Genomic DNA, 144,179 nt, shown 5'->3' with positions numbered 1-144,179 from the left:
GATGAAAATCGAATTACACTGATAGTTATAGTCCCGTCGCTCTAAATTCCGGCAGCCAATCGCGTTGCAGGTCGGCTACATTTAAACGTGTGCGTCTTGTGATTCGCTGAGGAAGATGCTATTCATTTCTTAAGGCTCGATAAATACTTAATATAATCGCCCGCCATTTTGGTTCTTTCGTTGGCGTTCGCAGAAAGCACACGAAGACGTTACTTGCCGCTCAATTATTTGCTGAATTACAGTGCGTTTGATTTATTATCATAGGAGCTACGACATGATAATGTTTAAAGGTGTGGCAAATAGATTCCTCGTATGGTAGCTCGGCAACGAAAGAACAAAAATGGCGAACGATACTACCTACTAGACTTTATAGAGCCTTCACTCCCTAAGACGTAAGCAAAGAGGAGGAGTCACGCCGGGAATAACAGCGTCGCGACTATAAAAGCATGCTGTTCAAAATTAATAAGTGATAGTCTTTTTTTCTCCTATGTTCATTTGTTTTAGCCTATTAAATATTAATTTTGTATCGTTTCTTCTTAGATGTATCAGCAATTAAACGATTACGTCAGATTAGCCATCTCAACATGCAAAAATAATTGATTACAATAATTGGATGGAGATACGCAACAATAGACCTACCGACATTTTGAAAAGGAATATGGATATTGCACAAATCTGTTGTTGGCTGCATTATTTAACTCAGAAAAAATCAAGAATGCGGTATCTGCACTCTGCTGCCATTTACAGTATAAGAAAAATTCGTTTATTGAATAAAATTTATTTATTTATTTTGCTTTGCAATATTAACTGAACTGCTAGCGGTCTGTTATTAAAAATCGGTTAGTCTTTATATTATTATTATTATTATTATTATTATTATTATTATTATTATTATTAGTGCTATTTTTTGTAAGAGTATGAACGTTGCAATACTTCTTGCATACAATATTTAATAAATAACTAAATTTACTTCAATCGTGAATATCTCGAAAAGATGATTTTGTCAGTTGGTCTCTTATTGTGTAACTCCGTCCAATTGCAGAATTAATTATTACGAATAAAATGGTTAGAATAAAATTAAAATGTTCAAAATTAAATAGTGATTAAAAAAAATTCAAAAGAAAGTGTTATCATAACCTTAAATCTTCAGTTGTTTTTATTCCAAGGAGACTTTTATTCGTATCATCTCTGCTTCTATTCGACTGTATTTCTGGATGCTGTTATTATAATCTCGAATGTTTAGTTTGTTCAGAATTACAGTTGTTCGCATTGGGATTATCTTGCCGAATACAATTCGTGATAATAGTTATTCTCAGATAATTTCATTTCGATTTTTAAACTCATGTTTGTTATCATGAGACAATTATTTCTCGACTTCCGCTCTCGAAATGATTTGATGACAACAAGCATTCGTTAACCTCAATTAAATTACAGGAAAACTACCAGCACTCGTATTACAGAAGAAAGTCTTCATACAAAATGATTCCTTTGTTCATGGAATAGTTTTGTTAGCCGATTTTATGTAGGTTCGTTGATAATAATTCTTCATATACGTGCATACATATAAAGAGAGAGAGAGAGAATAGTAAAATAAAGTGATATATTATCTTAATTTATTATTTCTTTTTCCAAAACGTGTTTATTGATTGAATTGTTTATGTAATATGTTTCAATTGAGAGGAGAATATAATAATCATTACATACTTACAAATGGCTTTTAGGGAACCCGGAGATTCATTGCCGCCCTCACATAAGCTCGCCATCCTGAGCAAGATTAGATTAATCCAGTTCCTACTGCCATAATTTATCCCACCTCCCTCCAATCCATTTTAATATTATTCTCCAACTACGTCTCGGCCTCCCCAAAAGTCTTTTACCCTCCGGCCTCCCAACTAACAATCTATATGCATTCCTTATTTCGCCCATGCCCTGTCCATCTCAAATATCTGGATTTAATGTTCCTAATTACGTCAGGTGAAGAATAAAATGCCTGCAGTTCTGCGTTGTTAACTTTCTCCATTCTCCTGTCTTTATTCTTCTTAGTTCCAAATATTTTTCTAAGCACCTTATTCTCAAACACCCTCAGCCTCTTATAATAATGATTACTGTTCTTAAATCATCATTATCAACCTTAAATTCCATGAATTTTTTCCTAAAAAAATTGAAAATTTTCTGCCATGTCTTATCTCAGTGTAAACAATTTACACAAGTCTTTGGAAAAATTAGTTTTCTTTTTATTAGTCACTTCCACTAACTTTGTTCATCGCCTAGGTGCTGGTATTCTACAGATGATTTCCACAGACTCGAATTTATTTATTGGTCTACCGATGCCACCTGGGGTTTCTTGCACAAACCTTTATAATTAAGAATTCTCTTCACTTTTCTCCTTATAAACGTTCTTTCTGAATCTTGAGTTCCGAATTTCTTCAGCGATCTCTTGTTATAAATAAATCAGTTTCTAGTTAATACTATAGCAGTGACCTTTAATCTTCTTTCTTTCTGTTCTAGGAGGAAGCAATCGAGATGCATACCCGTGTACTTCACAAGGGTGAGTAATTTATTATTCAACTAGTGGCTTGTACAGCAAATGCTGCTGCAAACTAAGTTCGTTAGACGTTCAAATAAAAATTTTTCAGATTTATTTTCAATGAAGAATACTTGTCTTTTTGATAGTTATTTGCTTCCATAATAATGAAACATACTCCCTCTGAATGGATTTTTTTAGCCCAAATGCTTTTTATTGAACCTATCCAACTTCAGTTTTTGAGTTTCAACGCGAAAACGCAAGTATCAATGTCAGGACGATAGCAGTAGCTATTTCAGGTCATTGTGGATTGTAGGCAAAAGTTAAAAAAATGTCAGGTTTGCTAAGCTTTCGAACAATACCATTTTCGTATACCTGCTGCATGTAGAACTTGAAATGTAGAGCGTAAAATCATTTTATCCTACTAAGAGATCTTGCTGAAATGATCTGGAGACTACACAATTTTCTAGGCCTCTTATTTTAACAATAAGTAATACCTTTTGATCTTTCCTTAGGAACTGTAACTTTTGCGCTCTCTCGAGCCAATACTGAAGACAATGACACATATCAATATCTACACTACACCGCCATTAAGTATATGAAAAAAACCCAACCCCACTGAGTTAATAAGTATAAAAGTATTTGATTTTTAATAACAATATTATTATCTTACATAAGTTTTGTACTTATATATAGCAGCCACTCAGTAAATTATAGAAATGAAGATCTAAATTAAGATATTCTCTACATTTACTTACATAACCTCAAAACGTTTCACTTTCATGTCATCAATATACCATCAATATTATGTACAATTAATGAAAAATAGATGCATTATGATATTAACTAAAATAATATTTAATTTCTAATGGTAATAATGTCATCAAACCACCTCAAGTTTCGTAGATTTGAATATCCAATACACAGCTGTACTCAGAAAATTATACAGTGCAGAATCAGTTTTTAATAACAAATTGAATTGAGCTCTAAATATGTCGGCAATCCTGCAGGTCATGGCCTTCGTGCAATAGCCTATTGTTTATTCTAGTGTGTGTTTTGTTCTGAAATTCAATCAAGTCGGCCGTGATTCGATAAAATTAGTTCTCAAAACTGACAACAGATGGATTTTGGAAAATAGGAAAATTATGTAGGAAAATTGACATTTCACTGAAAACTACTACTTTTCCGAAAAACTTTGGATGCCAGGCATGAAAATGAGGGGCCATTTATTAAAATCCGTTCAGCCGTTTTCCCGTAATTTCCATTACCAGTTCAAATTATATATATAGATTATGTACTCTATGCCAACATTAAAACTGCTCTATGTGACTTAAATGAAGATTATGTAGGACACCTCAATTAATATGCAAGTTTGAGATTACTCTAAAAAAAATTCTCAGCGAATGACTTTTTATAACATTCGATATTCTTCTTACGTTGGTGTAGGTTCGATTTCTTAAACATATTCATTCAACGTACATTTTTCGTTAATTTCTTTAATTTTGTTCTTTTAATTAGAATTTTAAATTCGTTTTTGTCTTTTGCTAATAGAGTATACATTTTCCGTCTGGTTCTCTCATCTTATAATATTAATGAAAGTCTTAAATTCGTTTATTTTTGTCAATTGCTAATAGAGTGTACATTTTCCGTGTGTTCATCTAATTTTATTATTTTAATGATACCTAATTTTAAATTCGTTTATTTTTGTTTATTGCTAATAGAGCGTATATTTCCTATAAACGTCTCTGATTTTGTTCTTTTAATGTTTTTTTTTTTTTTCAAAATTCGTTTATTTCTGCCCGTTGCTATAATACTACAATTTTGATTTCCTAATCTAGTTTTATAAATACGTTTTTAGCCGAGCGTGTTTTTTAATAACCTTATTGATATTAGGCCTTGTAAGTTAGGCTTGCAACACACGTGTGGTAACTAGATAAATCAAATCAACTTTTATTTATTTACTTAAAGGAACGAACTATCAGTGTCGCGCACCACTATGTGCTGTGAGAAAATAACTAAATATCTTATTATAACTGTGCTCTTTCTAAATTAATTTATTGGAGTGGAGATTGAAAAAAAAAGAAAAAAAAAACAGGAATTACTGTAGACATGACGTAAGCGTGAAAACCATTTTGACGACTTCCGGTTGTTGCTCTGAGCGCCACTAGTGGGATCGTGGCTGAACACGGAAACATCCATGGTGTTAATTACTAGCGATGGAGGAAATAAATTAAATACCGATATATTGATATTGCAATATACTGCAAACCTAATTTCGATAAACGATATATATCGCAGAAAATATATAGATATATCGAACGATTATCGATATATCGCTATTCCGAAAGCAAATTGCATTTTCAGGCGTACATTTACTGTATTACAATAAGATTGCTTAAATTTTAATATTCCTTTTTACCATTGAAATTAACATCATAACAGTCAAAAGCATAAATGTAAAATTGTAACAATAACCAATACATATTCAATACCATATGATGTAGATCCTAACCTAAATCAAAATTATGGTGGAGGCAAGGGAGCTTAAATGATATAGTGGGAAAGAGTTAAGTGAACTCTACATGGTTCAGTATTTGATATTGGAACACGATTCAATTATTCTAATGTTATATAGGATTCAATCCAGGACACAGATATAATGCTCTTTTCTACCTAACAACGTAAACATTTTTAAATGTAAGTAAACAGAACTTGTAATTATTTTTAAATGTAAGTAAACCGTACTTAGAATGTTACAAGTTTTAACAAATTTCACAGTTGATTTGATACAAACCTTCAATAGTAAGTTTCCATTGCAAATTATTGTTACACTCCAAACAATGGTGATGATTATAGGGATAGAATTTTTATGCACTAAAAGATATAATGAGAAAACAGAATGTTAGCACTAGGTTTTGTATAGAAATCATAGACGTAAACAAATGTAACATTGGTATTAAATCCTTGTTTCTCTTTCCATGTCAGAATATAGAAATAAAAGTTCTGATACCGGTTTTGAGGTCAGACGGTTCCCTTTCAGGGTGGGTGTTGCTCTCCTACCTCGGAGAACATTAATAACTATATTAAAACAGTAATAGATAAACCTCTTGTCTGTCTCACGTTCGCACACGCTACATTTTGAATTTGGTGCTGCATTTTTTATTTATTTATCTAAAAGATAACAGCTCCCTGTATTAACAGGCTGCCACAGAGACAGAGCATATTGAGCAATAGGCAGTTGGAAGTATAAATAATATACATATGTTTAAGTTGAAGGAAGTCTTACAACAATGACAAGAAATGACTGAATAAATAAGTAGCTACTAATTAATTAGTTGAAGATCATTGTTGACCGTAGAGACGGTTGCGGAGTAGAAATATTGATCCTCTCAGAGCTGCAAGAACGATGTCATCAATTGCCTTCCTCTGTAGGCCGAAACGTTGCCAGGTCTGGAAGAAGAAACCGGGAATAGTTCCGCGCGCTCCAACCATAAGGCCAATTATTGTCGGACCATCGAATCTATGCCCCTTCAGCGCTGTCGTCGTTCGTGGAAAAGTTAACGCCTCTACTCACCCCATTCCACCCGTTTCTCTCCTACTACGTCAAACAGCAGGCCACGAACCTTGCCGAATAGGGATGTTGCCAAACTTCCGTCAAACAATGTCATGTCTCTTGAATATTGCTTATAATAATGTAAGGTTAATTATTACTTATTCACAATTTAATTTAAGTAGATCTAATGACGCTGACTGACTTACGATTGTTTGCAGATAATTATATTATTACAGTGGATATTTGTTGGTTAAATGGAAAGTACGCGAAGGGAATCTATTTCGTTTTCAAAGAGAAGTATTTTCGTCATAAATATTTCTCCTTCACCTCATTATCTTATTCCTTCTTGTTTGCAGTACACGGTGGCTTATTTTCTTGAACTGTGTGATATTTTGCATTATCCATCACCACAATGCAGTTGGGAGGTAAATTTCTTATCAGTTCCTCCAGGAGCCACTTCTGAAAGTTGGTGCTGTTCATTTCGTCGTGATAATCACCCGTTTTACTTTTTGACTTGAAAATAAGTAGCGCGCTATCAATAAAACCTTCGCTGCCTCCAGCATGAGTGATTATCAAACGTTCGCCAGGACTTGTCGTAAGACGTAACGCAAGAAACATCATCGCTTTGCCAGCATTTTTTAACAGTATAATGTGGATGTATCCATGTTTCGTTTAAATACACAATATACTTTCCTTCTCTGCGAAATTTCGCAATTTTTCTTAAATAACTGGCCCTCCGTGCTACAATATCATTTCTTTCAATCAAAATACATCTTGTATTTCTACATTTTTAAAATCTAAATCCCATGTCTCGAATCACTTTCCGTAGCGTTTCTCTCCCTCGTTGGAAATTTATTGCTTCTCTCGCAACCTTCAATAATTTCTCCAATGTCGGAACTTCTTTCTGCATCCTATAAAATTCTTGTATCTTTCTTCTTAAAATACATCGGTTCAAATCATCTACAAGAATGAAAGGTTCCCTTGGTCTGTTCTTCCCTGGTGACTCTAGCTTTTCATCTCCTGCACAGACTCCCTCTCTCCTTTATTGGTCGCTCTGACCTGCCTATATAAATTACATAAAAAGTTGTATTATATTAGTATTAGTTAAGTAAGTAATTTTAATACGTAATCAATTGAAATGAAATAAGCCTCACATGTGATCGCAGCTGCTCTTTTCGTTGCCTGATTTATAGGAAACAAATATTGACCTGTTTGTTTCTCTTCATTGCAAAATGCTATTACTTGCTTAATAATATTTCTTTCACCACTCCGTGCTACAGTATTCATGTTGAGTTGACAACACTGGACTGCAAGTGCAAATAAACTGTCCCGCAAGAAGGCTCAAAATTGTGAGTAGTGGGGGAGAGAAAGATAGAGGGATAGAAAAGAGAGAAATAGGAATACAGGGAGAGAAATGAATTGCCGAGGCTGAAAAGGAATTAAGGTTCAGTTCGCATATCTTACGCGGGCACAGATCCGATGGCCGGACTATACTTCAATTTTTTGTAGACCGTATTTGTCCATGAAATATGGAACGGTACGTACATAGATGTCGGTTTTTTTTTTTCCTATTTACATCTTCAGGTTGGCTCTTTTGTTTTTCAAATCTGACGGTGGGATCGATGATGTAGCCATTCGAATTTCAGTCCAGCTAATTAGATATTGGGTGAGGTTACACAATTATGCAACTGCCCACCTTCATTAGCGCTATCTCTCGGGAATTATCGGAGTTGTCTAGTGTGGATTTTGTTTTGTTGATAATGATAATAATTCCACAAAAAAAAATCGATAAATTTATGAGAAAACCGATATATTATACGATATATTGAATCAAAATTTCGATGTCGATATATCGCTATATCGAAACGAAAATATCGGTATTTCGTAAAAACCGATATATCGTTCCCATCTCTATTAATTACGTATTCAAGCATTAACCTATACCGGTATGGAATTTACTTACACTGATTTCTAATTAATGTGCCACCTACAAACATTTTCTATATGCTATTTATTTATATTGATGTATAATTAAAGTGTCACCTACCTACTTCTTTGAAGACAAAACTAAACTTTTTATAATTTATTTTATTACATTTTCACAATCCCAGCCGAATAATTACAAATGAAAGACACCTATCGACAAATAACAAACGACTATCACACATGAAAATATTAGCGTCCAAAAAGAAACTATTTATTTAAATTAAAAATGATTAGTAATAATTTATTTTTTATTAAGATCGGACAAAAAAATAGTATGCAGTACATGTATTAAGTGCATAACAGAATCTCGGAAATAGAGGAAGACGAGAGTCTCGTCTTTTCTAACTTTTCCTTTATTCTGTTATAACTAGGGACCGGATTTTTATGTAATATCAAGGTGTGAAGTATGTACATATTTATGTAAGAAAAATAAGCTGAATATGTACCAAAATATGTAAAAATATGAAAATATTTAATATCAATATCTGGCAGGTATAGGATAGGTAAGACTGCGCATAAAGCAGCGGTAAGCAATATGTAGGCCTAATTACATAATAATTAGTAATTACTAATTACATTGATGCACCAGCTCATTGATTTAAATATATACTCACACGTTTTATACATTTTTAATGTTATGCAATTGCTGTTAAGTGCAATAAAATAAACATTTTACTGACTTTATTGCTGCTCATGTCAGACTTGACACAGGTTTTCCCTGAAAGGATTAGGAAGAGGGTAGGTAAGGTTGCAAATTGCATGGCAACGGTCTGTGCAGAACAATTAGAGTTCGAGAAAAATCATGTCGTCCTCGTCCCACTCCACCGCATGAAGGCAAAGCTACTTTCTGAATGATTTTTACAATACAAGATAGTTGTATGAGAAAAGTTGCCTTTTGTTCACTCGTATTTACAGTGGGCAGTATGGGGTGAGTACCTCTATTACTTCCTGGAACTAAGGACGTTATGTTTCGTCTCGAAATATATCCTTTCTTGGGTAGGTAAAAAGGCTTTTTAAATCTGTATATTTCAAATGGTAAACTTCCCCAGCAGAAGTCTTTTTTTTTTTTTCCTTTTAGAGAATTGAAAATGAATAAAACCCCTAAATATGTAGATTTATGTAATACCAAGCCATAATATGTAATGTGGGGTAAATATGTAAAAATATGTAGTATCAAATTTTACTATATTAATGGTAATTACAAGCTTCGCAAAGATTTGTTATTTATATACGATTAGGTTGAAAGGAATATAACATGTAATTACATAAAAATCCGGTCACTAGTTATAATGCACTTACCACGCTTGTATGGCAATATAGGCCTACTATTTAATACGCATATTAAAGACAAATGTTTCTTATACGGTACTAGTTTCGTATATCCGCTGATACTACGTAGATCTAAGAAACAATATGCTGTATATGTAATTTAAAACGTACAGCTGAAATTACTGAAGATCAATCTGCACATGAATGTATACTCGTTAAGTTTACTACGTTGCTCATGTGAATTCTATCTTGATATGAATTCTTTTGCTAAACAAGTGAAAACATCCCGAAAGATGTAGTTTTATTATTTGATACCTATCTCCAGTTGTCTGGTAGTACCATATTCACCATTTGATATGAGGATCGCAGCTGACAACGATAGATTTTTAAGATCGATAAAATCCTAGTTGAATCTATATTGCGAAGGAAAGTTGTGAAATTATGGGTGTAACCTACATGTTGAATATATTAAAAAAGACATCGAATCAGAGAGTCAATTAAACATGTATTATTAAACTAAATGTTTGAATATAAAAACAATATCGGATAAGAGAGTATTATTAATCGTTTGAATATACTTTTAAAAACGACATCGCATCAGAGAGTGAATCCAACATGTATTATTAATCGTTTGATTATAATTTAAAAACGACATCGGATCAGAGAGTGAATCCAACATGTATTATTAATCGTTTGAATATAATTTAAAAACGAGATCGGATCAGAGAGTGAACTCAGCATGTATTATTAGTCGTTTGAGTATAATTTAAAAACGACATCGGATCAGAGAGTGAACTCAACATGTATTATTAATCGTTTGAATATAATTTAAAAACGACATCGGATCAGAGAGTGAACTCAACATGTATTATTAATCGTTTGAATATAATTTAAAAGCGACATCGGACCAGAGAGTGAACTCAACATGTATTATTAATCGTTTGTATATAATTTAAAAGCGACATCGGACCAGAGAGTGAGTCTAACATGTATTATTAATAGTTTGAATATAATTTAAAACCGACATCGGATCAGAGAGTGAACTCAACATGTATTATTAATCGTTTGAATATAATTTAAAAACGATATCGGATCAGAGAGTGAATCCAACATGTATTATTAATCGTTTGAATATAATTTAAAAACGACATCGGATCAGAGAGTGAATCCAACATGTATTATTAATAGTTTGAATATAATTTAAATGCGACATCGGATCAGAGAGTGAACTCAACATGTATTATTAATCGTTTGAATATAAGTTAAAAACGACATCGGATCAGAGAGTGAATCCAACGTGTATTATTAATCGTTTGAATATAATTTAAAAACTACATCGGATCAGAGAGTGAATCCAACATGTATTATTAATCGTTTGAATATAATTTAAAAACGACATCGGATCAGAGAGTGAACTCAACATGTATTATTAATCGTTTGAATATAATTTAAAAACGACATCGGATCAGAATGTGAATCCAACATGTATTATTAATCGTTTGAGTATAATTTAAAAACGACATCGGATCAGAGAGTGAACTCAACATGTATTATTAATCGTTTGAATATAATTTAAAAACGACATCGGATCAGAAAGTGAATCCAACATGTAGGCCTATTATTAATCGTTTAAATATATTTTAAAAACGACATCGGATCAGAGAGTGAATCCAACATGTATTATTAATCGTTTGAATATAATTTAAAAGCGACATCGGATCAGAGTGAATCCAACATGTATTATTAATCGTTTGAATATAATTTAAAAACGACATCGGATCAGAGAGTGAACTCAACATGTATTATTAATCGTTTGAATATAATTTAAAAACGACATCGGATCAGAGAGTGAATCCAACATGTATTATTAATCGTTTGAATATAATTTAAAAACGACATCGGACCAGAGAGTGAACTCAACATGTATTATTAATCGTTTGTATATAATTTAAAAGCGACATCGGACCAGAGAGTGAGTCTAACATGTATTATTAATAGTTTGAATATAATTTAAAACCGACATCGGATCAGAGAGTGAACTCAACATGTATTATTAATCGTTTGAATATAATTTAAAAACGATATCGGATCAGAGAGTGAATCCAACATGTATTATTAATCGTTTGAATATAATTTAAAAACGACATCGGATCAGAGAGTGAATCCAACATGTATTATTAATAGTTTGAATATAATTTAAATGCGACATCGGATCAGAGAGTGAACTCAACATGTATTATTAATCGTTTGAATATAAGTTAAAAACGACATCGGATCAGAGAGTGAATCCAACGTGTATTATTAATCGTTTGAATATAATTTAAAAACTACATCGGATCAGAGAGTGAATCCAACATGTATTATTAATCGTTTGAATATAATTTAAAAACGACATCGGATCAGAGAGTGAACTCAACATGTATTATTAATCGTTTGAATATAATTTAAAAACGACATCGGATCAGAATGTGAATCCAACATGTATTATTAATCGTTTGAGTATAATTTAAAAACGACATCGGATCAGAGAGTGAACTCAACATGTATTATTAATCGTTTGAATATAATTTAAAAACGACATCGGATCAGAAAGTGAATCCAACATGTACGCCTATTATTAATCGTTTAAATATAATTTAAAAACGACATCGGATCAGAGAGTGAATCCAACATGTATTATTAATCGTTTGAATATAATTTAAAAGCGACATCGGATCAGAGTGAATCTAACATGTATTATTAATCGTTTGAATATAATTTAAAAACGACATCGGATCAGAGAGTGAACTCAACATGTATTATTAATCGTTTGAATATAATTTAAAAACGACATCGGATCAGAGAGTGAATCCAACATGTATTATTAGTCTAAACAATTGGATATAATGAAAGACAACATCGAATCAGAAAATCAATCCAACATGTATTATTATATTAAATGTTTGAATATAAAAACCACATCGGATCAGAGAGTGAACTCAACATGTATTATTAATCGTTTGAATATAATTTAAAAACGACATCGGTTCAGAGAGTGAATCCAACATGTATTATTAGTCGTTTGAATATAATTTAAAAACGACATCGGATCAGAGAGTGAATCCAACATGTATTATTAGTCTAAACAATTGGATATAATGAAAGACAACATCGGATCAGAAAATTAACCTAACCTGTACGTAGGTATTATTAAATTAAATGTTTGAGTATAGAAACGACATCGAGTTACGGAGTGAACCCAACATGAATTATTATATGTTTTAATATGAAACGACATCGGATCAGAAAGTGAACCCAATATGTATTATTAAATGTTTAAATACAATAAAATATAAGAAATCGAATCAGAGGTAACAAGTTCTAAATGTACTTAAAAAAATTCAATCCGATAGAGATAGTATGAGGTAAAAGAATAAATGTAATAACAAAACACCATTTAATATTTAGGAGTCAAAGACATCAGTTTGCAGCTCAGGCTGTACTAAGAGTAACAGAGCATTACGTGAAGTTCTTTCGCATTTTAGGTACATATTGAATCGAATTCTGCGTCGTGTATTGTAAAAGTGAAATATTGGACCTGAGCCAAGGCGGGGATGCAGGATGTGAAACCATTAAAAGTTACAAACTTGCTAAGAAACTTCAGGATCATTTTGAACTTGACAAACCTGCCCTATCTCCTCGTATTTCGCAGAGGATATCCTCCCTTGTCCTCGAGCTTTGTACCGGTAACTTGTTACTGTAATGATCGCCATTGTGCTCCTCGTTGTCGGTAATGTGCGGCTGAAGCCAGACTCGGCGATGATTTTAATAACCGCGCTGAAAGAGAAGACAAGTACGGCACACAAAGGCTCATTTACACTGCAGAGCAAGGCATTCCTCATTCTCTGTCGTTATATGGCAGCATCGTTCTCCCTGTTTATCCCTAATAACTTTTGGACCGGTAGTCCGACTTAACCAAAATTTGTTGAAACAGCACATTAATTCTCAACATCTCAACATCGTATTTTAATGTTGTTGTAGATCTGTGATTTTTATATCAGGTGAACTTGAAAAATATTTACATGGAAATTTTCTTTAAATTGGGAATGCCTAACGAGATATTCAACTTAATTTTAATTTAATCAGCGATGTTTGTATGGTTTAAGGTAGGCCTATATGTACACCTTTACATACAAACAATTTTTTTTTTGCTTAATTTTGTTCTGTAAAATTGTTATACAATTTAGAATAGTACCAGAAAGAGAATGAAGTGAACAGATCCCTTGAAAGTATGTCTAAATTGTTTTTAAAAATTATTTCGTTTATAATTTTGACATGCAACTTGAAACATGATAGCTCATGTAGTTTTTAAGATAGAGCCACAGTTTTTTCACGGTTTTATAGCTAAAACTATTCTTTAGTGCCTGACATAGAGCTATTTTTTATTTTTATTTACATTAATTAAATATTGCCATATATGTAACCTACAATAAAGTTTTTTGTTGCATAAATCATGTAAAAAATCCATAGATAATTATTAATTATATTATAGTACATTATGCAACGAGCCTATAATGATAGTAATTAAGAAGCGAGTATGGATGTTTATGAAACGAGGCAAGCGAGTTTCATAATTTTCATACGAGCTTCTTAATTACCATTACAGGCGAGTTTCATACGACTTTTTATGCTCCACCATATTTCTAACTTGAAATTATTCAGATGTATACATTTTATTTGTATCTGACGAGATCGGAAGTGACCTTGTTCTAGGTCGTGAATTGTGAGATGTCCGCAGACGCGAAAGTATTGATTTTTTCCGAGGAACAATAATGTCATTGACCTTGATGTAATCCCGTTAAACTTGGTATAACCTTGATTATTGAATTCGGCATTGAAAAACGAGATGACAAATTGAATTTATTTGAATATTATTTACAATTAACGCTAATTATTATAGTAACAGAACATAACCTTCTGCGACAGTATTGGATTTCCAGCCTCCGTGACTTTTCGCTAATTCTCTTTCGATTGCATATCCGAGAATAATCGATACTTGCGGTTTTATAATGGCATAAAGCTGACTTGTCATTGGCTGAACACCTGTAAGCTGAGTTGTCATTGGCTGAAAACACCTGTACTTTAATGAGTAGGTGTACTTTAATGACATGCATTAAAGGACTGCTACCGGTGTATAATTACTACATTTCGGCATGGTCGAGCATAAATGTTATTTTACTCATTGTCAGGCACTGAGGGACATTTCAAGCTTCAAAATGACACCAATATCTTCTTGGTATCACCATATTTGACTGAGATATCATGTTTGAAAGAATTAAATATCCTAAAATTACTATTTACAGGAAATGAGCCACAAACTTTCAGAGCCTAGAAGACTCCATCATCATATGTCACCCCTTAAGCAGCTTCATGTCGGTCCAGTTTCAGCTTCTTTCTGCCTCTCAAATACCTCCGCCTTGTTTTAACTTCAGGTGTTGAATGTTTTTTTGGCATTTTTGTCCCCATTTCCATTGATGCAACAAATCCTGCGATGGTGTTTGTCCCAGGGTTTATGCCCATCTTCCTCAGAATTGTAATTTCTACTTTTGGACTCTTATTAAAATGACGTACAACATCATTGACACACAAATTTACAGTTTTATGACTAACAGTAAAAGATTATATATTACTCCATTATGTAAAAACGTTTTTTCAATCTAATGATCATGCCCAGATATCTATGCATCTATTTCGGGACTAGAAAGAAGTTTATTTTACAAGCAATGCTGGACGAGGGGATTGACTGCTACGAAGATCACTCCAAAAGTAAAAGTAGGTGACCGTGGCTGATGACGCAGCATTTTAGAAAATGGGACTTATCTGAAAAACCATAAGGCATAAATCGAAAATTCTTATATCAAATTAAAGAGGAGAAAATTCTCTATTAAAATAGTTATATTTTGAAAATTCTAATTTTTCATCACTTTTTGCGTTTTGTGGGTTAGGCAGTGTCTTAAAAAAGTATTCAATATTTTAGGCGGTGATAGTATGCATCAAAACAAGAAAAAAGTCTAATAAATATGGATCCTACAACATACACTTTCTGAGATCTGAACACTTGTTCATAGGAGGTGCTCAATGTGACGTCCATTTATGACATCGCACTTTTCTGTCCTACAATACACGAGACTACCAGATAATCATACTGTAATACTGATACGTCGCAAGGAATACTGAAAACAATAGCTTGGTTACGGATATATGCAGGGTTCAGCAGAGATGGTGTTGTGAATTTCCGTAATCAGCATGTGTAGCCTGATGAAAATCCCAATGCAGGTGAAGAAACAAGGCATCAGCGCCGGTTCTCAATCAACATATGGGCAGGCGTTCCTGGCGATAGATTGAGGGCCATACGTGCTACCATAGGGATTAACTGGGACTCGTTATCAGGACTTTCTTATTAACGTATTGCCTACCTTGCTTGAGTCTGTGCCATATCAGCAAAGACTACAGATGTGGTTCATGCACGATGGCACACAGCACATTTTCTCCCCAATGTGAGTGAACACCTGACGCTGACATTTCAGGACCGCTGGATTGATCGGGGAGGCCCCACACCTTGGCCTGTTCGTTCCCCACACCTACTCGTAAATCCCCTAGACTTTTGGTCATCAAGAGCAACCAGGTCAATTTCAAAGAGTGCGTGATTCTTTACGCCGAAGGCTAGAGGAATGCATTGCCAAAAATGGACTTCATATTGAGTACCTCCTACGAATAAGTGTTCAGATTTCAGAAAGTATGTGTTGTGGGACTCATGTTTATTAGGCATGTTTTCTTGTTTTGATAAATACTAGCACCTCCTAAAATATTGGATACTTTTTTTTAACACACTGTATACATTGTAGCATTTCCTGAAAGAAACTGCCCAGCCATCCAGGATTTTGTCTCTTTATATAGGCAATTCAAGCAATAATTAATAAGTTAATAATACATGTTGATGCTTCTTTATTTTAGTGATTTCTATGTTCGTGTATTGAGAGCCGTAAGATTAAAACTATCTGTAGAGAAGTTAAAGTTTGAAAAACCAGTAGTAATTAATGTCTAAATAAGTTAGCAAGAAAGGAACAAGAGTAAATGAAAATAAAAAAATAAAAACGAAAAGAAAGAACGACAGATGAAGTAGAGAAGGAAGAAGAATAAAGAAAATGAACTACAAATTAATAGGGAATTTATGGGATCCCTGTAATTGAACATGGAGTCAGGCCACAAAGGGAAAAACACTAGACGAGAGGGATGGGATCCGGTGCTGTGGATTGAACTTCGGCGTAGCTCAATGTTAGAGCACTTGGGTTCGATCCCCGTCGCCGGAGCGAATTTTTCTCCTCGAATAATCATAATAATCGAATTTAATATTGTTTTTGTCGACCACAAATTCCACTTAATTTCTCCCGGATCTGAACATGGATCAGATTTAAGCTTCCGATTATCTGTAGGTCTCAGTCGACAGTTTTAATCACGACTAATTATATTTCATTAATGGGACTACACTTTAAAATTGTCTAGAGTTAAAAATTCATGCACATCCTATTGTGGACAGTGATAAGAGATGGGAATCTTCGTCTCCGTGGTGACCTGCCACTCGGAATATGTCCAGAAACGCACTAAATCACTAGTTACTGTAGAAGAGTCGTAAAATGTAACGATCAATATGTCTCTCATAAAATAAAGCATGAATTGGGGAATAACGCACTCTCAAGCGATAAAATTGGTGCTGCATTCAAAGAATAAAAAGCCTATTTTCATTCATAGGAGAGGGAAGTAAAGTGCTTTGTATTGAACAGTCTGCAGCTAAAAATAGTTTGGTCGATTGCATACAGTATTCATGAACATATTGATTATATGTAGGCTACATCTGTACAAATCGTTGCCTTGCAATATGAAGTGCGTATTTTGATCACGTAAATTACACTCAAAAGACCCGCCAGACCAGAAAACATTCAATTTATAAAATGTGAAATTAAAAAAAAAAAAAAAAAAGAGTACAGTATTTTTCCAGTTCTGATGACAGTTCATTGATACCAACTATTACAACATCTGAAAAATTAAAGCACTATATTGTGCTGTATAATAAAATGCTCTATAAAAAGTCGTAGTTGGTGTGCCTTCATAGTGACTGACTGTGAAGTTGGTCTTCAATCGGCAAAACTGACAAATATGACATACCCACAATTAAGTCGGATGAGCATGATTACTGCAAATATTTTGACTAATTGATTAGTGCGTTTTTGTTATATATTTATTCTTTCTTTCTTTCTTTCTTTTCTTTCTTTCTTTCCCTGAGTTTAACCTCTCCCTTCTAGGTGCATTTACACGACCCACGCCACCCGGGCCTTACAGGGCCGCGACCTGTTGGGAGAGGAATTACTCTGTGGATCACATACATACTTTTTTGACCACACAAGGACATGGAGGGCCTCCCCGGATGAGGGATCAGCTCAGTGCCAGGGCCACCTCCGATACAACACAAACACACATATGAAAGGATTAAGGGAAGGATCGCCGTCCATGGCCGGACTTTCAAGAGGTACAATCCCGGCATTTGCCTGGAAATGACTGAGGAAACCATGGAAAACCTCAGTTAGGATTGCCGGCCCCTGGGATCGAACCCCGGACCTCCCGAATGCAAGGCCAGCTCTCTACCACTCCGCTAGCCCGCTATATATTTATTTGAGTATTTATTTATTGTTAGTTTATCTATTTCTTGATTTATGCACTTAATATTTTACATATTTCTGTATTTGTTAGTTCGTTTATTTATTTATTTATTTATTTATTTATTTATTTATTTATTTATTTGCTTGTTTATTTATTTGTTAATTTATCGATTTATTTGTTTATTTGATTGTTTGTTTATTTCTTTCTTTGTTTATTTGTTTGCTCGCCTGTTTGTTCATTTATTTAACGATATCTTTGGGAAAGCATGAAACATCGTCTGCATTCAGTTTATAACAGCCTCTCATTATGATTTACTAGCAATTTAATTTAGCACTATATTAATTGTTATGAAAAGAATAAAAACATAAAGAATGTAAAACCTGTAGAAAATTGATATTTCTTGTGGCAAAATCTTTCAGTCCACGGATGGAAGTTCTGCTAGTTTTACGTAGGATTCTCTGTACCTCGTTTTACAATAATAATTATTATAACCTATAGCTTTCAATCATAGCTACCAACTTCTATATTATATCATCGTTAACAAAATCAGTTCGGCCCTAAAGTAATGTTAGTGTGGTGGAATTTTGAAGATATGATTCACTGGGACTTTGTTTCAAACTGACATATAGCCGATGTATTCTCAAGAGCTGGAGCAATTTCATGCAGTTTTGTGAGAGAGGTATCGGCATTAGGTAGTTAAGACTGGTCCACAATAAACCGGGAACGGAAACGACGAGAACGAAAACGGAAATATTGTTAAAATAAATGTATTTAAATGTGAGTATTCACAATTAACGAGAATAATTAACGGGAACGTGAAAATTTATTGTGAATGATCTTATTTAAATATTTTTAACAATATTTCCGTTCTCGTTGTCGTTTTCGTTCCCGATTTATTGTGAACCAGCCTTTACTCGAAATGTAATTCTCTTGCTATAGGACAATGGGAGGCCTTATACCGCACGAACAACCATGGAAAAATCCAGAAATTTGGAGGAATCGAATTGTTACCATACCAGGCATACAGCCTTGATCTTGTGTCTTCAGATTACCATCTGTTTCGATCCATGGCACACTTCCTGCGTGGAAGACATTTCCAAAAACATGGAAGCTGTTGAAATGAGTATCACCGAATTCTTCGCATCCAAAACCAGAAACCGGTACCGTCGCAGGATAATAAACCTCGCTATAAGATGGCACAATACTGCAGAATCTAATGTTCTTTACTTTGAAGATTAGGTTGACTTCTCTTCACAACACATTTCAACTAAAATTTTGTTCCAAAACTGACAATACTTGAGATTAAGAGTCAATATCTGTATCATATACGAGGATGATTCGGAAAGTTAGTTCCAGTCTCGTCTTTGTTCCGCTATGTAGCTTGGTTCATCACATTCCCGGCATTGTCATTGTGAGGTTGCATTCGACCGTTTTTCTCACCAAGACAGGCGATTAAAATGTGTACAGTAATTGAAGCTCCCACCAAGTCTGAGATACGTGCAGTAATACAGTTTCTGTGGACAAAACAATTAGCGGTAGTTACAATTCATCGTGAGATTACTGCAGTGTACGGGAACATTATGATTGACAGTATTCGACGTTGGTGTCGTGAACGCACTAACATCCATGACGAAGAACGAAGTGACCGACCGTTTGTTATGAACGATAAACTTGTAGCAAAAGTGGTTGATGTCAAACGAACTCGACGTTTCACAATTTCGGAACTCTCTGAGCATTTTCCGTTAATTATTCGGACTGTTTTGTACGAAGTAGTGACACAAAGATCAGGCTATCACAAGTTTTGTGCTCGGTGAGTACCGGAAGTTCTGTTTGAAGTCCAAAAAAAACCACGAGGATGAGAGCAGCACTGACATTCCTTCAGCGCTACCAGATTGTCACGGAGATGAGATTGGGTTCAGTATGTGAACGTCGAAACAAAACGACAGTTAATGATATGGGGTCACACCAACACCCCTATGAAACCACAGAAATGTCTCCAAACATTTTCACCCAAGAAGTTCAAGGCAGCTGCCTTTTGGGACAAGAAAGGTGTATTGTTCGTGGATTTCATGGAATGAGGCACAACTCTGGCGTATATTGTCAGACACTAACCAAACTGAAGAGAGCAATTCGGAACAAATGACGTGGCATGGTGAGTTCTGGGGTTGTTTTGTTCCACGACAATATTCGATCGCATACTGCCGCACGCACTCAAATCCTCCTGCGACAGTTCCAATTGGAGGTGTTTCATCATCCACCGTATGGTCCTGACTTGGCTCCGAGCGACTACCACGTGTTCCCAAACATGAAGAAATGGCTTGGATCCCAGAGGTTTCAAACGAACGAGGAGCTCAAGGAGACCGTCAATAGGTGACTACAATCACACGCGGCTGATTTTTACGCAGAGGAAATTTCGAAGTTTGATGAAGCGGTAAGACAAATGTCTGAATATAAATTAAAATTGTATTGAAAAGTAATTGAATAAGAACTTCCTCAATAAAGTGCTTTCTAAAAAAATACTTTTGTGCGAGATCGTGCGTATTTGCTTGGTTTCCGCACAAAACCAATCCGCGGAAAGTCTAAAATTCCACATTCAGTATTCCCAACTAACACACATAACAATTTCCCTCTTTTTACCGCTTAAGTGACATATTGATTTTATTGCTTTAGGCTTTTAAAATATTATTTTTAGAGACGTTCAATATAGTAATAATTATAAATTGGAAACTTACCACTGCAATTTCACCTAAATTGCATTGTTAATTATTGTTTTTAAATATTTGCAAAAATTAAGTAAACTCTACAACTCCACTAAAGTTACTGCATTCGTGATGCAAGTAACATTAAGGAAGCCGTGAAATAATCAACAAGATTCCAGACTCATCTTAGACTGGGGGAAAAAAAGACAGACGTATATCACGGCCTGCTGGAGTATAGTAAACACAGAAAACATTTTAAAGAAACAATGTTGAAGATAGATATTTTTGTTTTGCAAATTTGCCGTCATTGAACAGAAACCAAGATGGAGATTTCATTGCAACTAATTAGAAATTCCTCTTTCAGTTATGTAATAAACGATCTTCGCACAAAATAATATACGATACACGAGCGGTATGTTTTCTTTCAATTCTCGGAAATTAAAAAAGCTCAACTACGTTTTGCTTTTTCAAACTTTTCCTCGAACATGAAAACTTCAACATACCGCTCTTGTAACGCATATAACTATTCTGAATCACCCTCGTAGTTATCATCATAGTCTTCTGATAATAATATTCGATTGTCGACACACAGCAAGGAATACACTTCCTATCTGTCATTTGCACACTCATCGAACTACATTTTTTCGGTCATTACTCTAACAAAATGCTAGTATATAATAACAAAATTATTGGATATACTCAACAAACCTGATGAAAATCCATGTTTATTAAGATAACTTAAACCATTTCATTTCCTTTGTAATGGCATAGAAATAAAAGGTAGCCTACAGTCTTTCGGTGCACCAATACTCACTCACTCATCCACTAATCCACTTATACTGCCACTACTCGTTCTCTTGTATTGCGATACATTCTTGTGCCTATCAAGGAAATGTCAAAGATCAAAGGAACTGTTATTTGTGAACAAGATAAGAGAACATTTTGTGTATCTGTCGTATTTGTGAGAAGGGTTTTCAGTTGTGTAGGTTGGTATTTGCTAGCGTCGTTCCTCACTATAGAATGGGATCAGTGCATGTAAGCGATGCAGTCCACATTCAGAAAAATGTGTGTTTCTAGCGTTAACTTCAGCTTGACATGCAAGAGGTCGGCGGCCATGGACGTAGGTTCACAGATGACCGTGCTATCAGCTTTACTGTCGTTTCGCAAACTTTACAGTTCCTGTAAGATAAATGACATGTTTATGAGATTGGCGAATGGCCTGAAGATTTTACGGCGACAGTGTTGGTTCCAATACCGAAGAAAAATAATGCCAAGACATGTAAAGGGATTCAAGACTATCAGTCTAATATCGCACTCAGCGAAGATTCTCCTGCGAATACTGAATTGACGTTTATATTCTAAGATGGAAGAACAGTTGGAAGAAGAGCAGTTTGACTTCAGGAAGGGAAAAGGTACGAGAGATTCAATTGGACTGCTACGGACAATCGGCGACAGATACCTAGAGAAGAATAAAGAGGTGTATGTAGAAATCGGCGACAGATACCTAGAGAAAAATAAAGAGGTGTATGTAGTATTTGTAGGCCTAGAAAAGACTTTTGACAGAGGGATATCTGTTTATTAATTTTTTATAAATTCCAGGGCCGATATTAGCACTACCTTATGGTTGAAAGCAGTGCTCGTTAAACGCTTGGGTTTAAACTAACGTATTGTATCCATCCCTTTGGTTTTGTGTTTGTGAGTATATGATCTGAAATATGTGTGGTTTTTACGTATAAAATTTAATAATGCATTGATATAAATTTAAGGCAGTTACAAAACTTTAAATTCTAAAAACAATTTTTCGGTAGGATAATCAATAGGCTGTCAGGCATATTTTAATTATTGTTCTCTGTAATAAATCTAGTGGATTAAGATCAGTTTTTAATATACAGGTTGATTCACGAGGATTTACCTCCAATCACGGACCTTATTTCCGAAGACATTCTGAGCAAAAAATGTTATAAGCTTATAAACATGTGTTCTAATCTCAATATTTTCAGAGTTACACTAATTTGAAGTTGTTAGTAAAATATATCTTATCTTTAGTTTTAACCCTTTCCAGCCCAATGATTCCATATGGCATCATACCTGCTCTGAGAATGCATGTAAAATGCCAAATGACTCCATATGTTATCATAGCCATATTCTTAGTTATTTTTTAAGATAGCTGGCACCCCTGAAATCCCGAAACAAAACACTATCGGGCAGCATTTCTTCTTCATGTCAAAATATTTTTTTTTTTAATTTTCAATTTAATTTGGGCTGGAAAGGGTTAAGGGTAAAAGAATATTACAAATAGAGAATGAATTATTGGGAAGTATCATTTCTTTAATTGGCTAGTATTTTGAAGCTAAAAATGTGTTGTGAATTGCTTTGTAAAGATTTGGTTTTTCAATTTTTAACTAAAAATTACATGATTCTTATGCACTTATCACAACAATATTGTTACAAATAATATGACTTTAGGAGCTTGATTCTTTAGATTTTAATTATCCATCCTAATGTACAGTCTTAAAGAATTTACAAGAATGGTGTGATTTGTAACAATTATTGTGATAAATGCGTAAAAATGTAATTTTGTAGTTAAAAATCGAAAAAAAAAATTCTGTACGAAGCGACTATGGAATTCACAACATATTTTAGCTTCAGAATACTAGCTAATTGCAGAAATAATCCTTGTGAATAGTTCATTCTTTATCTGTAATATTCTTTTATACTTAAAACTAAAGAATAATGGTTTTTTACAAACACATTCAAATGAATGTAACTCTGAAAATATTGAGATTAGGACACATGTCTATATGAAATATTTGTTCGAAATGTCTTCGGAAATAAGCTCCGTAAGTGGCGGTAAATCCTCGTGAATCATCCTAAATATATAAATACACTTTAAGTTTATGCACAATGACTTGAACTATCCTAATGATTGCTACTGAATGTGTACCAATACTCACTCACTCATCCTGTAAATTACTTATACGTATTTTACGTGTAATTTACATGTAAAGTACGTAACGTAGAAAACTGTTTTATACACGGAGTAATAAACTAACATTTATTGATTTTGACAATCTAAACATCATTCATCTTAAGTCCTGATAAGAAAAATGTAGGCCCTATGTTGCAGCAGAAATTTTTTTTTTTCGTGATTTTGCGACTGTAGATTTTACATAGATTATAACATTTGTTCATACTTACTTTCATTCACTATAATACTTACTAAAATACCAATGCTTTGCTTACTTTCGTTCGTTTGTTGGAAAACCCCTTAACATCCTAACTAATTTATTTTTTGGGGGGACTTTATATATGAAGAGTCCACTGCAAGAATGATGGATGTCATTTTGAATACATTTTGCAGGAGAAGCAATTGAAAGTTTGAAATGCTTAGCGCTCAAAGTTTAACTGTGATTTTCCTATCATTACTGGACAGTGACTATCAGTGGTAATGCCATATAACTCTCTATGTACATTCTATATGTCTTAAGCTATGCATTGACAATCTTGGTTCATTTTCGACAAGAAAGTGACATCCATCATTCTTGCAGTGGACTCTTCATATATTATAAAACACAACTAATAGTGAATAAACCAAACATTAGCAAATAATATCACTTGTTAAATACATTTTGACAATTGAAATAAAATTAATTAAACTAAATAGTTTTTAATGATTTCCCGAAAGTTTTGTTTTTGTCACTTGTGGGGTTTTAAAAATAAACGATTCTAGTAATAAAGGCCTTTTTATACTGTAACAGTTTAAGGTAAATATTATGATTTGAAAATAATAACTCATTAAATATAATAATGTTCCAAATTTTATGTGGTAAATGACTAATCAACAAAGAGTTTGGAAGCATGCTGAATAAACTTTTTATATGTCACAACAATAATAACCTTATTTTTTCAATCTTCGCTTCCACTGGCATTACTATCTTTGTTGGTCGTAGGCCATGTGTACAGTTCTGTGTAGAAACCTTTCACTCCTTCCGGTATGAATTGCAAAATCTTCTTAAGGCCTCCATTTTTAAAAACATTAATTTGTAGCATCGAGTTATAAATTAGGTTTGTTGGCAGTTCAAACAGTAAATTTTCATCACAAACTGAACAAAGGAAGACTAAAAATAGAAGTTCCTGGAGGTTTTTTACGTATTTTACATTTATTACGTTAATTACGAATTATTTACTAGTATTTTACTGTAATGTAAATAACCTTTTTTATACGTAAAGTCCCAACCTTGACTATGACGAAGTATGTGCTATTTAATAAGACCAATATTTTATCTCAGTAGTTTAAAGGGAGAAAATAAGGACATGTCTGGGAAGTGTACCATATATGTAGAACTCTTCAGCTCTGGCTATGTAATCAGATTATTTATAACTAATTAATACAGAGCTGAACGTTTATTACGACATTCTTACAATTTCTCAGAATGTCGCTCAAGCTTGGCAAATCCTTTCGTCTTCATGTTCCTAATTGAGTGCATCTCCAGTTCCACTTCAGCACGCCTTTCCGATATCCTGACAGCAGCTAGTTAACGTAGTCGAGAAGAGCTCCCGAGATTCGTGAATCTCCTTATGAAAATAATATCTGCTTTCAAACGACAGAGAAAAATATAATTGCACGCCTAGAAATGTTTTGCTACAAGGCAGACTCATATTACGTCTACACTCCTGAGTAAATTTGAACAGCAGTGCCTGTGTTGGCTGAATGGTCTAGACCAGCCATCGGCATATTTGTACTCACTATGACGTCACTGGACGCAAGCCGCAATACATATGAGGTTAATATCAATCGAGGAGTATAGAGCACTCCGTTCAGATTACAATGAACTCTCAACACGAGTAACTGAAGTAGACTACACGTTAATTATTATTTATAAATCGATAAATTACATTTCATTTCACCTTAATGTTTATTGTGCCACAACAAGCTAGGAATAGTACAGGTGTACATAATAGTAATATGCGTTACAAGAGCGGTATGTTGAAGTTTTCATGTTCGAGGAAAAGTTTGAAACAGCGAAACGTAGTTGAGCTTTTTTAATTTTCGAGAACATGAAAACAAACATACCGCTCGTGTATCGTACATTATTTTGTGCGAAGATCGTTTATTACATACCTGAAAGAGGAATTTCTAATTAGTTGCAATGAAATCTCCATCTTGGTTTCTGTTCAATGACGGCAAATTTGCAAAACAAAAATATCTATCTTCAACATTTTTGCTTTAAAATGTTTCCTGTGTTTACTATACTCCAGCAGGCCGTGATATACGTCTGTCTTTTTTCCCCCCAGTCTATGGAATCTTGTTGATTTTTTCACGGCTTCCTTAATGTTACTTGCATTACGAATGCAGTAACTTTAGTGTAGAGTTTACTTAATTTGTGCAAATATTTAAAAACAATAATTAACAGTGCAATTTAGGTGAAATTGCAGTGGTAAGTTTCCAATTTATAATTATTACTATATTGAACGTCTCTAAAAATAATATGTTAAAAGCCTAAAGCAGTAAAATCAATATGTCACTTAAGCGGTAAGAAGAGGGAAATTGTTTTGTGTGTTAGGTTGGGAATACTGAATGTGGAATTTTAGACTTTCCGCGGATTGGTTTTGTGCGGAAACCAAGCAAATAAGCACTATCTCGCACAAAAGAATATAGCGATTTTAAAGGCGTTTAATGATACTTTAACTAACTATGACAATAACAAACCTCATGTTGAATGAAAAAGTAACATCTCCAGTTTACATTACAAGTTCGCAAGTGTTCAATGTGAGCCCCGTTTGTTGCACGACACACATCTAACCTGTAGGCTAATTCCTCCCATATTTTAATCAGCATGCCTGGAGTGATGGCAGCAACAGTTTCTCGAATCCTGTCTGTAAATTCGGGCAGATTAGCAGTCAATGGAGGCACGTAGACCTGGTCCTTTGCAAAACCCGAAAAGAAAAAATCGCATGGGGTGAGATCCGGTGATCTTGGAGGCCACTGGAGATAAGCTCTGTCATTGGGGGCATGGCGACCAATTCAGCGGTCAGTGACAATATCATCCAACCAATCTCGTACAAGGTGATGCCAATGTGGAAGTGCGCCATCTTGTTGCCAAATGAAGTTATTTGATTCATCCTGCAGTTGAGGAAAGAGCCATTCTTGGAGCATATCCAGGAACGTACTTCGTTGCCAACTGGTTATATCATCGACGGATGTTGTCATTTGGAGGATCACGATTAAACTGCCTACGAAACGCACGTTGAACTTTTATAACCGATTTACAACCCTTAAACTTCAAAACACAAAATGCTTTCTGTTGAGGAGTCACCATCTTTGTTGTTATCGCTGCCAAGGAAACAAAACAAAGGAAAGCTATCTGCGCATGCATACAACTAAAAGTCTTTCATTTGAGCCTACAAACAACTTTCTACGCCTCATCTGAGTGATAATATAACGACTCTAAACTGCTATATTCTTTTAAGTACACGGTGTATATTACGATACAAGATTGTGAAGTGCTTTTTCCAAATCGAGAAAAAGTTTAAAAACTATGAAAGCGAGTTTTTCAATGTCCGAGATTTTATAATGTACTTCACAAACGTGTATTGTACAACATTTTTTGCACGATCATTTTTTAAAATTGCAAATACCATATATTTTTTGCACGATCGTGTTTTTGTTGCTATTATTGTTAGGCCTTGAAAATTAAAATTCCCACACAGAAACTTGTTGCTAAGTAAACCATTCTTCATAATATAAAACTGTACTGAAATAGACCCATTACAGTGTACATATTATTACTTAGTTATCATTACAGTACAGTTTTGCGAAGGTTTTAGAATAATATTGCTCTAAATTTTGAATGCAAAATAGATCGTATTTGTAATTTTAAAAATAAGATCGTGCAAAAAATGTACAATACACGTTTGTGAAATGCGTTACAAAATATCAGAAATTGGAAAACTTCCTCTACTCGTTTTTCAAAAATTTTCCTCGATTTTGTAAAAAGCACTTCCCAACCTTGTATCGTAATGTACTATCACTGTGCCACAACAACTTAGGAAAATAAGTCACAATTAAACTCTTAATACAACTTGGTAAATTATTGTCTACAACATGGGTGTCCAAATGCCTATAGAACCAGGAGATATTGTACAGGGACATCATTTTATTTTTACTTCAATTTTTATTGTACCTGAGTTTTTGAATGTACTTCACTCCCACCCCTTCTACTAATAAAGTTCATCCTCCACACAGGTCCAAGACCGCATATACAGTCATAGTAGCCTTACTGTCATAGTAAACAGTACGTTCCAAAAATATGTTCGCGTTTTCCAGTGACGAAAGAGCTTTCAATATTGCATCATTTTCCATTTGTCTACGTCGCATCCTGGTTTCCCCCACTTTCTTCTATTCGCCTCTCTGTAACTGCTAGTGGCTGGGCTGTTTAGCTCTTTTCTGAGAACATTAATTTCTGTTAGGAATTGGGCGTCTACGTAATATTATACCCATACAATTGTTTAAAATAACTTAAATAAAAGGGCCTCGTTAAGTAATTAACTGTCATGTGATTTCCTCCCTTTCTACGATGCTGCGACATAACCACTTGGACGGACAGTAGATAGCATGTCTGAGTAATTTTATCTTTTCGGATCGGGCAGAAGTGAAGATTGAATTTACAGTACGTAAAGTCTCTTTTATAGAGTAGGTGCAGAATTATTTCAACATGAGTTACTGATACGAAGTACGAACCTGGTAATTGGAATTACGTACAATAGTCTATAGTGCGATAATATGCACATTAGAACTGTAGTATGTAGAACGGCCACTATTTTCAAAAATGTGTTTAAATATCCATATTATGAGTATTTTTCAATTTAACTTCATTCTCTATATTGTATGCTAATGTGCTGTAGACAGTATAATATACACTGCATAATGAATACGTTCGCATGGAAAGCTCAGTTCGTGAGTAAAAACACTCATTGTTAATACTGTACTGTATTTTGATTAAACAAAAACCTAATGAAAATTATCAAACTCAAAATCGCGATATTTCCTAGTTTACGTAAATCGATGAACTACTTTTCTTCCTTACTATACCTAGTAAAGTGATTTTTTTTTGTATATTATGCCAATATCATCGAACTCCAGTCTTGGAAGGGGGTAGCAAACGGTGTTTCCGGTTCTTAATCGTTGATCCAAAGGTATAGCCTGGTTAATATTAGAAATGTTAGTAAAAATAAAATGATGTCCCTGTACATCGAGCATGCTCAATAACTTTCCATATAACATAGGAAAAACGATCTTAAACATTATGCGCTGCGAGTTGCTTACGCCAGGGGTTACTTCGTACGGGTTACAATATTGGACATCTACGGTCTACAACAACAGTTGTTAAGAGTTCGAAAATAGGCTGTAATGATATTCAGATGTTTGTTTAGATTTTACAAGTTTTCATTCAGAAAACAATTGTTCGCAAATATACTGAATTTAGAGCCAAGTATCGCTAGGCGACCTAAGGTAGAGCTACAGACATGTTTGTATGGAGAGCATTTTAAATAAATCTAGGTCAGTCTGGTGTGTTACACAAAGGAAACATTTTATATCCTCAATTATTTCCAGCTCTCTTAAATAGCAGGCTAGTCCACCTAGTACTGTTACTGCAGACACAAGTTACTTTACATTCAGATTCTTTCCTCCATACATTTTCTTAATGCTTCAGTTAATTCTTCTCCCGTTGTATTTCCTTTAAGTGGAATGACATCGAGCAAATATTCTTATATGAAGAGATCCTTTCTAACTTCGTGGATGGAAATAATCAATTCTACTGTATCAATATTTAAAGCGAGACTATAGATCACACATTTTATTGATACATCTCTGATTTTATTTCTCGTTCAGCTCTTGCTTCAATGGCCATCATCCTCCTTTGTATTGCCCGTGCACATTATTTCACATTATTAAACACATCAGATTATTCGAGACAAATAATGTTAGCAAATTTATTGAAACATGTTTTAATGAACTCTCAATTACCGTACATCACTAATTTTAAAGCAGTAACATAGCTGGCTTGGAGTTTTCTTTCACTCATATCTTGTTTCATCATATTTTAATGCCGGAATTATTTTCATTTAGTTTCTTAATTGTGTTGTAATTGCTTCGCCTCGTCCAGTCCTACGAAAAGAAAATTATTTGTATCCTTGTTTTCTACTATATACATTTCCGTTTACAATTACATTAGATATGTTCATGTTTACCATTCATTTCGTGTTAATCATTATGGGTGTGACGTAATGTCGTCCGATGTTTAATTAACAATTGCCTAGTAGAATTCTAGAGCACGCGAAACATCTATATTGTCACCATGTGCACAACAAATGTTCCTCCCATTCTTCGTTAAAAATGAAATTGTATTCGTTAAAATTATGAAAAAAATTACGGATATAAAATAAGCGGATTTTAGTAAACCTACCTGTTTTACCTGCAGACTTACTAAAGGCTTTACCAATAACCAAAAATGTATTTAAAAATAGGCTTAAGGACTTTACTAATAGACGGTAGTATATTATACTGTACACACCATTTAAAGGGTGTAATTGATGTTTTGTTATTTGAATTATTGTATCACTGAAGAATTGTGTTGTGTCAGTGAAGTGTGAAGTGTTTTGTCAGTGAAGTGTGTTGTGTAAGTAAAGTGCGTTTGTGTCAGTGAAGTTTCATAGTTTATAGTGGTAGTGCAAAATATTTGAACAGTGAAATGTTTTTGAAGTATTAGTGAAATCAGGATAATACCAGTGAAATTTGTCCTAGTTCCAGTGCAGTGAGTGAGTTGACAGCGAAATGAGTGTAGTGCTGAAAGGTACTTGTGCATGTATAAACATATCATACTCGTGGATTTTGGTTCGAACTTAGGGTTAAGATACAAATTAGATTTACTTTAAATGTTATTTTAAGTGATCGTACTTCATTTAATTTAGGATGCTCCTCGTTATTATTATTTGGAGATTTATCCTTCGAAGAGGTGGAAAAATTCAAATACCTGAGAGCAACAGTAACAAATATAAATGATACTCGGGAGGAAATTAAACGTAGAATATGGGAAATGCGTGTTATTATTCGGTTGAGAAGCTTTTGTCATCCAGTCTGTTGTCAAAAAATCTGAAAGTTAGAATTTATAAAATAGTTATATTACCGTTTGTTCTATATGGTTGTGAAACTTGGACTCTCACTTTGAGAGAGGGACATAGGTTAAGGATGTTTGAGAATAAGGTGCTTAGGAAAATATTTGGGGCTAAGAGGGATGAAGTTACAGGAGAATGGAGAAACACAACACAGAACTGCACGCATTGTATTCTTCACCTGATATAATTAGGAACATTAAATCCAGACGTTTGAGATGAGTAGGGCATGTAGCACGTATGGGCGAATCCAGAAATGCATATAGAGTGTTAGTTGGGAGGCCGGAGGGAAAAAGACCTTTGGGGAGGCCGAAACGTAGATGGGAAGATAATATTAAAATGGATTTGAGAGAGGTGGGATATGATGATAGAGAGTGGATTAATCTTGCTCAGGATAGGGACCAATGGCGGGCTTATGTGAGGGCGGCAATGAACCTCCGGGTTCCTTAAAAGCCAGTAAGTAAGTAAGCATTAATTTATATTAGTATCATTATTAATTTATTATTAGTTGTATTTTTTAATAATTGTGATTATTATTAATTGTCATTATTGAATGTAATTAGTTACCACTGCCACCGGGTATTTACCCATTTGCAGTGTGAATAAATACATACACATACATACAAATTTGAAGCACCTGCCTTTTATGTGATGTTCCACTATTACAGTGAGGAGGAATGCAACAGTGGAGAAGCGGAGGGAATTGTCTCTATATACGGCTACCTAGAAAATAAAGTACGACACATACTGTATGTTGAAAATTATTTTGTTTTGTTTGCAGTTTTCCTCCACTCGACCTTCGGCCTCGAACATCCCTAGTCATAAAATAAAATACAATTTTTAATACTTGTATCGTAAAGAACTGTTATTGCATAGTGTATGCTCTTTCATATGAATCTCTCCCAGCGAGTAGATACACCAAGTAAAGCGCCCACGTTTATTTCATGGAAGACTAAACCATTCCCTCATAAAGCACACATGAATTCAATGGAAATACATTTAATTAAAATGGGAGGATCAGTTTGGGAATACCTAAGCCATTTCTCGCTCCTTCCAGTTGACACAGTATCGTTATTACGACCGACTCAGAGACGACAAACGCCGCATGGAGCTCGATATGACTGACTTCAAGTTTCTCATTCGAGAACATTCCGACCGACGACGTATTCGTAATAGATTTCTGCACTGGAACTGACGTCACTACTATGTCGCTGTAGTAAAGAAAACTTCTGATGCACTTACCACACTGCAGTAATAAGTGTTAATATAGTAGGACTTTATGCTTTGCCATAATAAATCCATATGACCTTGATTTTAAAATCTCTACTCATTTTCTACTTCTCTTCTACATTCGTCTTATTCTTCCTTAAAGTCTTCAGCTTTCAGATTTTGTTCTGTTAGTCCTTAAAGAAATCCATTTCATAATTACTGACATTTTTATTTTATGTAATAGACTAAGCCCCTTGGCAGCACAGTGTTATTTATTATTATTAAATCGCCACTCGAGAACCCTAATTCACCAAGTGGTATGCTAGAGTTTTAGTTTATATATATGCTACTTATTGTAGGTCTGTGTGCAGATATGTAAATAAAATTTGGAGCCGCCTTATTGTTTAAGTTTCGCTTATAACACACTGCGGATGTGCAGTAAACAAGAGCCCCTGTATATATGCTACTTGTGGGCAGTCATGTAAAATTTTTGCCTATATACAGGTGGACTCCCATCAAGACTCGCTCCAAATTTTATTTCCGTATCTGTACACACTTAAATAGTGATGCATGAGAACTCTACAGTCATTTAAATTCAGTAAAACCTCGTTAATCAGGACCCCGATAAGCCGGACTTCGATTAATCCGGACAGGAAAAAAACGATGAGCTTGGAAAAATTTATGAACCTTCTTGTAAGACTTAGTTTTGTATATTAGAACTATGGAATTACAGTAATTACAATAATACAGGTACAGTATTAAAAATAAAAAATCCATCAAGTTTGCATTAAAGTAACTGAACTATACAAACAAATAATATTATCGATTACACATTTTACTGCACTTTATAGTGTATTTAGGCATTGTATGCCCTTTAAATACACCGTAATAAATGTGTTTTGTTGCTATAAACGGAGTTTTAATAGATTTTCTCCTGTTCTTTTAGGTTATTTCACTTAATCCGGAGTTTCGTTAAACCGGTCAAATAGAAGAAAGAGATCAGACAAGTTTTGGGGGGCAGTGCTCCCATGCTCCCCCGACCATAACTCCGCCTATGGGCCTCGTGATCTGTTATGGCCTCAATCAGAAGTCATTTCATCGTCCCAAACTGCTCTTCTCTTTAAGCTGTAGTTTAGGAGCTCACCCGGTATCAAATTCAATCTGTAGTCAAAATAAATTTCAGAATTTGGTCATATCTAATTCTTTCAAGATGTCAAAGTTCCTCTTATGATTCAAAAGTGAGTTCCCAGCTATTTTTCTTTTTCATCACATCTCTGCTGTTGCGTGTCGTTGCTGATCAGATTTCTTTATATCGTACGTTCGCTCATAGAAAAACCAGGGGGTGGGGGCTGAAAGTAGAAGGCCACACAAGTTACTGCTGTTTCCTTCGTCCCGCGCAGAGGTAAACACCACATAGTTACCAGCTGTGTAACGACTTGGAGTGCACGTAGTTTGGATTACCTGTTTAGTTTTCTTAGTGTGCATTAAAATTAGTTAAATATGTGGCTACCACGGTAGTCTGTTGAAGAGAGTGAACAACATAGTGGTGACGACAACAATTGTGATGTTCGTACTTCTGATGGAAGAAGTCATTCATTACAGAGATAAGTTGCATATATTATAAAAAGTAGACCTATTTTTCCTTAAGGATTGACCTGACCTTTTGATACACCCTGTACTTCTTTCTATGTATGTAATTGTATACGTATATCAATCTAAATAGTAACGAGTGACGTAAGAAACTCTGCACACAATATATTGTTATCTACTGCTGTATGAAACTGCAAGCTGATGCAACAAGAAAATAAATAATATTTAAATGAATCCGCGGAAAATAGCTCGACCCAGACAGTGCGACAATACAGAACAAGATTCTTTCATTTGTTTTTCATTAGTGTCACTCAAACGTCTTGTTGCTACGGCAACCAAGAGCTCTGTCTGACTTTTGCATATCACTTAATGGGGCCAGGAATGACAGTTGTATAAATCGCGTCTGTCAACTGTTTAAGAAGAGAGAGACGGTATCGTCGATTGTTGTAACCGCGATGTGAGTTGATGGATGGAGGAAGAGGAATCGCTCAGGGGAGATTCCTGCCGAAGGCCTTGCCATAAAATCTAAAGTATTATATTTCACGTGCATCGTTCTCGTATAAATTGACTTGTAAATACAGAATATGAACAAAATCCGACTAGTAATATAAGGAAAATCACCGTAAACATCAGAAAGACAGACAGACGCCATGTCCAAAATAAACCACGATTTTGGTATCAGGAATGTTGAAAACATGAAAATATAAAAATCTACAGTATTCACAAAATCATTTTCATATTTTAGTAATTAATTACAATAAAACTAAAAGATACAGAACAATCTTTCTTTTACCTAATTGTTACTTATTCATTTCATAGCATCTATGTCTTGTTGAAAGGTATTTGAAGACAGTTTAATTCAAGATAAGTTATCCATTTAATAGCGTGGCTCATTATAAATAATTACAACTTTATGCAATTATTAATATATGATCGCTGCAGCCTGTATCCGATTTCTTCCTTTTATTCCCATTACCCAGATTTCGTGAGACAAGAAGCGAAACTAAAATTATACAAAACTTAGGAGCATCCACCTTGCTTTATGGGAGTGAAACCTGGGTAATGAGAACAAAAGAAAGAAGTATTATACAGTACAGGCTGCGGAGGAGATATATTTTAGATATGTAAATGGATACTTGGTTACATTGGTATGTAACAATTTTGCTACAGAGAAACTGTTTATATTTTTCAGTTCTCTACAATGGCTAGTTACAAAGCCCACATGTAGTTTCGTTTCACCACGTCTAATTTTCTAAAAATAACGTTTTTTTTTTCTCCGAAATCCATGAAAATGTCTAAATACGGAAATTAGTATATATCCTTAGCGTAATGTGAAGATGCGTTTAATTGATATCGAGAGGCAAGAGATTGAGGTCCAATGTTCGGAAAAGTCCTCACTACATTTACAATCAGATCTCATGCTTAACTGGGAGAGGTGTGACTACATAAACTCTTGTAACAAAGACAGCAGAGCAGGTTTAGCGTGCCTAAGATTGGGGGCATGGAAGGGTAATAAAATTTCCAACGAAGGAGAGCGTCTTTGTCCGCTTTGCAAAGAAAAGGACTCCTATAAACATATTTTATTACAGTGTGTTGGAGAAAATATTTACCACCCTCGATGCTAAGTCAGAATAGGAGTTCGCTAGCATGTCTTGACCTCATGGGCAATAGAGACTGGGAACAAAATACTGGATTGTTCCTCTTGAAGGCGAGAAAGATTAGAACTTCAGCTGTTGAAGTTTGTGACGCGAAATGAGGAAGGGACAATAGTATCTGCCCAACTGTACACTTTTATGTCTTTTAGGTTAGGATATAAATGTGTTTTATTGCGCCATTTCCATTTTAATATGTGTGTTCTTTTACAGAGTAGTTGGATATAATCATAGGTGGGGGGGGGAACCTACAAAGGAGGACTTGTTTTGGGTACAAAGCACGTACTGTCAGAAGACTCGTGCATTGGATTTTAGAGAAAATTATGGTAATATAAAATCTGTATGTATAATATTACTCAATAAATCCATCTATCTATCTAAAGATAAATCATATTATTATTATTATTATTATTATTATTATTATTATTATTATTATTATTATTATTTAAGTGTGTTTAAATGCGACAGGATCATGTCAGTATTTACTGGCATGTAAAAAGACTGCGGGACAAAATTCCGGCACACCGGCGACGCTGATATAACCTCTGCAGTTGCGAGCTTCGTTAAATAAACCATTTTTTTTTTCTCATGGGGGCAGATAAAAAAGTTTTTTTTCTTCCACTATGTTAATAATGTCAAAACAAGTGCTTATACAAATTTTGGCCACTCGAACGCAATTATGAGGGCCGTTAAAAAATAAGTTCGCCTGGGGCCGTTTACAGAAAAGAAAACACAGTTTCATTAAAAATATATTGGAACAGATACTGCAATTGTTGAGCTATTTTTCAACATATTCCTCACCGGAATTGAGACATTTTTCATATCGTTGAATCAAATTTTGTGTCTCATTGTCGTAGAAATTGGCCGCCTGGGATCAGAACCAGTGTGGCAGAGCCGTCTGCACCTTTCCATTGATTCAATTAGTCGTAATGGCACCGAGTTTTGTACAGATGATAGTATTGTAGGCTTGTTTATGTAGTTAAAATTTCATAAACTTTTAACGAAAATTGTAGAAATTAAAAAAATCACATACCTAAGAGATCTCTTAACCGCCGAAAACCACAACGATATTCAGATTTACCACACAGTGACCATAGAATCTGGAAAATGGTGTAAACTTTCTTGTGGATTCTTCGTTTGGTCAGGTTTTAAAATTGATTCAGCATTTATAATTTAGCTGAAAAGTGGTTATCTTGGCCTGAAAATCTTTTCCACTTTCGAACAAAAGAAAGAAGACGAGCCTGGTGTAAAATTAGCCTGTCGCGGTGTCTTTCTGGGACGCCACTTGCGCTGGCTCTCATGACAATTAACTGATTGCGGGGAGGCAGCTCGCACGATAGTTGTCAAGTTTTTATCAGGATGATTGATTGAAACACGAGAGGAGCGCCCTCGGTGTTCCGTAGCTACTCACGTCCGACAGGATTACATCAAGATCTGAAAGCGTCCCGTGTTTAATTAAACTTATTGCCTGAAGTACACGTGTATCAGACGGGTTGATGATTGGTGTGCTATTTATGTTCTGGCAATATCCTTCTGGGAAGAAACTAGTCTTGAATCATTGAACAACCTGTAACGTTTTATAAAACGTTGCAAATTTTGTGATGAATTCAGGTGGTGGACCAGGGGAAATTTCTCCCCCGGATTCAAGGTTGTCCCCCCGGAAGTTTCAGGGTTTTACTTAACTGAAAAATGTAATCTTTACAATATTTCCAACAGACACAAGAAGAAGTTCCGAACCGTACAGCAAACAAGAAGTCGCCCCAGATCTTGGACCCCAGACCTTAAAGCTAGATTTGCATAGGTAATATATACGTTACTGTAGGTACGTTAACAGAAAACTATAACTTCAAGTCACACAGAGTTTGTGTGCATTCGATATGGGTTTCTGGTGTCTCGTCAGCCCACTCGAGGTGTGTGGATATAAGGGGAAAAATTGAGACGGTGTTAGGTGGAGTTCCTGGGTAGCTCAGTCGGTAAGAGCGCTGGTGCATTCAGCGTTGCATCCATACCCGGCCCCAGAACAATTTTTCTCTTGAAATTATTCAAGTATGCTTCACAGGGAGCTTTAAGTTTAAGCTAGATTTGCATATACAATATTATACAGGGTGGACCGCTCGAACGTAACTAATTTCAATTGTATGTGATTGGTAAACGGTTGAAGATAGAACCTACAGTAACGTTTATATGAAAGGAATACTCAACAAGTTTCTCTACGTGAGCTCCAGCTGCCACTGTGACGATATCGACGCGATGAACGATTTCTTGCCAAGCACGTTCGAGCATGTCTTCTGGAATGCTCTCAATAGCCTCTATGATGCGCTCACGAAGATCACGAAGGTCTCTGACTGGGTTGGCGTATACTTTATCTTTGACGTAGCCCCAGAGAAAGAAATCGAGCGGTGTTAAATCCGGAGATCTCGGGGGGCAAGCGATGTTAGGCTGCAGGTGTTCAATTTGTGGAAAGAAGAACTGCTCCAGAATGTCAAGATATTTGGTAACACACACAGTTTTCTCGGCGAAGAAAAACGGTCCAATGACCAGCTGCTGTGATAAACCGCACCACACATTTAACTTGGGACTATCACGGACGTGCTCTTGTATAGCGTGAGGATTCTGCGATTCCCAGATCCGCACATTATGCCGGTTTACTTTACCTGACATATGGAACGTGACTTCATTCGAGAAGAAAATCTTGGACATAAAATCAGGATCAGCGCCAAGTCGATCTAGCATCTTATTGGCGAATTCCACTCGTTTGGGTTTGTGATCCGGCCCCAGACGTTGCATTAACTGTACTTGGGTATGCGTACTGTTTGAGACGTTTGTGGACAATTCGTTGCAATGCTGATTTTGGTGCTTGAAGTTCCCGCGAAGCTCTTCTTAATGACTTCCGCGGGCTTCGCTCATACGCGGCTTGAACATTTGCAACCATTTCGTCGGATGTTCTACGACTACCACCACCATGCTTCTTCAACACCGATCCTGTAGCTAAAAATGTATCGTGCCACTTCTTAATGCTTTTAGCAGTTGGAGCATCATGGTTAAACACTCGCCGATACTCCCTTTGAACTCTAACAATTAATTTAAACTCCGCATACCACGACACAGTTTGCGCTTTCATCTGCGGTGTCACCATTTTGACAATCGATACAATCTACGAAAAGAAACCGTGTTTGCGCACCATCTACCGATAGGATTAGAAACTTGAGTTTTCCTTCCATATAAACGTTACCGTAAGGTTCTATCTTCTACCATTCACCAGTCACAATTGAAATTAAGTACGTACATTCGAGCGGTCCACCCTGTAAATTCTGTTATGTAGATTTCCAGATACTTGTTTCCTTGAAGTTTGATGGTCTGCTGGTCGATTTTGATTGGTTGAAATTTAAACCGTCTGAATTTTCTATCTTGATTGTTACAGTTAAGAAATCGGGTACTCCTAAATGTAGACCTACGTTTACAACTCAACATGTTTCAATTCTGCCATGTATGAAGACTGCACACTCATTGTTTTTACTAAAGTTTTTATAATGCGTGTGCATTATTCATGGATAAATTTATTTGGAATTACTTAATATGAACAAAATTCATCTAATAGTCTAGGTCATCATCATCATAATCATCATCATCATTGGCGCTACAGCCCAAAACGGGCCCTGGCCTTCTTGATTCTATGCCTCCAATCTTCTCTATCCCGGGCTCTCACTTCCCAGTTCTTCCTACACTTCAATAGCTGCTGACAATCTTCCTTGATTGATTGATAAATGAGTTCTATTCAGTCAATACTTAACATAAAAACACAACAAAACATGTTACGAGTATAACAACATTTAAACAAATTTAAAAACAAACGTTTTCGCCAATTTTGATTGGAATCTTCAGGTCGTATAGGTCGAATAGAACATGTTATAATAAGTGAACACTTGGTATATGAAGTTAAAACAGAAGTTGAAACTATAATATACCGGTAACTTAAAAACAGAGAATAGAACTAGCAAAAAGCCACCACGACTTATGTAGAAGCACTATGTTGAAAGAAGCATGTGTGACCCAAGGGAACGGCGCAACTCTTCCGTCATTGCAGGTACAGTTTTCAACAAAGATTTGACGATGCTACAGACAGGTCGGTCGTGTGGCCGATTATGGAAAGCAGGAAAAATCCTGTAAATTGTAAGGATAGAATGAAAGAGTATTTAGAAGCATTGAAGTATTATTTAAATCTTCTAAAACAATACTTACAAAAAGTTGTGTAGCACCTGTTTGTAGCATCGTCAAATCTGTCTTGAAAACTGTACCTGCAATGACGGAAGAGTTTTGCTGTTTCCTTGGGTCACACACGCTTCTTTCAACACAGTGCTTCTACATACATCGTGGTGGCTTCTTGCTAGTTCTATTCTCTGTTTTTAAGCTATATTATAGTTTTAACTTCATATACCAAGTGTTCACTTATTATAACATGTTCTATTCGGCCTACACGACCTGAAGATGCCAATCAAAATTGGCGAAAACGTTTGTTTTTAAATCTGTTTAAATGTTGTTATAACATGTTTTATTGTGTTTTTATGTTAAGTATTGACTGAATAGAACTCATTTATCAATTAACATTGAACTTAACGGAACCAATATGCCTTTAAAATTCTTTGATTGAGTCCTTCCATCTTTTCCTAGGTTTTCCAATAGCTCTTTTGCCATATATCTGATCCTGCATAGCCATCTTCGGTATGCTTGAATTATCCATTCTGTGAACATGTCCAGTCCATCTTAATTTTTTGAGTTTCACTATTACTGAAATCTCCAAATCTTGGTATCTATTGTAAATTTCTTTGTTATATCTCATTCTCCAGATCCCATTATCTCTAACGGGTCCGAGAATTCTTATTAACACTTTTCTTTCAAAACTATTGATTTTGCTTTCTGTTTTTTTGGACATAGCCCATGTTTCGCATCCATAAATTAATTCCGGGCGTATCATTGTCTTGTAAAGCCTCATTTTGGTATTTGGGTGAATTTGTTTAGATTTGAACATGGGTAAATGATTATAATAAGAACGATTAGCTTTAAGTATCCTGTTTTGTATTTCCTGATTTTCATCGTTTCTATTGTCAATTATCTTTCCCAGATAATTAAAATAGTCCACTCTTTCTATTTTGTGATCATCTATGGTAATGTTGGGGATCATTGGACATGTTGAGTGTGTTTGTGTCAGAGTCTTTGTTTTGTCACAGTTGATGCTCAGGCCCACTTGTTTGGAAGATTGTTTTAGGTTTTGATAGGTATTTATTACGTCTTGTTGGGTTCTAGCCATTATAGTCTAGTCTAGTCTAGGTAGAAACTACTATTTCGGTACCAACGCATTAGTATTTCAGTGAAAATGTCGAAATCGAATTCTTAGCACAACTGTATCTATTTTCTACATTGAACATTTAAAATTGACGACTTAACGATGTGGTAACGCTGAATCAATGACTTGAGAATCGAAGCACTCAGAAATAATCTCCGAATAGCTATTTGTCTCAAGGGAGCATCCCAGATTCGAACCGAGACCTCTATTTAAATGACAATGCGCCTGTTGAGAACTGACTCAAAACTTTGTCGACTTGCCACATACATAAGTTTGAGGGTCGGTTGGTTACTTATACTATCATTACAAATTTCGTCTTGTACGTACACGATGTCACAGGCTGCATTACCATCTGTGCTCTATGTCTAAAATCCTCCGAGGTAGTGCAACAATATTTGAACCTACGCATTGGCCTTCCCATTGAAATGTCAGAGCACGCTCCCTAGCGTCTGTCAGCTTGATTTGATAGACCTAACAATGTTTGTCGAGAAGCACAAACTGTGAAGTTCATCATTATACACTCCCTCTGGTTTGTTCAAATATTATGCACCTTATTTCCAGCGCCCTTCACCTCTACTCCTCCCCATGAGATGCGCACAGTTATACAGTCATATACTGTATAAATAGGTCTAATACATTTAGTTCTGTTGTTTCTTTCTTTCTTCATATCGTTTTCTAATGCATATCATTCTCCCTTTATCTCCCCTTGTTTTTCCTTTTCTTCTGAATGAATATCTTTTTGCCTTATTCTTAAATTTTCTCTATAGTGTTGTAATTAGTAGTATTAACACTGAGCGAATGAAGTAATTAGTGGATAATGTTCTTTTTGTGTTTAATGTGTCTTTTTTTCTGTTTGTATTTTATTGTGTGTATGTTTTTTATTATGTGTATTACCTTTATATTTATTAGTTGGATTATTTCGTGCAGTCTCAATAAGAAATTGAATTGTTTATATATATATATATATATATATATATGTTTCACTATGTTTTTTCTCTCTCTTTTCATATCTTACATTTATTTTATTTCTATTATTTTTGTGAAATTTGGTTTGAAGTTAGATTAGTTGTAATTGTGATAATTAATGATAACGGTAGTAATAATAATAACTGTTGTTTTACTATTTTATTATTAGTAGGTATTATTTTCGTTTTAAAGATTCAAACTATGCATAGTTATAGCACGAATGGCCGTACGGGCTCATGCGAAGGATCTTGTGTACATGAGTTTGTATAATTTATTATGTATCAATAAATGCACTTATCTATCTATCTATCTATCTATCTATCTATCTATCTATCTATCTATCTATCTATCTATCTATCTATCTATCTATCTATCTATCTATCTATCTATCTATCTATCTATCTATCTATCTATCTATCTATCTATCTATCTATCTATCTATCTACCTGTCTGTCTGTCTGTCTGTCTATCTATCTATATACCTGTCTATTTATCTATATACCTGTCTATCTATCTATATACCTGTCTATCTATCTATCTATCTATCTATCTATCTACCTGTCTGTCTGTCTGTCTGTCTGTCTATCTATCTATATACCTGTCTATCTATCTATCTATATATCTATCTATCTATCTATCTATCTATCTATCTATCTATCTATCTATCTATCTATCTATCTATCTATCTATCTATCTATCTATCTATCTATCTATCTATCTATCTATCTATCTATCTATCTATTTATATACCTGTCTATCTGTCTGTCTATCTATCTATCTATCTATCTATCTATCTATCTATCTATCTATCTATCTATCTATCTATCTATCTATCTGTCTGTCTGTCTGTCTGTCTGTCTGTCTGTCTGTCTATCTATCTACCTGTCTATCTATCTACCTGTCTATCTATCTATATACCTGTCTGTCTATCTATCTATCTATCTATCTATCTATCTATCTATCTATCTATCTATCTATCTATCTATCTATCTATCTATCTATCTATCTATATACCTGTCTATCTATCTATCTATCTATCTATCTATATATCTATCTATCTATCTATCTATCTATCTATCTATCTATCTATCTATCTATCTATCTATCTATCTATCTATCTATCTATCTATCTTACTTCTTTACCTTGTCTTGTTCCCTGCCTCTTTTGTCTTAAAGTCTTCTCTATAACTGGCTCTTTTACTACTCAGAGTTATTCCTCTACTTCGTCATTTCCTCTTCCTTTTTTAGTCCTAGGTCCACTCTGTGCTCGAGATTTATATAAGGGTGTAAAGGAATTTAAGAACGGATATCAGGCAAGGGTAAACGTGATCAAGGATGAGAATGGTGACTTGCTTGCAGACTCTCTTTCAATCCTGGACAGATGGAAGAACTATTTTGGGCAACTACTAAATGTAGACAGGCCAAATAGAAATGATCGGTACGAAATTGAAATACAAACTGCTGAGCCATTTATACCCGAACACACACTTTCTGAAGTCGAAATTGCGATAGAAAATCTGAAAAAGTACAAGTCTCCAGGTATCGATCATATTCCAGCAGAATTAATACAAGAGGGTGGAAGCGCATTATTTAGCGAAATTTATAAGCTTGTACTTGCTATTTGGGAAAAGGAAATTGTACCAGAACAATGGAAAGAGTCCATAATTGTACCTATGTTTAAGAAGGGGGACAAGACTAATTGTAATAACTTTCGAGGAATATCACTTTTGTTGACGTCGTACAAAGTTTGCCCAATATTCTTTTGAGAAGATTAACTCCGTACGCAGATGAAATTATCGGGGATCATCAGTGTGGTTTCAGATTTTTTGTATTCGACAGATATTGGAGAAAAATGGGAGTATAAGGGTACAGTACATAGATTTCAGTTATTCATAGATTTCAAAAAGGCATATGACTCGGTTAAGAGAGAAGTATTATATATCATTCTTATTGAATTTGGTATTCCCAAGAAACTAGTTCTTAATTAAAATGTGTCTCAGTGAAACGTACAGCAGATTCCGTATAGGCCAGCTTCTGTCTGATGCTTTTCCAATTCATTGTGGACTAAAGCAAGGAGATGCACTATCACCTTTACTTTTTAACTTCGTTCTAGAATATACCATTAGGGAAGTTCAGGATAACGCAGAGGGTTTGGAATTGAACGGGTTACATCAGCTTCTTGTCTATGCGGATGTCGTAAATATGTTGGGAGAAAATCCATAAACGATTAGGGAAAACACGTAAATTTTACTTTGAAGCAAGTAAAGCGATCGGTTTGGAAGTAAATCCCGAAAAGACAAAGTATATGATTATGTCTCGTGACCAGAATATTCTACGAAATGGAAATATAAAAATTGGAGATTTATCTTTCGAAGAGGTGGAAAAATTCAAATATATTGGAGCAACAGTAACAAATATAAATAACACTCGGGAGGAAATTAAACGCAGAATAAAGATGGGAAATGTTTTTGTAAGGAAGCATGGCATTTAAAGAGCTGTCAAAATTATTTTTTCATCAAAGAATTCTGTTTTACAAATTTATGGTTACAAATCTAGTAACTTTTTGTTCTAAAGTTGGCTTCCTGAAGTTACTATATGAAAAAAAGTTATATTTTATTTAACGACGCTCACAACTGCCAAGGTTATATCAGCGTCGCCAGTGTGCTCGAATTTTATCCCGCAAGAGTTCTTTTACATGCCAGTAAATCTGCTGACATGAGCCTGTCGCATTTACGCACACTTAAATGCCAGGACGGGATCGAACTCTAGATGAATGTAGCGGAGGAGAATTTTAATTGCTATCTATGTGTTACATAAATATTCATTTTACTTTCAAATCCATTTTTTTTTGTAATTTTATTTTTTTTAACACTAACTTTTTATGCCACTTATTAATCAATCTGGATGAAATTTTTATTGCTTGTATTTATGAGGCAGCAGTATGTATTGTTTCTATGCATTTATTTTGTAAGAAATGCTGCTATAATCTTTTCGCTGTAAGAAAAATCCTAATGTAAACAATAGCATGTGACTGAAGTGAGGCTTCATTGGCCGCTGTTTGGCGCCATAGATTCTCAGTACATGTTCCCGCCTACTGTTGTACATTCTGTTTCATGTTAAACATTTCCCGTTACTCGTCAAGTAGGCCTAACCTCACTACTATGCATTCGTTTGCTTAGGAAACATTTATTTTGTAATTACTATAATTAAATTATTTTTAAGTCTTATGTCTTCACAATGGACAGTTGAGAATGCAAAAGTCATACTTCAGTACCACGTGCTTACGTGAACAACTACGAACTCAAGTGACGCCAGCTTGTTACAAGAACAAACTACCTCGGTATTAGTGTTGGTATTCATCCGCGTTCATAGTACATAACAAAATATAAAAGTAGCTTTTATTTTACATAGCGCTTTACATATGAGTGAAGTTAAATGTTTCGTCGTATTTAACAACTAAAAATTCAATTTTTTATTTTCAAATAATACAAGATTGTGGTTTCCAAATACGAACTATATTTTCCTGCGTCATGTGAGTGTTTCGACTGGGAGCCAATCACGGGTATGACAGCAACGTGCTTATGTTTACATTAGAATTTTTCTTACAGCGAAAACAGTATAGTTAAGTTTATTTTTATTTTCTTCATAAATTATAGAAAAAATAACATATTCAAAATTTTTAAAAAAATTTTGTGAGTGAATAAATGAGATATTTAATAAAATGAATGCTTGGACATGTTTCTCTATGTTTTGAGAATATGACCAAAAAAAAAAAAAAAAGGAAGCTTAAAAATTGAGATCTTCTACTAAAAGGTTGGGCTTGAATATATTTCTAAAAAAAAAATAGGAAAGAAATAAAAATTCAAAAGCCAGAAACATTTGGGAGTTAAAATTTTGGATTTTGTTAGTCCTTACATAAGTAAACATGCTCTCAAAATTTGGTTCAAAAATGATAAGGAAAAAGTCATTTTTAGAGGAATGTTCCCTTAATTATGATCAGGAATAGGAAACGTTTCAGATCACGGCCTATTTGATGTCAGTACACTGACATTTGACTATAGAAACAGTGTAGTACTACAAAATCTCTGTCAGAATAGCCAGCCGCACTCCGAAGTCTTCCATCTCGCAGAACAACGTGATGGTATAAAACAGGGAGCCGGAGTGCTGGGAACTTGAGGATACATTTCGCTTCTATTGTGAGTCGACCGACCGTGAACACAGCGTTCACGGCGCGGTGGATTGTATTAGCAGCACCTTCATTTTCTCGGATATTGTGGGGCGTAGAGGTTTGCTCAACTAGAGCGGGAGAGAAGGGAGGCGGGCTGTGTGCTTATTAGCATCATTACATGCAAAACACCGACGACCTACCTCTGTGCAAACTTGCAGCGAAGTCCTCGTACTACACACGTAGTTGGTTCCACTCTGCCCGCTCCTCAAGACGGCGAGAAGCCAGAGACGTCGTGACGTTTTGTTTTCATAACGGTCGGAAGCGGGCCCACTAATCCCTCGACCGCGCACATGGACACGTCTGATCTCATATGCAAACCCATGTCTCACTTTTACTTTCCCATTGGGAAAGTGTAGATACAACAGATTTAATGCTGAAAAATTTTCCCTTCCTCGCATTGGTGTAGCTCCAAACCAAACAGATCGAGGTTCGATATCTGCCTCAAAAATAAACAAGGTGTATGGAATCCTATAGTAAAATTAGGTAATGATAAGTTAAAACGCGGTTTCAGAAACTTGAAATTTCTACAGGGACATCTACGTCAATTTTTATTGGACCTGAGTTTTTTTAATGTACTTCACTCCCACCCCTTCTACTAACGAAGTTCCAACTGTCGTCCACACAGAACCAAGGCCGCAGTACTGACTTAGTGATTATAGTACGTTTCAGAAATATGTTCGCGTTCTCCAGTGACGAAAACTTCCAATATTGAATCATATTTTCGCACAGGTACTGTCGTCCGTTTGCCTACGTCGCATCCCGATTTCTCCAACCTGCTTCTGCTCGCTCCACTGTAAAGACTAGTGGCTGGGCTTTCTTAGCTCTTTTCTGAAAACATTAATTTCTGTTAGTAATTAATTGGACGTCTACGTAATATTATGCAACTGTTTAAAATAACTTAAATAAAAGGGCCTCGTTAAGTATTTAACTATCACGTGATCCTTCTACGATCCTGCGACATAACCAATTGGACGGACAGTAGATAGAATGTCTGAGTAATTTTATCTGTGCGGGTCGGGCACAAGTGAAGACTGAATTTACAGTACGTAAGGTACTCTTTTATAGAGTAGGTATAGAATTATTTCAACATGAGTTACATGAAGGACGAAACTGGTAATTGGAATTAGATGCAGTAGTCTATAGTGCAATAATAGGCACAAAAGAACTGAAGCCTGTATCCAAATGAACGGCCACCATTTTCAAAAATGTGTTTAAATATCCATATTATGATTATTTTTCATATTCACTTCATTCTCTATATCGTACGCTAATGTACTGTAGACAGTATAATATACACTGCATAATGAATACGTTCGCATGGATAACTCAGTTCGTGAGTAAAACCACTTATTGTTAATAATGTACTGTATTTTGATTAAATAAAACCTAATGAAAATTATCACACTCAAAATCGCGATGTTTCCTACTTTACGTAAATAGATGAACTACTTTTCTTCCCTCCTGTACCTAGTAAAGTGATTTGTTTGTATTTTACGCCAGTATCATCGAACTCCAGTCGTGGAAGGGGGTAGCAAACGGTGTTTCCGGGTCTCAATCATTAATCCAAAGGTATAGCCAGGTTAATATTAAAAATGTTAGTAAAAATAAAATGATGTCCCTGTAGTACTAGTAGCAGTAGCAGTCGCTGTGGTGGTGGTGGTGGTGGTGGTTTTTAAGTGTCAGAGTTAAGACCATTAAGTTTGAAACATATAGATGAAATACATCCATTCATTTAGTGTTCTGCTCAAGGGCAGGCCTTTCACTGCAAACCCAGCTTTCTCCAGTCTTTCCTATTTTCTGCCTTCCTCTTTGTTTCCTCATATGATCCATATATCTTAATGATGTCTATCATCTGATACCTTCTTCTGCTCCGAACTCTTCTCCCGTTCACCATTCCTTCCAGTGCATCCTTCAGTAGGCAGTTTCTTTTCAACCTATCACCCAACCAATTCCTTCCTGATTATTTTCAGCATCATTCTTTCTTCACCCACTCTTTCCAATACAGTTTCATTTCTTATTCTGTCTGTCCACTTCACACTTTCCATTCTTCTCCATATCCACATTTCAAATGCTTCTATTCGCTTCTCTTCACTTCGTCGTTTATTTTTTATTTTATTGGGTTATTTTACGACGCTGTATCAACATCTAGGTTATTTAGCGTCTCAATGATATGAAGGTGATAATGCCGGTGAAATGAGTCCGGGGTCCAGCATCGAAAGTTACCCAGCATTTGCTCGTATTGGATTGAGGGAAAACCCCGGAAAAAACCTCAACCAGGTAACTTGCCCCGACCGGGATTCGAACCCGGGCCACCTGATTTCGCAGCCAGACGCGCTGACCGTTACTCCACAGGTGTGGACCACTTCGTCGTAATGTCCATGTTTCTGTCCCCATACAATTCCACACTCCACACAAAGTACTTCACTAGTCTCTTCCTTACTTCTTTTCCCAGAGGTCCACAGAAGGCTCCTTTTTCTATTAAAAGCTTTCTTGGCCATTGCTATCCTCCTTTTTACTTCCTGGCAGCAGCTCATGTTACTGCTTATAGTGCACCCCAAGTATTTGAAGCTGTCCTCTTGCTCTAATGCCTCATTTAGAATTCGCAAGTTTATTTTCCTTATTTTTCTTCCTATGACCATGCTTTTCGTCTTATTTGCATTTATCTTCAGCCCATACTGCTCATAGCCGTCATTTAGCTCTAGTAGCATATCCTTTAGTATCATCTCCTCTTCTGCTAACAACGCCATATCATCAGCAAATCTTATGCACTTTATTCTTCTTCCTCCTACTGTCACTCCTCCCATGTTCTGAAAACAGTTCTTTACTAAATCCTCCAAGTAGATGTTGAACAGGATAGGTGATAAAGGACATCCTTGACAAAGGTCTACTCCTCTACCAATTTCACTTCCTTCTGACATTTCTTCTCCTATCCTGACTTTGACTCGTTTCATATAAAGATTACTGAACAATCTTCTCTCTTTCCAATCCAAATAAGAAATTGACTGGACACTGGCTGAGAAGAAACTGCCTATTGAAAGATTCACTGGAAGGAATGGTGAACGGGAAAAAGTTCGGACCAGGAGAAGATATCAGTTGATAGACAATATATGGATCATATGCGGAGACTAAGAGGAAGTCGGAGATTGGGGAAGATTGGAAAATGCTGGGTAACTTTCGGTGTTTGGACCTCGGACTCATTTCACCGGCATTATCACCTTCATTTCATTCAGACGCTAAATAACCTAGATGTTGATACAGCGTCGTAAAATAACCCAATAAAATAAAAAGAAGATTGGAAAATGCTGGGTTTACAGCGAATCACCTGCCCTTGAGCAGAAAACTATAAAAGAATGAATTATATACACGGAATCTAAGCTCTACTTTCTATTTTATAAAGCTATTTACTTACAGCTTAGTCTACTATCAAAACGTTAACCTTTCGGAGAACTAAAATAAACCGTGTAAGTTACACAGCTCTTCAGCGAGTCATTAGTATTAGTGGATATTCTTGCAATTCTGTATTGGAACTTATACGGCCGTTAAGAGCTAAAGAGCCGATGAATATTAAACATTAAATTGGAGGCTATGTACAAAATGATGGCTGAAATGAATTTGAGAGTGTGTGCTTGATATGTGGTTTATTTGAGGTGAGTTTGAAGCGTTATATTTCCAATTAATATGCGAGAACGCATTTAAAGGAGCATTACCGTGATTGATTTAGGGATTAATTGATTGAAGATTATTATTTGTCAACTGAACCGTATTGGATGGATCTGACTGTCAATATTTCATAATATATTTGATAATAATGTTACATATTGAAAGGAAATTAATCTTAGGGAAGTTTTTATTATATGTCCATTGTTTATTAAAACCATTTAAGCTACATGTCTGTTATATTGGATACTTCGTCTCACTATATCTACGCAGATTAGGTTTAAAAGTAATTTTAACTATGTTATGGGGTATTGCTATTTACGGAAATATCATACATACTTCGTTACATCACAATAATATGATATGCGTAAATAATCACCTAATGATTTAAGACGACGCTCATTCCGTCGGATCCCGGCCACTTAGTCACTCGTAATGAGTGCACCTCTGCACATAATGTGTTGGACATTGTGCCACTGTCACACATCTGTGACACAGTCCATGAGGGTTGGCCACTAAAGAAAAGCTAAGAGGTGGAACTTAAACTGAGAGGATTCAATCCCACATCGGGACTGGAATCCTGTGTGGCTTAGTGGATAAAGCGTCAGCACGTAGAGCTGAAAATCCGAGTTCGAGTCCCGGTGCCGGAGAGAATTTTTCTCCGCTCCTCCCATCCCTCAATATCTTCTTTAGTTTCCTTCCGATAACAATGGTCTTTTTGTTCACACTCATCTTCATCCCATACTGCTCACAGCTGTCATTTAGCTCCAGTAGTATCCCTTAGTATCGTCTTCTCTTCTGCTAACAACGCCATATTATCAACAAATCTTACACACTTTATTCTTCTTCCGAAAACGTATTATGTGTCTTTCACGTGTTAAATGTTATTACCTTGTTAACATGTTTCGGCCTGCTATTGCCCATCTTCAGAACTGGCTGTTGCTGGTCTTGGCGCCTTTTTCCTGTGTTTCCTGTGTGGGTGTGTTTGTGTAGTGTAATTTAGAGTCAAAGAGTGTGTGTGTTCTGAAATTGAGGTGTGTTTTGAGAATTTCATTTGGATGTGTTTTTGTGTCTCTGTATATTTCGTATTGTTCTAGTGTGTTTAGTTTCTGGCTTTTTGGTTGGATGTGTAGAATTTCAATGTCTGTGTTGATGTCTCTGTAGATGTGGCTAGCATTTGTGACGTGTTCTGCATATGTGGAAGTGTTTTGTAATTTTGTTATGGCTGTGATGTGTTCTTTGTAACGTGTTTGAAATGATTGCAAATTACAACATCGCTACACAACAAACAATACTATACAAACACATCTCAACACACAAACAACACAAACAAGCAAATACAACCACACAGGCGTATACAAACTCAAGTGTAACACCTGCAACAACTTCTACATAGGACAGACAGGCAGATCATTTCAAACACGTTACAAAGAACACATCACAGCCATAAAAAATTACAAAACATTTCCATATATGCAGAACACATCACAAATGCTAACCACACCTACAGAGACATCAACACAGGCGTGGAAATTCTACACATCCAACCAAAAAGTCAGAAACTAAACACACTAGAACAATACGAAATATACAGACACACCAAAACACATCCAAATGTAATTCTCAACACACAAATCAATTTCAGAACACACACCCTTTGACTTCACATTACACTACTCAAACACACCCACACAGGAAACAAAACAAAAGGCGCCAAGACCAGCAACAGCCAGTTCTGAAGATGGCCAATAGCAGGCCGAAACATTTTAACAAGGTAATTAAATTTAACACGTGAAATGTACATAATACGTTTTCCGAAGTGATATAGTGTTAAAAGTTGTGTAATCAAGATGTTCATATTCTGCTTAAAGTATTCACGAAATGGCTCATAAATATTTTTATTTTCTGTGTTTATTTGTTGAGGTTGATCAACATTAGTCGAACCGTTCGATCAATTATTACGGAATTATCATGTTCTCTGTCAATAGCAATTATATCGACACGTCGTGTATTACTTTTGGCAGCAGTACAGAATATCTCTTGGTGGACTTCAAAGTGTTGTGAGAAACTCTTTGCAAGATCAGTATGATGGCGAGTATTACGAAGGAGCATACCAGGGTCCCGAGACGTGGGGGAGAGTTTCAATCTCAGTAAAATGTCTTGAAAACGGCCTGGCGTTGCTTGTAGATTTACAGTTAGTCCAATCATTTTTAGAGCCGCTTTCCATTTTGATACTGAAAGGCCTTCTCTTGTCTTTACACATTTATTTACAGACATATACTCCTCCTTCATTTAAAATTCTTATTCTTTTAGGCCTTTTGAAATCAGCAGTTTAAAAATAAATATATTGGAAATGTCATTGACCGCGACACGGCGAAGAGAAGGATACTAATGACCTGTGGCCGGTGTTTCCATTTCAAGAGGCCGCGTGATCACACATGATAGATGCCACAGTCGCTCGTGAACTGGCTCTCCATTTGTCGGGGCGTGCATGACCGGAATGTATCAGCTGTTCGGGGAGACGATAACAAAACACATTACACGAAAGGATGGCTGAATTTCTCTTCACGCGACTCCAATTGAGGCTGTTACATGTTCCGAAGGTCAGAGCTTCATAAACATGGAAACACAACAAAATCATTGTGCTCATGGAGGTCTGTCACGTATCCGTTCACAAAGAAGCCTTCAAAGTCCTAACAAGCTGTGACGTCAACGTTTGAAGAAAGATATAGAAAAAAACTATGGAATGGAAAATAAAAAATAGAAGGAGGGAATGTGAAAAAAAAATAAAAAGGTTGAATAACAAAAATGATTGAATGGAAAATGAAAAACTGGAAGAAAGAAAAATGTTCTAAACGGAAAAGGAGAGAGGAATGCCGAATTAAAAGAAAAAAAAATGCGAAGAAATTAACTTTTAAATATGTATATTTTCAATCTTCAGCTCTTGAATATTTAATCTTAATAGTACTGTCGTATTACTTTCCACTGGTTACTTTTTAAACTGGAAATGAGATACGTGGCGCTGTTTATATCGCCTGTCAAACATTACGGAACGAAGTATAGTTAAATGAATCCCAATAATACCTCTACAATTTTCTTCTATTGAAGCTAGCATCTTGAATCATGACGCAGACATAATATTGCATTCCATTGGTTTCTTTTGTAAGCGGAATGAGAGAAATGGCCAATAGTGTTAGACCTTAAACCTGAACTCAGGCAGTTGTCTATGGGTATATCTCATGAAACAGGTGTAATATTACATTCCATTGGTTTCTTTTTTAACAGAAGTGAGACAAATAGCCATTAGGATCAGGGCTTGAACCTGAAGCGAGTCTATTGGCCAATATGTTTATATTTCACATAGCTATTCGAATAAGTTCCGTTACCTCTTCCGTCTTCCGCTTTGGAAGATAGATTGAATGATCTCGCATAACTGTTCCAATCAACACCGATATCTCTACAATTTTTAGATTTTAAAGTTAAGAACTTTTTTTATTATTTCTGGTGTTATATTTCATTCCATTTGTTTCCGTACTTAGAATAATAATAATAATAATAATAATAATAATAATAATAATAATAATAATAATAATAATAATAGGAACCTATAAAAGGGCAGTGTCCTCTCCCAATGGAGGATAGCTCTTTTGCACGTACCCTACATCTGAGCTACATATATTGGTTTTTCTGACTATGTTTACATTTCAGACATTCAATTATAACATCAATGTTACTTACACTAGCTAATATTTAGCTTATTATTTCACATCTCTTTGTAATATTACTTCACTTGTATTTAAACTAATATTTTCATTATTCCAAATTTCTTTATATAGTCACTTAATTAGTATTTACAAATACGTAGTATTTCTACACCTATACATTATGAATGGATGAACAAATGAACAAACGAACGCATAAGTAAGCCCATAAAGGGCTAGGGCCTCCTAAGAAAGGGGAAAGCTCACTATATTTGAGTTTTTATCCTAATTCCTTCCATGCACTCCTGCATCCGACGACACTAGATCAGTGAGCTTGAAGAAGTCTGCCTATCTTTTTTGTGGCCTGCCTTGGATCCTCTTGCCTGTGTATGGGTTCCACGTGGTGGTTGTCTGTGCCCATCTGTCGTGTTGTCTCGTCCTTTCACTTTATGGTTGCAGCCCGTTTCCCGAAGAACTCTGAAGCTGTGAATCTATATATTATAGCAGCGGTCATCAGAACACTGCAGTCCACACCTGTGGAGTAACGGTCAGCGCGTCTGGCCGCGAAACCAGGTGGCCCGAGTTCGTATCCCGGTCGGGGCAAGTTGAGGTTTTTTCCGGGGTTTTCCCAACCCAATACGAGCAAATGCTGGGTAACTTTCGGTGCTGGACCCCGGACTCATTTCACCAGCATTATCACCTTCATTTCATTCAGACGCAAAATAACATGAGATGTTGATACAGCGTCGTAAAATAACCCAATAAAAATAAAAAAAGAACACTGCACCCTCGGGCTAGCGTCACTTACCCGCGGACAAGACGCTGCCCTAGCGTGCATTCGTTGCTGCTGCCGGGTATGGTGTCTCCCTATCCCTCGTGCACGACGGAGCGTATTTCCTTACCCTTCATACACTCTACCCATTTCAGCGAGTGCTGACGACCACTGTACTATAGTCTTTATAAACTTTCTCAAGATTTCTCCACACATCACGATTCTGTGCTGCTCGAGACCACAGGCTGCCAGCGTTCTTCTTAATGTCGTCAGCTCATCTTGTTCTCAGTCTTTCTGGGTGTCGTTCTCCATTTCTCGGGTTTTATAGTGTTGCTATATGTGCCCAGCAAGTAGGCTTAACTACGTACTCAAATAAGCATCGATACCTCTTCACAAACTACTACTACACATTTTCTCAGTTTCAATCTTTCGCTCCTGAGACTTTGATCTCGAATCTTGTTATGGTTTGCTTCTTCTTCTTCTTCTTCTTATTCTTATTCTTCTCATTATTATTATTATTATTATTATTATTATTATTATTATTATTATGCACAGACAGATATACATCTTTCTTACATAAAAAGTCGCTAAGGATATACAGAGAGATTCAAAAGCCCGGCGACATAGATAAACTCCGTTATTAGTGCAGACAGGTAAAAATGTAAAGAGGGAAAAATTGCTTGTAAACATATAGTTTTCAATCTAATATGCTTGAATTTTCAACGTAGAATATGCCGTTGAGGATATACACTATTAAGACATACCCGCCAATCCCAGCGCTGCTAAATTAGTGGCTTTTTTCGCTAGTTCTACCGGATTTCAGTTGTATATTATTTGACGAAAAAAAATAGCTCACATGCATAGTTTTCACAATGCAAAGAAACATTTCTTTACAATGATGGCAAAATAATTCAATTTCTCTTGTATTGGCAACACTGCTAATTATGGTCATCATTTCATAATTTACCCGATACTGTGTGGTGATTTGGATGACGTAAATGCCCAAGAAGAACGAAGCATGTGGTAACAGGGCATTTTTTGTTCTCATTGAGCCTCGTACCAGTGTACAATCTCAACGGTACATTCTACGTTGGAAATTCAATCACGTTGGATTCAAAACTTTCCCTCTTTCCATCTTTTCGCAGTAATATGTAGTCGCACTTTTGAATCACCCGGTATAACATTTTGTACAAAAATCACAGTTTATATGGAATACTTACTCTCTGTAATATTTTTTTTAATATAGACGTGAATTTAGAGTTCATCGACGCCTAATGACTTTAAAATACGTAACGTTCTACACTGTATCTTACAGCGCAGCTGTTGTGTTGTAAATGAAGTACCGCAGCTTGAGTGGAGAAATAATAAAGTGACGGAATCGATACCACGATCTCGAGAGTGAGGCAAGATCGACATCTTTGTATGATGAGTAGTTAAAATAAAGACCGCGGGCGAAATACGAGGGGTGGGATAATGAAATAAAGACGCGGATTTCTAATAGATTGATTGTGTGGCAACATAGAGTGGAATGAGGTCGGATTCCTGGGGGAAGACGTTTGTTTCTTTCCGACCCTAAATCTCTTTTCATTTGTCTTCTTCGTACAAAATCTCCCCTCACTTTGAGATAACATTTCTCATAGTCTGTAAACCTCTTCTTGGTCGATTGTGGAAGAATTAAATTTCAGTCTGCGAGATTTGTCTTTTCCTCTCTACAGCATAAACTTTAGTGCTGGAATTCGGGAGGTATGTAAGTGCTGGTGAACGAAACTGTTCAAGTCTTTGGTGAGATAGCGATTTTGACGTTGAAATCTACTCCCGTAGAGCACAACTCAAACTTTTCCAACTCTGTGTTTTTTTTATTACAATGTTTTGCACATGAGAAAAAACAGAGATATACTGTCATTATGAAAAGTTGTAACTTATCTTGCAACATTTGCTTTCTGATTACTAGGACTAAGAATTGTATGCCGTTACATTGCGCTTCCTGACTTTAGGTACCAGTACGTAATTGCGTTGGGGTGAAGGATTTCAGTGTGTTTCGTTCAGCAATGAACTTTAGTTCGTCAGTTACATTACTACCGAATACTGCTATTCATAAAAGGCTATTGTGACTGAATTTCAAATGATGAAATGTGTAATAATGATACAGATTTTGAGATACATAATACTTGTGTAAAATATTTCAAATATGCCCCCATTGTTTCTGCAGAAGTGGAACGGAGTTTCTCTAGATATAAGGCTGTGTTTTCTAGCAACAGACAATCATTCTCCTTTAAAAATTTGGAAATGTGGTTTGTTATTCACTGCAACAATATATGAAACGAAAAATTATGTAAAACAAAAACGTAATACACTCTCATTTTAACACAGTGAAATAATAAGGCTGATATTAGTCAATATAATATTAGGTGTATTTTCTACGGACATAAAATAGCATGTAGTCAATGATATTGTGACGAATCGAATAGTTGGAACACGGAATAGGAAAAAATGTAGAAAAATAGATGAAAATTACTGAATAAACGTTATGAATATTTAGCTCTATGTAAAATTTTTTGACAATTTCAAACGAGGAAATTTAAAATAATGCTACAGACTTTTAGATAGGTAATGATTGTGTAAAATTATTTCAAATATGTCCTCATTGTTTCTGCAGAAGTGGAACGAAGTTTTTCTAGATGTAAGGCTGTGTTTTCTAGCAACAAGCAGTCATTCTCCTTTGAAAATTTGAAAATGTAGTTTATTATTCATTGCAACAAATATATGAAATGAAAAATTATATAAAACAAAAACGTAATACACCATCATATTAATATAGTGAAATAATAAGGCTGATACTTGTCGAAGTTATATTAGGTGTATTTTCTACAGACAGAAAATTAAATGTCTTTAAAATAGTGCAATTTTTCTTTAACAAAGAAAATTATGTCTTCAAATTTTTCTTTAGCAGATAGTTGTGGTTCGAAGTCAAAGGAGTGGCTTTCAACCACCCAAATGCTGAGGACTAACTTACCGTGATGATAAGCTTGAGTTCAAACGAACGAAAGACACTGCGTTAACTCACCCCAACTCTGAGACGTACTCAAAGTTAGAGGCGCACGAAGTGCACTGGTAGAACAACGGCATATATTTCTCAGGCTTACTGATTACACAAAGTATAAAGAAAAAAGTATTGCGATGCAGCGAAAAAACAATTTAGAGATTTTCACAGAAATATAAGTTTTTCTCATCTCTGATGCCAAAAAAATAATAATAATTTTCGGCCTGCCTTCTGCATGTGTAACCTTTCACAAATGTTGGCTGAAAAAGCTGATTGAAGGGGTTTATCTGCATGAAAATTTGTGGAGAGGTTTTCGCTTACATAGATAATATTTTAATGTTAAAAACAAGAACTACAATGCGGTCTCGTCACGCTTGATCCGAAGAACGCTGCGGGAGGAAACCTGTGTAAATGCGGCTTTTAGGCATCAAATCCACCCGGAATGATACCAGTGAAACACACAGCATTCAGCTCGGCTTACGGTCGGAAAAACGCGCACTTACATGGCCAGCATATAGGCTACGTCATTGTCGTTCCGTAACCGCCCACACGTTTATACTCGAGTGTAGAATTACTAAAACACTACGAAAATTTCTATATCTAACGTCAGTTGCTTAGCAACGGTAATGAGTTAACATCACACTATCCTGACGTTACTTTCTTAGCAACGGATCATTGATATGAAACACTGTAATACCATTCTAATAGCTACTATAGGGGAACAACTTACAAAACTCCGTTGGTCTGCGCATGCGTCAATCTTAAGGAGTGACACAATACAGTATAGGCTACTATTCACCTCCTCATTCCTAATTGTCGAGCAATAACGGGAGAAGGGGTTACTCACGTAGACTTTCAATGAAGTAGATTATTTTCTCATTTTTATACTTAATAATAACTCAAAAAGTAGTAGTCAGATTCTAATAAGGAAAAAATCATGTTGAAGAGTATTGTTTGCAGATTTCTAAGATGTTTTGAGTCGCCGCAATATAACAAATGTAAGACTTCTTACTTGAGGTTTGTTTTATACTATTGTAGTGTGGGGAAAATATATTTCTGAAGTAGAAAATCAATCAACGATAACCTTTTTTCCTTGAAAAGATAAGTGGGTAGTTGCAGTGCATGAAATCGTCTAAGTTGAAAAAAAACATGTTAATAGAACGAGTCTACAAGATATTATCTCTTGCTAAAGGTTTATGTCACGGATCGTCACGTAGAGGGCGCGTACATAAACATCATTTATCTTCAAAACCCAACAGTGCTTTAAAAATAAGCATTTATTGTTTTGATTGGTAACAGTGGAGCGAGTATAGCTCGCGCAAGGAACGATTACCGAAAAGCAATGGTGGCGTTACTGTCTGTTTTGACGTGTGTATGTAGGCATGCCAAGGGAGCGAGAGGTGCGAGCCGATGGAAGTACTGTCTCTCCCAAGAAGATCAACAGATGAGGACATCGCTGTGGAAATAAAGAACGTAGCAAGAGGAAAATTCGAAGCTAATTAAACGCGCAACATATGTTTACGAATGAAATAATAATACCGTGCCATACAAGACACGTATTCACATGCAATGGAACAAACTAAAGTCGTAATGTAACTATAACAACGGAAGACTGATTCTATCGATGTCATTTCTCTTTCGACTGTACTCTTGAATATCATTCAAGCTATCTCATGACCTTTCCTGCCGCCCACACTTCCTTAGCGATTGTTTGATTCGCATTCCTTCCGTCGGTATTCCCTGCTTGCGAGGCCTATACGAGCGAGTGACGAACTACTTACTACTGACTCCTAGCCTATGTGCAAGTTGCTCATCCGCGCGCCTATTGCCGTTGCTGCTATAGACGAATTTCGAGGCAATATTAGAAGAGAAATTGTAAGAGCTGAGGAAATATAACTTTTGTGTGTGATATTTCCCACATTTCAACATTGCCTGGAAGCATGAACTTACATTGGTGCACGTTACGTCATGCTTTGCACAACTTCTTTAAAAGATATGTTATCTAGTCGTGTATAAAAATTTTTCCGACCCCTGCCTTAGACTTTTTTTAGGCGTCATTGCATATCCGATGTAATTTTTTTTAACGCGTGCGCTAACACTGTAAAATTCTGGGGGGATTCAAAAGAAGTACTGGAGTAATGCCACAAAATAATCTGTGATTGTCTTCGAAATATTTTCAATTATAAGTCAGAACATCTACAGAAACTTAACTACTGTCAGGTAAATTCAGTATGACATTATGTTATCTACTTGGTTCTAGGAAAGTTAAATAACTTGGCACCTCATTATAACATAGTTTACTTTCAGTTTCATGAAAGTAATGTAATAATACGATATAAAATACGAACTGAAGTAAGAATACAGCAGCAAACATCAATGTACCACGATGTTAATCAAATCTGAAGTAACGTAACATTTTAATTAGCGTTACAAAATGTACGAAGTCGAAATTTCTCTTCTACGCTTGAACTAAGAATGTTTTCCACGCCACGGCTTTAATGAAAATTTTAATTAACGTTTTAGGTAGACAAAAGAAACATTACATACAGAGTTGCAGTGCCTGAACTCTATGAAACTTTGGAAGTTCAAACTATCATACGCCACCTTCAGCAAGACGTTCTTTTAACTTTCTCCAAGCAACAGTATGTAGAGAATATACGTACAGTAGTAGATAATAAAAATCTGTTTCCATACTATGTTAGTTACAGGCGTTTCGAGATCGCCTGAAACCCTGTAGACTCTACTGTAATCTTATATTTGTATATCGTATATTAAATATCCCGGTAATTAAATGAAATGTAAAAAAGTAATAGGCCTACAATCGCATATAAATTAATGAAGCAAAATGGCAAAAAAGGATTAAATTTAATCACTTATAAAAGAGCGCAAAGGAATTAAATGCAATATTATAAGACGTCACAGAATAGAATGGTATGAAATGGAATACGAAGAAAAATGGAACAGGTTGAAATCGAATAACGTGAGCAAAAAATGTAAGATGGAGCATTGAAATAGAATGGAATGGAATATAAGCGGATCATCAATTGAATTCAGACACTCGAGAAAAAAACTTAAATTTGATAGTATTGTACAAGATATCCATTATCAATCAAAGTGACTGGGAACACTTAATCTAAATCGAGTACAAAATTCTACTTAATTTCTTTCCATATAGTTAGATTTCATTCTGTTTCATACACTCTATGCAATTATTTTCTATGCTATTAAATTTTATCCCTTTTTCGCCGTCTTTCATTCCTTTCTAGATGACTGTCATTCTATTCCTTTCGTTCCTGAATATTCATTCCCTTCTATGAGAATACACATTGTAAACCATAAAATTTTAGTCCAGTATTTTCTTTGTAATTCTATTCAATTCAATCTAATCTATTTCATTCATTTCTATGAAATTACGTTTCTATCTCATGTCATCATATTGTATTTCATTGTTATTTCCCATTCCATTCTATTTCATACCATTTCATTATGTTACACTCATTTATATGCTATTCCGTTTTATTCTTTTTCATTTGATTCCATTCCATTTTATTCCTTTCTAAGCGCTAACGTTCAATTTTATTCCATTTATTTCTAGGTAAATATATTTTTCATTCCAACCTACTCAATTCTATTTTGCAAATCTAGCTTTCAGGTAGAAGCTCCCTATGAAGCAAGCTTGAATAATTTCAAGGAAAAAATTGTTCCGGGGCTGGGTATCTTTTATTATTGTCTTTTTTTTGTATCTTTCAAATTAAGGTAATTCCGGGAGAGTTGCCCCACTTAAAGTTTTTATCGTTTAAAAATTAAACAAACCAAAGCAGATATTTTATTCATGTGTTATAGCAAGTGAAATACATTAAAGGTTTATGTTAAATATGAAACAATCAATAATTCGTACACAATAAGTGGTAAAATAAAAATTAATCAGATACGATATCACTGTAATATACACACGTATAGGGGAGAGATGCCCCGCTGTGGTAATTCCCAAATTAAACTATTAATTTGATAAATAACACTCTAAATAATGTTGCTTGTTTTATTTTTGCAGTAAGTTCATTTTCTGAGCTCGTTTTTCAGTGGGACAACACATATGGCACTTAGCCCATATGTTATGCAACTTCTTGGAGGAAAGTCACTGAATCCAATCAACAACTTCCTTCATTTGATAAAATTTTCAAGGTACTCAACAAAGTAGGAACTATCTACTTTGTTTCATTTGACGACACTCTCTTCATATTTTCTCCAAAATTGTCTTCTATATCTACTAGATTTTGAAGAATTTGACTTTGAGCTTTTTGGAACTGGGAGGCTTTCAAAGATGGTGTTTCCATTTTTATCTCCACCTGTAACGCGTTCTACAGATCGCTTTCTTTTTTTCACAGCAAAATATATTGCTGGCACATAGTTTATTTCATGAAGGGATTTGAAAGGAGTCGCTGTCGCTGAATTTGCCATTGTGGCACTTGAGCCGAAATTACAACTTATTATCCCGTTATCATTAGAACTTGTAGCCGATAAAGTTTTCTTTTCTTTGATATTTCCTGAAGAGGCACAGAAAAGAATTCTTACAGCTGTGTTGTTGATTGATGCATCATAAATACTGAAGAGGTGCTCAGGAACTGCATATGGATTGAAAGGATAGAAACCTCCAAATGACCTCTCTATTACTACCAACGCAGCATTTGTCCAGCTTTCTAGATGGATAGTCAGGATTGCTTTTTATAAGCCATCCATTGCTGTGATTCTCTTCTTGAAATAATGCTTGAGATTCTCAAGAGATTGAAGTGCCTGAGTTGCATAGGTTGGTAGGCAAACAATTGTGATTCATTATCCTCATTCTAGCATTTCATGTTATTTAAATGTGCTGAATGTTCATCCAAAATTAAGAGAATCTTGCCAGGATTCTTTCTTGGAGTAAAATTTTCCTTCAATCGCTTCAAAATAATTCTGATGGAACATAGGACGATTTTGGATTCATATAAACCCCCGTTTCTGCTAGGAATCCATCAAAAAAACTTCCATTTTTCTTCTCAAACATTGCCGGTGGAAGAAATGTTCCCTCCGAATTGCAACATGTTATGACAGAATCACTTCCACCTTTGTCGCTTGAAGTTAGGACTTGAACATCTTTGGATCCCTTTTTATCAACCACTTATCCTTGTAAATTTGTTTAGTTGGATGCCACTTGCCTCTATTTTATGTGGCTTTCCTACAAATTGCGTTCACATAGAGTTGTTTCCAGTAGGTCAAAATACTGCTTGACTTCTTGTCTCGACATACCTTGATCTCTTCGGAGAGATGGATGATCCTTCTGACTGCCTGACAGGTAACTCAAGGTTTCGCTCTAGGAAGAATTGCAGCCATTGGATGTTTCTTGAAGACTCCACTAGATTTCAGTCGTTGGATTGTTCTCTAAATAATTCCATAACAATGCGATGCTTCATTAATTCCCAATTCCCCAAAACGTTACAGTAAGATTGAAGAAATCTCTGGGATTGCATTGACTAACGTTTGGTCGTGAAATGTGTCTTTCAAACACAACTTTGGACATCCCTTAAAATTTTGAAGCCCTCAACTTTGGGCACCTATTGAAAATGTCTCTGCAACAAATTTAGAATACCGGTATTCCTAAAAATATTTATGGATTTCAACTTTGGACACCTCTTGAAAATATGTGATCCTCTATCAAGTTTTGGTCACCCTTTCAAAATTATTGGCCTCCAATATATAATAATTCTATTCTAATATAATAATTCAATTAAAATTCCAATAAATGCAGCAAGGACGCTAATAATAATTAGTTATGTACGGTAATATCACTCTTAAGTGCATGGGGCGTCTCTCCCTCAAACAGGTGGGGCATCTCTCCCTTTAGCATGACCATTACGCCTTATGTACTTAAGGGTAACCGTAATGGACAATTACTTAATTTATTTTTTTAGAATGGAGTACAAGGCATGTGCTTGTTAAATATATTGGATTAAGCAACATATACACAGCCATTATCCCAATTACGAATTTTGAAAAATTATAAATATTATAACATAGCCTACGAAAAACACCATTTTCTTTTTCTATTCACTTTTCACTCACAAAAAAACCGTCACAAAGATTACATTGCTTGCCTTCGAGGGTCGTATACGAATTGAACAAATGGTCCCAAGGTCGATTCCTTAAAGGTTTTGAGATAAGGAGAAAAGGAGGGTGGGGCAACTCTCCCCGTGGGGCATCTCTCCCGGAATTACCTTATGTCACCTAGATACAATGTTTTTCTTCTTTAAAGTGATATTTTTCTTTTGTATATTTTTTTTTATATTTATGGTCACCTGGATTGCCAGGCAGACGACTTTAACTATTTCTCTCTAGGAATGGGAAAGAATGAAATAGGAACCCATGGAAAGGTATAGAATAGAATGATACCAAATAGGGTGACACCAAATAGGATGACGTCTAATAATACGGAAATAAATGGGAAAGAATGAAATTGAACATCATAGAAAGGAATAGAATAGAGTGATATAAAATGAAGAGTCCACTGCAAGAATGATGGATGTCATTTGGAATACATTTTGCAGGAGAAGCAATTGAAAGTTTGAAATGCTTAGCGCTCAAAGCTTAACTGTGATTTTCCGATCATTACTGGACAATGACTATCAGTGTTAATGCCATATAACTCTCTATGTACATTCTATATGTCTTAAGCTATGCATTGACAGTCTTGGTTCATTTTGGACAAGAAAGTGACATCCATCATTCTTGCAGTGGACTCTTCAAATAGAATGAAATCTAATCATAATCACATAGGCATGAGTTAAATGGAATAGAAAAGAATGAAAAATAATCGTATAGAAAGGGTGGAATAGAACAGAACGGTGTGAAATGGAATGAAATGTATTTACGTAAAAAGGAATGGAACAGAGTGGAAAAGAATGGCATAGAAACGAGTTGAATAGAATGGCAGGAACTAGGATTGATTGTGATCGCACAAAAATTGTAATTATATTCTTAATATTGTAGTTGTAATCCCCTGGTAGAGGGGAAGAGAAGGCCTGATGGCCTTATCTCTACCAGGTTAAATAAATAAAAATAGGTAAATTAAGTCGAGGACAAAGGATTGAAATAATAAAATATATTCGCATACAAAGGAATGAAATAGACTGGAAATACATGGAATAGGATGGAGTTGTGTAGTTATACAGAAAGCATTAAAATATAAAACATAATAGAATTTGTGGTATTAAATGTAATTGAATGGAATGTATAAAATTTGTGTGGAACTCTACAAAAATAATTAACTAAGATGGAATGGAACTTAATTGACTTGAATGTTAAACATTATACGTAGAAACGGAATTGAAAAAGAAATAGTCTTCACTCGTATAATCAAAGAGTTTAAGGCACTTCTTAGAGCACTATCAAAGAGCTGCAATGATATGAAGAATAGAGTTGTAGATTTATGACGTAGGCACTCTTGCAGTCAAATGGACTAGTCGATATGGAGGAAATGAGTTTTTGGAAGTATAGGCTATTCTGATTCAGCTAATGAGCGTCCAATGGTCAACGCGTGCGTGTAAAGACGAAATCGACGCCGAAGTGTTTTAGCGTGAAATAATTTATATATTTGCTGACATCGGAGTGGTGCGATCTCATCCCCACTCCCCCTGCCTCGCAATTCACGTCTTTTGAGTCAGAAACTGTGTCCACGCCGCCCAATTAATATGCACCCTCCGCCAACATTTTCTGCTGCTGTAACTTTACTCAAGTGACACCACACGTAGCGCCGGAGTTGCAATAAATCGCGATTTTAATTTGAAAATAATTAAAGTGTCGCAGGTCCTGATAATGTATAAAGCCATTAGCTGCAAACTTCTAACTCCAGCTTGCTTTTCCATTAGCCAGCAATTAAAATGACAGATAGAATTGCAGGTTGAATATGAGAAACACATTTTCTTCAAGAATTAAATTATAAATTCTATTCTTAAACTTCTGTTTGACTTACAACACTATAAATGCAATTCTTTATTTAGATAGAGAGGCTATTCAAATAATAGTACGATAATATGACTGTTGAGGGCTCATGGAAACAGAGTGATAAGAGAAACTTAAGCTGTCTCAGAGCTGTTTTGTCTTTTGTTTTCAAAGCTGAAAACTGTTACATAAAGTGGCTCGTAATGCCCTCAAGGGAATAGCACAATGAAACTCCAAATTCAAAACTGAGTTGAAAATACGCCCGTCAACTTTTCAGTCCGAAGCATTTATGTTTTTATTCACTGTTAGGGTAGATGAGGGTAATTGTAAACAGGGGGTAATTGTAAACAAATGCTGTGAGAAATACAAAACTGTCAATATAAAAATTTTAATTCGGGGGAATATTTAAATTAACATGTTGGCTAACCTACAAAGCAGTTTGGCGCCAAATAGAAGTAACTGCTTAGTTGTGAATGAATGTTTTGTAAGAGTCTACAAAAAAAAGTTGAGAAGAATTTTGCTTCACCTTCATTTTTGGCATTGTAAGTAAACCTACAGTGCTATTTTTTTTTTTAGATTATGTTGTTTTTATGAGTAATATATAGTATAGTTAACATTTATTACAATGTTTTGAGATCTCCCATAACCTCAGTTCATTAAATTATGACGTTTTTACATTTGCCCCATAGTTTTAATTGCTTGGGGATAATTGTAAACATGTTTTACTACAGTTACATTTCGTACTTTTCAGTAATCAAAGAGACCCTCACCCAACTACACTGTGAAGAATTTAGAGATGGTTGTCACATATGTGAAAAATAGTAACTACAGTTATCGTGACGCTCAGGAGAGGTACTGAGTTCTTATATCGTCATATATCATAGGTTAAAGGAACGAAATATACCAGTGACCAAAATTGGAGTTGGGTGGAGTACAGTTCTTTCTTCTGAAACAGAACAAAAAATGTTCAGTGTCTGATAGACCGTGCAAAAATTGGTGTTTACAATTGAAGAGTCCACTGCAAGAATGATGGATGTCATTTGGAATACATTTTGCAGGAGAAACAATTGAAAGTTTGAAATGCTTAGCGCTCAGAGTTTAACTGTGATTTTCCGATCATTACTGGACAATGACTATCAGCGTTAATGCCATATAACTCTCTATGTACATTCTATATGTCTTAAGTTATGCATTGACAGTCTTGGTTCATTTTCGACAAGAAAGTGACATCCATCATTCTTGCAGTGGACTCTTCAACTATCCCCTCGCAAAGGGGTAAATGTAAACAGGTGGGGTAAATGTAAACTAGCAATTAAAAGATGAAAAAATTCAACCTTATTATTTTAAACTCATTTTCAGGGAAAAGAAAGATCTAAAAATAACACATTGTTTCTTTGTCATGCTTACTGTTACTGAGGGTTGTGTAATGTTGAAATATATTTGAAATCAGTGAAAAGTGTTTACAATTACCCTGGTCTACCCTACATGGGAGGCGCTTAATGTTTTCCTTATCGCATTCCTTCCTCTCATAAACTCTGTAGCTCCAACTGTTAATTATTCCGAAACGCGTAAAACTTGTGACATGTTTTTTTTTCTCTCAAGTAGTAGCCCTATTTGAATGAAACCGCAGGTGACTCTCAACTACACCTTTCACTGTACCATAAAATTTATCACGTTAAATATAATCTGCGCCATAACAAATGAATCTTTCCTCATAGTGTCCACTAGATATATCATATCTGTAGTACAGTGAACTTTTTTTCTGCCCACTCGCAAAAGTGAAGCGCTTTGTACGGGCGAACAAATATTGAATATGACAGAGCATGCTGAAAAGATAAGTCACGTTGCTGGGAAAAAAAACTCGGCATAGATGATCTTCATTGCTTAATTAATAATGCTCGGGTGCAGTGCTGTATATACGAGTAAAAACCGGAGACAAGGGACGTGCCGGGTGATGAATTGCGCAGATCGTCTATTTAGTGAAATAAAAAGTTTCACAGAGCAAACAGAAAGAGTGCATGATTCCTCTCGTATTGCCGTCATAAAATGTACACTTCTTATCGCTACTTAAAAGTTCCATTTAATTAACCTACAAGTCTCTGCGCTCAGTTAAAGCTATGTGCATGTGACATCATAATGCTAGATATTGGATGAATATGTCGTGAAGAAATTCTGTTGAAAGCTCAGTACAATGGAATGCAGTAGCGGGGGAAGAATTCAATAAAATATAGTGCGAAGGAATAGAATGGAATATAACAAATTGAATCGAATGAAAAAATAATGGAACCCGAATACTAAGATACAATAAAGAATTATACAAACGCTATATAATTTGTCTGATTTTGTTACCTCAATCAAAATAGCCAAACTGATATAAGCAATGCATGTTCAGAGGATATGCGAAGAAGACAATGTTAATAGAACAATATAATGTAAATGAGAAGGAAGAAGGGGAAGGAAGACCCAATTCTCGGTGGATGGATGGATGGATAGATGGAGTGTTGGAAGATGTAAAAAAATTGGGTGTAAAGAATTGGTGGATTGTGGGTAAAGAGAGAACAGGTTGGTGGAAAATCCGTAACGAAACTGAGGGCTGTAATGCTATTAATAATGATGATGATGATGATGATGATCATCATCATCATCATCATCATCATCATCATCATTACTTCTTCGCCTATCTCCCGGTGCGTTTTAATTTCTTGTCTTATCACAGTCTGGGTACTTGTTCTAAAAACGACCCCTGTTACAGCGTTGTCAGACACAGCCTAAACGGAGCGGAACGCTCCACTATAACTCGTTATGTGCTCCGGTGCTTCCACAGATATAAGCTAGTTCACGCTCCGACTGGACGTCTCTAGCACCACAACCGGTTTCGGAGCTTACAACTCTGACACTACTGCTCTATTATCTATGCCTTGCCATAAAACAGCTCACTATTCTTCCTCTTTCATAGTATCAGCAATTCGTTTCTGGAACTCCCTACCCAGCTCTCTCAGGAACTGTCGAACGATATTGCAATTTAAAAGTAAATTGTTCAAACATGTGACCAGTATTCATGTTTAATTCTCCTTTGTGTATATATATATATATATATATATATATATATATATATATATATGTGTGTGTGTAATTTTTCTCAGTGTTGTATAGTTATAATTTACTTTGAATTTGTTATTCTTGTAATTTGTAATATTGGTTCACTTACAGCTTGCATATTCATTGAGTGTAACTTCTAGCCTTATATTATTTTGTAATTATTATTTAGTACTAGCCGTACCCGTGCGCTCCGCTGCACCCGTTAGAAATAAATATAAAGTAATTACATAATTAAAATAGGACGTTTGATCCAGGGAACATTCGTGTTTGATAGAAGGATAAATCGTTTGATATGTTACTTAATTTCAATTGCATCCAAATAATGAAAATGCGATCATTTTGGACCAGAGACACTCATTTGGTGCAATGACAATTCCTGTAACCTGTTTCTTAATTTTTATTACATGCAACCATAGTTTAATGAAGATTGACATCATTTAGATTTAATGTGTAGGCTATATTTTATTTTACTTCTTATAGGTTTCCATTGAATTATGGTAATAACATAATTTTAACGCTTGTTTTCTACGTATTCAGTAAATGGCGCTTGGCCCACTATGGTTGTGAACCCTTCAAATAACTTAAATGATATTATGTAATATTACATATTATATTATATTATATTACTAGCCGTACCCGTGCGCTTTGCTGCACCCGTTAGAAATAAATATAAAGTTATTACATAATTAAAATAGGACATTTGATCCAGGGAACATTCGTGGTTGATAGAAGAATAAATCGTTTAATATGTTACTTAATTTAAATTGTATTTAAAAAATTAAAATGCGATCATTTTGATCCAGAGACCACTCATTTGGTGCAATGACAATTCCTTTAACATGTTTATTTTATTGTTATTACATGCAACCATAGTTTAATGAAGACTGACATATCTTTTAGTTTTAATGTGTATACTTTATATTACTTGCTATATGTTTCCATTGAATTATGGACTAATAACTTCATTTAACCCTTGTTTTCTACGTCTTCAGAAAATGGCGCTTGGCCCGCTATGGTTCTGAGCCTTTCAAATAACTTAAATAGTGATACGTGATATGTAATTATATTTCTTTCTTTCGAAAATGTAAGAATTCACGATCCCCAATGTACCATTGCCACGGAATGAATAAATGTGTTTTTTCTTTCTACTCAAAAATTTTATATTTTGCACATAGGAGTTACTGCAGGAATAACAACGCTACAATCTGAGACGGCGGTGAAAATGTATTGTATTGTTATTTTAAGTCTTGTATATCCTTAAATATCAGTCCTATCAAAATTTTGCATAGAATAAAAATGTACAGAATAGCCTATCAAGTTTTCTGTGCATAAGAAGCTATTTTAATCTTACTAGTCCTCGATTCACTCAGAAGTTACTGTAATAACGTTATAGCATTATGTCCATCTAGAGAAACTACACTTTCCAATGGTGAAATAATAACTAATTATACAAATCGGTTAATTTAGCTTGCGATATTACTTCATACAAACACAGAACCATTCTCTGTACGCTATGCTTCATAGCTTTCGATTGTTGTTGTCCAAGGCCCCTTATAGACTGTCATTTGTTTTTTATTTCACTACACCGCCTTAGATGGCAGTTATTTTAATTTTAAAACTCATTTATCTCATTAAATATCAATCCTATCAAAATTTCTCAAAGAATAAAACTTATCGCAAATAATTTTTAAAGAAACTTTTGTTATGTACTATTTTTCAAAAAAAAATAATAATAAGCGAGGTATTTCGATTTATTTAATTCATGCCCCCTTATAACCTCCTTTTAAGTAACGTATTTTGAATGCCATATAGCCTAAAATCTAAGTTACAAAGAACTTAATTTATATTCCAATTTTCATCACAATCCGTTCAGCCATTATCGCGTGAAAAGGTAACAAACATCCAGACAGACAGACAGACAGACATACAAACAAAAATTTCAAAAAAGCGATTTTCGGTTTCAGGATGGTTAATTATACATGTTAACACCAATTATTTTTGGAAAATCGAAAATTACCAGAAAAAATTTCGGCTACAGTTTTATTAGTATAGATATAGATATAGGCTACTGTATATGGTTAATAATAATAATAATAATAATAATAATAATAATAATATTAATATTAATAATAATAATATTAATAATAATAATAATAATAATAATAATAATAATAATAATGATAATAATAATAACACATGTACAACATGTCATCTTTCAATACTAAATGGTTTGAATTTTATTAATGTTTTAATAAAAATACTTACTTACTTACTTACTTCCTGACTTACTGGCTTTTAAGGAACCCGGGTGGTTCATTGCCGCCCTCACATAAGCCCGCCATTGGTCCCTATCCTGAGCAAGATTCATCCAATCTCCATCATCATATCCCACCTCCCTCAAATCCATTTTAATATTATCTTCCCATCTACGTCTCGGCCTCCCCAAAGGTCTTTTTCTCTCCGGCCTCCCAACTAACACTCTATATGCATTTCTGGATTCGCCCATACGTGCTACATGCCCTGCCCATCTCAACCGTCTGGATTTAATGTTCCTAACTGCACTAAATTATAGTCAATGACGTAAACAGCAAAAGCAAGAATGTATTCGTAACAATACACATGTTTCTATGGAAATGATCTTGAAGTTTCGCAAATGAATCAGAAATATTATTTTTACATTCGTAAATATAATAAATTCCATTTAAACTCTAAATTTCGTGTATCTCTTACAAAACCGACTAATATTTTAATGTTTCAAGACTAAATATAGCCCTCGGAACGTTTAAATTGCAGGAGATACTGTATTTATGATGATTGTAAAGATTTCTAAATGAATTTTGTGTACATACATGCAATACATCAAGAGGCAAACTTATTTATTTTTCTGCATTTCAGGGATAATTTATATATTTCACACATATCGTCCTCAGCAGTATTCTCATGTTGTAATTGTGTCACATTTTTTGGCCCTTGGAATTCATTTTAGTTGAGCTCTTATTCAAATTAGCGTATAGGGATGTTTAATGTTGTTGCTACTTTTAAGTTCTGAACTTCAATATTTTTATCGGACTGCCATTAGTCTGGCCTCTTCGTTAAAAGAGGCACGCAAGCCCTCTCACCACGTCAAGGTTGCAGTCCATGGAGAGGGATTCCACCTCCCATCTATCCACTAACTAACCTACCTACCCTTTATCTGAACCTAATCCTATCAGAGCTACGGAATTTTGCTTCCATTACAGGCTTGTGCCATTCTTTTCAATGGCGTCGCTTTCGTAAGGAAGTGTGTGTCAAGTGATGGCAGATCGCTCAGAGATATTGGTATTTGCTCGGTACGCATCGAAGCGTGGCCGAATTCAGAATCTGTGGATGTCGTAGCGCGTAGGGAGGTGGAAAATGACAACAATCAATTGTATCTGTTAATAAGACTTTGGAGCGGACGGAGAAGAAAACACCTCCTTTATGGGTGTAACTTGGTTAATTTTTATTGTGAACTAGCCGTACCCGTGCGCTCCGCTGCACCTGTTAGAAATAAATGTAAAGTAATTACATAATTAAAATAGGACGTTTGATCCAGGGAACAACTTTTACATCAGCGCAAGATAATCTGCTTCGCTCATTACCCAATTTTTTATGCAATGCATTTATTGCATATATATTTTATGTATTTTAACACGATTCAATTGAGCATAGTTAAAATTTGAATTATAAAATAATGCAGCCATGGCGAAAATGCGACTCACGAGCACATTGTGGCTCGCAGTGCATTTCCCTTGCTTCCTACCTACAACCTCCACCCTCTCACTCACTCGAGTCAAACTCCGTTCCATGTGTATTTGTCTCTGACCTGCGAGTGGCGTATCGTCGCAATGTCTCTCTCGAAACCATATAACTCTACAAAACGAAAGTTTCAAGTAGGATGGGAGGATACATTTTTTTGCTGACAATATGATGAGAATATTAAATGTATGATTTGTTCACAAGTATTACTAGGAAAACGGTTGTATAACATAAAACGGCATTATAAGTTACTACATGTTACTGATGAAACATTAAAAGGTTAAGTGTTATTGTTATTATTATTATTATTATTATTATTATTATTATTATTATTATTATTATTATTATTATCATCATCATCATCACCATCATCATCGCTGTACGTCGATCCTTTTTCAGCAGATGTACGAATAATGCGGTTAGATCCTCAATTTAAACTCACATATTTACAATGTGATGTTAAATGAAAGCTAGATGTAAGGACTTGACAAATGTTGAACTTCTCAAATCTTTGGAAAAAAATAAATATTTGAAGCTTCGTTCTTTCGCTTGCTCTGTTGAAGCCATGTTCGCTACAACTTACGTTTGTGAAAAATTATTTTCAACAATGAAAATAGTAAAAATCAAATTTAGATCACGACTGATAGACAAATACCTTCGTGATCAACTACGATTGGCAATAAGTGACATAATTCCTGATTTTGAAACTCTGCCGCAGAGACATTCTGCGGTTGTGATAATGTGTCCTATGTTTTCTTGTTCATTTCTTTCTTCGTTACACGCACTAAACATTAGTTTGTATCCTTGTACTGTATATAATTTTATTTAAGTGCTTGACGTAAGGAAAATGAAAAACCGTTAATGTCAGACAGTTTCTTCACTTCCCCTTCGGGTGTATGCCTCCCTCCATAGGTGCTATGCACGTTGCAGCTTACACAGTGGCTCGGCGCACGACAGCATTTTCGCCACCGCTGAAATAATGGATTGCTAAGCCAACGTACTATTACTGCATACTAAATCAATACAGTCTCGTTGTTCGTTAATTCTCTCAGATTAAAATGAGAGTACATAAATACTATTTTAAGAAATACAGAAAACGAATGTACAAAATAGCCTATCAAATGTTCTGTGCATAAGAAGTTATTTTAATCTTACCTGTCCTCGATTTACTCAGACGTTACTGTAATAACATTATAGCATTATGTCCATCTAGAGAAACTACACTTTCCAATGGTGAAATAATTATTAATTATACAAATCGGTTAATTTAGCTTCTGATATTACTTCATACAAACACAGAAACATTCTCTGTAGGCTATGTTTAATAGCTTTCGATTGTTGATGTCCAAGGCCCCTGTTTCTATTGTTGTTGTCCAAGGCCCCTTATGGACTAAGTCATTTGTTCTTAATTCATTGCACCGTCTTAGATGGCGTTATTTTAATATTAAAACTCATTTATCTCATTAAATATCAATCCTATCAAAATTTTGTGTGGAATAAAACTTATCGGAAATCATTTTTAAAGAAACCTTTGTTATGTACTATTTAAAAAAAATTAATGATAAGCGACATATTTCGATTTATTCAATTCATGCCCCCTTATAACCCCCCTTTTAAGTAACGTATTTTGAATGCCATATAGCCTAAAATCTAAGTTACAAAGAACTTAATTTATATTCCAATTTTCATCACAATCCGTTCAGCCATTATCGCGTGAAAAGGTAACAAACATCCAGACAGACAGACAGACAGACAGACAGACATACATAGAAATAAAAATTTCAAAAAAGCGATTTTCGGTTTCAGGATGGTTAATTATACATGTTAACACCAATTATTTTTGGAAAATCGAAAATTACCAGAAAAAATTTCGGCTACAGTTTTATTAGTATAGATATAGATATATATGGTTAATAATAATAATAATAATAATAATAATAATAATAATAATAATAATAATAATAACACATGTACAACATGCCATCTTTCAATACTAAATGGTTTGAATTTTATTAATGTTTTAATAAAAATACTTACATACTTACTTACTTACGTACTTACTTACTGACTTACTGGCTTTTAAGGTAGACGGGTGGTTCATTGCCGCCCTCACATAAGCCCGCCATTGGTCCCTATCCTGAGCAAGATTCATCCAATCTCCACCATCATATCCCACCTCCCTCAAATCCATTTTAATATTATCTTCCCATCTACGTCTCGGCCTCCCCAAAGGTCTTTTTCTCTCCGGCCTCCCAACTAACACTCTATATGCATTTCTGGATTCGCCCATACGTGCAACATGCCCTGCCCATCTCAAACGTCTGGATTTAATGTTCCTAATTTTGTTAGGTGAAGAATACAATGTGTGCAGTTCTGTGTTGTGTAACTTTCTCCATTCTCCTATAACTTCATCCCTCTTAGCCCCAAATATTTTCCTAAGCACCTTATTCTCAAACACTCTTTAGCTATGTTCCTCTCTCGAAGTGAGAGTCTAAGTTTCACAATCATAAAGAACATCCGGTAATATAACGTATTTATAAATTCTCGCTTTCAGATTTTTTGACAAATATACTGGATGACAAAAGCTTCTCAACCGAATAATAGCAGGCATTTCTCACATTTATTCTATGTTCAATTTGCTCCCGAGTATCATTTTTATTTGTTACTGTTGCTCCCAGGTATTTGAATCCCTTGTGCTGCATTTTATATTATTTTAATCTTTATTTGAAACGAGTCAAAGTCAGGACAGAAAAAGAGATGTGAAAAGGAAGTGAAATAGGGAGAGGAGAACGACAAGTATTTATACCCTTTATAACCTACCCTGTTCAATATATATTTGGAGGATTTAATGAATAACTGGTTTCAGAACATGGGAGGGGCGATAGTAGGAGGAAAAAGATTAAAATGCATAAGATTTGCTGATGATTTGACGTTGTTAGCAGAAGAGGAAATTATACTAAGGGATATGCTACTGGAGCTAAATGACAGCTGTGAGCAGTATAGGATGAAGATAAATGCAAATAAGACGAAGAACATGGTTATCGGAAGAAAAATAAAGAATGTAGATATGCGAATTCTAATTGAGACTGTAGAGCAAGTGGACAGCTTTACATACTTGGGGTATACACTGACATTCAAAGGTATCTGACCTACGATTTTATGATCGTTTACGCGAACTTTCTAACCACGGGATAAATCAGAACCAAAAATAAAAGAAATTGACAAACTTTGAAATAGTTTCGCTAGTTATCAATAGGTGACACCATTATTGGGGCGATTTAAAGACGTGTCGGGGAAAATTATTATTTAGATTAAGCATAAAGTGTTCTCATAATTGACAATATCTTCGGTTTTCAGCTAACCCCAGTTTTTATTTACAATCAGTAGAGTGGTATGAAAAATTGAATTCTATAATGAGGGTATATTTATGTACGATAAGCTACACTGACTTTTATCTACGCCATCTAGACCTATTCATAGAAGTAATAACTAAAGAATTATCGTTCACTATCGGTTAGTCGCGTCAGATATCTTTGAACGTCAGTGTACTATAAGCAGTAATATGAGTTGCTGCCAGGAAGTCAAAAGGAGGATAGCAATGTCAAAGGAAGTTTTTAATATAAAAATGAGCATCTTCTGCGTACCTATGGAGAAAAAATTAAGGAAGAGACTAGTGAAGTGCTTTGTGTGGAGTGTAGCATTGTATTGTACGGGACAGAAACATGGACTTACGACGAAGTAAACAGAAGCGAATAGAAGTATTTGAAATATGGATGTGGAGAAGAATGGAGCGTATGAAATGGACAGACAGAATTAGAAATGAAGCTGTGTTGTAAAGCGTGGGTGACGAAAGAATTATGCTGAAACTGATCAGGGAGAGAAGAAGAAATTGGTTGGGCCACTGGCTGAAAAGAAACTATCTACTGAAGGAGGCACTGGAAAGACTGGTGAACGGAAGAAGCGTGTGGAGCAGAAGATATTGATATCCATCTTTTCTGCTAAACCCAGTGTTGTTTTACAATCGGTAGAGTGGGATGAAAAATTGAATTTTATAGTGCGGATATATTTATGTATGATTGGCAACACTGATTATTTATCGTCGCCATCTATTCATAGAAGTACTGACTAAAGAAACCACTCTTATACCAACATAATAAATTCTGGAGGCAGTAAATAAAAAATTACAAGTTGGAGGTATTTTCTGTGATTTATCCAAAGCATTTGACTGTATAAATCATAAAATCTCCTAGATAAATTAGATTATTATGGAATTAAAGGTGTTGCACACCAATGGTTTCACTCATATCTCATAGATAGGAAACAGAAAGTTGAAATCAATACAACTATGAAATCTACATCGACATGGGGAACTATTAATAATGGAATTCCTCAAGGATCAATATTAGGTCCCCTACTTTTTCAAGTGTTTATAAATGATCTTGCCCCCTTATAAAAGATGTAGGTCATCCCATATTATTTGCAGATGACACAAGTATAGTAATTACAGCCAATAACTCCAACACATTACAATCTTCAACAGAGGAAATTCTCTTCAAAATATGTGACTGGTTCTCAGTCAATAAATTAGTATTAAATTGTAACAAAACTAACATAATTCAATTTAAATCCTGTCCAAATTCAACGTCGCAAATTTCTAGCGCAATAATTAACAATAGATCCCTATTAGAAACAACAACAACCAAATTTCTTGGCTTAAAAATCGATAATGTGTTAAATTGGAAAAATCATATTAAAGAAATTTATCTCCAAACTTAATTCAGCTTGTTTTGCTATTAGATCTATGCAAAAGATAGTAAATATCAATACCTTAAAAACAATATACTTTGCATACTTCCACTCGGTAATGAGTTTGGAATAATATTCTGGGGAAATTCCACAGAGAGTAACAATATATTTCTATTACAAAAAAGAGTAATTAGAATAATAGTAGGTGCGAAATCTAGGGAGTCGTGTAGGACTATTTTCAAAAAACTATAAATAATGCCCATGGCTTGTCAGTATATCTTTTCATTAATAGTCTTCCTCGTAAGTAATCGTGAAAACTTTGTAACTAATTCAACAGTTCATAGCATAAATATACGTCAAAAAAATGACTTTCATACTCCATCGGCAAGTCTATCGTGCTATCAAAAAGGAGTGCGTTATATGGCAGTAAAAATTTTTAATAGCCTCCCTATCGATATAAAAAATGAAACTCAAAACATAAAATTAATTATGGCCAAATTAAAGACGTACCTAATTTCTCACGCCTTCTGTTCTGTAGGTGAATTCATGACATTCAATAACACTTCATGAAATTGATACTAAAACTATGTGTTGTACTAGTAGACTATATTGTAAATCTCGTCTGTATATATTTCATCTAGACTGTAACTATAAATTAAGATTTTATAATAGTATTAAGTTTTTTGACTTGTTCCATATTCTAGCTGTAAGCATGTATGAATACCATGGAATGTTAATAAATACAATATAATACAATACAATACAACAAATTATCGATCGCTATCGATTAGTAGGGTCAGGTATCTTTGAACGTCAGTGTACGACGACTAACATTATTAATGTTTAACAATAAGTGTAGTGGGAGTAAAGGTGAAGTTGAAAAAGATAACGATTTACTTTAACGTCTCAAAATGCAATAAAAAGTACTATAAATCAATTTACCATACAGTGGAGAAGTTACCCATATTTAATGCAAAGTGTACTTGGCAAACCAGCCTGACAAACATTCTTTAAGGAAACTTCGTAATAAAATTCTGTACATTATTTATATATATACACAATTATTAACTGATCGGAATCTAAATACATATTTTTTGACCCAGTAGGGAGAGATGACCCAATCCTGTATCAACATTTATTTTGATTCTTCGGAAACCCAGAAGTGAACATTTTAATTCTACCAGGATTTGGAATAATTTAAAATATTAGCCTATCTGTCATGAAAAAAGGTAAAAAGGAAGCATTCGAAAATCTAGAAATAATAACTGCTATACAGAGTGACCCGTAAGAAATGTAATTAATTTTAATGGCTTATTCCTTGAGATATTTTGAAACAAAAAAAAAGTTTAATAAAATTTTGCTCGATTTTGCTACCTTTTCAACATAAAATTGTTTTATATGAAACATTTCATAGCGTGTTTTGGAAAAGCCATTGAATTAATTCCCAATATGCTTAGTCAATTTAAGAGAGTAGCGTATTATGATAAATGATTGAAATAATTTTAGTTTTGTCATTTAAATGTGCAGAAATTTGATTTGAATAAATGTAATTTTTCGTTGTGAAAATAAATGTTAAAATATTACATTTGTTCGGACCAAATATCTGCATATTTAAAGGACAAAACTAAAATTATTTCAATAATTTATTACAACAATACGCTGCTAGCTTAACCCCTTACCGCCTTCTGGGACAGATATGGCACTTACCGGGTTTATATTCATATAATCTATACTAATAATAAATCTGTAGCCGAAATTTTTCTGGTAATTTTTAATTTTCCAAAAATAATTGGTCCTCACATATATAATTAACCACCCTGAAACCGGAAATCGCTTTTTTGAAATTTTTGTTTGTATGTCTGTCTGTCTGTCTGTCTGTCTGTATGCATGTATGTTTGCTACCTTTTCACGCGATAATGGCTGAACGGATTTCGATGAAAATTGGAACATAAATTAAATTCGTTGTAACTTAGATTTTAAGCTATATGGCATGCAAAATACTTTATTTAAAAGGGGGGTTATAAGGGGGCCTAAATTAAATAAACCGAAATATCTCGCTTATTATTGATTTTTGTGAGAAATGTTACATAACAAAAGTTTCTTTAAAAATGATTTCCGATAAGTTTTATCCCAGGCAAAAGTTTGATAGGACTGATATTTAAGGATATACAAGAGTTTTAAAATAACAATACAATACATTTCCACCGCCGCCTCAGATTATAGTGTCGTTGTTCCGTAACTTCTATGTGCAAAATATTAATTTCTTTAGTAGGAAGAAAAACAAATTTATGGCAGTAGTGCATAGGAGATCCTGAATTCTTACATTTTCGAAAGAAATATAATTAAGTTATATATAGTAGATTGTATTATTTGCTGCATCACTATTTAAGTTATTTAATAGAGCAAAAATCTGAAAATCGATATGTGACATAGGAGTTATTGCAGGAACGACGACGATGGCTACAATGAAATCAAAACAAACGACTCCGTCTATTTAAGGCGGCCTTGACGTTTATCAATATTAATATACAGACAATATTTTGTGTGTTTTTATGATGTAATCTCAGAAGCTAATTAACCTACACTATTCGAAATTTGTGGTTTCTCTAGAAGGGTGTAATGCTACAAATGATGACTGAGGTAAGATGAAAAGAAATCTGTACGCACAGAAAACTGATATTCTGCGAAATATTGTATAACTTGATTATTGCAACTTTATTTGGTCCACATAAAATACTCTAATTTTATACACTCATTTTACCATAGAGATCACTGGAGCTGAAATGGGGTTCCTGCGCTCATAATTTACCCATATTCGTTTCCTGTGTTTCTTAAAATAATATTTATGTAGGATACCTCATTTTTTTATTTGCATAAACAATTATGTACAACCGAGCGAGTTGGCTCAGACAGTAGCATTTGAGACACGCATTCGGGGGTCCCGGGTTTAAACCCCGTGGCCGACCAATCTGACTGAGGTTTTTCATGATTTCCCTTAGTCATAAGGGCAAATGCTGGATTGGAAAGATACATGCCATTATTCATCACCGCCTCAATTACCAATACCAAAAACATTAATCAAAGTCTACAGTCAGTTACATGAACACAAGCCATCTACAACACACAGTAGAAACAGGAACTCAACAAGAGTAAAAACGGCTTACTGATATACCCATACATTCTAAACACGCAACATGACCACAGATGTTAAGGCGTGAATAAAATAAACTTAACAAAAAAAAAGATGCACAGTAAGGTTAACGTAAAAATGATCTTCGTACACAATCAACTCTATTAATTTGGAGTGATTTATTAAAGGATGCATTCAAGACTAATTTAGAAAAATGTTAAAGGAAGTATATTTGCACCAAATGAGTGTTATCTGGAACAAAATGATAGCATTTTAATTATTTAAATACAATTTAAATTAAGTAGCACATTAAACGATTTATTCTTCTATCAAACACGAATGTTCTCTGGACCCAATGTCCTATTTTAATTATGTAATGACTTTATATTTATTTCTAATAAGTGCAGCGTAGCGTACGGGTACAGCTAGTAAATAAATAAATAAATAAATAAGCAAATAAGTAAATAAAATAAGTAAATACATAATGAAATTAAATAAATACACAATGAAATTAAATAGATAACGAAATTAAATGAATACATAATGAAATTAAATAAATACATAATGAAATTAAATAAATACATAATGAAATTAAATAAATAAATAAATAAATAAAGACATTAAATAAATAAGCACACAAATATATACCGTCTTAGAAAAGAGATTTATCGCAAATAAACTATATTATAAGTCCCGGAAAGGAAGCATTGCGCATGATCAGACGTACAACGAAACAAAACTAATCTTATTACCTCAACTAGTCGTTCTTTTGTGAACCAGGTCGCTTTTCCTCTGATCATGTGCTGATCAGTCCCTTTCTGGGACTACTACTACTGCTACTGCTACTGCTGCTACTACTGCTGCTGCTGCTATTAATAATAGTGGCTTTATTTTTAACCTGGCAGAGTTAAGGCCGTAAGGCCTTCTCTTACATAGAGAATCTATGCGACAAAACGTTTTTAAAACTGTACATAATTAAATATTTAAATAAATAAATATGTAAATAAAAAAATAAGCAAATAAAGAAATAAAGATAAATAAATAAATAAACTTATTGCTAGAGAAATATAGGTAAATAAAAATTTTAAGTATAGAAAAATTCTAGTACTCCCCGGAAAGAGACTGATCTCGTGCATAGGGGAGAATTCAATACGTAATAAAATTATATAGATAAATTAAAATAAATGACAATTAATATTCACTAATAACAAAGTTTGTTAGTTAAATAGATGAGGATATTTCTTTATTAATGTGTTACAAATTGTAAGCCAGTATTACTACTGTGATTGAAGGCGGTGTTCGTTGAACACTTGGGTTTAAACGAACGTACAGTATTATTTGAGATTTCACCGGGGTAAAACGCTGTCGGAACGTGTGATGTCGAGTGCATCACGTCATTCTAATGCCGATGTTACGGAAACATTGTTCTTTTATTTTCTCGCTTCTCTTATATATGATGAAATACTGCGTAGCCAGAGAACGTAAAAGTTGCAATTCTGCTGCTTCAGTTCTTGTCTTTTGTCTTTTTATGAGTGTGCATGATTCGGATCAATACAGTAATGTTAGAATGGCGTTAGTTGTATGAAATTTTAAAGTTGTGCCAGTTGAACCTCCCTATTACAGTGCGTTTCATTGTTCCAATAAATCTTTTGAATTTTTAGTAACTTGTTTCCTACATCGCATTGTCTGTAATGAGGCGATATTAGCGATCCTAGTGGTTAGCAACTAGCTATGGATGCATATTTACTACGTATTGAGCTTCGTGACTGTATATACTGGGGCGTCATTTTATTTTTACTACAATTTTTATTGTACCTGCGTTTCTAAATGTACTTGTCTCCCACCCTTTTCCCTAATGTCCTTGCTAACGTCATTCAAACAAACGTACGGCCGCTGTTCCTAGCTGTGAAATAAACAGTACAGAGTACAGTGTGTTTCATAAATATGTTGCATTTTCTATAGAAGAAAAAGCTTATTTTATTGAAGTATATTTTCACACAATTATGGTGTGTAGCATAACTGAATTTATCTGTGTGGACTGAGCACAAGTGAAGATTCGAGTTACCGAAAGTACGGTACCCTATAATATGGTGCGGTACTTAACGGCATTATTTAAACAAGAGTTTTGTTTTCCTATTTGTAGGTATGAAGGACGATGATGGAAACTGAAATTACAAAGTAACCGAATGTGAACAACAGTTTTTTTTATTTTTGTTCCACAATTTTCTGATTATATCATTACGGAATATTTTCGTAGAAATGTCATTAATCTGGAAGATAAATTTAGAGCAACAGAGTGTACAGAAAGGAAGAAAAGTGTAAGATGGCCAACAAAGATGACAGAAGATGCTGTAGAAGACGCTAGAGAAAGGATGCAGCGAGGTCGTAAAAGCCGGTCAAGAAGTTAGCTGTAGAAATTGGGGTTTCTTACGGAAGTACTCACAAAATTCTCAGGAAATAAATTAGGTTAGTAATATGCTGAATAAAGTAGACATTACATAATGTATATAACCGCCTGAAGACTTGAGTTTGTGAAAAAAAAATTGTTACTATTACTGTTTTTTGATGAAATACTGTAAAGTAATGACCAAACTGAAAATCGTGATACTTTATTTCCCTGTAACATAAATAGATTCACTACTTTTCTCTCCTCCTATAGCTAGTAAAATGATTTGTTTACATCTTGCACTAGCATCTCCAAACTGTTGTAATGGAAGAGGGGTAACAATGTTTCCGAGTATAGCCAGGTTAATGTTAAAAATTTTAGTAAAAATAAAGTGATGTCCCTGTACTAGACTGTGCTATAATGTTTGAGACTCGGGTTGAAACTTCGTGGCCGTCCAAACTGACTGGAGTTTTTCATGGTTTCTCTCAGTCGCAAAATTAACTCTTCGTTCTGGAAAGGTATTTTATATTGTTATATTTGTTCGGATCGAATTTATGCACATTTGGAAGATAAAACTAACATTCTTTCAATTATTTAGTATCATAATACAAAATACAGATGACAGCTTGTGGCAGCAACCGGTGGCAGTGGCCATTGGCTCTACTTGTCGATCGTTCCCCTCAACTTCCCCATATTTATGCGCTTGAAATACTTTGTGTAGTCGTTTGAAAATAATTCTCTTAGTAACAATATTTTTTTCTTATTAAGCACTTAACATCGCATCCATTTTTATACATAAGAAATTAACAGCTCAGTGTTAGATTGTATGGAATGTAATGGATAAAAGAATACTGTGCCTGAGAATAAATTTTCCAAAATTATAAAAAAATGGATCAACTAAAAAAATTAAGCCTAAATTAAAATAAAAAAGTAAAAACAAAAAGAAATTTAAGACCGAGAAAAGAGATAATCTTTTGAATGTAGTTTTGATCTTAAATCATAGGCTCGAAGATAGACTGTTAATAAATGGTGTAACATAAACCACTTTCATGATGTGGGGAGTCGTGTATTTCCGTTGACATTTCGACATAGATTTTTTTGTACTATTTAATATTATCTTCACAATATGCATAATCAAAAATAAGGACAAACAACATGAATGCCGGTAAGGAACTTTAAAATCTATCGAGTAATATTGAATTTAAAAAAAAAGAAATGAATCTTGTAAGAATAATACGCCTATTCCATATTAAATTTTGCAAATTGACTGCATTAAATTATAATTTTCGTAGTTTTCCTCGATTTCTACAAAACATTTCGTGATACTGCAGCCTCGAATAAATAAAAACGTCGTATTTACTGTAATATTTCATCAAATCTTCAGCTTCATCATTATTCTTAATATGTCTGGAGTTGGAAGTCCAGTTAAACTAAATACTAGAAAGAGTACTAGAAAGTAGGGTACTTATTATATATTAGGGCCTATATCTTATTCACGAAATTAATTCATCCGTAATTAAAGCAACGCCATAATCATTTTCTTTATAATTTCCTTCATAACTGCACTAAATTATAGTCAATGACGTAAACAGCAAAAGCAAGAATGTATTCGTAACAATACACATGTTTCTATGGAAATGATCTTGAAGTTTCGCAAATGAATCAGAAATATTATTTTTACATTCGTAAATATAATAAATTCCATTTAAACTCTAAATTTCGTGTATCTCTTACAAAACCGACTAATATTTTAATGTTTCAAGACTAAATATAGCCCTCGGAACGTTTAAATTGCAGGAGATACTGTATTTATGATGATTGTAAAGATTTCTAAATGAATTTTGTGTACATACATGCAATACATCAAGAGGCAAACTTATTTATTTTTCTGCATTTCAGGGATAATTTATATATTTCACACATATCGTCCTCAGCAGTATTCTCATGTTGTAATTGTGTCACATTTTTTGGCCCTTGGAATTCATTTTAGTTGAGCTCTTATTCAAATTAGCGTATAGGGATGTTTAATGTTGTTGCTACTTTTAAGTTCTGAACTTCAATATTTTTATCGGACTGCCATTAGTCTGGCCTCTTCGTTAAAAGAGGCACGCAAGCCCTCTCACCACGTCAAGGTTGCAGTCCATGGAGAGGGATTCCACCTCCCATCTATCCACTAACTAACCTACCTACCCTTTATCTGAACCTAATCCTATCAGAGCTACGGAATTTTGCTTCCATTACAGGCTTGTGCCATTCTTTTCAATGGCGTCGCTTTCGTAAGGAAGTGTGTGTCAAGTGATGGCAGATCGCTCAGAGATATTGGTATTTGCTCGGTACGCATCGAAGCGTGGCCGAATTCAGAATCTGTGGATGTCGTAGCGCGTAGGGAGGTGGAAAATGACAACAATCAATTGTATCTGTTAATAAGACTTTGGAGCGGACGGAGAAGAAAACACCTCCTTTATGGGTGTAACTTGGTTAATTTTTATTGTGAACTAGCCGTACCCGTGCGCTCCGCTGCACCTGTTAGAAATAAATGTAAAGTAATTACATAATTAAAATAGGACGTTTGATCCAGGGAACAACTTTTACATCAGCGCAAGATAATCTGCTTCGCTCATTACCCAATTTTTTATGAAATAATGGATTGCTAAGCTAACGTACTATTACTGCATACTAAATCAATACACTCTCGTTGTTCGTTAATTCTCTCAGATTAAAATGAGTGTACATAAATACTATTTTAAGAAATACAGAAAACGAATGTATAAAATAGCCTATCAAATTTTCTGTGCATAAGAAGCTTTTTTAATCTTACCTGTCCTCGATTTACTCAGACGTTACTGTAATAACATTATAGCATTATGTCCATCTAGAGAAACTACACTTTCCAATGGTGAAATAATTATTAATTATACAAATCGATTAATTTAGCTTCTGATATTACTTCATACAAACATAGAAACATTCTCTGTAGGCTATGTTTAATAGCTTTAGATTGTTGATGTCCAAGGCCCCTGTTTCTATTGTTGTTGTCCAAGGCCCCTTATAGACGAAGTCATTTGTTCTTAATTCATTGCACCGTCTTAGATGGCGTTATTTTAATTTTAAAACTCATTTATCTCATTAAATATCAGTCCTATCAAAATTTTGTAAAGAATAAAACTTATCGGAAGTAATTTTTAAAGAAACGCTTGTTATGTAACATTTTTCACAAAAGTCAATAATAAGCGAGATATTTCGATTTATTTAATTCAGGCCCCCTTATAACCCCCCTTTTAAACAAAGTACTTTGAATGCTATATAGCCTAAACTCTAAGTTACAACGAACTTAATTTATATTCCAATTTTCACATAAATCGGTTTAGCCATTATCGCGTGAAAAGGTAACAAACATACAGACAGACATACAAACAAAAATTTCAAAAATTCGATTTCTGGTTTCAGGGTGATTAATTATATATGTTAGCACCAATTATTTTTGGAAAATCGAAAATTACCAGAAAAATTTCGGCTACAGATTTATTATTAGTATAGATATTATATTATATTATATTATATTATATTATATTATATTATATTATATTATATTATATTATATTATATTATATTATATTATATTATATTATATTATATTATATTATATTATATATTATATTATATATTATATTATATCATATCAGACGTTACTGAATAACATTATAGCATTATGTCCATGTAGAGAAACTACAATTTCCAATGGTGAAATAATAATTAATTATACAAATCGGTTAATTTAGCTTCCGATAGTACTTCATACAAACACAGAAACATTCTCTGTAAGCTATCTTTCATAGCTTTCGATTTTTGCTCTCCAAGGCCCCTTATAGACGAAGTCATTTGTTTTTTAATTCATTACACGGTCTTAGATGGCATTTATTTTAATTTTAAAACTCATTTATCTCATTAAATATCAGTCCTATCAAAATTTTTCAAGAATAAAATTTATCGCAAATTCTTTTTTAAAGAAACTGTTGTCATGTAACATTTTTCACAAAAATCAATAATAAGCGAGATATTTCGATTTATTTAATTTAGGCCCCCTTATAACCCCCCTTTTAAATAATGTATTTTGAATGCCATATTGCCTAAAATCTAAGTTACAACGAACTTAATTTATATTCCAATTTTCATCGAAATCCGCTCAGCCATTATCGCGTGGAAAGGTAACAAACATACAGACAGACAGACAGACAGACAGACAGACATACAAAAAAAAAATTCAAAAAAACGATTTTCGGTTTCAGGGTGGTTAATTATATATGTTAGGATCAATTATTTTTGGAAAATCGAAAATTACCAGAAAAATTTCGGCTACAGATTTATTATTAGTATAGATGTTTGCATTATTTTACTCAGCTTGTGCTTGTATGACTGTATATTTTTTTTAGTGATCTCTAAATATTAGTAGAATTGTATGAGCCTCTTTTGTTTCTGGCTAAGTGGAAGAGAAGGTCTGATGTCCTTAACTTCGCCAGAATAAATAAATCAATAGATGATGATGATGATGATGATGATGATGATGATGATGATAAATGTAATGGTATGGAGTGATATAAAATGCTATGGAATGTAAGGGAATAGGATTAAACAAGATGAAATAGAATGGTATTGAGTCATTCTAGTTGTCGCAGATGTTACATTTTTACAACTTTAGAACTCTATATTTTCAAAATGAAATGACTTTTGTCAACTTTTATTATTAGACTCAATTTAGAAGATCAGTATCATTTTACAGGAGAAAAAGTTTTTGAATAAAATTTATTATTACTACATAAAATAAAAATAAGGTTCCGGCACGGATGTTAAAAAAGATTTGTGAACTCACTTCCCATCTTACTAACAATAAGTGTAAAACACAGTTCTCTGCCTCAAGCAAAAAGAGATTCATTCTCATAGAGTCCATGTGCATAATTCAAATTTCATGGCATTTAATTAGTTCACAAAAACATAATCGGTAAATGTTTTATAGCTGTTTCTTTCATGTCATGGATGTTATAGACGAGTTAATGTTCTTCATTCTTCCAGTTTCGTAACAACTGTGACATTTCTCAGTCAAAATATTTACTTGAACTGTAAGATTGCTAAATGTTATAAACCCAATCTACTTAAAATAAAAGGCAGAAATAATGTAGTACAGAGTAAAAAGTTCCTTGATCATGGAGCTCTGGAATTAATAGCAAATACTATAATAATAGTAATAATAATAATAATAATAATAATAATAATAATAATAATAATAATAATAATAATACCGGACAGCTGTATACTAGCAGCATTGACATGAGTGCGAAATATCGCGGACCTGACATCTAGCGGAGCGGCGTGGAATTACCCCCACAAATACAAAATAACGGGAATCGGACTATTGTTCAAAACATGAGGTACTAATGTGGAATAATATATGAGACACTTAAGAAATGTTAAATACTATTTAATGTAACTTTATTTTATATCAAAACTGCATATTATGAGAAATATTACTTTAACATATTATATACACATTGCTGACAACTGCAAAGATAAAATTGGTAGTAATCTGATGCTTGTAATATTTAGTAAAGGCATTTGGACAACAATGAAACTTAATTTGATAAAAACCTTAAAATTTCCATTACACTTTAACTTCTATTAATTTATTATTATTAATAATAATAATAATAATAATAATAATAATAATAATAATAATAATAATGGCTTTATTTAACCTGGCAGAGTTAAGGCCTTAAGGCCTTCTCTTACACTCAACCAGGATTAAAACTTGCTTACACAGTTGATCATAAAACTTGATCAGAATTAAGTAATTACATACTCATTACATAATGAGATCAAAAGAGGTAGTTACATAAAATTTACCTCATAAAATAAAAATAAACATAGTGAAGTACATATTAATTTGTTAGAATCAAATGCGAATCACATAAAAACAGAAGCCGATAATTCAATAAAAAAGAAAAATGTACACAGTAAAAATAAAAATAAACACATTAGTATACATATTAATATTAGATTACAATTAAGTGGGACTTACATAATTAAATCAGAAACCGACAATGGAATAAAATGTACACAAAAATAGATTAATAATAAAAAACAACAACACAGTGGAATACATATTGGCATTAAGTGATAAATAAACACGATTTAGATAATAAAAATAGGAAAAAAAAATAATAAATACAGTGGAACACATTTCCAACACGTTAGGTCTGGCAACTCATTGTAAGATACTTTTCTAATTTACATGTAAAGGAAATTAAAGTTCGGCAGCCCTTGACTTCAGGCGGCAGAGAATTCCAGTGACGAGAAGTAGCAACAGTGAAAGACGAAGACTAACGAGATGATGTGTGCAGTGGCATTTCTAGCGTGCTGTCATATTGTGACCGAGTATTTAAGTTATGGTACCGAGAAAGACTGTGGAATCGGACAGATAAGTAAGAGGGAGTAGAGGTGTGCAAAATTATTAGGTCTAAATAAAAAAGCTAATTTTATTGTTCTATCAACAGAGAGACAAAGGCATTAGGCCTAATAAAGAATTTTATTGACTCACGTTTTATGATCTCTCGGAAATCGAAAGTACGATTTGGAGCAATTTGTAATTGTAGCAATTATAAACAGCACATATACATCCTAACATTTTACCACAGCACTAATTAATAAAACTATTAACTAGCCCAACAACAATATACATTGCAGTTGACTACAGCTTGTTTCGCGAGTATCGCCACACCGGCCGCCTAGGTAGTAGCAGCAGCAGTGTCGTTCGCGCGCAGAGCTGCTAGATGTCCGGTATTATTATAGTAAGGTATTTGTTAATAGTACAGGCTCTCAAAATATTTCTTCAACAACATGCATTAACAGCTGATCTCTCTATGAGTAAGTGCTGCAAACTTTAGGGAAACAAAATGTACACATTACCTAGCCAAGTCCACTTAGATTCCATGCCCGTAAAACTTGTAAAATATTTTTCTTTTGAAAATAAAAGATTGGAATATTTAAATTTAGAGCCTTATCTATGTCTTACACTAATAAACAAATATTTATGAAAAGGATTTTTTTCATTGCAATTCCCAGTTTGCCTAGAATGACTGTAATGCGATCTAACGTTGTATTATGTTTGCACCTGAGAATAGCAACTGTCTTTAATTTTCAGAAAACGTTGATACTGTAATGGAGAAGCCATTGCTATCCTTCCCTTCCTTTTACTCGATATGAGGTAGTCAAACCTTACATTTAAGGGAGGGTTGGAAATGGAGGAGGGACGCGACCCTCTACTTCATAAGTGATTTTTCCGTAAACCAACAGCAAGCTGCACTCTCGTTGGAGATTCTCCTTTGGTTGAAAGCTAAAAGTGAAGGAACTAGACTGCCTTATGTTGAATCATTATATGGATTTGTAAATAATTCTGCATTTTTCCTCTAGTTACAATATTCGGAACATTGAGATGTAGGGCGGCTACTGGAAAAGTCAACAACACAACGTTATTCTTGTGAAAATAAATTAGGTGCTTCTTGAATGAAGCCTTATTTAAAATTTGTGGCTAAGGTCTATATATAATTTTTATTAGGATTGTTCTACAGTATAGTAATTACCAGGGAACGGATTTATATGGACTAAAAATATATGAAATATGTAAATATATATGTAGTTATTTTTACCAAAATATGGAATTAAATATGGATTTTTACCAAAATATGGAATTAAATATGGACTTAAAATTATAAAAAAATGACTATGTACGTTAAATATTGGTACATTTTAATCAAACTAAACAAAAAATATAATGGACGTACCTTATCTTCCAATGTAGTTTCAACAAAACACAATTTTTATTGTCTGTTACCATAACAATAGGTTACAAACATTTCTTACAAGTGCTGAAAAGTGAATCTTCTTCTATTGTCTCTGAGGATAGATTTATACTGACTAAAAGAGCGTTCGACGTCACAAGAAGTAACTGGTACATAATTCAATTTCACAATGTCTGCTGGGGATAAGTCCAAGTTAATCTTCACTGTTGATTCACCACTCATCACAGCAACAACCTTTTGTAGTTCTTCATATCCAGGGTTTTTTGAAAGTACAGTGTCCACCTTAGCTCTTACTGCATCTGCAACTATACCTCTACCACGATTCAGTTGTTCCACAGTACTATTTATAATTTCAGAACTTTCAGATAGTGAAAGGTGCCTATTTTGGAGACTTTTGAGCGTTTTTATGATGCATGAAAATGTATGCTGAATGTGAGCTAAGTCATTCTTCACACTTATGTCACAGGTAACTGTTTTCGCAGTATCAATTGAGACTGCATCTTCAGAGTCCAATGCAAGGAGAACATTGTTAATAGAGTCTATATGTTCGGCATAATATTCAACTGCTTCTAGCCATGTACCCCATCTAGTTAAAATTGGCTTTGGTGGCAATGGAATTTCAGGGTACCTTTCTTTCAACACGTTAACTCTACTGGGAGCTTTGAGAAATACTTTTTTCACTGATGAAATCAACAAATCTACTTTAGGGAAATTGTCTCTGACCACTTCTGCCACACGATGAAATGCATGCGCCACACAAGTAAAATGAGTCAATTTAGGATATACAACAGATAATGCTTGTCCAGCTTTGACCATATAAGGGGCAGCATCGCTAATAAAGAATAACACATTATCGTACATAATACCCTTTGGCCACAGGATACCCATAGCTTCGTTGAACAGTTTAACTATAGTTTTGTTATTGCACTTTTCTAGAACATCACAATGTAAAAGAATTCGTTCAGAATATTGTTCACTTAACAAACCGATAACTACATTACCAACAAGTCTACCTTCTTTGTCGGGAGTCTCATCAATGGAAACCCAAATTGAACTATCTTTAATTTCATCTCTTATCTTCTGTATTGTCTCATCGTAGATGGATGGAGCATACGTCTTCCTAAGTGTTGACTCATCCGGGATTGTATGTTGAGTATATTTTTCAAGGAATTCCCTGAAGACCTTATTCTTTAGTTTGTAGAGAGGAATATCAGCAGAGATGAGAGAACGGCACAGGTCGATGTTAAACTCAGATCTTACATTCGATGTTGTTGGTTGTGTTAAAAACAATTGTCTCTGCTTGGAATTTAGTTGTTTGTTGGCCTGATGTTTACTAGTTGTAATGTGTTGTTGCACCAGGAACTTTTGTGTAGATGATACTGCACACTGACACAAATTACAAAATAATATTTTATTGTCAGTTGATAAACCATCTTCTTTAAATTCTGAAATGTAACTTGTTAGTTTTGATTTTAAATTGACTGAATGACGTACTTTTGGCATATTTACCGTCTTTATAGTATGATTTACAAAACTGAACCTATGTGTACTCTGACTGGCATTTAACTGTTGAGCTGCACAACTGAAGTCTGTTAAAAATTTTAAATTAAATTAATACAGTTTTGTAACTTACTTTCCCATTGTTGATAGGACTGCTAATTTTCAAATAACTCTGATGTTAAAGGGATTACTGAACATGTGTTTAAATCTCTATTGTTGAAATGTATTTTTAAAAGTTAATGGAATTTTGTTTTGTTTTATTGTTAAACCTAATATAATATGGACTGTTTTATATGAAATATGGAAAATATATGGAAATTAACGAAAATATGTACTAAACTCTAAAATATGGAAAAATATGGAAAATAAAAGTAGGATTTTTCAACCCTACACATTGTGAAACATAAAGATAATGCAAAATATAAATTATATTAGCTTTATAAGTAAATATGTATTTACATATAAATCCTTTCCCTGACTAATTACCTTCCACCCAAAGAAATTTTACACTTCCAGAAATCTCTATCCTCAGCATCTTCTTCGGTAAGATCTCTTCTAGTCACACTTCTTAAGACGCCATCCATCCATTAGTCTCTTGGTTTTCCTCTTTTCTCCGTCCCGCCGCAGACCACTTCAGCATCGTCTTCGATATTCTTCCATTTTTCATCATCTTCACGTGTACAAACTATTTTAATCTTCTTTCTTCAATTACTCCAATAACATTCTCTTCTAATTTCTCTAATTATTTGGTTTCTAATTATTCCCCTTCTTGATTTTCTCGCTCCTCTCCGCCAAATGTACATTTCAGTAGCCAATAATTATTAAATTATAATTTATTTTAGTGCATTCTGTCTAATGTCCATGACATAAACTTTGTCCCAATCACTTACAACTGAGGATTTTTGTCTTATTAAAAATATTGCTACTCCAAAGAACCGAGTTCAAATGCCAATTTTCCTCCTTCCTTCACCATTTTTTTCAATGTCATCTAAACTCTTCCCATTAGCTTCTAAATTTGACCTCAAATATTTATATTTATTGACCATTTCAATTTCCTCATTTCTAATTTCTAGCTTTCTTCATCTACCTTCTTCAAGGTTAGATATTCGGTTTTCTTACCATTTATATTCAGCTCTCTTTTTATATACTCTTCTACTATGGTTCGCCCCAGGAATCTGTAGAGTAGAAAGACGAAATAAGACCTCTGCGCAAGTGGTATGTGGGAGGGCTAGGACCGATGACCGCTCTGGAGGAGGCATTGGCTGAACGAAACTACCAATCGCTTGCGGAAGGGGGTCATTTCTACCTGAACTCCCTACCATGAGCATCTTACCCCTTAGCGGGCTCGAGCTGATGCTGCCCGCAATACACTCCGGCACAGATAGACTTCGCTCCTATATGTGTCTAGTCTCTCTACAGATTCCTGGGACAGGCCATAGTTTCCTCATCATAATTATATGATGCATCTTCCATGTCCTGATTAACTATGACTTGGTCATCTGCTGTATTGTGTTACGTTACGTAAAGTCACGTCATGTCACGTCACATTGCATAGGCTACACTGTTATTTTGAGTGGTTCGCTATTAGGTATCTTTAATTCTAAAGCTTTAAATAAACATTTTATTACAAATTATTACAGTTTATGGGAATGGACAAGTTGACTCATGAATACTAAATATGGACAGAATATATATCACAGTTTAGGAGAAATCTCCGTACAGAAAGACGGACAGCACTCCTAGGACCACTTTTAAAGTATCAGTAATGTAAACTTGAGTTTTAACGAAAATCTTGTAATCCGTCTACGCATCTTCAAATAGGCATTATTGTCTTTGTATGAGATATTAAAAATAACTAAACCGAAAGTAATTCATTGTTAAATTTTAATGTGTCAAAATATAGTAACTTATTTTATTCATTTATTTACTATTGTTTATTGTGCTGTATAACAGCCAGAGCCCAATAACAGTTCAGCACAAAGTATAATTACAATATGACAAAATTAATTATTACACATAAAGACAATAATTACAATTAACGACAATAATGACATTGAATGGACGGAATAAACTGGATGACTAAAATACATAAAATAATAACAATTAAAAGTAATTGTAATTGCAAATAAAAGGATGGAATCATATAAATGAATAAACTAGAAAATGGTATAAAAGATAACGAGAATAATATTATAATAGATATTTAAACAAAAGACATAAATTAAACTGACATAAAACTCCAAAAGTATAGACTACACATTAAATGGATTCAAGTTAGATTCATGCAAATTAGCATATTTTATACATCTGCAGACCAAATAATAATAATAATAATAATAATAATAATAACGATAATAATAGTAATAATAATAAAAAAACTTATAATTCCAATCTAGACATGAATTAGGATAGAATTCGCAGATACCTGCACATCCGGGCGCTTATGTTAACAAAACCAAAATCCATACCCTCAGAGAACACGGAATAAACAAGACAAGGGTTAGGCTTCCAGTCTCAGTAGACGACAGACAGACCCTAAATTTGAACTCTTTGCGTTGAATTTTAAAGCGTAATAGTGGAATATGTAACTAATCGGCGATGTATGCATTGGAGGGGGAAAGGAACTGACCTCACTACCCAATTATCTCGTGGCCTAGTTGCGTCATGAGTGATGCCTTATGAGGTTCAAACCTGTCTTCGGACAGTTGACTAAATAACAACAAACCTTAGCATGGCTTCCTCCGTAAGGGAATAGAGTTCGTCCTTTCTCTAGCACGTTAAATTTTGATGCTGAGTATCCTCCACACTTTAAAGCGTCATTAAATAAAATACTGCTACTCTTATTTCTAACAAGAAATCGAACACAACTACGCAAGAAACTTTGTTACAAGTGACAATGAAAGACGCAACTGAAAATAAATAATTTGCTTTATGTCTCACATTGAACCGTTAACAGCCTCAAAGACGTCTTAAAGATATCCATGTCATCTGCTAATTGGTTTCCTCGACTATGTACATAACTCATTGTTAATAATGGATGGTGTTTTGTATCCGTGGTCTTTCAACGCTATTTCATTAATTACGTCATTTGATACATGGTCTCTCTCTCAGAGCTGTCAGATGCGACAAATTAAGCAGAACAGCAGAAAAACGCTTGTAAGTTTCATTACTCCCATTGCAATATCCAAATTAGTTTCTTAATTACGGTATGCAATGTACGAGAAAGCTAAGTTTGTGTTCAAAAACATACAAATACAAAGCGTTTTAGTTTCTACGTAATTGTTAATTAGGAACAAGAATAATAAGTTAGATCCTCTATCAAATAGCATAGCTATTAATTTGGTTGAAAATGTAGAGAAATAAGATAATACATTGGACGTTTAAGTCGCTTGAAAGATACTAAGTACTACCGTACGTATTTAGAATTTTTTTCACTGCATCATTCTTTCGTCGTCAGTGTGATGCAATGATGGTTTACATGACGTCATTCCATTTTAGACCAATGAAGTGTAATGAAATTTTGAATTCCAAACAATCACAGTCACACTTGCGATAATTTTTGCAGCTAGATTTATCGCTATCAATTTATCACATGGTCGTTCTTTTGTTTAGTCGTTGTCGCCAACTGTTTCCCCATAAATTGATGATCATGAATACGTTAAGATGCAACTACACGGTTAAGCGTTTCTTTTAACTTTAAAGCAATGAATGCAAGATTGATATTTAATATTAATTAATATTTTTACGCAGTGAAGACGACATTCAAAACGGCGCACCATGTAGAGACAAAATCTTCATGCATTTTAATTGAACTACCTTTTAAACTTGATTCTTTCAATATTCTTCCCAGATTGCACGCATACGCGATTGGAATATTGAACTGTGTAGATGCAGCTTTAGTTCCGCTACACACTACAGCGCGAATGCGTTTGTCGAGCTATAAAAATGCTTTCCTGTAGCACGGGTAACGGTCGAAATAAGGCACAGCTGACATGGGTCCTGCTCCCACAGGTAACTTAACCTGTAATTGTAGCCTATACAATTTGTATTTTGTGAATGAAATTAAACAATTAATAGAAAGTCAGATGTTCAAATTTATGTAATATCATCGCATATCAAACACAAAGACCTTGTATAGTAATATGTACAAGGTCTTTGATCAAACTGCCTTCCGTATGGCGTAATAAAATTCGTGTTTTAATTATCTATACAGAGATGGCTTCACTGTGTATCAACATGTCTCGCTGTGAATACATAAGCATTATTAATCAGATTACTGTAATTATGTTATAAGATCTTAAATTATATTATGATTTCAGCAGATAATGAAAATGTATTTATGTTATAATAATAAGAGAAAAGTGGTGTACATGTAATTAACATTGTTAAACCTCTATTTCGCTTTTCCCAATTGACATTACTGAATAATAACATCGAATTTCTTTATTGCAGTAATCGATATTCATCTATTTCAACTTCACAATGTCTGAATAGGTTAAGTATTCGTAAATATACAATTATTAAAATTTTGTGATCGAATTTTAGGGATATATTATTTACATTTTTATTTTATTCACGAAATAGTCCTAATAAATATCACTCGAGGTCTGAGATTTCCCAGATAAATCCAGGCAAATCTCAGACCTCTCGTGACATTACTAGGCCTACAGATATATGGAAGAAGAGAAAGGGTTTTTCAAAGACAAGTATTGTATTGTCTCGATATTTTATCAGAGGAAAAAATGCCAGAAAGAAAGATAATTCGAGAAAACATTGTTATAGGTATAGACACTTCGATTTTTAACTGACATATGGTAAGCATACAGATGTAGAAGGCAAGCGAATTAGACTTAAGTACGTACTTAAATGAGACACAATTTGGGTACTACGAAAAACGAGTTCGTAAAGTAGGAAACGATATTGAAAATATATAAAGTAACGGGTGTTCCTTTCGTGTCAAATGGAAGTCAAACATAGAATTTAAAGAATTTTTTATTATATATGTGTCTCAGGAGGAATGTAAAATATTTCAGGATAATGTGGTTTGGGTTAACCTACATTGATTTAATCTGATATACATACGTCCGAAGTCTGTTGGCGAGAAATTAAAGGGAGAAATTCGAGTAACGTCTTGTGGTTCCGTACACTGTATTTGACGTGTTACGCCAGATCTTTTGCACATTTCAGCATCTGAGCACCGCAACGCCTGCGCAACAAATACAGTACACGTTCACTTGACATTTAATTGACCTGGCAGTGTGTAGAGAAGGCCCTATAGCCTTAACTCTGCCAGTATAAATAAATAAAAATACATGAAGTCTGATTAGTGGATATGTAGCCAATCGGCGATGTATGCATTGGAAGGAGAAAGGAACTGACCACTCCACCCCATTATCTCCTGGCTTAGTTGCTAATTTCGTCCCGATATTAAATTACATAATTCTGATTGTTGTCTTATTACAGTGTAAATGTCCGATTATTAAAGAGTCCTCTGAGGTTAAGTATTTAGGCATAATTTTCGATAATCATTTAAAATGGAACCAACACATTAATTACCTTTGTAATAAATTACGTAAAATAGTATATTATTTTGTTTTATTGAGAAATTACTTGTTAATAAGTTTATTACGTACAATATATTTAACTTTATTTCAATCGGTAATTATGTATGGAATTATAGGATGGGGTAGCTCATTTAAATCCAATTTTAATCCACTTTATTTATTACAGAAGAAAATAATTAAAATATATCTTCATAAACCTATTGATTTTCCATCTCAAAATTTGTTTCTAGACTTTAATGTACTTAACGTAAGACAAATTTATTATATTGTATTAATAAAATTCATACATAAAAATCGAAATAATTTTGAATTGTATTCTCATAGTTCTGAAACAAAAGGTATGAATTCTTTAAGATTGTTTGAACCAAAATGCAACACTGTTACATTATTTAATCATAGTAGTAATTTAGGCCCAAGAATATATAACAAATTTATATTTAAATATCCTAATCTTGTCAATTCTGATAGTTCTAGTATTGAATTTAAAAAGTTATGTATGGATTTTATAAAAATTGAACAATTGTAAATTTAAATATATGTACTATAATTGCACAGTAGACATAAGACAAATTGTATTGTATAATTATTAATTTCAATTCAGGAATCCGCCCCTGAACGCGAGTTCTGCTCTTTCAGGGGCGAGTTAAAGTTTCTCTGTATATTTTGTATTTTATGTTACAATTATTAGCAAAATAATAAATAAATAAATATAAGGGGTAGTTTTCCTTATACGAACGTAACGAGAGCTGGTATACAAAACCTGTAACTACTGTGTAAAATTTCATAAAAGTTTGTTAATTAGTTGAAAATTCATTAGTTTGTCCCGCTAAATTTGCATTCTGGACCATTGTGCGCCGTCTTGAATCACGAAGTGATTACTTACGCCTATCATATTACTATGATGTACCGAAGTACACTATGTACATCAGAAAATGCTCCTTTTAAGGAAGGTAGGCCTATATGAAAAAAGTGTGCAGCCTTTGTTACTAAATTTAACACATTTATACTAAAATAGTCTTCAGAATTTAAATAAGAAATACTACTAGGTTCAAAAAGTTCCCGGAATTTTACTACCATTTTTCGTATTAATATATAACAAGGGATATTATACATTTGTTTTGTTGGTAACATTCATGATGTCATTTCCTTAAAGTTTGCTGATAATGGCAATTATTGGTTTTGAGTTGTAGGCAATTGTTTATCATAGTGTTTTGTTTGTTCGTCGCATTTTGTAATTATGTCCACAGAGCAAAGTACAAACATCAAGTTCTGTGTTTTGCTGGGGACATGATCAGTATGGCTGATGAAGATGGTGATTTCTTAAACAAAATGAAACTGGTGCTACTTGTACGACCCAGTCCCTAAACGACAGTCATCTGAGTGGAAATCGAAAACATCTCCTCGGAAGCAAAAATTTCCTAGGGACACTTCCAAAGGCAAAGTTATTTTAAATGTTATGTTTTATTTAACGACGCTCGCAACTGCAGAGGTTATATCAGCATCGCCGGATGTGCCGGAATTTTGTCCCGCAGGAGTTCTTTCACATGCCAGTAAATCTACTGACATGAGCCTGTCGCATTTAAGCACACTTAAAGCAAAGTTATGTTGGAAGATTTCTTCGACTCTCAGGGTCTCATGCACCATGAGTTCATTCCAGAAGGTCGTACTGTAACGAAAGAATTGTACGTAGAAACCCTCCGTCGCCTCTGGGACGCAGTGAGAAGGAAACGTCCAGAAAAGTGGGTAGAAAACAACTGGTTCCTTATGCATGACAATGCACCTGCTCATCGCGCAATTATTGTAAAGAATTTTCTTGTCAGGCACAACATAACTGCTTTGGATCATCCACCATACTCTCCTGATCTCTCACCACCTGATTACTTTCTGTTTCCCCGTCTGAAAAGTCATCTGAAAGGACGGAGATTCAATGCTGAAGAGGTTATCGCAAACGCGACGAGAGCACTAAGACGGGTTTCACAAAATGGCTTCCAGGCCTGCTTCCAGGAACTCTACACGCGTTGGCAAAAGTGTGTTGTTGCGGAAGGCAACTATTTTGAAGGGAATGCTGTAGAAGTGTTTAAGGTACGTTGTTCCTATGATGCTAGCAAATTCCGGGAACTTTTTGAACCTAGTATGTAATTGGTTTAGACAGATAAAAATGATATGAAGCACTCAAACCCTAATTGTTTATAAATCGCTTTTCATATATTTTATGAGCACTTTTATTTCATTCAAAGTCTTTATAATTATGACGAATCACTACGCACTGATACTCTCTTTCGAGGGAATCGGTTTGTTTGCAGTTAGAAGCTGAACTGTTGAAAGGTTTAGCATTATTGCGTTTTTGAGGAAACAACTTTGACAAAAGACGTGAGAGACGATTCATCTGGATTCAGTATTACGGTTGGGAAAACAACTTCTAATGAAGATGTTGAATGCTTGTTTTGTGTTTTCCTTAGTAGACGCCATTTTGACTTTACAATTTTGTTGATCTTATAACTTGTTAATAGTATTCTATATTCGTGGCTCCATTTGTATATGGGAAATATGTTCGATTTTTAGGAAATTATTTTTGTTCAAACATTTTATAACATCTTACGAACGTCTAAGTCCGGTGTACCATTCACAGGAACATTCAGCAATAAACAGGGCGATACTTTACATTCAGTATTGAAAACATACAGGTTCCAAAATGAAAAACAAAATGGTATTTCATATTTGTACCTCTTCCTCTACTATTATCTTTGAATTCTCCTCATTTTCTTACAGTGTTTCATACTGCAATTCTTTCAATTACGATATTTCGTTCAGTTATTCACTTAAGCATGAGAAATGTCTTCGATACGTAACGAATATTATTATTATTATTATTATTATTATTATTATTATTATTATTATTATTATTATTATTATTATTATTATTATTATTATTAGTCCGTATAGGCCAGCTTCTATCTGATGCTTTTCCAATTCACTGCGGACTAAAGCAAGGTGATGCACTATCACCTTTACTTTTTAACTTCGCTCTAGAATATGCCGTTAGGAAAGTTCAGGATAACAGACAGGGTTGGAATTGAAGGGGTTGCATCAGCTTCTTGTCTATGCGGATGAGATAAATATGTTAGGAGAAAATCCACAAACCATTAGGGAAAACACGGAAATTCTAATTACTTGAAGCAAGTAAATCAATAGGTTTGGAAGTAAATCCCGAAAAGGCAAAGTATATGATTATGTCTCGTGACCAGAATATTGTAAGAAATGGAAACATAAAAATTCCAGATTTATCCTTCGAAGAGGTGAAAAAATTCAAATGTCTTGGAGCAATAGTAACAAATATAAATGACACTCGGGAGGAAATTAAACGCAGAATAAACATGGGAAATATCTATTATTATTCGGTTGAGAACCTTTTGTCATTTAGTCTGCTGTCAAAAAATCTGAAAGTTAGAATTTATAAAACAGTTATATTACCGGCTCTTCTGTATGGTTGTGAAACTTGGACTCTCACCCTGAGAGAGGAACATAGTTTAAGGGTGTTTGAGAATAAGGTTCTTAGGAAAATATTTGAAGTTACAGGAGAATGGAGAAAGTTACACAACGCAGAACTGCACGCATTGTATTCTTCACCTGACATAATTAGGAACATAAAATCCAGACGTTTGAGATGGGCAGGGCATGTAGCACTTATGGGCGAACCCAGAAATGCATATAGAGTGTTAGTTGGGAGACTAGAGGGAAAAAGACCTTTGAGGAGGCCGAGATGAAAGGATAATATTAAAATGTATTTGAGGGAGGAGAGATATGATGATTGAGACTGGATTAATCTTGCACAGGATAGGGACCGATGGCGGCCTTATGTGAGGGCGGCAATGAACCTGTGAGTTCCTTAAAAGCCATTTGTAAATAAGTAAGTATTATATTATTATTATTTAATCCTGTTTCGCTTACACTCAAATATGATACATTTTCTTTGTACATCGCATAATGTCTTTATTATTATTATTATTATTATTATTATTATTATTATTATTATTATTATTGTTGTTGTTGTTGTTGTTATTATGATTATTTATTTTTATCCATCTCTTTTTCGGATTTCCTACTCATTATTATTATTATTATTATTATTATTATTATTATTATTATTATTATTATTATTTCTAACTGTCTCTTTTTCGGATTTCCTATTCATTATTATTATTATTATTATTATTATTATTATTGTTATTATTATTATTATTATTATTATTATTATTATTATTATTTCTAGCTGTCTCTTTTTCGGATTTCCTATTCGTTATTATTATTATTATTATTATTATTATTATTATTATTATTATTATTATTATTATTATTATTATTTCTAGCTGTCTCTTTTTCGGATTTCCTATTCGTTATTATTATTATTATTATTATTATTATTATTATTATTATTATTTCTTATTTCTAGCTGTCTCTTTTTCGGATTTCCTATTCGTTATTATTATTATTATTATTATTATTATTATTATTATTGTTATTATTATTATTATTATTATTATTATTATTATTTCTAGCTGTCTCTTTTTCGGATTTCCTATTCGTTATTATTATTATTATTATTATTATTATTATTATTATTATTATTATTATTATTTCTAGCTGTCTCTTTTTCGGATTTCCTATTCGTTATTATTATTATTATTATTATTATTATTATTATTATTATTATTATTATTTCTAGCTGTCTCTTTTTCGGATTTCCTATTCGTTATTATTATTATTATTATTATTATTATTATTATTATTATTATTATTTCTAGCTGTCTCTTTTTCGGATTTCCTATTCGTTATTATTATTATTATTATTATTATTATTATTATTATTATTTCTAGCTGTCTCTTTTTCGGATTTCCTATTCGTTATTATTATTATTATTATTATTATTATTATTATTATTATTATTATTATTATTATTTCTAGCTGTCTCTTTTTCGGATTTCCTATTCGTTATTATTATTATTATTATTATTATTATTATTATTATTATTATTATTTCTAGCTGTCTCTTTTTCGGATTTCCTATTCGTTATTATTATTATTATTATTATTATTATTATTATTATTATTATTATTATTATTATTATTTCTAGCTGTCTCTTTTTCGGATTTCCTATTCGTTATTATTATTATTATTATTATTATTATTATTATTATTATTATTATTATTATTTCTAGCTGTCTCTTTTTCGGATTTCCTATTCGTTATTATTATTATTATTATTATTATTATTATTATTATTATTATTATTATTTCTAGCTGTCTCTTTTTCGGATTTCCTATTCGTTATTATTATTATTATTATTATTATTATTATTATTATTATTATTATTATTATTATTATTATCGTCGTCGTCATTTTACTACTGCCATTCACAGTATTAAAACTCTTGAATTCTTTGAGAAGGTTTATTGACCGAATAAATTAACTTTCGATGACGTAATATCCGTAGAACGTAATAAAAGAAAATGCTGTTAGGAATAATAAATTGAGTCTTCCTGTTCCCCGAGCGAACTCCTCCATAATGACGATCGATTGCGACGAGTGGGCCAGCAATTGTCACGGTCCGTCCAAAGACGTAGATCACCTGCACCCCTACAAAGTAGGCTACTTGCAATAAAATGAAGATGATCAGAAAATTGATGTCGACTTATTTCATTTACCGCTAATAAATCTAAAGCAATACCACAACGGTTGGAAACATTTACTTAGCTGCCAAGATGCGACTCTAATTCGCGCAAAATGAAAGGTTAAGCGCGCTCAACTTGAAGTAGGTCAATCAGCTTTGGATAAATTAGTTGCAAATTCCCGTTACGATTCATGTGTATGATATTTTCAGGCTTTTTTTTTTGCATCACTGTAATTTCAACTTTAGAGATTACACTAACCGATTCGTTGATAATTTCAAACACATTTGAGCGTGTAATGTACGCTATACCTGGAAAATACCTTCTAAATCCATCCATGTATGTTTTTTTCCACATGGAAGAACTCCACAGCTTTTAATTATGTTTCACACTTAATTGTTTTATAAACATGTAGATCAATTTCATATCTAATCAAAGGCATTAATCATGATTAAATTCCAGCATGAAAATACCCGTGATATTAATTACTTTTGTATTATTATTATTATTATTACTATTATTATTAGTAGTAGTAGTAGTAGTACTAGTAGTATTAGTATTCATATTATTATTATTATTATTATTATTATTATTATTATTATTATTATTATTATTATTACAAATGATACTCGGGAGGAAATTAAACACAGAATAAATATGGGAAATGCCTATTATTATTATTCGGTTGAGAAGCTTTTATCATCCAGTCTGCTGTCAAAAAATCTGAAAGTTATAATTTATAAAACAGTTATATTACCAGTTGTTCTGTATGGTTGTGAAACTTGGACTCTCACTTTGAGAGAAGAACATAGGTTAAGGGTGTTTGAGAATAAGGTGCTTAGGAAAATATTTGGGGCTAAGAGGGATGAAGTTACATGAGAATGGAGAAAGTTACACAACACAGAACTGCACCCATTGTATTCTTCACCTGACATAATTAGGAACATTAAATCCAGACGTTTGAGATGGGCAGGGCATGTAGCACGTATGGGCGAATCCAGAAATTCATTTAGAGTGTTAGTTGGGAGGCCGGAAGGAAAAAGACCTTTAGGGAGGCCGAGATGTAGACGGGAAGATAATATTAAAATGGATTTGATGGAGGTGGGATATGAAGATAGAGACTGGATTAATCTTGCTCAGGATAGGGACCAATGGCGGGCTTATGTGAGGGCGACAATGAACCTCCGGGTTCCTTAAAAGCCAGTAAGTAAATAAGTTATAAGTAAGTATTATTATTATTGTTGTTATTATTATTATTATTATTATTATTATTATTATTATTATTATTATTATTATTATTATTATTAGCTTACATATTCCGTCGAAAGATATGAGAGCCCACAAACTTTTCCATAATAGAAATTCAAAATTTCTTTCATCAGTCTCCAGAGGCATTAAAAATGCCAACATGCATGGTTGCGAATTCGATGCTTGCAATGTATAGACTTAGTTTGATGTTGGCAATGACTTATCATTTATATATTCTTTCAGAAATTGTACTTAATTTTCATTGTATCATCACTATTATTCCCATAATATAATATATATCATAGAGCAAAGAAAAATTCTTCTTTCAAGATTGTTTATGCTTATTTTTATTTTATCCTTATTGTTATTTATATTTTTATTTATATGCATCCAGTAATTAACATTACAATTTAATTTACTTGTTTCAAATTTTGTTATTATTATTATTATTATTATTATTATTATTATTATTATTATTATTATTATTATTGTAAATTAATTGTATTCAAAATTTAATTCTGTTTATTCTGTTTTAATATTGTGTCACTTGTGCTGGGCTATCATTGGCCCATAGCTGTTGACCAGCACATTAATATTAAAATAAATATATGAAATAAATAAATCATTACTATTAATAATGATATAATATAAGCAATAATTTTAGAATAAGAAAACATGAGATAAAAAATGAGAGTGCTCTTTATCACTGGTATTGTTAAAATTATTATACAGATTGTCTCAAGAGGAATGTAAAATACTTCAGGATAATGTACTTTTAGGTTAATCCATATCGATTTAACCTGATATACTTACGTCCGAAGTTTAACGGTTTGGAATTTATTGTTGGGCGAACATTTAAAAGGAAAGAGGCATGTACAGGGTGGGGCATGGGAGACTACCTGTTTTAAAAGTGAAATAATTTTCTTTCAAAAGAACAAAACACTTATTTATGCATATTACAAGCTAGCCTTCACTCTTGAATTATTATTTTCTTTGATTTCATTTTACAAAAATAATACCTAGGAGATGCTCACCGTCGTGTTCGATACATTATTCTAGTCTTCGTTTTCTCGACAAAAATGGAAGCGATTCATTGTCGTTAGCACTTAGTTTTTGAACAACTTGCATTTTGTAGGGATGAAACAGAGTTTAAGATGCAGTATGCGTCTTAGGTTGCTATTCGATAAGATAGGAGTGGGTGCGTGTCTTTGTGCTGAACGAGTTGGACTCTACAGTAATGTAGTTCTCACCCTTTCAATATTTTCAGCAGTGCATACAGTTTTCATTGTTTTACATTGCGTACTGAACCTGGGTCCCTCCAGTTATTCACCCATGAAAGAATTGTTTTACGAGTTGGAACTGGTTCTCTGCCTTGGTTATCTCCAAACCGTCGTGGAAATGGCCGCTGCACATGCACCACACTCTCATGTTTCGTGTAACTATCAACTGCAAACACACGATGTTGAATACTCCAATTAGCATGTTGCATATTAGATAATAAATTTATTCAAATGCTCAATCATATGATTTATCAATTTTCAAATTTATTATTTGCTAATACATCTTGAAAAGGATATTCATGAACGTTTTCGCCTGTAAGGCATCATCAGATGTTCAAAAATTTGACGAAATCTAAACATAAGTCCATTAAGTTGTACACAGTAATATGCATAACAGTGTACAACGTAATGCACTTATGTTTACATTTCATCAAATTTTTTAACATCTTATGATGCCGTACAGGCGAAAACGTTCATGAATATCCTTTTCAAGATATATTAGCAAATAATAAATTTGCAAATTGATCAATCATATGATTGAGCATTTGAATAAATTTATTATCTTGAATAGATTTATCTGAAAATCAAAATTAATTGTAAAATGTTGCATATTACTGTAAAGCCAAACCATGTACCAATGCAAAAATAACGATAATGCCATGTATATTGCTGTGGTTAACCTTTGGTACCAACTTAAAAATAGGTAATATCCCATGCCCCACCTTATATTATAAGAGAGTATTTCTACGTTTTTGAACGGTACAATATGATACATTGATGAAAATGATCCATCTTGGGTTATTCCAATAAATTTATTTCGTAATTAAATGCAAACTCTGTAAGAAAAAAAAAATACACAAGAGATAGTACTAAGGTTGCCCTTCTTATGAATTTACAAATTTTGTCTCGCGTAATAGTTGAAGTCTATAGCAGTTGGCAGCTCTGATTTGATTAAATGTGTCGTGTTCATGTTTCGAACATCTGTCCAGTGTTCACAGATGAAACACCCTCTTTGTATGAGTATTACTACTTGGTATGCTTAGAAGTCAGTTTTTCCAAATTTATGACATTTAACACTGTTTGATTTTAAACGAGTGAACACTAAAACCCATTCTTGGCTAGCATTACGTTCTATAAAGACTGTACATTTTAATGCACCTCTTGAACAACAAAACTTATCTTATATATATATATATATATATATATATATATATATATATATATATATATATATAATAAAATGTTTCGAAGAAAAATTTTTACGTTATTCGAAAGTAAGGGAGAAAAATCCTCGAAGAAAAGAATAATACGGGAGCTTGGAGACTGTTAAACATTAGGGGCAAAAACGGGAGACCCCGGGAAATATAGGAGGGTTGGCAACCCTTGCCACGTCTTCCTTACAGTACAGTTCTCGTACCATCAGGTTGTGAAAAGTTTGTTCCCGTAAAATATGCCATCAAAGAAATGAAATTCGATTATAACGTCAAGCGAAAGGAAAAGTGCAAGACTGGCTACAACGACAGGTAAATGTCTCTTTCCTGCTTAAATTAGGAAGCTTATAGGACTGTAGTGCAAACATTATAGTACTTTAAAAAGGAAAATATATTGAAATGGAACAGGAGGTACAGTGTTGTAAAGGAAATACATATTGAATCATTATAAAGTATATCTTTATTCATTGCCTCATATGTATTATTATGTGTGTACTTAAGGCTCCAAAATGTTATCTCAGCTATCTTAAAACTATTTTTCTTCAGCGTAATGAACTCTATTGTTAACAAAGAAGTAGGCCTACAATTATGTGCAAGTTTTAGATGAAATTTACGTATATATTTTTCATGAATAGAGTGTCTTTTTTCATGTAATTAAATAATTTTTGTGCATTGTTTTTTTCCGTTACTGGCAGTAAATAAACTTTTTATACATTCTGTAGAATTGATTCTGTGTCCCAGCAAATAGAGAACTATCGCGTTAAGGCGGAGTTTTACTACTTTTGTACGCACGGCATTCAGGAGGGTAATTTATTCTACATTATACGTACATGAAGAAGCATTTTGAATGTCTAACATTTGTTACACGTTACCTACATTTTCACATGGGGATATTCTTCGTTGCAGAATCGATCGGTCGTTAAAAAGTACATACCTATTTCGTGTTCCAACATATCTGAAAGAATATTAAATTCCATTTCAAGGTACTGGGATTTCTGTAAGCAACACAGTCACAGCACATTATGTAAAAAAAAGTTGTAAATTTAACAACAATTATTATCAGAATGTGATTTTGATCTTGACGTTTTAATTTACTATAAACTCCACAAGGTACTATGAAGCAAATATTGTCAAGGAAAATATGAAGACAGTTTAACAATTTAATATGACATTGTCAATCTACACGTATTTTTGTAATGCTGAAAAGTGGTCTTTATTTGCAACCGACGAGAAATACTCATTCAGACAGCGGAAATGAAATACTTGACACCACTCGTCAGACAAAAACTACATGAATAGGCCTGTAACATAATAAAGAAATGATCCAGGAACTTAAAAGTTAATAGACTTCAACTTAACATTTTCAGTCACGAATTATGTTTTTGTTTGGAAAAGTCTAATTGTTTGTTGTTGACTCCTTTTAAGTTTTTGTGAATTGCCCAGAGTCGATGCCTGGATTTCCAGATATGAACTGTACACTTGAGAGGATCCGCTCTCAACAACTCATTGTCCATGAAGCGGCATTGAAGTCGCTGTCCTTTGTAGAGGACACAGTGAATGAAAGGGTTAAATTTATAAAAAAAAAAGACTTATTACCACACACGGCAAAATTGATTTGTTCCCTTGGGTTTGCTTTACGAAGGCTGAACCCGGGACGGGTCTGTACATTTTGGACTCTCTTTGGCCCATTGCTCCCTATATATGCAATGATTGTCCAAGTGGCCCGAGTGACATTTGTGACTCAGATGTTGACGAATGGGCCATCCTGGCTCACCCCTGATAGAGCCAGATCCCGTTTCGCGTACACCGAATTTTGACAAAAAAATGAAATTTTGGTTTTTATGGTTTTTCGGTAGTTTAATATGTGTAAAATGATAATATGATTTTATTTATTCCAATTGTCAGCTTTTAGCCCTACCTTCAGCAAAAATATTGCCTAGTAATTATTCATGCAAAAAAAAAATGTTGTCAATGAAAAATGTTTTCTTGCCAACCGCTCAATGAAATTTTAAATTTATTTAGCCGTTTGTATACGTAAAAGTATGTTACATGTACCCTATTTCTTCTACATTTGTATCTTTTATCATTTCTGAGAAAAGTGCATCCAAAATTGAGGAATTTAACATTGCAAGATATGGAAACTTCGACACCATTTTTCTGCACTTTCTTATTTTTGTTACAATAGTACACTTGTCTCAGAAAGTATTGTACCCAGAATGCTGAAATTAATAAACAATATCAATATGATGGCTGTTTACAGAGTATGTTAAAAAAATTAAGTTGATTTCTGTCTTCAACAAAAATGGAAAATAATTTGCAGTAATTCCTTACGCCAAAAAAAAAATTATCAATGTAATTATTTTTTGCCAACCGCTCAGTGGAATTTTAAATTTATTTAACCGGTTGTATACATAAAGGTATGTTACATATGTCCTATTTTTTTCTACATTTGTATCTTTTATAACTTCTGAGAAAAGGGTACCCAAAATTGAGGAATTTAACATTGTAAGATATGGAAGTACAGACTTCCCACCCGTACTGTCCCCAAGATTTCAACATAACCAAGTTTTACTATTGCAGATGATAGATGAAATAAGGGTGGAGGTAGAGAGTGTTGGTGGAATGATAAAAGTAAATGGGACTACCAGGAACAATATCTTCTCTGTAGTCTGCTTTGTCCACAAATTAAATTGTATCATCGTTGTATCAGATTCACTTTTGTAATGAATTAAGAACACTTAAATACACATCCCCGTATGATCGTTTTTTTACTGTTCATAATATTCCTGGATTTCCATGCTGTACCCACGCCTAACTATGATACTTGCCAATTGCAGGAAACTTGCTCCGCATATTATATCTAAGTAGGTAGACATTGGCTTTCTTCTATATCGACGGAGCAGTGTCCCTACTGTCTTCCTCTGAGGAGTTTATCTCTGGAAGGTACAAAGACATTACGTTAGATGATAGTGACAATTACAACCATAGAAAAAATATGCGCCTGTCTAAAATTAAAATGAGTTCGGCATGTTACTAAAACGATTGCTATATCCTCTCCGTCTGAACTACGTTGGGAGATGCATGGCATGCAATATCTGTTTTGAAAATGGTGGTTGCCATTTCAAAAACCATTATCTTTAACGTACTGCACTATTCAAATTGTTAGGTTGCTGTGTAATCTGTATGCTTACTTTGTTCAATACACTATTATTACTTCATTGGTATGTTGTCCATCATGTCCAGCGTTTTTGGCGTGTGTTCTAGAGTATAGTGTCCAGTTTGTGAGCATGTTGCTAATGCAGCTGAGAATGGTACCGCTTCCTATACACGTCACATTAGCCATTTGCCAAACACAGTTGTCAAACTGACTGCGGCAAATGTAAAACACTAAAACATTCCCATTACCTATTTCACACGCCAAAAACGGTGACGCGGACTATAATTCCTGACGTTCATATAGCCTTGTACTGACTCAGGTTTATTTTCCAGACCCTGGGTACCTATTCTATAACTGTTGTATATGAACCACCGCTATATGCTCTGTAAGTTGGGGGCACAACCCATTTATTCATCCTATACACTCCATTCTCACGCCTTGGAAGTGTGATTTCTAACAATAATAATTATTGTTCCTCTTCAGCTGTGACTCAAATTCTATTTTTGTGCTCAGAGTGCACAACTAGTAGGTTATATGCACTATATTTACATGAAGAAACCTTGATAAAGGAGCAGCAATTTACCGTGACCACATAACACAGGAAATAGTAGTATGGTTTCCTCGACCAAGAATATCAATACGTAGGACGCACGGCTATGATTGAAGGAACTCGAACGATCGATACGAACCACAGCTTTCATTATTACAGGGTGCAGTGTGTCAGCTCTACCCGGTCCCGAGAATGACGCCCATAACATTTCGACTTCTCGATCATTTTTTCATTAGCATGCTAAATTTCCCACAAATTACAAGTACAGTTATATTTTATCTTAAATAGTATGTGCCAAATTTATTATTATTATTATTATTATTATTATTATTATTATTATTATTATTATTATTATTATTATTATTATTATTATTATTATTATTATTATTATTATAAGTAGCTACTTGAAGTTTATCTTGTACGCTGTATTTTCTTGCTTTGCTTGTCATATGGGAGATCTTGTCGGCAATTTTTCAACTGCAGTTTCTGAATACATATAGACATATGTATACTGTATACAGAGTGGAAGTAATATACCTATTACAGTGTAGAGTCTACACCTGTGGAGTAACGGTCAGCGCGTCTGGCCGCGAAACCAGGTGGCCCGGGTTCGAATCCTGGTCGGGGCAAGTTACCTGGTTGAGGTTTTTTCCGGGGTTTTCCCTCAACCCAATAGGAGCAAATGCTGGGTAACTTTCGGTGCTGGACCCCGGACTCATTTCACTAGCATTCACCTTCATTTCATTCAGACGCTAAGTAACCTAGATGTTGATACAGGGTCGTAAAATAGCCCAATAAAGTATAAAACAAAAACAGTGTAGACTTTAACACCTACTTCCTTGGATTAAGTAGAACAAGATTTCTAATACCATATTAGTCTAAAATTAATACTTTTCTCAGAACAAAATAATTTTCCTCTAAATGTTAACACTGTTTCACTCGAAAAGTGCTATCCGTATGATTCTGATTTTTACTCTTATCATTAGAGAAACTGATAATGAATGTAGAATAACTTTTTTCGGGTTCTCAGCCAGGTGAGTTGGATAGTTGTTTCCAAGCTTTCGACGGCTGGCTCTGCCATCTTCTTCAGGGAATCAAGTTTCGTGGGACCATGTCTAGATGGTATAATATCATAACATATATCATATCATATATCATATCATATAATATATCATATCACATCACATCATATCACATCACATCACATTACATCACATCACATCACATCATATATCATATCATATCATATCATATCATATCATATCATATCATATCATATTATCGGATGCTTTTCCAATTCACTGGGGACTAAAGCAAGGAGATGCACTATTACCTCTACTTTTTAACTTTACTCTACTAGAGTACGCCATTAGGAAAGTCTAGGATAACACAAAGGGTTTGGAATTCAACGGGTTACATCAGCTCTTTGTTTATGCGGATGACGTGACTATGTTAGGAGAAAATCCACAAACGAATAGGGAAAACAGGGGAATTTTACTTGAAGAAAGTAAAGAGATAGGTTTGAAAGTAAATTCAGAAAAGACAAAGTATATGATTATATAAAAATTGTAAATTTATCCTTTGAAGAGGTGGAGAAATGCAAATATCTTGGAGCAATAGTAACAAACATGAATTACACTAGGGAGGAAATTAAACGCAGAATAAATATGGGAAATGCCTGTTATTATTCTGTTCAGAAGATTTTGTCATCTAGTCTGCTGTCAAAAAATCTGAAAGTTAGAATTTATAAAACAATTATATTACCAGTTCTTCTGTATGATTGTGAAACTTGGACTGTCACTTTGAGAGAGGAACAGAGATTAAGGGTGTTTGAGAATAAGATGCTTAGGAAAATATTGGGGGATAAAAGGGGTGAAGTTACAGGAGAATGGATAAAGTTACACTACGCAGACCTACACGCATTGTATTCTTCACCTGACATAATTAGGAACATTAAATCCAGATGTTTGAGATGGGCAAGGCATGTAGCATGTACGGGCGAATCCAGAAATGCATATAGATTATTTGTTGGGAGGCCAAAGGGAAAAAGACCTTTGGGAAGGCCGAGACGTTGATGGGAGGATAATATTAAAATGGATTTTAGAGAGGTGGTATATGATTGTAGAAACTGGATTAATCTTGCTCAGGATAGGGACCGATGGCGGGCTTATGTGAGAGCGACAATGAACCTGCGGGTTCCTCAAAAACCATAAGTAATTATATTATATTATATTATATTATATTATATTATATTATATTATATTATATTATATTATATTATATTATATTATATTATGCCTGCATGAAAATTGTTTAATATATTTTCGTACTTGTCTGTACATCCGTTGGTATCGTTGTTACGTCACTTTTGTTCCACTTACAACTACCCAAGTAAACTTGAAGACTTATTACGATTATCGATTAATTCAGTTCAAACGTAAGCAGGAAAGGCAGCCAATATCGGGCGTCTCGTGTTTATGTAAGAATATTCTGTTACAAAGAATCAAGTGAGTCTAATTATACTTTATACTCTGGTGTCATCCCTCTCTGTCTGGAAGCAACATGATATGCTAATGAAATAGGTTAATAACTTTGAAGGAGACAGGATTTCGTCAGAATGGAAATCAAAGAGATCGGAGATAATTGAGGAAAGAAAGTAACAGCAGACAAAGAACACGAGAAAACGACTTTCCACTTTCTGTATGATCTCAGAATCTCGAGTAAACACAATCAAAGATCGGACTTCCTCTACTTTGATAGTCGTCCTTTCATTTTACAGTAACTTTGTTAGTATAATTGCACAAAGCTTCCTTACTTTCATACGTCCAAATCCTGGCTTGCGTAAGAATGCTTCTAGCTTCACATGGTGCCTAAGAATGATCAACTTTGCAGTTTCTAAAGGGCTTTCTGAATTAGATAAAGAATTTAATATTATAATACTTCGTGATTTTACTCTAAATTATCCACATTATCTGTTATGTGAGCGTCGTTTTCATGCATCTTTTGTGAAGAACTTTATGCTCCAAGAACTTAAACTTCATGCAATGCACTTTGGGTTTTTCTAAGTGTAGGATAAATACATTTCAAAACATTAGTATACCTGGGTAGTAATCAGGTAGCGCATTTTCTTTCCCAAACAAGTTAGGAAAGTTATCGGTTAGTATATCCTGGAGTTTCAAGATTCAAACCCTAACCTTAAATGCTTATGTCAGGACGCTACGAAAGGTAAAACCTTGTTCGATACATAATAATAATAATAATAATAATAATAATAATAATAATAATAATAATAATAGCCAACGGCGTGGCTCAGTCAGTTAAGGCGCTTTCCTGCCGGTCTGAAGTTGCGTACGGGCGCGGGTTCGATCCCTGCTTGAGCTGATTAACTGGTTAGGTTTTTCCTTAGGTTTTCCCCAACCGTAATGTGAATGCAAGGTAATCTATGGCGAATCATTGGCCTCATCTCGCCAAAAATCATCTCGCTATCACCAATCTCATCGACGCAAAATAACCTAGTAGTTGATACAGCGTCGTTAAATAACCAACTGAAAGTAATAATAATAATAATAATAATAATAATAATAATAATAATAATAATAATAATAATGATAATAATAATAATACTGGAGCATGACAATTGTAAGTGGGATTGCTACTAAATTGAAATGGTCTGTCCAGCTACTTTTTAACCATATAAACGCACTAACACTGCGAAACTAGCGCTCTACAAAATATTAGTGCTACATATGACAGGAAATATAATTAGATCGATGATAATAGTGAACTAGTATATATAATATACAATATAGGACATAATAGTAAACATGATGCACATTATGGGTTCGATTCCCGGTCGGGGCAAGTTACCTGGTTGAGGTTTTTTCCGGGGTTTTCCCTTAACCCAATAAGAGCAAATGCTAGGTAACTTTCGGTGCTGGACCCCGGACTCATTTCGCCGTCATTATCACCTTCATCTCATTCAGACGCTAAATAACTTAAGATGTTGATAAAGCGTCGTAAAATAACCTACTGATACACATTAACTGTATACACTCTACAAATACTATACTGCATATATAGTCAATTCATTTAACAAAATCAGCTCCGTTACGGCAAATAAAAATATATATTCTCAGGTTATGAAATTCATATCTTTTACCATAACTGTCAGTAAAATTTGTTAAGCTAAGAAAATGTTCTTCCTACGTCACGTGACGTTACAGTGACACGATTATAATAACATAAGTAAATATATAAATTGACAATATTTGCATTTTGCACAGTATATACAAAATACAGATCAAAATGAAATACAATATAACGTACATTGATGAATTAAAATAATATTACCACAAATGTCTGAATGAAAATGCAGCTTATTCAGTATTAGAATCAGATCCAAGTGACGTAATAGATGTACCAGAAGAAACTATTCGAGCCGCTGTACGTTTGGGAGCAAAAATGCGCTGCCTGGTAATATTAGCCTATATTGATGTCATAATTACAAACATTCTTTTCTTTATATGAAGAGTGAAGAAAAATTGAGACACATACTCCACTAGCTGCCGAAATCAGGACTACTTTCTCATCTTCGTCGTCGTCATCATCATCATCATCATCATCATCATCATCATCTTTAAGTCTAGGACTAAACTCTTGTGTCTCTTTCGTCTACAGCTGATTTCTCCATATTTTCCTGGCCGTCCAATTTGTAGTGTGTAGCTGAATATTGTAGGGGGATCCGAATTTGTTCCATTCTTAAAATGGATAGCAGTACCAATTTTGTCTATATTTCTCTAAAGTGTCTAATATGTTTGAGACTTGCAATTCTGATCTTACGTAATAATTTCTCTTTTGATCTCTTAATTCATATCACATTACTGTGTTCAGTAATTTCACCTCTGCAGCTTCAATCCTTTTACGTTCGTTCGCAGTTAATATCCAATTTCAAGGAGAATGTATATAATATTTTATAAAATGTCTTAGCAGTGTGTCTCTCCTAATTATTTTTATTAGTGTTTGTTTCATCGTACATACCAACTGTAAGAACTCTGTAGTTTTTAAATCTTGATCCCTGGATCGGTAATATGATATATAGCATCCCAAATAATTAAAATGAGCTGTTTACTATGATATGTTATTATTTATTTCAATCTGCGCTATAAGCGGTTGCATACCTTTAAATTCTATACCTCAGTTTTATTATTAGATAATTTTCAGCTCATATTATCTAAGTATTATCTCATTTTTTTTATTCATTTATTTTATGTCGCTTTAACTTAGAAAGTCATATCGCGACAATACATAAACAATTCTTACATATTACATAGAGTTTACTGTATTGCAATAATAATTTTAGATACACTTGTAAATGTTGATAGCTTTCAGAAATTTAATTAAGTTTGAACTGAATGATATGGGTTGTTTACAACTGTTGATAAGTCTGTTGGTATAGGGAATTGATCTCGATGAAGGTGATATAGTGGGCATTCAGAAATTAAATGGCGTACAGAAATCTTACTGTGGCAATTGGTGCATGTTGGAGGAAGAGTTCTGCCTAGAGCAGCGTTGTCAGACACAGCCTAAACGGAGCGGAGCGCTCCACTATAACTTGTTGCGACCTCCGGTGCTTCCACAGACAAAAGCAAGTTCACGCTCCGACTGGACGTCTCTAGCACCACAACCGGTTTCGGAGCTTACAACTCTGACACTACTGGCCTAGAAGATAAAAATGTGTAATTTTGGTGTGGCCAACTCGCAATCTGGTGATTATAACTTGATCTTGACGTTTGAAATTATGTAGTGGATATTATTATCTCATTTATTTAAAGTAAAAAATACTCTTCGTAAGTTTATTTCTGAACTAACCAATACTGTCTAGCCGTCTGCAAACAGCATTGTAGTTACAGGTATTCTTCCAATAAAAAATGTTCTAAGGTCAGTTTCCCATTCTCTTACAACTTCGTCAAAATATAGGGTAAAGGTTGGTAATATTGTGAAAAAGTTCCTAAAATAGCAACACCCTTGTCCTTACTACAACATGAGCAAACAAAAGCAACCTTTCAGATGGACAGTAACTTATTCCCCTCTGCCAAATATCAATGACCGTGTTTGGAAGCAGGCGATCTCTTAATTTCCTTTGGAATGAGTGTTTTTCAATTTTTCAGCTTGTGAGAAGGGTGGTTGTTACACAAATTTAAGGGCATATGTGCTTGAACGACCACAGTTATTATTATCAGAAAATGCAGGCTCTAAATATCTAAAAATGTTATAAGGAAATGAACTCACAATTGGACAAAAATTACAAGGTACCACAACATGACTTATTAGAACTTAAATATCCGATAAAAGTATAAAAAGGTTACTAATAATATTTTTAAGAAATTCACTTTATACTATAAATTAAATTTCCCAAAATTTGAAAACTTTCACACATATTACTTCATGACTCTACAACCATTAAAGATAGAATTCTGAAATTTTGTACACTAATTTAGCATGAATTTATGCAAAAGGTAGACTACAATAATGCCCATTTCTTTGAAAATAGAAAAACTAGGTTACAAAACATTATGTAAATTTTAATATGTTTTATATAGGACAAATAAAAAAGTAATTGTATTAAAATAAACAACTCTACATGTCTGAGAGTAGTCTACTTTTCAGAAATAAGTGTTTATTACATTCAGGAAAAATATTAACGATGTCAGAGAGACCGTAACAATGTTATGGTTACCAAATGATATAACTGCAGAATTTTTTTTTTGTTTTTTTCATACTCTGATAAAACTGGTTTGAAAAATATTATTAGTTCCGGTAACCTTTTTCTATATTTTTGTCACATATTTAAGTTCTAATAAGTCTTGTTGTAGTACCTTGTAATTTTTGTCCAATTGTGAGTTCATTTTCTAATAAAATTTTAGAAATTTAGAGCCTGCATTTTCCTATGATATTGGTCCTTAACGTACATATACCCTTAAGGTGCTCAAACGTGCAACAAATGTTTTAAAAAGTAATGAAAAGCAAATTTTTAATAAATTTAGCTTTTTTTCGCCGAAGTAATTTATTTCACTCTAAAACGCATATATCGAGGAAATTCGCGAGACAATTTTTGCAATTTTCGCTATTGTTACAGACGTATTCGCAAAGAAAAGCAACTTTCTTTTAAATCAACGAATTCTCGCTTTTATTGCAGATGCGTAAATCTGTGGTCTCTGTATATTATAACACAGTGTACAGACCTAAAAATTTCGCACCGCATTAAAGAAACATGAATGTTTGAACAGCTCAGATTGGCCTTGCGGAGCCATAAGCTTTGCATGTAAGACAAAAGTCAGCTGATTCAATAACCGGGTTAATTTATTCGGTGTAAACAGTGGCACAAGGGCAGAAGCCCACAAGGAGTAAACACGAGGCCGCGCGTGTGTACTGTGCAGTACAAAACAGTGACTGGAGAGTTTCGCAAACCCTAGCTTCACCGCCGTGTTTACATCGCGCTCCGTGAACATGACCTTCATCCAAGGTACGGTTGTTGAACCAGCGACATTCCAAGTTCAAACATCGAATATTCAAGTTAATGATGATAAGTGATGTAGACGTAACGCTCGTGTTCGTATGGGATTTTCCAGTAGACCTCTCATGATGGGAAGGACAAAAAATCGAGAAGACGATTTTAGATAGATGATCTATATATTCACAGCGGTGTATGATAAGTTAGGAGAATATTACTTATAGATGTTGCATTATATCTCTACCAGTGACTGACCGTTGAGTTCCGAATGGCTTATCTTGGTTGTGGGCATCAGAGTACTAAAAAGCAAAACAAAATATATCTGGTTGACTCTTCGAGGATAAAAAAGAAAGGAGGGAGTCTATCCAGGCAGATATTCTAGAAATCGGTGCGACGGATATGACGTCAAACTACACCTTTTAAGCCCCATAATCCACCGCGAATTACCGCCAATTCCCAAATATTAAATTGCTACTATCGGTTTCGGTCGTCCGTAAACGGTTTAGAATGGATGTGGAGGTAACAGGAGTATTAGCAGATTATTATATCAATGTACATTTCACTGTATATTTATTAAAAGTGTTATGGTTGTGACATTGACTGAACACTTCATTTCCACATTCTTTCTTTGATCAAGAATGATGTTGGCACACATTCATAAGTTAAGCATTGGGACATATTACGGACATATTATACAGTTGAGCTGAACAGAATATTAGTTTATTTATAAAAAAAATAACACCTGCTGAATTTGACTACACTTTTTTAATATTCACAACAACACGAAACAATTTGTAATCGTAATAATATGAACAAAACAGCTGATAAACAGACCGGAAAAAGAGATGAACTATGGGTAATTTGACGGCCATACTGGTACACCTTTTTGGTTCCACCGTTTCAAGCTTATTGCCCGGGATTGGGTTGCCTTCATTCCAATGCTCTGGTCACTCCTTGCCTGAGTGTAAGGTGAGAGTTGAGACATAGCTACTTTTTCTCACAGATTAGTATAAACAACTTTTTGATATCTCTCTTCCCCCTCGCCGCAGCTGTGACGTTGCACAGAGACAGAGGTTACAATGAAAGATCGGAACAAATCTACGATCGTCTTTATCTCTGTTATATGGAATTTCCTGTTCTTATAGTATTTATTATGATAATATTGTCGATTATACAGTACTTTAAGAAGTGTTCAACAAAGTTACGTGTTGATCACAGAATCTGAGCCTAGACTAGTGCACAGGTTCTATTCCGCTTTGCGTTGGTATTCAGATGACGATTTTGAGAACATATTATTGCCATTCATTGTAAAATTTGCTCATATACTTTGATAAGTGTTTGTTCTTCACTATATTACAATTTCTAATCTCATAATATAACATGATTTCATAAATTAAATATCAGGCTTTCATTATAACTGTAGTGTGAAAAAGAATTTTACAAATTAAATATCAATACACAGCCAAAAATCAGAAATTATATTTCAAAGTGATTTCATATTAAATTATTGAATTTTATGAGCATTAATATTGTCTTTATTTTTGTTGTGTAACAACATTTTTGCTTTAATAGTGACTTTACTTCTTATCATATACATAATTTCTTCTGTGATAAAATGTTTTCAGCCTTAGTAGTAGTCTTACATATTCTCCTATAAAATGATTTCTTTTCTGGTCCAATCTCTGGCACTGTCGTAACATTCATGGTCGACATTTTGAACGTATCCTGTAATTCATGCAGGCCTCCTTATGATAATTGATTTAAGTGGTCTTATTGAACTTTGACATGACGAAACGTGTGTTTTCCGATAGGGTAATTCAAGAATGTTTTATTTTCCATGTGTTCCTTATCTTAAAACATCCAGATTAATCCTCCGAACGTCCCCTTAAAGTTTGTCGGTATAGTTCGAGAACACACTGTACTGTATGTCAGATGAACGTAGAGAAGAAGAGGGACTACCTCTTTCGAGAGCAGAAGTAACATATAACCTAACCTTTAAACTGAGAACTGTAGGATCTATTCACTGATACGAGGTAGTGGTGTCTCAATTGTCTAATTGGCATTTGAGGTCTTCTTTGTCGCCTTATTCCTCCAGATCGTCAGCATACTGCACTCTCGGGCTAGCGTCTCTTACCCGCAGCTTTCTTACAGCACCAGCGTGCAACCATGACTGCTGGCGGGTATGCTGTCATGCATGCCCTTCTGCATGATGGAGCATAATTCCTTGCACCGCTTGCACTCTACCCATTTCGGCGAGTGTTGACGACCGCTGCTCTAGATTGATAATATTCCATTATATCTAGAAAACTTTCTCGTGGCATCCGTTGGATATCTGCAAACCAATAATTTTTGTATTCCTGAACTTGTGGAAATTGGAATGACTTCTAATTTACTCTACAGTACTTAGAATTTCTTAATTTGACTTATAATCTTACTAACTGCAATATATTGTGCAATTCTTCTCATAAATTCCATTTTAAATTCTCCAGTTCTTGATTTATCCTTGGCCTTTAGTATCCGGATTTCGCTGCTATGCATTAATACTCTGGAAGGAATGGTGAACGAAAGGAAGAAGAATATATATCAGGTGATAGACAATATTGAGATACGTCGATCGTATTTATTTATTTATTTATTTATTTATTTATTTATTTATTTATTTATTTATTTATTTATTTATTTATTTATTCTGGTGGAATTAAGGCTATCAGGCCAGAAATGCAAAACAACTACAAGAAAAATTATACATTATGATGCAATTAATCTACTGTAATAACGAGTGACATAATAATAATAATAATAATAATAATAATAATAATAATAATAATAATACTTTATTTGCCAGAGATCAGTATATAAACTGAAAATGACATCGTCAGTATATATTCATTAAAAAGAAGCATCATCTCACATTCAATAAATTCATTAATATTATGGAAAGATCTTACAATTAACCATTCATGTATAACCCGTTCAAAAATTCCATTTGGCATATTTCTAACTGATACAGGCAACTTATTAAAAAATTTAATTTCATTAATAAAAACATATTCAAACTTGGGTTGAACAATACAATATGGTATATGGACATTTGCATTATTTCTTATATTAATTGTATGTATTTGTGACGGTATTTTATAATCATGTAAATTATTAAGGATATAAATTATACACTGTCATAATTTTAGTTTGAATAAATAAAGGTCTACAAGTCTCTCTATAATTTCTGTTCAGCATTATCCCAAGTGTCCACACCTGTGGAGTAACGGTTAGCGCGTCTGGCCGCGAAACTAGGTGGCCCGGGTTCGAATCCCGTTCGGGGCAAGTTACCTGGTTGAGGTTTTTTCCGGGGTTTTCCCTCAACCTAATACGAGCAAATGCTGGGAAACTTTCGGTGCTGGACCCCGGACTCATTTCACCGGCATTATCACCTTAATTTTATTCAGACGCTAAATAACCTAGATGTTGATACAGCGTCGTAAAATAACTCAATAAAATAAAATTATCCTAAGTGCCTTCTTTTGATGTAATAACATTTTTGTAACGTCTGGGACATAAATATGACATAAAAAGAACAACTGAACATACAAGTAGAAATTGAAAATAATAAAAAATTAGTCTAACATATTAAATGATGCAAAAGAAAAAAGTAAAAACATATACAACAAATACATACAGACACAAAGTAACGGCGACACTCAGCGTCACTGTCATTAAACAAGGGACAATAAGCTGTTCTAGTATCCTGGCACAAAGAGAAGAGAAAGGATTAACGTAACAAAAGGAAATTATTGCCAAAATACTAAAGATAAAAACTTCGGCATAAATTTAACAATCTCTCAGAAACGGATTTCGTGACATAAAACATACTTTTCTAGCTTACTTTTAAACTGTGACAGTGTCCGGCAATCCCTGACATCACTAGGTAACGAATTTCAGAGGCGAGGCGGGGACTAAGAGGAAGGCGGAAAATGGGGAAGATTGGAGAATGCTAGGTTTGCAGTGAAAGACCTGCCCTTGATTAGAAAACTATGAATAAACATTAATATTTTAAGGGGCAAAGCGTTATAAATATTTATTGGTATATTTTGTGAAGATTTTGTGTATATTATTGTTAGCTTACGTAATATTAAATAAATATCTAGGATAACATTGATAGGCTATATATGCACTGATAGCATCATGATCTATGTCTATTTTCACATGGAAGAGAGCTACAGGATGATCCCATTAATCCTATAATTAACACAACGTTTACAACTAAGAAGATTAGTATAATCTTCTTTCCCGATGCGAATCTCCAGTTGCATATGAAATGAGTTTTAATTAACCCAACTCGATTGTGAATCTCACTTACCATAACGAGGGATTCAATTACATTAAGCTACAAATTCACATTCTGTTAATGGATTACGTTCTTCGATACTAGGACTCTTGATGTGACGGGTGGTGGAGTAAAAACACACAACGCTCTTCCTTGTGAACTTTGATATTGACCAAATACTCGGGCAAACATAACCTTGTTCCACTGCAAGACAGTGAGTTCCCTAGTAACAACGAGGAAGCTAACGACAACCTGTGTGTTAAGTAAACGAAGCTACGAAGGAGGTCAAAAATAGAATTATTATTATTATTATTATTATTATTATTATTATTATTATTATTATTATTATTATTATAAGAAGGGGAATAGAAAAGAACCAAAAAATTATAGAGGATTAAGTATGAACAGTACCATTAGCAGGTTATTTTAAAAAATAATTAAAACCAAATTGGAAGATGAATTTAAAGATAAAATTGGAGAAGATCAAAGTGGCTTTAGAGCTGGAAGATCCTGCATAGATAATCTTTTCGTTTTGAAACAGATAATTGCGAAACGCATTGTAGATGGAGAAGAAATACATTTGGCATTAATAGACCTTGAAAAAGCCTACGATACAGTACCAAGAAATAAACTTTGGGTAGTTTTGAAGAAGAACAATAGGAATAAAAAATTAATTGCCGTCATAAGAGAAATGTATAACGATAATAGATCTTATATTAAAATTGGAAAAATCATTTCACAACAAATAGAAATCTCCAAAGGGTTGAGACAAGGCTGCAGCTTATCACCAATACTGTTCAATATATACATCGAACAGGTATTGAAACAATGGAAACAAAGCTGTCAAGGAATGGGAATAAAAATAGAAGATGAATTGCTATTTAATTTACAATTTGCAGAAGATCAAGTAGTGATTGCCCAAGATCTTTTTCATTTAGAATTTATGGTCAAAAGATTAAACAAATTTTATGAATCCTGGGGTCTTTCTATAAATTATAAGAAGACAGAATATTTGGCCATTAATACTAAAAGTAGTGATAATATTGTTATAGATTATGAAATTGAAATTAAACAAGTTAACCAGGCAAAATACCTAGGTACAATTATAACTAAAACAGAAGGTATTGGCGAAGAGGAAATAAAAACCGAATTGAACAAAGTAAAAAAATTATAACATGTTTAAATTCTATATGGCGGGATAAACATCTTTGGAAGGATACCAAAAAATATATTGGCAAAATTTTAGTTAAAACTGTATTAAACTACGGAAGTGAAATATGGGTAACGAATGCATATTATAGAAAAAAGAATTTTGGCCGTAGAAATGGATTATTTGAGACGAAGTGCTAGAGTCTCCCGCTTGGACCACATCAAAAATGAAAAAATTAGGCATAGAATGGATGCTGAAGAGACAGTGTTAAATAGAATAGAAAATAAGAGTTTGAAATGGTTTGATCATCTGATGAGAATGGGTGAAGACAGATGGCCTAAACAAATTTACCAGTGGAAACCTCCAGGAAGAAGAGGAAGAGGTAGACCAAAAAGAACTTGGGACAACGAAGTAATGGAGGTCATGCACAAGAGGGGGTTGAGGACTGAAGACGCTCAAGATAGAAGGCTTTGGAGGATTGGCACAGGAAGACGGCAGTAGCTGTAGAATCCTGTATATATATATATTATTATTATTATTATTATTATTATTATTATTACTATTATTATTATAACTATGCAATTAGAATGTTACGTCTCATAAAATCAGTGGTTTATTCTTCCTATACGTATACGCCTATTTCATTTTTAATACTTTACTGTACGTACATTAGTGAAATTGAAACTTCAATATGTAGGCCAATCTGTAGTTTAGAATTTTGTTACTATTATTTATTTATTTTATTTTATTTTAGTAGGTTATTTTACGACGCTTTATCAACATCTTAGGTTATTTAGCGTCTAAATGAGATGAAGATGATAATGCCGGTGAAATAAGCCCGGGGTCCAGCACCGATAGTTACCCAGCATTTGCTCATAATGGGTTGAGGAAAAACTCCGGAAAAAACCTCAACCAGGTAACTTGCCCCGACCGGAAATCGAACCCGGGCCACCTGCTTTCGCGGCCAGACGCGCTAACCGTTACTCCACAGGTGTGGACAGAATTTTGTTACAAGTGACTGATAAATTAGATAGCAACCAACCCAGATTCATGCTGTTTTATTTTGTATAAATATTTATCCAATTACTCCAACAACAATTATGAGAAAAATAGTGAATACTTGAAATGTTGCAGTTTATACTTATTTATACGAGTTTTTATACATACAAGTCCTAAGAGTATAAACGTTGTTAGTTTACGTGTTCATAAAAGCCATGGGAACTCACAATATTTATTATAACAACAATTTTGATCTCCCTTCCAGTTTATCCATAGCCTATACATTAAAACTGACAACTCATACAGGGTAAAGGTTGGTAATACCGTGATACGAGTGATATTGTGATGGTTCTTTTTGCGAATTTATTACAATTTTATTGAGCGAGAGAAAGATCAGTTTTTTGCATCAGCGTATTAAGGGAATGTTCGTGGCCAAGTTTTGCACAAAACCGGTCCTTCTCTCTCTCAGTAAAATTGTAATAAACTCTCAAAAAGAACTATCACAATATTACTCGTATCACAGTATTACCAACCTTTACCCTAATAATAATTATGGTCCCTTTACATAATAAATTTAGAATTTTCGTAATTGTAAATTATTTAGGATTAATAAATTAATTAATCTTTTACTGCAAACCCAGCTTTCTCCAGTCTTTCATATTTTTCCACCTTCCTCATACTCTCAGCATACGATCCACGTATCTTAATGTCGTCTATCATCTGATATCTTCTCCTGCCCCGAACTTTTCTTTCGTTCACCACTCCTCCTACGATCCATGTATCTTAATGTCATCTATCATCTGATATCTTCTTCTGCCCCGAACTTTTCTTTCGTTCGCCACTCCTTCTACGATCCATATATCTTAATGTCATCTATCATCTGATATCTTCTTCTGCCCCGAACTTTTCTTTCGTTCACCACTCCTCCTACGATCCATGTATCTTAATGTCATCTATCATCTGATATCTTCTTCTGCCCCGAACTTTTCTTTCGTTCGCCACTCCTTCTACGATCCATGTATCTTAATGTCATCTATCATCTGATATCTTCTTCTGCCCCGAACTTTTCTTTCGTTCGCCACTCCTTCTACGATCCATGTATCTTAATGTCATCTATCATCTGATATCTTCTCCTGCCCCGAACTTTTCTTTCGTTCACCATTCCTTCTATGATCCATGTATCTTAATGTCATCTATCATCTGATATCTTCTCCTGCCCCGAACTTTTCTTTCGTTCACCACTCCTACTAGTGCATCTTTCAATAGCCAGTTTCTTCTTAGCCAGTGTCCCAGCAATTTTTTTCTCTTCCTGATTATTCTTACCTCACCCACTCTTTTCAGCATAGCCTCATTTCTTATTCTATCTATTGTGCACGCTCCATTCTTCTCCGTATCCACATTTCAAATCCTTCTAGTCATGTCTCTTCATTTCGTCGTAATTTCCGTGTTTGTATCCCATACAGTGCCACACTTCACACAAAGCACTTCACTAGTCTCTTTCTTAGTTCTTTTCCAGAGGTCCACAGAAGATGCTCCTATTTCTATTAAAAGCTTCCTTTGCCATTGCTATCCTCCTTTTGAGTTCCTGGCAGTAGTTCATGTTACTACTTATAGCACACCTGAAGTATTTTAAACTGTCCACTTGTTCTACTGCCTCAATCCAATTCACACGCTTTTAGCTTAATATTATGTGAAAAACGAGAATGAATTAAAGGAATTGAACAACTTGATTACATTTTAACAACGTTTAGAGAAAAATTCTGCATTAATAAAACCCGCTGCCTCCACATGATTAAAACATGCGTGAACTAGTGGTTTATTTTAACTTTAAACATTGTAACGGAAAGCAAAATTCTAAAGGACGATATACGTAACATACATTTATTTAAATAGTTGCTAAAAGGCTCCTATTCCTAAAATAGGCTGTTATCGATAAAATAGAAACTTGTAGACGCTACAAAACTCTGTGAGACGCTTTTAAATGACTAACATGGTTATGTAGAAAAGAATAAAATAGACAAAAAGGATAACTTTCGAGGTCTATTCATAACACTCCGAAATCTAACAAAGAATGGTTAGATATCTGAAGAATGTATCTAATGAAACACGCTTGTTAATTTCTAACCGTTATATTTAAGACCATTTAGTTGACCTTGCATTTGGAAAGCGAGCACCAGCCACTGCGGTCAGAATGGGGTTAGCTTGTTTATAGCTAGTTGCAGTACTAACTTTTAGTATGCTAAAAATTCCGGTTTCTAAAAGCAGTCATAAGTCATAAAAACCTTGTTCTGCTGTTTCTTACAATAAACTTGCATAGTGCATATATTTTATCTTTCCACGCTCGCAGATATAGTAAGAAGCGGCAGTACACACAGCAGTTGCACACATCCGAGCGTGGAAAGATAAAATGTATGCACTGTATTTAAATGTAAATTGTAAGTCTAAAAGTAATTCGATTTTTCAAGCGATGTTGATGAAATATCTTGTACAAATTACCATTCTAGTACGCTTAGCATTATTAATTCCTATTACGTATTGATTCTTCACAAAACAGCGAGAATCGGACATGAAGTTCAGTTGAAAGTTTACGTATCGCAGCCCTGGTTTTGAGGGCGCTAGATCGGTGTAAGTCAACGACGTAGCTCAGGTGGTAGCAAGTGATACTTGTGGCCCAAGCTGCGCTCGAACGTCGAGTGATTAGTTGATTGAGTTTCTTTCGAAATTTTTCCAAGTATATGGCGAGCGTCAGGTAATTCCATGGCGAATATTAGGCCTCATCTCGTGAAAGACCATCTCAGCGTCACCAAATCCACATAACCTAAAAGTTGATTAAGCGTTGTTAAATAACCGATTTTTAAAGGACACCCTAACTGAGTTTTGAAACTTCTAAAGCTTTTGATCAATTTGTTTCAAATTCGGTGGGTTTGTTGTGTCTGTACATTCAAATAAAACTACCAAATTTCGTCCAATTTCATGCATTAGTTCCTTAGATAAAAATCTTCATTTATTTTAATGATATTAAGTTATGCATAAACTCAAAACATCCCTGACGGCTGCAGAAATCTTACAACGATTTACATTTTTATGTGAAAGACTTGCATCTCACGTTTAAAAAAATTGTGCATGTATTTTTATGCTCGACCACGCCGAAATGTAGTAATTATACACCTGGTAGCAGCCCTTTTATAGACCTCATTAAAGTACACCTATTCATTAAAGTTCAGGTGTTCCACCAATCAGAAAACACCATTGTAGCAATATGAAAGCGCAAGTATCGATTATTCTCGGATATGCAATTGAAAGACAAAAGTCGTACGAAACTTGCCTATAATGGTAATTAAGACGCTCGTATGAAAATTATGAAACTTTCTTGCACTCGTTTCATAAACATACTCGCGTCTTAATTACTACCATTATAGGCTCGTTGCATAATGTACTATTATGAGGTAAAAATTTTCATATTAATCATAATTTTTGCTTGATAATTTTCTTTAATTTTTTTAAGTTAAAAATTCATAACATGACAAGTTTTCAGTGAACACTTCATTCCATGCACAATTTTGAGTATTGAAATATGCTGAGTATTCTTGTAGAGTTTCGGAGCAAATGGAAGCCGCTAGGAACCTTTTAATTAACCAAAAACGTAGTTTTGAGCATTTTAAAAATGGCCACTAGACCTTTAAAAATGGCGGGCGGGGTGGCTAAATATAGGTCAAAATGTTAAACAAATGTATAAGTAACTATAATATTCAAGATTGGAATGTCATTGGACTTATGTTTGTTGCGCGAGGAACAATTCCCAAATTTACATTGGAGATCCTCAGAAAATTAAAGGTTCCTGAAAAGACTCTTCAGACAATTGCATCAACCATTTTAAAATCTTCACTGAACATCATCAATCACCATCTCTATTCATCTTTATAATATTCAATGTATATTATTTATTTTCAATAAATTTTTATCGTTTTGATAGCTACCACATCTTGTCACAGAATATTATTTATTTTTAATTTCATTATGTATTTTTTAACATTAATTTACATTTTCTTTTTTGTTCATTTGAATTGATTAGGATGCCGATATTTAAAATCCAAGATTTGGACGGCTATCATTTCTATATATATTGACCAAAAGCTCATTCTCAGTTCTAGTGTCTCTTAAGAATATTCGTGGCATTGGTAGACCAAGTGTGGCTTAAGAAAATACATGTTGACAGTACCAGATTGGATTTGTAACAGATGTATGGCAACATCGAATAGTCTCTGTGAAACAAACTTCTTGACTCTGTTTATACAGATCAGTGCCCGAAGTGTTGTAGGAATACTGAAGTTCGAATCAATCAATACAACTCTCTGGATTTGCCACGATAATGTAAACAAAACACTTTAAAATGGATAGACAGGTCAAGATCTGGAACTTCCACTCATTCACCTCAAGAGGAATTGTCAGAGATCTAAAATGTCGCCGTTCGGTTAACATTGACCACATTATCATAAATGAAAAAATTATGAAATAGTTCTAGATGGGGTTTTCTTCTGTTCCTACTGCTGCTGGAGGTGATGGCTTCAAAGAACGGGATAATCTCTTACTCGTGTTTCTTATCACCTCAAAACGGCGATGGGAAATCCATGTAATTCTGTCTGGAATAGTCTTTGCCTTTCTAAATATTTGATAAAAGCGGAGCTATTGATTATATCGTGAAAGGTCTTCGGGGTAAATATTTCCTAAAATACCACATATCGTGACGAGACTCCCCCCATCAGAAATGTAAAAGCCATTTAGAAAGTGGAATCCTACCCCTAAGCACGCACAAATCAGGAATGGGGAGATCTTCATATATGTTCACTTTCAAGTTGCATTTCGTAAATTAAAGCTTCTTAGCTATTCATATACTGAGAAGGCCATTACATGTACTCTATATGTTGAGACGATCGATTATCACTTTTTCCCTCTTCATACACAAATTTCTCCTGCTTGTTGGTTATTAATTTTCCTTTATGAAATATTTCTGTCTCCTAGTTTGTTTTCCCTTTCTTTCTTTCTTTCTTTCTTTCTTTCTTTCTTTCTTTCTATCTATCTATCTATCTATCTATCTATCTATCTATCTATCTATCTATCTATCTATCTATCTATCTATCTATCTATCTATCTATCTATCTATCTATCTATCTATCTATCTATCTATCTATCTATCTATCTATCTATCTATCTATCTATCTATCTATCCCTGCCTATCTATCTATCTATCTGTCTGTCTGTCTGTCTGTCTGTCTGCCTGCCTGCCTGCCTGCCTGCCTGCCTGCCTGCCTGCCTGCCTGCCTGCCTGCCTGCCTGCCTGCCTATCTATCTATCTATCTATCTATCTATCTATCTATCTATCTATCTATCTATCTATCTATCTATCTATCTATCTATCTATCTATCTATCTATCTATCTATCTATCTATCTATCTATCTATCTATCTATCTATCCCTGCCTATCTATCTATCTGTCTGCCTGCCTGCCTGCCTATCTATCTATCTATCTATCTATCTATCTATCTATCTATCTATCTATCTATCTATCTATCTATCTATCTATCTATCTATCTATCTATCTGTCTGTCTGTCTGTCTGTCTGTCTGTCTGTCTGTCTGTCTGTCTGTCTGTCTGTCTGTCTGTCTGTCTGTCTGCCTGCCTGCCTGCCTGCCTGCCTGCCTGCCTGCCTGCCTGCCTGCCTGCCTGCCTGCCTGCCTGCCTGCCTATCTATCTATCTATCTATCTATCTATCTATCTATCTATCTATCTATCTATCTATCTATCTATCTATCTATCTATCTATCTATCTATCTATCTATCTATCTATCTATCTCTTAGTTTAACCTCTCCTTATTAGATTAATTTTGCGACCCCCGCCACACGGGCCTTATAGGACCGCGACCTGTCGGGAGAGGAATTAGTCTATTGGATCACATACGTACTTTTTGACCACACAAAGACATGGAGGGCCTCCCCGGATGAGGGATCAGCTCAATACCAAGACCACCTCCAACACAACACAAACATTTTTTAAGACATGCCATTCACTTACACATGTGAAAGAATTAAGGGAAGGATCGCCGTCCATGGCCGGACTTTCAAGAGGCCTTGAAATACTGAGGAAAGCATGAAAAACCTTAGTTAGGATTGTTGGCTCCTGGGATCGAACCCCGGACCTTCTGAATGCAAAGCTAGCCCTCTATCACTCCGCTAGCCCGCTCCGTAGTTTGTTTTCTCAACGATATATTTTTTCTTAGTAGGTTATTTTACGACGCTGTATCAACATCTTAGGTTATTTAGCGTCTGAATGAGATGAAGGTGATAATGCCGGTGAAATGAATCCGGGGTCCAGCACCGATAGTTACCCAGCATTTGATCATATTGGGTTGAGGGAAAACCCCCGAAAAAAATTCAACCAGGTAACTTGTCCCGACCGGGATTCGAATCCGGGGTCGCCCTTAGTAGCGCTGGCCTTCTATGCTATGCTAGAGGTTGCGGGCTCGATCCCGGCCGAGGTTGATGGCATTTAAGTGTGTTTAAATGCGACAAGCTCATGTCAGTAGATTTACTGGCATGTAAAAGAACTCCTGCGGGACAAAATTCCGGCACACCGGCGACGCTGATATACCCTCTGCAGTTGCGAGCGGTACTAAATAAACCGTAATTTCTTTCAAATCCGTGTCACCTGTTTTCGCGGCCAGTCGCGCTAACCGTTACTCCACAAGTGCGGACTCAACGGTGTAAAATTGACTATATTTATTCATTAATTTATAATTTTTATGACTAGAATTGATATATATTACATATTTGCATGTGTATAATTTATTTAAATGTTTTTTTTTGATTTTGGGTTGGGGATACCAGCCTGAACGACTTCAGGCTGGTATTTATTTGTTGTTTTATACTTTATTAGCATCTCTACCTTTATTGGTTGGTATATTTGATATTTATAATTTCTTAGGTCTATTATATATTCCTTTATTGATTAATAATCTTTATATTAATAATTTGTTTTATTTATGTATAATTATAGCGTTTTTGGTTAGGATACCTATATTTTTAGTTCATTTGTGATTACCAGGGAACGGATTTATATGGACTAAAAATATATGAAATATGTAAATATATATGTAGTTATTTTTACCAAAATATGGAATTAAATATGGATTTTTACCAAAATATGGAATTAAATATGGACTTAAAATTATAAAAAAATGACTATGTACGTTAAATATTGGTACATTTTAATCAAACTAAACAAAAAATATAATGGACGTACCTTATCTTCCAATGTAGTTTCAACAAAACACAATTTTTATTGTCTGTTACCATAACAATAGGTTACAAACATTTCTTTCAAGTGCTGAAAAGTGAATCTTCTTCTATTGTCTCTGAGGATAGATTTATACTGACTAAAAGAGCGTTCGACGTCACAAGAAGTAACTGGTACATAATTCAATTTCACAATGTCTGCTGGGGATAAGTCCAAGTTAATCTTCACTGTTGATTCATCACTCATCACAGCAACAACCTTTTGTAGTTCTTCATATCCAGGGTTTTTTGAAAGTACAGTGTCCACCTTAGCTCTTACTGCATCTGCAACTTTACCTCTACCACGATTCAGTTGTTCCACAGTACTATTTATAATTTCAAAACTTTCAGATAGTGAAAGGTGCCTATTTTGGAGACTTTTGAGCGTTTTTATGATGCATGAAAATGTATGCTGAATGTGAGCTAAGTCATTCTTCACACTTATGTCACAGGTAACTGTTTTCGCAGTATCAATTGAGACTGCATCTTCAGAGTCCAATGCAAGGAGAACATTGTTAATAGAGTCTATATGTTCGGCATAATATTCAACTGCTTCTAGCCATGTACCCCATCTAGTTAAAATTGGCTTTGGTGGCAATGGAATTTCAGGGTACATTTCTTTCAACACGTTAACTCTACTGGGAGCTTTGAGAAATACTTTTTTCACTGATGAAATCAACAAATCTACTTTAGGGAAATTGTCTCTGACCACTTCTGCCACACGATGAAATGCATGCGCCACACAAGTAAAATGAGTCAATTTAGGATATACAACAGATAATGCTTGTCCAGCTTTGACCATATAAGGGGCAGCATCGCTAATAAAGAATAACACATTATCGTACATAATACCCTTTGGCCACAGGATACCCATAGCTTCGTTGAACAGTTTAACTATAGTTTTGTTATTGCACTTTTCTAGAACATCACAATGTAAAAGAATTCGTTCAGAATATTGTTCACTTAACAAACCGATAACTACATTACCAACAAGTCTACCTTCTTTGTCGGGAGTCTCATCAATGGAAACCCAAATTGAACTATCTTTAATTTCATCTCTTATCTTCTGTATTGTCTCATCGTAGATGGATGGAGCATACGTCTTCCTAAGTGTTGACTCATCCGGGATTGTATGTTGAGTATATTTTTCAAGGAATTCCCTGAAGACCTTATTCTTTAGTTTGTAGAGAGGAATATCAGCAGAGATGAGAGAACGGCACAGGTCGATGTTAAACTCAGATCTTACATTCGATGTTGTTGGTTGTGTTAAAAACAATTGTCTCTGCTTGGAATTTAGTTGTTTGTTGGCCTGATGTTTACTAGTTGTAATGTGTTGTTGCACCAGGAACTTTTGTGTAGATGATACTGCACACTGACACAAATTACAAAATAATATTTTATTGTCAGTTGATAAACCATCTTCTTTAAATTCTGAAATGTAACTTGTTAGTTTTGATTTTAAATTGACTGAATGACGTACTTTTGGCATATTTACCGTCTTTATAGTATGATTTACAAAACTGAACCTATGTGTACTCTGACTGGCATTTAACTGTTGAGCTGCACAACTGAAGTCTGTTAAAAATTTTAAATTAAATTAATACAGTTTTGTAACTTACTTTCCCATTGTTGATAGGACTGCTAATTTTCAAATAACTCTGATGTTAAAGGGATTACTGAACATGTGTTTAAACCTCTATTGTTGAAATGTATTTTTAAAAGTTAATGGAATTTTGTTTTGTTTTATTGTTAAACCTAATATAATATGGACTGTTTTATATGAAATATGGAAAATATATGGAAATTAACGAAAATATGTACTAAACTCTAAAATATGGAAAAATATGGAAAATAAAAGTAGGATTTTTCAACCCTACACATTGTGAAACATAAAGATAATGCAAAATATAAATTATATTAGCTTTATAAGTAAATATGTATTTACATATAAATCCTTTCCCTGGTGATTACCTAAGGCTCATGTAGAAGCTCCGGTTTCGGGTTCAATACTTTTGGCTGGTGTATTACTAAAGTTAGGAGGATATGGATTATTGCGTGTATTTGTAATTTTAGTTAATTTTTCTGTACTTAATTATATTTGAATTTCTATTAGATTGGTTGGTGGTGTAATTGTTAGATTAATTTGTATGCGTCAAACAGACTTAAAGTCATTAATTGCTTACTCTTCTGTAGCTCATAAAGGAATTGTTATTGGGGGGTTAATAACTTTAAATTATTGGGGATTTTGTGGATCATACATTTTAATAATTGCTCATGGTTTATGTTCTTCTGGTTTATTTTGCTTGGCTAATATTTCTTATGAGCGTTTAGGTAGACGGAGATTATTAATCAATAATGGAATATATAATATACCTACTATTCATTTATCCAGCTACTTGTTTTAAATTTTATTTTTCTCACCATTACGTCCATTTAGTGCACATCTAGCAGTTATTCTTACATACTTATTGTCGAGTAATAATGTGAACAATGACATTTAACACCAGTAAAACTCAGTGATTTGTACCGTAATAGCCTATATTAATTGAATTATTATTATTATTATTATTATTATTATTATTATTATTATTATTATGTTATATTATTATTAGATTATATTATTATTATTATTATTATTATTATTATTATTATTATTATTATTGTTATTATTATACGCAGAATTGCATGCATTGTATTCTCCACCTAACATAATTAAGTACATTAAATCCAGACGATTGAGATGGGCAGAGCATGTAGCACGTATGGATGAATCCAGAAATATGTATGGAATGTTAGTTGCTAGATCTGAGGGGAAAAAGTCTTTGGAGAGGCAGAGACCTACATAAGATGATAATAATAAAATGTATTTAAGGGAAGTGTGATAATATGATGGTAGAGACTGGATTAATCTTGCTCAGAACAGGCACCGAAGGCGGGCTTATGTGAGGGCGGCAATGAATCTCCGAGTTCTCTAAAAGCCATTTGTAAGTAAATATTATTATTTCAGCGTTTAAGGGCATCTCTAATTAATGAAATCTTATCCATAAAATTTGCATGGTCTCATATATTTACCGTTAGCCTATGTTTCTGAATTTAAAATCTATATTTTGCGGAAGCAGGAAAGAGAAGGCTAGACTGTAACAAGCAGTGACACTTAAATTCTATTTGCTTATTTATAATATCGCAAGGAGTCAGACCTTGTATCGAGCCACTCAAAGTAGGGCTGGTATTTCTACTTCGAGAAACAATATCTTACTCAGATTCTTCGCCTGGATGCACAGCGAAACAAGATCACATTAGAAGTGAAATCAAGAGGAAAATTAAATATGGAAGAAATAATAAATACAAATTGAAGAATATTGTAAGAACTGATTTCAACATGCTGAGCGAGTTAGTAATACAAGACTCCCAAATATGGCATACCATTATATTCCCAAAGGAAGGAGAGATATAGGCAGAGCAGTGAAAAATGGGACATATACTGTGAAGATGAAACAGACATAGGCACATAGCCTATGCCTATATCGTGAAGTGTAGAAGGAGATAATAGGCCTAACACATTGCCAGCAATCAACATCTAAATTGGGATTTGATCTACTATTAATAAGGAACACAAAAATCGTAATGCATCGTGTAGTGTAGTCTGTCACACTGTATTAGTGTGCCCGTTAACGAAATGTTCTCACAAGCATTATATAATAATAATAATAATAATAATAATAGTAATAATAATAATAATAATAATAATAATAATAATAATAATGGTTTAATTAACGTGGCAGTGTTAAGGCCAAACGGCCTTCTGTAACATTCCACCAAGAGTAAAACTGCGTTACAAAAAACACTACATTTATAAAGTACACTACAATTTTACACACAAAACTGAATGAGATAATAATATAATGTAAGCAACAAGTAAGTAGATGTCAGACATAGGCCTAATATATAACATATAGAAAGAAAGGGAAAATATAATAAAATTTGAACAGCGGATCGAAATAAATGACATATGCAATGTATAAAAATATAAGACAATGATAATAATAATAATAATAATAATAATAATAATAATAATAATAATAATAATAATAATAATAATAATAACAATAATAATAGTAATAAAATAGTGAAGTACAAAGCATATACAATGAATAGAATATTTTTAGGTACACACGGTAAGGAAAATAATGATTATATATAGCTCAAGTTATCACATTATAAGCTTCCTTCCTTCCTTCCTTACTGGCTTTTAAGGAACCCGTAGGTTCATTGCCGCCCTCACATAAGCCCGCCATTGGTCCCTATTCTGAGCAAGATTAATCCAGTCTCTACCATCATATCCCACCTCCCTCAAATCCATTTTAATATTATCTTCCCATCTACGTCTCGGCCTCCCCAAAGGTCTTTTTCCCTCCGGCCTCCCAACTAACACTCTATATGCATTTCTGGATTCGTCCATACGTGCTACATGTCCTGCCCATCTCAAACGTCTGGATTTTATGTTCCTAATTATGTCAGGTGAAGGATACAATGCGTGCAGCTCTGCGTTGTGTAACTTTCTCCATTCTCCTGTAACTTCATCCCTCTTAGCCCCAAATATTTTCCTAAGAACCTTATTCTCAAACACCCTTAATCTCTGTTCCTCTCTCAAAGTGAGAGTCCAAGTTTCACAACCATACAGAACAACCGATAATATAACTGTTTTATAAATTCTAACTTTCAGACTTTTTGACAGAAGACTAGATGACGAAAGCTTCTCAACCGAATAATAACACGCATTTCCCATATTTATTCTGCGTTTAATATCCTCCCGAGTCTCATTTAGATTTGTTACTGTTGCTCCAAGATATTTGAATTGTTCCACCTCTTCGAAGGATAAATCTCCAATTTTTATAGTTCCATTTCGTACAATATTCTGGTCACGAGACATAATCATATACTTAGTCTTTTCGGGATTTACTTCCAACCCTATCGCTCTACTTGCTTCAACAAGAATTTCCGCGTTTTCCCTAATTGTTTGTGGATTTTCTCCTAACATATTCACGTCATCCGCATAGACAAGAAGCTGATGTAACCCGTTCAATTCCAAACCCTGCCTGTTATCCTGAACTTTCCTAATGGCATATTCTAGAGCGAAGTTAAAAAGTGAAGGTGATAGTGCATCTCCCTGCTTTAGCCCGCAGTGAATTGGAAAAGCATCAGATAGAAAATGGCCTATACGGAGTCTGCTGTAAGTTTCACTAAGACACATTTTAATTAATCGAACTAGTTTCTTGGGAATACCAAATTCAATAAGAATATTATATAAAACTTCTCTCTTGAAATCTATGAATAACTGATGCACTGTACCCTTATACTCCCATTTTTTCTCCATTATCTGTCGAATACAAAAAATCTGATCAATAGTCGATCTATTACGCCTAAAACCACACTGATGGTCCCCAATAATTTCATCTACATATGGAGTTAATCTTCTCAAAAGGATATTCGACAAAATTTTGTACGACGTCAACAAAAGTGATATTCCTCGAAAGTTTCTACAGTTAGTCTTGTCCCCCTTCTCCTTCCATTGTTCTGGTAAAATTTCCTTTTCCCAAATTGCAAGTACAAGTTTATAAGCTTAGATATACCATTATCGGGAAATATGAAAACAAAAAGATATAATAAGTTAAATATCGCTGAATATATTTAAAAAACGTAAATACGTGGAAACATGCAATACAACACTTGACATGATAGTAAGTTAGTTTGGCATCTCGTCATAAGATAATTTTCTAACTTGGATTTGAAAGATTTCAATGTTCGGCGGCCCTTGGCTTCAGGCGGCAGAGAGTTCCAGTGACGAAAGGTAGCAACAGTGAAAGATGGGAAATACAGAGATGATGTGTGAAGTAGAATTTCTAGCGTGTTATCGCGTTGTGATCGAGTATTAATCAAAGTAGACATGGAGCTGTATCATCTGAAAAGTATTTGTGTTGTATTTGACACTAAAGTGACAATGTATAAAGTACAGTTCTTCAATCTTCAGCCTTTTTCTTACACTAGATTAATATTAATTGAGTTGCTAGGTAACGGTAATGCAGCCATTAATTTGACTTAATTTATTACCTGCTTATACTGTAGTGAAGACTATGATATCTTCGATAACAGCAATGGGACATATTGCACTGTTTTGAATAAATTATTTTTGCGTTATTGTTTGCATCAACAATTACATTTTTGTAAATCATATCTTCTTTAATAAATTTACACCTATGCAGACTTTCAAATGGATTTGAATATGATATTGTGAAAGATTCATTTGTAAGATCCTACGTTAGACTGGCTCTGAAATACGAATATATTATATTAGGGTAATTCCGGGGAAGATAGCCAGGCGGGTGAAACGTCCAATCGCGCTCATTTTTATTCTAATCATCTGTTTCGAATGAAAATCGGATTGCCGCTAGATTCTTAATTAAACGAAGTGATTGTTAGAGGCCTACCTGCGAAAACACAAGATTATTATTTACGCGTTTTGTAGCGTTCGTGATTTTGTAAGCAAGCAATAATTTTACATCTCCTGAAATAACAATAGACAAATACTGCGTTTTGTGAGAAAATTTGCAGGAAACATTATTAAAAACGTAAGACATATTTAAACGTTCTACCTTAACTTTATTTATTTTCTTCACTGCTGTCGGTTTTTATTATGCGGAATGGCCATCTCTCCTGTAAAAATGGGAGAGATGGCCTGTATTTTTCCGGGATAGATGGCCTGCAGTTGAGGAGTATTATTTTGTTAAAAGTATCGATTTTTTATCATTACTCTAGATTCCGACGAAATATAAAGCAAAGCCAGGCAGCAACCGTGTCTTAGAAATGAAGATGAATTAAACCGTGCTTTTGTAGTCGTTGAATATAGTATTTCAATACGTCAAGCCTTCATTACATTTAATATTCTAAGAAAATCCCAGGAAAGAAGAGATAAAACACGAAGTTCTATAAAGGGTGCAATAGGCTAAGTGATTTCTTCAGCGGTGAGATAACTGACCAAAGCTATGAATGTGTAGGATGTGATGAGCCTTACAACGAGACAAAGCAAAAAAGGGATTGAATTAAATGTCTACGTTACCAAAGATGGTGCATGAAACATATTCTATGTGGCGAATGAAATTACAAAGAAGAATATTGGAAGATGTTGTTACTTTGATCGTTTAGGATTTTGTTTCGTTAACATGCTCTAAGCGTTTCAATTTTTTTCTGTGTTGTTTTAAGGAAACTTTACTAAAAGAGGGAAAAAATCATGAAGTTAAAAGCTCCAAACAACCTTAATTATGCACTTAGACACTATATTTATGTGTCTATTACATAAAACCTCATTATTTTGCAAAAAGAAAATTGTTATGTAATTTACTTAAAATCAATGGTGGTCATCTATTCCTATATCCTAGGCCATTTCACCCATACATGTTGGAAGAGATGGCCAGTGGCTTATTATATTTCAAACGTGTTTTTTATATTGGTGAATTCTATGCGCCCTGAGCACTGTAGGTGTGAAATATAACGTTGCAGAAACATATTTGATTTTTTCCGTATTTCCTGTTCTATGCGATTTAGAAAACTATGGCCATCTAACCCGGAATTACTGGTGAACCATGATCATTAATTTCAGGGGGTTATTCTTTGAGATAAAAATTGTTTTATATGAAACATTTCATAACGTTTATCTAAAAAACAAGCGCTTTCATCAGGTCTATGTTTTTAAACCTGATGATGCCATTAATTGGCGAAAGCGCTTGTCATGTTTTAATTACATAAATGATCTAATGTAATTTATTTGTATTACTCTTTAGGTTAAATAAAACAGTTATTTGGAATATTTTTATACTTATTTTATTCATTTCATAACGTGTTCTGGGAAAACCATGAATTTAATTTCCAATATGCCCAATTAACTAAGATAGCAGTGTATTATGATAATAAATGATTGGAAGAATTTTAAATGTGCAGATATTTGATCCGAAGAAATGTAACATTGTAACATTTCTTTGCAGAACGAAACGTTACATTTTTTCGGATCAAATTTATGCACATTTGAAGAACAAAACTAAAGTTCCCAAGCTTGAAAATTATGTTCGCTTTATTTACATCTGGTTTCTGCATGTTAATTCCACATTTACACTCAACCGCGTCATAATTTCATATTTCCTAATCTTGAATACCGAATTATGTGAGCACGAAAACAGAAAGGTTATACAAACAGTTGATCTATTGTGATAAACTTGCGTCATTTCTTGCTAATTGCCCACAAGAAAGTGGCCGCTTATACAAGAGGGAAGGTTTCGCAATAGAATCAGGAAGCGTCTTCGATACGGAAGCCGCTTGCATCCTTGTAACGCTTCTCTTACCAGAAAGTTCTGCTACTGGCGTGTGTGCCTATTAGCACGCTCTCACGAAACGGTCCTTGCGTTCATCTCACTCGCCATCAACAATAGGCCTATAATCACTGTCATTGCTACCACCACAAACGCCAGCACTAGCACCAAAATCCAATATCATTGACAAAGCCGCCACTGCCACTAGCGTATAGATAATTATACAGTATGGACACTTCGCGTCGGTACATTTGATGTATCAGGATTGATTTTAATGACCTTCAAACCAGTTTGAGCGTGAGATTCTGCTTTCTCCCAGGAGCTGGCACTGACATCACACCAGCTAGCATTCGACACAGCGGAAATATAACACATACAATTAATATAATTACATTATGTACATTAGGTACATTTTGAAGAGGTGGAGAAGTTAATATATTTTGGAGCAACAGTAACAAATATAGATGCTACTCGGGAGGAAATTAAATAGAATAAATATGGAAAATACCTGTTATTATTCGGTTGAGAAGCTTTTATCATCCAGTCTGCTGTCAAAAAATCTGAAAGTTAGAATTTATAAAACAGTTATATTACGGTTGTTCTTTATGGTTGTGAAACTTGGACTCTCACTTTGAGAGAAGAACATAGGTTAAGGGTGTTTGAGAATAAGATGCTTAGGAAAATATTTGGGGCTAAGAGGGATGAAGTTACAGGAGAATGGAGAAAGTTACACAACACAGAACTGCACGCATTGTATTCTTCACCTGACATAATTAGGAACATTAAATCCAGACGTTTGAGGTGGGCAGGGCATGTAGCACGTATGGGCGAATCCAGAAATGCATATAGAGTGTTAGTTGGGAGGCCGGAGGGAAAAAGATCTTTAGGGAGGCTGAGGCGTAGATGGGAAGATAATATTAAAATGGATTTGAGGGAGGTGGGATATGATAGAGAATGGATTAATCTTGCTCATGATAGGGACCAATGGCGGGCTTATGTGAGGGCGGCAATAAACCTCCGGGTTCCTTAAAAGCCAGTAAGTAAGTAAGGTACATTATGTACTCAAATAAAATAAATCGGACCGATGAAATAATAAATCCGTCATTAACTGTAATGTCTAAATTCTAGATTTCCTTCATAATGAGAGTTGAGACGTTGATCCCAACAACAATTAAAATATGTAATGATTTGATAGCGCTGAATATGGAAAAACAAAATTCCTATGAGAAGTAAAACCATATACCTATACTATATCCTTCTTCTTCTTCTTCTTCTTCTTCTTCTTCTTATTTTCATGGTATGGGCAATTGCCCGTTCCTGATTCAACGGTCGCTCCATCTTTTCATCGGTCGTCCCTGATCTCTTCGTCCTTTTGGTTTATAATTTATTGCTTTCTTAGGAAGTCTATAGTCGTCCATTCTCTCTACATGTAATTTCCAATCTTGTCTGTAATTATCTATTTTATCAATAAGTGGGTATACTCCTAGTTCCTGCCTAATATCTTCATTTCTAATTTTATTCTATCTACCTATACTATATTGTATACAAATATTAAACGAATTTGATACATAATTTTATATTGTGTTATATTTTTTTGTAATATAATTTATTATATATAATATAAAAAAATTATTATTACAACTTGTTTGTCATTGAGAAATAAGGCAAATTTGAATTTATTTGAAGCAAAGCGTTACTGGACTATGCAATAAGGTAGGAGATGTTTGGATCCTGTGTCTCAGCTCTATACTCAATTATTACCTTAGCGTGTGTTCGATTACACTAACCTCTAGTGCTTGAAAGTGGAACTAAACGCCGGCGCACAGAGAAACAAAACAGGAAAATTCGCTCAGTGTCCATTCTACATAATCCGTATTCGCTGCTGTCACCAGTCACAGTCCATCATCACCATTATTACTTTAACCAACAACACCACCACTACCCCCATTAAACAAAGTGGAATGTCCGAAGCTAAAAAAAATATTTCTTCTGTCAAGTGAAGACAGTACCATAAAAACTTCATCAAGAATATCATAATTTCAAAAAAGAAACAATCGCGTCTTTATTATAAATCGTGTAATTGTGTTTCGCCAATTCATCATTTTTTTAATATTGTACAGTATATTTTTATATGAAGCCAGTTTTACAAATTCATACTAGGTTATCTTGATGGTTTTGTTTCGTACATAAAAATGTTATACTTCTGTGGGTTTTTGGTAGGCTATATTTTCTGGTCTTGTTTGCAGATCTGCAGGCTCTTCACATTTTTATGTACACATAAACACAACATCATTTTAGAACAGAGATGAACTGGAAGAGTTGGGTGGGGCTGGTGCACCCATAAACTCTTTTGTTCAATTTACGCATCCATTTTGTATGTATGTATTTATTAACTCTACAATTGGGTATACACCCGGTGGCAGTGATATATAATATACAATAATACCATTATAATTCTACAATAATTACAGCAAGAAAAGAAAAATTAAAAAAAATAAAATAAAATAAACCTAAATTTATTTCTAATTATAAATAAATAGATGCAATAAACCTAGGACTATAAATAAAAACCATTCCATAATAACGCCTACAATAAGCAAAAGTAAACCTAACTTGTAAGTACTTCTATTTCACCAAACTACTATCAATTTAAGTAATTACATATCGCATTAATTAATTACAAATGAACTTAATTAAATATCATCTTAATTAATTACATATCACCTTAATTTATTTACATATCAATTAAATTACATATCATCTTAATTAATTACATATCATCTTAATTAATTACATATCAACTTAATTAATTACTATCAACTTAATTAATTACATGACACAACTTAGATATTTACAGTGCACCTACAATTACATTTTCAGACTAATCTTCTCAACCTTTCCTTAAATGTATTAATTTTGAGAGGACCTCCCTGAAAGATTGCCGCAGATCAATTCATGTAGGCTAAACATTTTGCTTAATTTACGTAACTATTTTCTTTCAGAAATACCCCATTAATTTTATTCGATTTACATATCTCAGATCAGACTTAGGCAAATTTTTGGTCAATTTACCCGTCCATTCTAGAAGTAGCTATGGCAACGAGAAAAATCGTATTGACAACCTGACCTGCCAGTCCGTAGACAGTTGCTCTACCAATTGCTCAATCCGATCACCAATATGCCCAATAGCTTAAGAGAAATCGCTGTGCACAGATGGACATTCGACATCCCCGGTATCGGGAAGGCTAGAAACATATTTCGTTGAAAATCCCGAAATGTACAAGACTTTTCATAAGTAACTTGTCACTCGAAAAATTGACAAAATGTTTACGATTTTTGGCTGTGTTGTACTTCTCGGCTAGTAAGAACCTTTCCCGTGCCGTGCACTTGATTTGGTTGACGCGTTTGCCGGCCAGAAGTCTCCACTTTTCTTCTAGAGATGAATGAAACTATCGCTATGAAATTTAAAACTTAGGGTTAGTGACAAAAAAACCATAAATTACAATCAATTTCAATGAACTTACACTTACACTAATTGTGGCTAACATATCTGCTGCTCCGGAGAATGCACAAAATGCAAGAGACGGACAATCTCCACGTGCACACTCGAGAGCATTTCAGGAGTAACCATCTGTATCGTGTGTACAATCCTTTCCATTAATTTTGGTACGGTCCGAAGTTTATCTACAAACACAGATCATTAACTAATCCCCATAAAAAGAAATCCAGGAGAGTTAAGTCTGGAGATCGTGACGGCCGAGCAATTGGATATTCGCGACCAATCCATCTGTTAGACATTTTGAACATCCTGTGCATAATGAGGAGGAGCCCCATCTTGTTTTAAAATTGTTTCTATAGGCATGCAATAGAAATGGCGCTTTCTGATGGACACATTTGTGACTAGGTCGACTTCTGGCGGGCAAACGCGTAACTAAGTCGAGTGTATGTCACCGGGAAAAGTTCTTACTAGCAGAGATGTACAACAATACAGCCAAAAATCGTGAACATTAGTCAATTTCAATTAACTTACACTTACACCAATTGTGGCTAACTTTTCTCTACATGTCTGCCGTTCCGAAAAATGCACAAATGCAAGCGATGGACCATCTCCACGTGCACACTCGAGAGAATTTCAGAAGTAACATCGGTATCATGTGCACAATTCTTTCCATTAAATCTGGAATGGTGCGAGGCTTATCTACAAACATAGATCATTAACTAATCCCCATAAAAAGAAATCCAGGGGTGTTAAGTCTGGAGATCGTGGCGGCCGAGCAATTGGATATTCGCGACCGATCCATCTGTTAGGAAACATTTC

At 34.2% G+C, this 144,179-nt stretch overlaps 1 long non-coding RNA gene and 1 pseudogene across 1 annotated transcript in view; both read left to right on the top strand.

The window, feature by feature from the left end:
- Positions 1 to 17,774, top strand: part of LOC138698812 (uncharacterized) — a 478,375-nt gene extending 460,601 nt beyond the window's left edge. Inside the window, exons 3-4 of the long non-coding RNA XR_011331941.1 lie at positions 2,509 to 2,548; positions 17,672 to 17,774. This is a non-coding gene — a long non-coding RNA (uncharacterized lncRNA). The remainder of the gene's footprint in view (positions 1 to 2,508; positions 2,549 to 17,671) is intronic.
- Positions 17,775 to 62,355: 44,581 nt separating this feature from the next.
- LOC138698914 (NADH-ubiquinone oxidoreductase chain 4-like) lies at positions 62,356 to 133,909 on the top strand (annotated as a pseudogene).
- The last annotated feature ends 10,270 nt before the right edge of the window (positions 133,910 to 144,179 follow it).

This window comes from Periplaneta americana, chromosome 4 (assembly GCF_040183065.1).
Source record: "Periplaneta americana isolate PAMFEO1 chromosome 4, P.americana_PAMFEO1_priV1, whole genome shotgun sequence".
NCBI lineage: Eukaryota > Metazoa > Arthropoda > Insecta > Blattodea > Blattidae > Periplaneta > Periplaneta americana.
This window is presented reverse-complemented; position numbering and strand designations above follow the sequence as displayed.